Source organism: Hemiscyllium ocellatum, chromosome 12 (assembly GCF_020745735.1).
Source record: "Hemiscyllium ocellatum isolate sHemOce1 chromosome 12, sHemOce1.pat.X.cur, whole genome shotgun sequence".
In the NCBI taxonomy this organism is placed as follows: Eukaryota; Metazoa; Chordata; class Chondrichthyes; order Orectolobiformes; family Hemiscylliidae; genus Hemiscyllium; species Hemiscyllium ocellatum.
In genome coordinates, this window is record NC_083412.1 from 101,337,810 (window position 1) to 101,481,988 (window position 144,179).

At 49.2% G+C, this 144,179-nt stretch overlaps 1 protein-coding gene across 2 annotated transcripts; it reads right to left on the reverse strand.

The window, feature by feature from the left end:
• Positions 1–3,755: 3,755 nt before the first annotated feature.
• trappc10 (trafficking protein particle complex subunit 10) lies at positions 3,756–91,994 on the reverse strand. Of its 2 annotated transcripts, XM_060833874.1 has the most exons (23): positions 91,931–91,994; positions 63,202–63,283; positions 53,626–53,761; positions 50,320–50,516; positions 49,948–50,143; positions 49,031–49,142; positions 47,986–48,233; positions 46,323–46,469; positions 45,048–45,162; positions 42,253–42,329; positions 36,795–36,886; positions 35,765–35,905; positions 31,797–31,909; positions 31,114–31,628; positions 28,013–28,154; positions 25,103–25,261; positions 24,332–24,570; positions 23,616–23,716; positions 21,969–22,095; positions 13,101–13,268; positions 10,028–10,205; positions 8,048–8,242; positions 3,756–5,313 (listed from the first exon to the last, which is right to left on the reverse strand). In XM_060833874.1, exons 1-23 carry the CDS (start codon positions 91,953–91,955, stop codon positions 5,075–5,077), a joined length of 3,744 nt encoding a protein of 1,247 aa, XP_060689857.1. In that variant the 5' UTR covers positions 91,956–91,994; the 3' UTR covers positions 3,756–5,074. The 2 variants fall into 2 exon arrangements, with proteins under 2 accessions (XP_060689857.1, XP_060689858.1); XM_060833875.1 differs by lacking the exons at positions 63,202–63,283; positions 91,931–91,994 and adding an exon at positions 58,726–58,787.
• Between the last annotated feature and the right edge of the window lie 52,185 nt (positions 91,995–144,179).

The window sequence follows — 144,179 nt, forward strand, 5'->3', positions numbered from 1 at the left end:
ATGTTCTGTTCATTTCGGAGACATGGATAGAGCAGGGACAGGAATAGTTGTTGCAGGTTCCTGGGTTCAGACGTTTCAGTAAGAACAGAGAAGATGGTAAATGGTGGCGGGGTGGCATTGTTAATCAAGGCCAATATTATGGTAGCAGAAAGGATGTTTGATAAGGACATGTCTACTGAGGTAGTATGGGCGGAGGTTAGAAACAGGAAAGGAGAGGTCACCCTGTTGGGAGCTTTCAATAGGCCTCCAAATAGTTCCAGAGATGTAGAGGAAAGGATTGCAAAGATAATTCTGGAAAGGAGCGAGAGTAACAGGGTGATTGTTATGGGGTCTTTAACTTTCCAAATATTGACAGGAAATACTATAGTTCAAGTAGTTTAGATGGGTCAGTTTTTGTCCAATGTGTGCAGGATGGTTTCCTGAAACAGTATGTAGACAGGCCAATAAAGGGCGAGGCCACACTGGATTTGGTACTGGGTAATGGATCTGCCAGGTGTTAGATTTGGAGGTAGGTGAGTACTTTGGTGATAGTGATCACAATTCGGTTATGTTTATTTTAGTGATGGAAAGGGATAGGTACATACCGCAGGGCAAGAATTATTGCTAGGGGAAAAGGCAATTATGATGCGATTAGGCAAGATTTAGGATGCATAGAATAGGGAAGGAAACAGGATGGGTGAATTGAAATGTAGAGCTTATTCAAAGAACAGCTTCTGTGTGTTCTTGATAAGTATGTACCTGTCAGGCAGGGAGGAAGTGGTCAAGTGAGAGAGCTGTGGTTTACTAAAGAAGCTGAATCTCTTGATAAGAGGAAGAAGAAAGCTTATGTTAGGAAGAGACTTGAAGGCTCAGTTAGGGCACTTGAGAGTTACACGTTAGCCAGGAAAGACCGAAAGAGAGTATGAAGAAGTGCCAGCATAGGACATGAGACGTCATTGGCAGATAGGATCAAGGAAAACCCTAAAGCTTTCTGCAGGTATATCAGGAATTTTAAAAATGTCTTGAGAAAGATTAGAGCCAATCAAAGATAGTAGTGGGAAGTTGTGGGTGGAGTCAGAGGAGATAGGGAAAGTGCTTAATGAATATTTTTCATCAGTATTTACACTGGAAAAAGACAATGTTGCTGAGGAGAATATTGAGATACAAGCTACTAGATTAGATGGGATTGAGGTTCATAAGGAGCTGGTGTTATCTAATTTCACACTTTCTAGAATTGCTAAGTCCCCTGGGCCAGATGGGATTTATCCTAGGATTCTCTGGGAAACCTGGGAGGAGATTGCGGAGCCTTTGGCTTTGATCTTTATGTCATCGTCTACAGGAATAGTGCCAAATGACTGGAGGACAACAAATATTGTCCCCTTGTTTAAGAAAGGGAGTGGAGACAGCCCTGGAAATTATAGACCAGTGAGCCTTCAATTGTGGGTAAAGTTTTGGAAAAGATTATAAGAAATAGGATTTATAATCATCTGGAAAGGAATGTGTTGATTAGGGATAGTCAACATGGTTTTGTGAAGGGTAGGTTGTGCCTCACAAACCTTATTGAGTTCTTTGAGAAGGTGACCAAACAGGTGGATGAGGGTAAAACGGTTGATGTGGTGTATATAGATTTCAAAAGGTGTTTGATAAGGTTCCCCACGGTAGGCTACTGCAAAAAACATGGAGTTCTGAGAAGATTTGTAGCCCAGGTTGAGGTTCTGGATGTAAGTTTGATCGCTGACCTCGAAGGTTCATTTCCAGAAGTTTCGTCACCGTACCAGGTAACATCTTCAGTGGGCCTCAGGGCAAAGCGTAACTGATGATTCCTGCTTTCTATTTATATGTTTGGGTTGGTGATGTCAGTTCCTGTGGTGGTGGATGGGGTCTAACTCGATGTGTTTATTGATAGAGTTCCAGTTGGAATGCCATGCTTCTAGGAATTCTTGTGTGTGTCTCTGTTTGGCTTGTCCTAGGATGGATGTGTTGTCCAAGTCAAAGTGGTGTCCTTCCTCATCCATATGTGAGGATACTAGTGAGAGAAGGTCATGTTGTTTTGTGGCTAGTTGATGTTTTCTGCGTGTTTGTCCAATCTAGTGTTTGTTACAGATCTGACACGGTATTTTGTAAATGACATTAGTTTTGCTTGTTGTCTGTGTTGGGTCTTTCAAGTTCATTAGCTGCAGTTTTAGTGTGTTGGTGGGTTTGTGGGCTACCATGATGCCAAATGATCTGGGTAGTCTGGCAGTCATTTCAGAGATGTCTTTAATGTAGGGGGGAGTGGAGAGGGTTTCTGGACGTGTTTTGTCAGCTTGTTTGGGTTTGTTGCTGAGAAATTGGTGGGCTGTGTTTATTGGGTCTAAATTAGAGTGGTGCTGGAAAAGCACAGCAGGTCAGGCAGCATCCAAGGAACAGGAAAATCGACATTTCGGACAAAAACCTTTCATTACCACCCTGCCTGTGTTCATTGGGTACCCATTCTTTTTAAGCACCTGGTATAGGTGATTTTCCTCTGCTCTGTGTAGTTCCTCTGTGCTGCAGTGTGTGGTGGCTCATTGAAATAATGTTCTAATGCAGCTTCGTTTGTGGGTGTTGGGATGATTGCTTCTGTAGTTCAGTGTTTGGTCCGTATGTGTTGTTTTTCTGTAGACGCTGGTTTGAGGATCCCCATTGCCTGTTGGCTCTACTGTGACATCTCAGAATGGCAATTTGTTGTAGTTTTCCTCCTCTTCAGTGAATTTTATACCAGTAAGGGTATTATTGATGGTTTTGAAGGTTTCCTCTAATTTGTTTTGTTTAGTGATGACAAAGATGCCATCCATGTGGCAGACCCAAAGTTGGGGTGGGATGGTTGGCAGGGCTGTTTGTTCGAGTCTCTGCATTACTGCCTCTGCTAAGGACCCTGATATCGGAGATCCCTTGGGTGTTCCCTTGGTTTGTCTGTAGGTTTTGTTGCTGAAGGTGAAGTGGGTGGTGAGGATGACACCTTTGCATGATTGGTAGGGACACTGAGTTTCGGAGCCGTGAGGTCATCTTGCAGCCGTACAAAACTCTGAAATGTTATGTGCAGTTCTGGTTACTGCATTATAGGAAGGACGTAGAAGCTTTGGAAAGGGTTCAGAGGAGATTTACCAGGATGTTGCCTGGTATGGAGGGAAGGTCTTATGAGGAAAGGCTGAGGGAGTTGAGGCTGTTTTCGTTAGAGAGAAGTTTGACAGGTGACATATAAGATAATCTGAGGGTTAGATAGGGTGGACAGGGAGAGTCGTTTTCCTTGGATGGTGATGGCTAACATGAGGGGACATAGCTTTAAATTGAAGGGTGACAGATATAGGACAGATGTCAGAGGTAGGTTCTTTATTTGGAGCATGGATTGCACTGCCTGGAACAGTAGTAGACTCACCAACTTTTAGGGCATTTAAATTGTCATTGGATAGGCATATGGACGAGAGTGGAATAACTTAGGTTGTTGGATGGACTTCAGATTGGTTTCACAGGCTGGTGCAAGATCGAGGGTCGAAAGGCCTGTACTGCGCTGGAATGTTCGATGGTGTATGTGGAGAGGTGAAAGGTTTTTAGTTTAGAAAAGCATCATGGGTCAGCACAATCTTGGTGGGCCAAAGGGCCTGTTCTGGGGCTGTATTGTTCTTTGTTCACCCCCTTTGCCCCAAGAGTGCCACCATGAGGGAACAATTGGAAAAGGAGAAACCCTCACTTTCTCTCAAAGAGTCACCAAATAGACAGACACATAACAACACAATCAGTCACCGCAGGCAAACTGGTGAGGATGTTGATGTTTATATAATGTTCACAGTTCACATCCACATCTCCCCTGTCCTCAGCACAAGATAAAGCAAGGCTGAAAATATCAGGGATACCAAGCTGAGAGATTATAACTTTATTGGGTGTGAATGCTAAACCCCTGGGCGTTGATCAACCAACCTGACCAGCTACCCAGCTATTTACAAAGGTCCTCAGCTGCTGTCAAATTGCCTCAGACATCGAGCTGTCGGGGGGTGTCCAGGGGGGATGAGCTGTCGGGGGGTGTCCAGGGGGGACGAGCTGTCGGGGGGTGTCCAGGGGGGGGGATGAGCTGTCGGGGGGTATCCAGGGGGACGAGCTGTCGGGGGGTGTCCAGGGAACGAGCTGTCCGGGGGTATCCAGGGGGACGAGCTGTCGGGGGGTATCCAGGGGGACGAGCTGTCGGGGGGTATCCAGGGGGGACGAGCTGTCCGGGGGTATCCAGGGGGACGAGCTGTCGGGGGGTATCCAGGGGGACGAGCTGTCGGGGGGTATCCAGGGGGACGAGCTGTCGGGGGGTATCATCGAGACAGTCCAGTCTCTGCTCCATTTCAGCAGCCCCAGATCCCCATTGACAAGATCCACTCTGAAAGTTTATATTACTCTCTCTCTATACATATATATTTATATAATTAAACCTGGATGAAAAATTAAGGATTATGTAAATAAATAAAGAATTATTCAGTTAGACCACAGATTGAGCTTGAAATAATTTCAGTGAAAAGCCATCAGGAGGGTAAAGGAGGGGGAATGATCACACGGAGGTGTGGTCAGCTATCAGAGCAGTTCTGACAGATGCCAACTTCTTGCTCTCCTCACAGTCTGGCTGTGCCACTGCCCTAGTCTCACATACAGCCTCACTCACAGGAGGAATGGGAAACTCGGAGTTGGAATCTAATGGAGCTGGCACAGAGTTACTCCTGATCCTGGAACACCAGAATGGGAGGGGGCAGCTGGTGCCCAGGGACGGAGTAGGTTTCATGAGGCTGTCTGTGACTCACACAGACTGACTTTGATACCAAATCACATCATTTCTTCCTTAGTTAAAAGAAAGTCACTAATATTTCAGCAGAACTGAGACAAAGACAGAACATAATTACATCACTCCCCACAGAGCTGACTGTATAGAGACATTTACAGAGACAGACAGCTCCTGTCATGTGAGGTGAGGGCACTGTCTTGTCACACACTGCTCTCCTGTCATGGCACAGAGAACCCCAAAATTACATTGCACAGCATGATCACATGACAGAGCCCCATCACCTCACATGACAGAGTGCTGGGAAAACACAGAGGCCAGTCACGTGACATTAACCTCCAACATGTGGTCATCCTGGCTGGGGATGACGAGGATCTGCATGCTGGAGCTGGTGTTGAAGACCTGGCCACTGGAGAAGGGGAGCAGGCGAGGCATCGACACACTCCGGTGCTCATTGCTGCTGGATGAATGGCTGCTGCCCCGGCTCCTCGTACTACTGCTCTCCACCTGCTCATCCAGGGCTCGGTCCAGGGACAGGGTGTCGTTCTCCATCCAATTATCTGCAGGGGACAAAGACAACACATATAACAGGAACAGATCCAATACCCCAGAGTACCAAGACCCCAGACAGCACCTACACCACCAATACTGTACCCCAGTGTTATACAGGGACAGACCTGTCCCCACCAGTACTGTACCCCAGTGTTATACAGGGACAGACCTGTCCCCACCAGTACTGTACCCCAGCGTTATACAGAGACAGACCTGTCCCCACCAGTACTGTACCCCAGTGTTATACAGGGACAGACCTGTCCCCACCAGTACTGTACCCCAGTGTTATACAGGGACAGACCCGTCCCCACCAGTACTGTACCCCAGTGTTATACAGGGACAGACCCGTCCCCACCAGTACTGTACCCCAGCGTTATACAGAGACAGACCTGTCCCCACCAGTACTGTACCCCAGTGTTATACAGAGACAGACCTGTCCCCACCAGTACTGTACCCCAGCGTTACACAGTGACAGACCTGTCCCCACCAGTACTGTACCCTAGTGTTATACAGGGACAGACCTGTCCCCACCAGTACTGTACCCCAGTGTTATACAGAGACAGACCTGTCCCCACCAGTACTGTACCCCAGTGTTATACAGAGACAGACCTGTCCCCACCAGTACTGTACCCCAGCGTTACACAGTGACAGACCTGTCCCCACCAGTACTGTACCCTAGTGTTATACAGGGACAGACCTGTCCCCACCAGTACTGTACCCCAGTGTTATACAGAGACAGACCTGTCCCCACCAGTACTGTACCCCAGCGTTACACAGTGACAGACCTGTCCCCACCAGTACTGTACCCTAGTGTTATACAGAGACAGACCTGTCCCCACCAGTACTGTACCCCAGCGTTATACAGAGACAGACCTGTCCCCACCAGTACTGTACCCCAGCGTTATACAGAGACAGACCTGTCCCCACCAGTACTGTACCCCAGCGTTACACAGTGACAGACCTGTCCCCACCAGTACTGTACCCTAGTGTTATACAGGGACAGACCTGTCCCCACCAGTACTGTACCCCAGTGTTATACAGAGACAGACCTGTCTCCACCAGTACTGTACCCCAGCGTTATACAGAGACAGACCTGTCCCCACCAGTACTGTACCCCAGCGTTACACAGTGACAGACCTGTCCCCACCAGTACTGTACCCTAGTGTTACACAGTGACAGACCTGTCCCCACCAGTACTGTACCCCAGTGTAATACAGGGACAGATCTGTCCCCACCAGTATTGTACCCCAGTGTAATACAGGGACAGACCTGTCCCCACCAGTACTGTACCCCAGTGTTATACAGAGACAGACCTGTCCCCACCAGTATTGTACCCCAGTGTTATACAGGGACAGATCTGTCCCCACCAGTACTGTACCCAGTGTAATACAGGGACAGACCTGTCCCCACCAGTACTGTAAACGTTATACAAGTCATTGAGGTGAAACGTAAGTTCTGCTCCAATTTGTACAGATGTTGTCAGATGTGTGGAATACAGTTCCAGTCAGACAGCATAGAAAGAGGCCCTTCGCCCCACCTTGTCTATGCTCATCAACAAATATCAAGCTGCACTAATCCCATTTACCTACATTGAGTCCCTCACCTCCTTTGTTCTGGTATTTTAGCTGCTTGGCTCCATGCTACTGAATTGCCGTGAAGTACTTGCCTCCATCACCCTCTCCAGCAGCACCTACCATATTTCCACCACCCTTTGAGTGAAAAGGCTTTTCCTCTAACCCACTTACCTCTCACTTTTTAACTTATACCCTCTGGTCTTTGACATGTGTGCCAGGGGGAAAAGATTCTCACAATCTACCCTCTCTATGCATCTCCTTGTCTTGTATCCCTCAATCAGACCGTCACTCCCCCTCCCCTCCCCTCCCCTCCCCCTCAGTCTTCCTGTGCTCCAGGTAAAACAAACCCAACCTACAAAGTCTCTCCTTTAATGGAGACTTTCCATCCCAGACAACATCCTGATAAATCTCCTCTGCATATGTTCCAGTGCAATCACATCCTTCTGATAGTGCGGTGACCACAACTGCAGACATTATTCCATCTGTGGTCTAACAAATGTTTCATAACATTGTTACAACATCTGCCTGCTCCTATATTTGATGCTGAGTATCTTCTGTTTTTATTTCAACGTTGATAAATCTGATTCTGAATTGGCCTCCTGGTGAATATGAAAACCTCCACTGCCTTGGTTTATGTGGCGGTCACTCAGAGTTATCATGCCATTCTGTTCCTGTTCCCGAGATTCCACAGGGATTCAACATTCCACATGAGCTTCCTCATTTTCAGCCTCTTGCGATAATTCTGTGCTCCCTGCTTGCTTGTTCCAGCAGGCGGCCAACTTGATTGTGGGCTTGAAAATTCTCACCATTCTCAATGCCTAAATATCCTTACTCTTCCAGATCACCCCGCCTTCTCTCTGTGGAAACTATGATTATTACTTTTGGTCAAAGAGGCACCACATCACACTGAACAAATTCCAATCACAATCTGGTCAGCACACTGTCAGACCCAGGTCATAGACAGCCACATACACAAATCAGTACAACATCACTCCCTCACTCCCTGACCCCCCCAGCACCACCCACCTCCCCCAGCCCCCCTGCACACCCACCCCCACCACCTGAAACACTGCCTTCCACTCCTTGTACAGACACATTGGGAAAGAGCAGCTGCAGCCAGTCTCTCCTGGTCTCCAACATGAAAAACTCCATTGCCTTGCTCTCATACCTGTCTCCATTGGTCCAGCCTGGCCGGCCTGGAATGGGAGGTACTTGAAGAGTTTGATATCGGGATACGGGAGGAATCCAGCAAACAGAGGCATCACTTCCATGTGCACTTTGTGAGTGGCACGGGTTGCAACTGGCATGGAAATAACCCCGGAGCTCTTACCGCACACTGCCCAGTTACTGCTGTTATCAACAACTGAAAAGGAAAACACACATTTTAAATCTCAACTGAAGCTGAATAATCAACACCACAGCATTCGGCCACTGGGGGGGGTCACACTGGCAGCATTCGGCCACTGGGGGGGTCACACTGGCAGCATTCGGCCACTAGGGGGGATCACACTGGCAGCATTCGGCCACTAGGGGGGGATCACACTGGCAGCATTCGGCCACTAGAGGGGGTCACACTGGCAGCATTCAGCCACTGGGGGGGGTCACACTGGCAGCATTCGGCCACTGGGGGGGTCACACTGGCAGCATTCGGCCACTAGGGGGGATCACACTGGCAGCATTCGGCCACTAGGGGGGGATCACACTGGCAGCATTCGGCCACTAGAGGGGGTCACACTGGCAGCATTCAGCCACTGGGGGGGGGGTCACACTAGCAGCATTCGGCCACTGGGGGGATCACACTGGCAGCATTCGGCCACTGGGGGGGGGGTCACACTGGCAGCATTCGGCCACTGGGGGGGGTCACACTGGCAGCATTCGGCCACTGGGGGGGTCACACTGGCAGCATTCGGCCACTGGGGGGGGGTCCTACATCATTTCATAACAATCCTTCAGCTGTAGATTCCATGTAAAGCTCCCTCTACACTGTCCCCCATCAAACACTCCCAGGGACAGGGACAGCACGGGGTTAGATACAGAGTAAAGCTCCCTCTACACTGTCCCCAAACACTCCCAGGGACAGGGACAGCACAGCGTTAGATACAGAGTAAAGCTCCCTCTACATTGTCCCCCATCAAACACTCCCAGGACAGGGACTACATGGGGTTAGATACAGAGTAAAGCTCCCTCTACACTGTCCCCATCAAACACTCCCAGGACAGGGACAGCACGGGGTTAGATACAGTGTAAAGCTCCCTCTACACTGTCCCCCATCAAACACTCCCAGGGACAGGGACAGCACGGGGTTAGATACAGAGTAAAGCTCCCTCTACACTGTCCCCAAACACTCCCAGGGACAGGGACAGCACAGCGTTAGATACAGAGTAAAGCTCCCTCTACATTGTCCCCCATCAAACACTCCCAGGACAGGGACTACATGGGGTTAGATACAGAGTAAAGCTCCCTCTACACTGTCCCCATCAAACACTCCCAGGACAGGGACAGCACGGGGTTAGATACAGTGTAAAGCTCCCTCTACACTGTCCCCCATCAAACACTCCCAGGGACAGGGACAGCACAGAGTTAGATATAGAGTAAAGCTCCCTCTACACTGTCCCCCATCAAACACTCCCAGGACAGGGACTACATGGGGTTAGATACAGAGTAAAGCTCCCTCTACACTGTCCCCCATCAAACACTCTCAGGACAGGGACAGCACGGGGTTAGATACAGAGTAAAGCTCCCTCTACACTGTCCCCATCAAACACTCCCAGGACAGGAACAGCATGGGGTTAGATACAGAGTAAAGCTCCCTCTACACTGTCCCCCATCAAACACTCCCAGGACAGGGACAGCATGGGGTTAGATACAGAGTAAAGCTCCCTCTACACTGTCCCCCATCAAACACTCCAGGACAGGAACAGCACGGGGTTAGATACAGAGTAAAGCTCCCTCTACACTCCCTAGAGTCGAGACAGCCAATCAGCTCCTGTTGAATTTGCGAGGAGTGTAAAGTGCTGAGACACTCTCTGATCACACTGACACTAACTGCCAGACAGGTTATTTCATGTCAAATACTGAAGCTTCTAGGTTAAAGTAAGCTATAAATGAAAACGCGAGTCAACGGAAACATCCTGCGGAAACATCGTACCTTCGTACATCAGCTTGGTGGCACAATACCCATCACAGTCAACCAACGATTCATCTTTATCCATCTCTGTGAGGTCAGCCAGGCGCATAATTGACACTTCCAGATTACACAGGGTTCCTGTTTTACACATCTCAGCTCCCAGGGATGGGGAGATTTCAGCTTTCACATCATACAATGTCTAAGGAGAGTGAGAGAACACCGTTACAGCACAGTACAGGGTCAGGGAGAACACCGTTACAGCACAGTACAGGGTCAGGGAGAACACCGTTACAGCACAGTACAGGGTCAGGGGGGAACACCGTTACAGCACAGTACAGGGTCAGGGGGGGAACACTGTTACTGCACAGTACAGGGTCGGGGGGAACACTGTTACTGCACAGTACAGGGTCGGGGGGGAACACTGTTACAGCACAGTACAGGGTCGGGGGGGGGGAACACTGTTACAGCACAGTACAGGGTCGGGGGGGAACACTTACTGCACAGTACAGGGTCGGGGGGGAACACTGTTACAGCATAGTACAGGGACGGGGGGGAACACTGTTACAGCACAGTACAGGGTCAGGGGGGGAACACTGTTGCAGCACAGTACAGGGTCAGGGGGGGAACACTGTTGCAGCACAGTACAGGGTCAGGGGGGGAACACTGTTGCAGCACAGTACAGGGTCAGGGGGGGAACACCGTTACACCACAGTACAGGGTCAGGGGGGGAACACCGTTACAGCACAGTACAGGGTCAGGGGGGGAACACTGTTACAGCACAGTACAGGGTCGGGGGGGGGGGAAACACTGTTACAGCACAGTACAGGGTCGGGGGGGAACACTGTTACAGCACAGTACAGGGTCGGGGGGGAACACTTACTGCACAGTACAGGGTCAGGGGGGAACACTTACTGCACAGTACAGGGTCAGGGGGGGAACACTGTTACAGCACAGTACAGGGTCAGGGGGGGAACACTGTTACAGCACAGTACAGGGTCAGGGGGGGAACACTGTTACTGCACAGTACAGGGTCGGGGGGGAACACTGTTACTGCACAGTACAGGGTCGGGGGGGGAAAACACTGTTACTGCACAGTACAGGGTCAGGGGGGGAACACCGTTACAGCACAGTACAGGGTCAGGGGGGAACACTGTTACAGCACAGTACAGGGTCAGGGGGGGAACACTGTTACAGCACAGTACAGGGTCAGGGGGAGCACGGTTACTGCACAGTACAGGGTCAGGGGGAGCACGGTTACTGCACAGTACAGGGTCGGGGGGGAGCACTGTTACTGCACAGTACAGGGTCGGGGGGAACACTGTTACTGCACAGTACAGGGTCGGGGGGGGGGAACACTGTTACAGCACAGTACAGGGTCAGGGGGGAACACTGTTACAGCACAGTACAGGGTCAGGGGGGAACACTGTTACAGCACAGTACAGGGTCAGGGGGGAACACTGTTACAGCACAGTACAGGGTCAGGGGGGAACACTGTTACAGCACAGTACAGGGTCGGGGGGGAACACTGTTACAGCACAGTACAGGGTCAGGGGGGAACACTGTTACAGCACAGTACAGGGTCGGGGGGGAACACTGTTACAGCACAGTACAGGGTCGGGGGGAACACTGTTACAGCACAGTACAGGGTCGGGGGGGAACACTGTTACAGCACAGTACAGGGTCGGGGGGGGGAAACACTGTTACTGCACAGTACAGGGTCAGGGGGGGAACACCGTTACAGCACAGTACAGGGTCAGGGGGGAACACTGTTACAGCACAGTACAGGGTCAGGGGGGGAACACTGTTACAGCACAGTACAGGGTCAGAGGGAACACTGTTACAGCACAGTACAGGGTCAGGGGGAACACTGACTGCACAGTACAGGGTCAGGGGGAACACTGTTACTGCACAGTACAGGGTTGGGGGGGGGGGGAACACTGTTACTGCACAGTACAGGGTTGGGGGGGGGGGGGAACACTGTTACAGCACAGTACAGGGTCAGGGGGGGAACACTGTTACAGCACAGTACAGGGTCAGGGGGGAACACTGTTACAGCACAGTACAGGGTCGGGGGGGAACACTGTTACAGCACAGTACAGGGTCGGGGGGGAACACTGTTACAGCACAGTACAGGGTCGGGGGGGAACACTGTTACAGCACAGTACAGGGTCGGGGGGGGGAAACACTGTTACTGCACAGTACAGGGTCAGGGGGGGAACACCGTTACAGCACAGTACAGGGTCAGGGGGGAACACTGTTACAGCACAGTACAGGGTCAGGGGGGGAACACTGTTACAGCACAGTACAGGGTCAGAGGGAACACTGTTACAGCACAGTACAGGGTCAGGGGGAACACTGTTACTGCACAGTACAGGGTCAGGGGGAACACTGTTACTGCACAGTACAGGGTTGGGGGGGGGGGGAACACTGTTACAGCACAGTACAGGGTCAGAGGGAACACTGTTACTGCACAGTACAGGGTCGGGGGGGGGGGGAACACTGTTACAGCACAGTACAGGGTTGGGGGGGGGAACACTGTTACAGCACAGTACAGGGTCAGGGGGGGAACACTGTTACAGCACAGTACAGGGTCAGAGGGAACACTGTTACAGCACAGTACAGGGTCAGGGGGAACACTGTTACTGCACAGTACAGGGTCAGGGGGGAACACTGTTACAGCACAGTACAGGGTCAGGGGGGGAACACTGTTACAGCACAGTACAGGGTCAGGGGGGAACACTGTTACAGCACAGTACAGGGTCGGGGGGGAACACTGTTACAGCACAGTACAGGGTCAGGGGGGAACACTGTTACAGCACAGTACAGGGTCAGGGGGGAACACTGTTACAGGTTCAGGTGGGGCATGGTATAGGGTCATGGTGGGAGAGGAGTTTGTTTTGAACTCGTGTTCTCAGGGTATCAGCATGAGGATCCTGGCAGAAGTCAGTGACGTTACCATTACACCTCCGTCCCCCACAAATTGGATACAAAGATTTCCTTTTCTGCAAGGGAAACATTGGGAATAATCTCCAACTGTCTGAGCCTTTCATTTCACGTGGTCATCCTGGGTCTGTGAGTTGGTTCAAAGACTTACGCAGAAATTGTCCAGTTTGAGCTGGTAGGTGAATGGTTTGATCAAGCTCAATTCCTGGCCGGTTAGTGGTGTGAAGGCCACACTGAATTGGCAGTGAAGGTAGGCTCCTGGATCCTGGCTCCACTTTAACTCCCACACGAAGAACATGGCTTGCTTGCTGTAGATGTGCTGATATAATAAAACAGAGCAGACAGAGGTTGGTCAGATTTCTTCAGCCAGAGGGTAGGCAATCTGTGAAGCTCATTGTAGCAGGTGGCTATGGAAGCTCAGTCACTGAGTATATTTAAGACAGAGATGGATAGGTTCTTCATCAAGAGAGGCAGCAGGAGAATGGGGTTCTGAAACATATCAGTCACAAACCAATGGCAGAGCAGACTCAATGGGTCAAAGGGCTGAGGACTGCTCCAATATCTTCTACATCCAACAAGGAGACAAGGCCAACACTAACATGGAGTAGGCCATTCAGCCCCTTGAGACTGCTACTCCATTCAATGAGATCACAGCTTCCCCTTCCCACACTCTCTCCAATTCTCCTGATGTCATTCACCTCCAGAACCTGATTGATTTCTGTCTTGAACCTGCTCCGTGACTGGGATTCTCAAATCACAGAGGACACTAAAAGCTGAAAAATTCATTAGCCTCTTCCCCCTCCCCCCCCCTCCCCCCCACCCCCCACCTTGTGTTTATGATCCCAGCTGATGGTGATACTGGACAGGTCAGATCCCAGAGTGAATTGATGTTACAATGTGGTTACTATGGTGTTGAGTCACTGAACATAATCACAAGGCTACTAACATCCCTTTAATAAAAATAAAAATCAACATGTATTACAGGTGTAAGGGGGAAAACCCTTATAACCCTACCTGAAATGGTCGAACTATACATATCAGAAATGAGTTAATGAGAGCTTTTCATGAATTGCAATCCTGCTGTGCTGGAGAGGTTCAAACGATACCATTCAGAGTTCTCAACTCACAGGGTCACCCATGATGGTACGGTCAGAGGGGAAGAACCAGACAAAATATGATCCAACACAAGTCTTCAACAGCGATCCCGGCAGAAGATATTAGTGTGACATCAACAGCTGCAGCAGTGGATAAGATCCCCTGTCCTTGGAACAGGATCTAGCTTCTGTCAAGAATCGTATGTCAGCTGATGTGGCACAGCAACTCTATGTTAAAAGATGTTGTACACAACATGTCTACTTAGAGGGGTCCAGCCCCCACACAAACACAGCACAGGCCTGTAGTGATTGGAGAGGTGTGACAGGGACAGGATCAAGAGATCTCAAAGTCCCTACCTTCAGACCAACACATTGCTGGTGGAGTTTGACTCAGGACCCTGTTGGAACAGGAACAGAAGAGGATCTTGGCAGCTTCCTTCTTGACTGAGTATCCTTCTTCACGATTTACTCTGTTCACCCCACACGGGGTAGCGGTGAGAAAAGGTGCCCCAAATATAGTCAGTCAGGCTCATCACCAACCAAACTGGAGAACCACATCCATCTGCAGCCTGAAAACCAACGTTAACCTCGACCCCCTTGGACAATCACCATAACTATCGCCTGGAACAAAGAGCTCGCCTTGCTGCCAGTTACTCAGACACTGAAGTCAGTGCCCTGCAGGAGACTCGAGGAGCAGCTGATATCAGTGTCTGAGTTCCAGGTGGTGGTGGTCACACCTTCTCCAGGAGAGGGAAACCAAAGGACGAACCTCTGACCCAGGGAACTGGATTTGCCATCAAGAATGAGCTTGTCAACAGAATCTGAGACACTCCTGTAGTCAGCAACGATCACCTCGTGACTCTCCAGCTACTGTTCTGGACTAGGCCAGACCACTTCAGCAGGCAGCCCCAGACCGTAACTTTGCATTTTGTTTCGGGAAGTGTGCTGTGAAAGTAACCCAGAGTAAAACTGAATAATCAACCGAGCTAAAACAGAATACGTGTGTAATTTTGTGAATAAACTATGAAACACAAAGAACAGAATAAAGGACTGCTACAGAACTCAATCTATCCAAACTAGACTTAATTATGCTGTTGTGAATATACACAACAGTCCCAATAAGCAAACTCCCTTTAAAAACCAGTATCAATGGAACACAGGCTTACAGGTTGAAGTCAAACGGCAGAAAGAGAGAGAGTTTCCACACAGCTCCCTGTTGAACGTCCCAGTTCAAGACTGAACTAAACTGCTCAGCTCAGCTAGAGAGCTGACCACTCCCCTTTCTTGATACAGGTCACTTCTAAAACATGACCACTCCGGCCTGAAGTCTCATCTGTTTACACAGAAACAAAAGGCCTCTCAATGCCCTTTAATCTCTGTACCAAACCAGACTGATCAGAGCCTGGCCCGGTTTACTCCCCCTCTGAAAAAAAATCAAGTACAAAGTCTCCTCAAGCCAAGGAACAGTTTTTAGGGGAAAAAGAGGGACTAGTTTTGTGACACTACAAATGGTGAGGAACCAGCAGGCAATGGTGGAAAGTGGCCATGCTCCAACCCTTGATGGCATTGATGAGTTCAAAGAAGACTTTGCCTCCATCCTGGACACCCACATCTCTAAGCAAGATCTGGTCCTCCTTGGGCCCTTTCACACGAGGGTTGGAATGAAGGCTCAAATCTGGAAAAGGACCACAGGATCAAAAAGCATCAGGAATTGTAACTTCAGTGGGATTCGTGTGCTCACCAAATGTGCGGATCATCAACTAGTCATCACAGTTCCATCAAAATGGCAAGTTCATTTTTCTTGGATGCGTCCATGATTCAAAGCATTGGCACACGATCAACGACATCTTCAATCCCAAGACCTAAACGATGTCCTCATTACCAAAACAGAGCAGACGGCTGCTGGACATATCACCAGCTCATCCTCAATGTCCAGCAAATGCCACCAGAAACGGCTGCAGATGAAGAAACTGTTCAGAAAAAAGCTCAATGTTGACCAATTTCAAAAGCTGAGCAGACTAGTGACTGTCCAGCAATGTCTTCATCATAATCTTCGAAGAGTTCCTTTTAATGAAGTGGAGGAAACTGGAAAGAGCTGAAGACAGCAGGAAACACCAAGACTGGTTTGATGAGAATGATCACATCCTCCAAGACCCCATCGACAATAAGGGGAAAGCTCTCCCTGCTTGGCAAACAACATCACCAGCGAGGCACAGAGGAGAACTCATCAAACAGGAAAGGTGGAATTACAAAGACAAATTAGGGAAACCAAGAGCCATTGGTGGACTGAGAAAGCTAATGAACAACAACTCCCTGTCGGACAAATCCGACACCTGGGTTTCTTCAGTGCCATCAGAGCAACACACACACCCAACACCCTTGGCCTTTAACCAGTACAGAGTGAAGATGGAACCTTTTTGACAGACAGAGAAAACATCAGCCTCTGATGGGGAGAATGCTTCAAATAACTCAGAAAGCAGGATGCAGTCGTCAATGAAGACCTGTTTGAGGAAATGCCCCAGCTTCCTATCAGTGGCAATCCTGGACTCCCACTTAATGTGGCAGAAATTGAAGGGGCCATTCGACACATGAAAAATGGAAACGCAGCAGGAGTTGATAGGATTCCAGCAAAGATGCTCAAACTTGGCGGAACAGACCTTACCGTTATCTCCATCAACTTGTCCAGAAAACCTGGGACAAAGAAGAAATCCCTGCCATCACCACTGTCTTCAAGAAAAGAAACAAAGTGGACTGTGGGAACTATTGAGAAATCTCTCTACTCTCCACCACCGGGGTGATCATCACCCAAATCCTCACAAGGCACCGTCTCCCAGTCTCAGAGGAAATCCTTCCTGAAAGTCAGTATGACCTCCAACCGAATTATGGAATTATGGACATGATTTTCATTGCTCAGCAACTCTAAGAGAAATACCAGGAACAACACCAGTCAATCTATGTGGTCATTAACGACCTGACCAAGGCTTTTGACTCACTCACTCGGCAGTGCTATCAAAGGCCAGCTGTTGAGTGAAATTCAGCAACTTTCTCCACTTGCTCCACTCCAAGCTATCAGCAATGATCCTCACTGACCGTAATATGGCAGGATCCTTCAAGGTCAAGATGGGGTTGAGCAGGGATGGGTCAGTGCCCCGATCCTTTTCTCAATCTTCATCACCACCATTCTTCATCTTGTCAAGAACAAGATTCCAAGTGGTGTGGATATTGTCCACAGGATGGACAGTTAAACCCAAACAAGAACCAAACGCTGACCTCACTTGTGGAACATCAGTATGTGGTGACAATGTTATCTCTGCTCTCTCAGAAGGAAACCTTCAAACCTCACTGAATACCTTCACAGAAACATAGCAAAGAATTGGCCTCAGCCTCAACCTGGGGAGGACTCAAATCCTTTACCTGTCCCAGAGCATGTATCGTTTAATTCCCCCTTTAAGGTCAACGGTGACTTACCTGGGAAACTTCCTCTCAGCTGAGGCTGACATCAAGGTGGAGATTCAACATCACATCCAATGTGTGAGAGTTGCGTACAGATGCCTAAGGGTGAGAGGCTTTGACATCTGTGGCAGCCCCGTGCTGATACCGAGATCCAAGTGTATAAGAGAGTCATCCTTCCAACTCTTCGACATGGCTCGGAAACTTGGACTGTGAATAGACTCCACCTCAAGGTCCTGGAGAAGTCCCATCAATGTTGTTGATAGAGATCCTCTGCATCAGCTGGGAGGATAGCTGTACTAACGTCAGGGTCCTTGAAGCAGCTAACAGCACCAGCATCAAGTCTATGATCATCTGAAACTGGTGGTGGGCAAGTCATTGGAGGGAATCCTGAGGATTCCTTGGAAAGGCAAGGATTGATTAGGGATAGTAACATGGCTTTGTGCGTGGGAAATCATGTCTCACAAACTTGATGGAATTTTCTGAAGATGTAACAAAGAGGATTGATGCTGGCAGAGCGTTGGACATGATCTATATGGACTTCAGTAAGGTGTTTGACAAGGTTTGCCACTGGAGAGTGGTTAGCAAGGTTAGAGCTCATGGAATACAGGGAGGACTAGTCATGTGGATACAGAACTGGCTCAAAGGTAGAAGACAGAGGGTGGTGGTGGAGGGTTGTTTTTCACTCTGGAGGTCAGCGACCAATAGAGTGCCACAAGGATCAGTGCTGGGTCTACTATTGTTGGTCATTTATATAAATGATTTGGATACAAACACAGGAGGTATAGTTAGTAAGTTTGCAGATGACACCAAAATTGGAGGTGTAGTGGACAGTGAAGAAGGTTACCTCAGATTACAACAGGATCTTGACCAGATGGGCCAATGGGCTGAGGAGTGGCAGATGGAGTTTAATTCAGATAAATGTGAGGTGCTGCATTTTGGGAAAGCAAATCTCAGCAGGACTTATACACTTAATGGTAAGGTCCTGGGAAGTGTTGCTGAACCAAGAGACCTTGGAGTGCAGGTTCATAGCTCCTTGAGAGTGGAGTCGCAGGTAGATAGGACAGTGAAGAAGGTGTTTGGTATGCTTTCCTTTATTGGTCAGAGTACTGAGTGCAGGAGTTGGGAGGTCATGTTGCGGCTGTACAGGACATTGGTTAGGCCACTGTTGGAATATTGCGTGCATTTCTGGTCTCCTTCCTATCGGAAAGATGTTGTGAAGCTTGTAAGGGTTCAGAAAAGATTTACAAGGATGTTGCCAGGGTTGCAGGATCTGAGCTACAGGGAGAGGCTAAACAGGCTGGGGCTGTTTTCCCTGGAGAGTCGGAGGCTGAGGGGTAACCTTATAGAGGTTTACAAAATCATGAAGGGCATGGATAGGATAAATAGACGAGGTAGTTTCCTGGAGTGGGAGAGATCAGAACTACAGGGCATAGGTTTAGGGTGAGAGGGGAAAGATATAAAAGAGACCTAAGGGGAAACATTTTCACACAGAGGGTGGTACGAGTATGGAATGAGCTGCCAGAGGATGTGGTGGAGGCTGGTACAATTGCAACATTTAAAAGCATCCAAATCGGAAGGGTTTTGAGGGATACGGCAAATGGGACTAGATTAATTTAGGATATCTGGTCGGCATGGATGAGTTGGATGGAAAGGTCTGTTTCAGGGCTGTACATCTCAATGACCAACTCTGGCGGGCCAGCCTTGTGTGTAGACACCGGAGTTCCTACTGCCAAAACAAGCCACCTTGACCCAGCTCAGGGCAGGTACTTGGATAACAGGAGGACAGAGGAAGCATTGCAAAGTCTTCCTGAAGGCTCCCTGTAGAAATCTAATATGGATGTCAATGCATGGGAGACCCTTGCTCAGAAGAAACTGACTTGGAGGAAGCTCCTATCCAAAAGGACCTAATTCTCTGACAACACCCAGCAGCAAACGGAAATACAGAAAAGGATTCGGAGAAAGGAATGCCAGGAATTTCAAGGCTAAGGACCAACTCCACCTCCCGGAAACACCTGCCCAAGGTGTGGTTGGAGCATTGGGCCTATCAGCTACACAAGACCCACAGAGCCCAGGACCAGTGACACGGAATTTCCCCGATGGGTAATCAGGCTCATTAGTGAGTGATTGCCACCACTGATTTAATGATGAAATAAAGTAAAATTAAACAAAATAAAATGCTATAATGGTGAGAAAAGGTATACAAACAGATCAAGCCCAATAGGCCATAGTGTGGAACATTACCACAGTGCACAGATATCCCAGAGCAGGAAATGGAAGACTCAAAGGATGACCTTTCCCCTTTGACAAAGGAAAAGTTGCCTCTTGAATGTAACGCTCAGAGATTAGGTGCAATTGAGCACAGAGGACTCCCAAAAACAGCAGGGTCTCCACATAGCTTCAGGTCAGAACTCAAAACCCTGTCAGTACCAGTTAATAAACCTTTTACAGAGGACCAGGACGCTGACCAGGATCACAGTCAGGTCACATTTGTGAAGTTGGGGGTCAGATTTGTGAAGTTGGGGGTCAGATTTGTGAAGTCGGGGGTCAGATTTGCACCGTCTGATCAATCAAGACATTAGCTCTCAATAAACAGCATGTAATTAAAAAGTTAGGCACTTCAACTATAATGTGACACTGTTGGGAAAATATGTTAGTTATTTTTATCAGGAAGCATGGATTTAGCTTTGAATAAATTTATCTGCTGAACTGAACGAAGGTTATATTTCGTTTTGAGATTGCGCAGCCAGGTTTAAACATTTAGTTAGGAATTAAAACACTTGACTTACCAAACTTAATAATCCACTGAGAATGTGGCGTGTAACAGTAATTTGTAGATTAAAGTTCCAACTGTTTGTAACTCAGTGAGAGTTTTTGACCTGCTCCTCCCATACGCGAGTAAGCCACCTATAACGTGGACTTGGATTGCTGAAGTTGAATCTGATATTTAATACTGTCCACTTTGTTCAGGAGACCCTGAAACCATTGACTTCAGAACACCGATTCCTTCAACCCCTCTTCTACTGCATGTTGATACTGAAACTTTTTGTTTCTTTATTCATTCATGGGAAGAGGGCGTCGCTGGCTGGGTCAGCACCGACAGCCCATCCCTAATTGCCCAGAAGGTGGTTAAGAGTCAATCCCGTTGCTGTGGGTCTGGAGTTACGTGTAGGCCAGACCGGGTAAGGAAGGCAGTTTCCTTCCCTCAAGGACATTAAATGAACCAGATGGGTTTTCCCGACAATGGTTTCGTGGTCATTGTCAGATTCTTAATTCCAGATTTTTATTGAATTCAAATTCCACCACCTGCTGTAGCAGGATTCAGGCCCAGGTCCCCAGGACACGACCTGGATCTCTGGGTTAAAGGTCCAGTGATAACACCACACAGCCATCCCCACCCCTTCCCTGTACTCACATTAAACCATTCAGAACTTCTGCTCTCCTGCCCGGACTGTTCTGCAGACTGCACTGCTTTTCTCACTGGCTATTCCTCCCTGAATGACCGACATAGTCAGAGCTTCGGGATGGCTCTCGGTGCAGGTACAGTTTACAGCATTTAAAAGACATTTGGACAATTACGTGAATAGGAAAACTTTAGAGTTATGGGCCAAACGCAGTTAAATGGGACTAGTTTGGGAAAGGTGGTCAGCATGGATGAGTTGGACCGAAGGGTCTGTTTCTGTGTTGTATGAACCTATGACTCTAAGAAGTCCGGTACCTGTCTCCCCATGTCACAGGACACTTCGCTGCTGTGCAACCTAATTTCTCTCTCTCTTAGGCATTGTTTCTAAATCTTATTGTAAGTAAATTTCTGGACAACTGTGCACCATGCATACAACTTACAAATGGAATGAAACCTTCACACACAAACCTTAACACATACAAAGAGAAATGCAAACCAAACGTAAATCCACATCTGGTTCAGTTTACTACAGAACCCAAGCTTCCAAATTTATAACAATAACAATAAAACATCATGAGCCTTCATGAAAAGTGACTCAGTAACTGGGGACGCTGATTGAGGATGATCACTGGTTAGTGAATCAGTTACTAGGATGCAGGTTGAGATTACCACTGGCAGAATGAAGGTGAGAAATGATGATGTTTTTACACGATTATTGGAAGAGTAATTGATATATCTCACTTCATTTTAAGGACTATTGAATCAACAGTACAATGACTAGGAAGAATGTAGGGGAGGAATAAGACAATGGAATTGGAGGGCACAGGGATAGTAGATGAACGGCCTCGCCCAGTGTTGAAATGACAATCGCACTTCAGGCTGGGAGAAGGGGGCTCTGTTTGGGGTCAGTGGCCCAGCATCTGACCTCACTCCCAAGAGGACAGGACTTGACCGTCGGCAAATCAAACCCCCACAATTTCCAGCACCTTCTGTCCACGGGAACAGAGTGGGAAACCAGAGAGTTTCAGGCTCAGTTCGAGGTAACCCTTCTTCCAGACTGTAGGGGCCTTACCTGCTGTTTGAGAGAATTCAATGACACAAAGGTCAGATCGGAGTTCTTTGTGACTTCTTCCAACTGAGGGTCAAATAACTGGAACCCAATTTCAGACAAGTTGTGAACACACACTTGCAGATATTTCCTGCAGAACGAGAGAGAGAGAGAGATGCATTATGCAGAGGAGACCCACTGGAACAAATCAAAATACTCAGTATAGCCAGTAACACAAATTTGACCATACGAGTCTATGTTGTTCCATTATATAACATTATACAAGGACAAATATATTTCCTCATCTCTGTCTTAAATGAGCGACTCACATTCTGAGATTATGCCCTTTGAGCCTAGACTCTCCCACAAGGAGAAATAACCTTTCTACAGCATCTAGACAATAAGGTTCCCTCTTGTTCTTCTAAAGCTGAATGAGTACAGGCCCAACCACTCATCTCTCCTCAAAACAACCCCTCCCTGCTCAGGTTCAGCTGAGGGAACCTTCTATGGACTGCCTCGAATACCAGAATAGAGGAGCAGGAGCCTGCGAGAATACAGCAAGCCACACAGCATCAGGACTTGGAGAAGGGTTACACCCTAAAATGTCGACTCCTCTTCCTCCTGACGCTGCCTGCCTGGCTGGCTGTGTTCTCCCAGCCTCCTGCCTTTCCATCTTGGATTCCAGCATCTGCAGATTCTTTCTGCCCCTAATACGCCTCTCCCCCCAGGTCTAACTCCCCCTCTCCCCTCCGGCTCCGTCCCCACTCTCCCCCTCTCCCACCCCCCCCCCAGCTCCGTCCCCCACTCTCCCCCTCTTGCTCCCCCCCACCCCCCTGGCTCCGTCCCCACTCTTCCCCACCCCGGCCCCGGCCCCGGCCCCGTCCCCCCTCCCCCCCGGCTCCCCCTCCACTCTCCCCCCGTCCCCACTCTCCCCCTCTCCCCCACTCTCCCCCCGTCCCCACTCTCCCCCTCTCCCCCACTCTCCCCCCGTCCCCACTCTCCCCCCGTCCCCACTCTCCCCCTCTCGCTCTCCCCCCGTCCCCACTCTCCCCCTCTCGCTCTCCCCCCCGTCCCCACTCTCCCCCTCTCGCTCTCCCCCCGTCCCCACTCTCCCCCTCTCGCTCTCCCCCCCGTCCCCACTCTCCCCCTCTCCCCCACCCTGGCCCCGTCCCCCCTCTCCCCCTCTCCCCCACCCTGGCCCCGTCCCCCCTCCCCCCCGGCTCCCCCTCCACTCTCACCCCGTCCCCCCTCTCCCCCACCCCGGCCCCGTCCCCCCTCCCCCCCGGCTCCCCCTCCACTCTCCCCCCGTCCCCACTCTCCCCCTCTCGCTCTCCCCCCGTCCCCACTCTCCCCCTCTCCCCCACCCTGGCCCCGTCCCCCCTCTCCCCCTCTCCCCCACCCTGGCCCCGTCCCCCCTCCCCCCCGGCTCCCCCTCCACTCTCACCCCGTCCCCCCTCTCCCCCACCCCGGCCCCGTCCCCCCTCCCCCCCGGCTCCCCCTCCACTCTCCCCCCGTCCCCACTCTCCCCCTCTCGCTCTCCCCCCCGTCCCCACTCTCCCCCTCTCGCTCTCCCCCCGGCTCCAATTACAACTAATCCCCAGTTTCTCCTATCCCTCCCCCCATTCAGTCAACATTCCCAAAGACTGGAATGAGCATAAGGAAGGGCTTTACCTTCGGCCTGATGACAGAAGCAAGTGTTTAGCACTGAAGGGAATGTTGAAGGTCAAGGAGACCAGCGAAGAGTAAATGGACCACGGGCAGTCGATGGTGATCTGTATTACACAACCAGAGAGCTGTTATCAACATGACCACAACACAGGGACAGACCACCAGAGACAGCCCAGAACCCCCCCCAAACCCAACAGCCCATCCCCAACATACACAAATTGACAGACCCCACACCCAACATCATCCCAAATCTGAGCTGACATTTCCCTACCATCCCAAACCAAACTCAACAACCCCACCTAACCCACTACTAACATGTGAACGCTCCCTGAAATGATAGCCACACAGTCTGTAAGCCCCCCCACCCCATGAACCAACAGCCTGTTCCAGGTGGCAGAGGGAGAATGGGTAATTGAACATCAGGTTTGGAGCAGAGGGAGGAATGGTGGAATGTGGGGAGTGACAGGAGACGTCAGGCCTGAGCTTACAGGAGGGGTTTGGGAAACAGTACCAGAAGTGTTGAGACCCACTTCCCTTGCCAACCACCCCTTCCCTATCTCCCGCCCCAACAACTGCCCTCCCCCTCCCGGTTCCTCTGACAACATTCCATTTTCCACCCACCCTCCCCCCACACACACCCACACACACACACACAGACCCCCATAGAGTCCCCTCACCACCCCACCCAGCCCAGCTGTTGCCCTCTCCCTCTGATTGACCTTCTGCTCGATAGAGGTCATACACGGGCTCTCCAATTTAGTTTTGTCGAGTCCTCTGCGAGCTGCTTTTATCTCAGTGCTGGGTCTCTCCGAGTCGGGGGGTGTTGGCAGTGTGGATGGCAGGTGACAGATGACACGCAATTCAAACTCTATCTGATGGTAGGCAGCAGCCAGGGGCAGAGAGATACTGGTAATCTTTCCAGATGATTGGATGGATAACGGAGCCTCAGAGACTTTGTCTATTTAAAAAAGAAAGAACAGTTCCCTTAAACTCAAATTATAAAAACTATCATTTGAGCTGGGAGCTTGGAAAACCGCTCACCCCCCTGTCATTTAAATTGTTAATGCAGCAATCCTGTACTCCTAGGAAACAAACACAATGCTGTCAGGGACAGAATAAAGCTCACTCTACACTGTCGTCCATCTCACATACCCAGGACAGGGAAAGCATGGGGTTAGATATAGAGTAAAGCTCCCTCTACATTGTCCCCCATCAAACACTCCCAGGAAAGGTGAAAAGTCATGCTTCAGTACTGTCAGCTCTCATATTCTTCATGTGTTCTGTTCTTATTTAATATTATGTTTGCTCCTTTATGTTACTTTCATTTGTAACTACAACAGTACAATGGAACTCAGGGCCTGACTGGACCAGACCAGGCACAGAGGTTCGGTCTGTGAGACACTGCCTGAGTACAAGCTGCCAGACAATGTCCCACAGCTGCTCCCGTATACCCACCCAGTCTCCGGGGATCCGATCAGTGACTCACTCACCCCAACTGTTGGTCGAGACTGTGGCAGTGCTGCTGGCTGAGTGCAGGATTGGCAGTGTGTCAGTGATACTGAGCTGCAGTGCGTCTCCATTCTTTACAGAGTAATGGCCTGTCTGGATGGTGAACTTCACTTGTTGAGAAATACCTGCCAGGAGGTTGTCTGAATAAAAGGGAGACAGACAGTTATTACTCAGCACAGGCTATTCAACACGAGCCGACTGCAATAACTCCGCGGGAACAGTCACATCACCCTGGATTCAAACATAATTCACACATTCAACCGAGTCAGATGGTGGACAGTTCAAATCTCCTCAAGAGACAAAAGCACAAAAGTCTGGTTGATTGCACAGTGAAATACTGAGGGAGAGCCGCACCGTCAGAGGGTCAGCGCTGAGGGAGAGCCGCACCGTCAGAGGGTCAGCGCTGAGGGAGAGCCGCACCGTCAGAGGGTCAGCGCTGAGGGAGAGCCGCACCGTCAGAGGGTCAGCGCTGAGGGAGAGCCGCACCGTCAGAGGGTCAGCGCTGAGGGAGAGCCGCACCGTCAGAGGGTCAGCGCTGAGGGAGAGCCGCACCGTCAGAGGGTCAGCGCTGAGGGAGAGCCGCACCGTCAGAGGGTCAGCGCTGAGGGAGAGCCGCACCGTCAGAGGGTCAGCGCTGAGGGAGAGCCGCACCGTCAGAGGGTCAGCGCTGAGGGAGAGCCGCACCGTCAGAGGGTCAGCGCTGAGGGAGAGCCGCACCGTCAGAGGGTCAGCGCTGAGGGAGAGCCGCACCGTCAGAGGGTCAGCGCTGAGGGAGAGCCGCACCGTCAGAGGGTCAGCGCTGAGGGAGAGCCGCACCGTCAGAGGATCAGCGCTGAGGGAGAGCCGCACCGTCAGAGGATCAGTACTGAGGGAGAGCCGCACCGTCAGAGGATCGGTGCTGAGGGAGAGCCGCACTGTCAGAGGGTTGGTGCTGAGGGAGTGCAGCACTGTCAGGGGGTCAGTGCTGAGGGAGTGTCACACTGTCAGAGGGTCAGTATTGAGGGGATACCGCACTGCCAGAGGGTCAGTACTGAGAGAGTGTCGCACTGTCAGAGGGTCAGTACTGAGAGAGTGTCGCACTGTCAGAGGGTCAGCACTGAGGGAGTGCAACACTGTCAGAGGGTCGGTGCTGAGGGAGTGTCGCACTGTCAGAGGGTCAGTACTGAGGGAGTGCTGCACTGTCAGAGGGTCAGTACTGAGGGAGTGCTGCACTGTCAGAGGGTCAGTACTGAGAGAGTGCCGCACTGTCAGAGGGTCAGCACTGAGGGAGAGCCGCACTGTCAGAGGGTTGGTGCTGAGGGAGTGCAGCACTGTCAGGGGGTCAGTGCTGAGGGAGTGTCACACTGTCAGAGGGTCAGTATTGAGGGGATACCGCACTGCCAGAGGGTCAGTACTGAGAGAGTGTCGCACTGTCAGAGGGTCAGTACTGAGAGAGTGTCGCACTGTCAGAGGGTCAGCACTGAGGGAGTGCCACACTGTCAGAGGGTCGGTGCTGAGGGAGTGTTGCACTGTCAGAGGGTCAGTACTGAGGGAGTGCTGCACTGTCAGAGGGTCAGTACTGAGGGAGTGCTGCACTGTCAGAGGGTCAGTACTGAGAGAGTGCCGCACTGTCAGAGGGTCAGTACTGAGGGAGTGCCGCACTGTCAGAGGGTCAGCACTGAGGGAGTGCCACACTGTCAGAGGGTCGGTGCTGAGGGAGTGTCGCACTGTCAGAGGGTCAGTACTGAGAGAGTGCCGCACTGTCAGAGGGTCAGCACTGAGGGAGTGCCGCACTGTCAGAGGGTCAGTACTGAGGGAGTGCCGCACTGTCAGAGGGTCAGTACTGAGGGAGTGCCGCACTGCACCCACCTCTCTCAGGCGATTTATTTCAGTGCTGAAGAAGATGGAGCCTTCCCCTTGTTTGAGTCAATTGGCTCTACCCTCTGAGAACCCTCACCTCACAGTGACCCTCTCAGACACCCCTCACCTCACAGTGACCCTCTCAGACACCCCTCTCCTCACAGTGACCCTCTCAGACACCCCTCTCCTCACAGTGACCCTCTCAGACACCCCTCACCTCACAGTGACCCTCTCAGACACCCCTCTCCTCACCGCGACCCTCTTAGAAAACTGGGTGTATACTCCCTAGAGCTTTGAAAAGTGACAGATGATTTAATTGAAACCACTCACAGGACATGATAGGGTGGATGAATTCAGAACAGACCCTTCAGCCCACTAGGTCAGTGCTGACCATGATACCATTCTAAATTAATGTTCTCTGCTTGCCTATCTCTATTCCCTGCCCATACCTGTCAGAATTGTATATAATTCTAGATGGCCCTTCAGCCTCCAATTCTGTAGAAAAAGCAATCTCAGTTGTCTTATCTCTTCTTATAAATAACACCCTCCAAACCAGGCAACATCCCGGTATAACCTCCATTGCATCCTCTCCAAAGCCTCCACATGCTTCCTGTTGGGTGGTGACCAGAACGGTACACAGTACTCCACTGTGGCCTAACTAAAGGTGTATACAGCTGCAACAGGAATTGATGTGAATGTGCCCACATGATGTGGACAGACGGGATCCCCTGGCTGCAGTGTTTTAAACCTGGGGACAGAAATGGACTACCCTGACCCTGAAATAAAGACTGAAACAAGAAGGAATTTCTTCACTCAGGGGGTGGCCAATCTTTGGGTCCCTCTACCTCAGGAGAGCTGTGGAAGCTCAGTAAAGGAGCAGGTTTAAGACAGAGATCAACAGATTGTTGGAAAACAATGACACAAAGGGGTATGGATATCGTGAGGAAAAGTGGCAGAGATTGTGGCTGTGACCCAACTGAATATCAGAGCAGGTTGGACAGCCTCAATAATCTACTCATGTTCCACTTTCAATTAAATTCCAAAAGACTCACCGGTCAGTGGCTCTACTTTGAGCTGAGGTTCCTGAGAATATACTTCGTATTGAATGATAGGATAGATGTGAGGAAGACTGAACTGCACTACTCCCATGGAGGCAGAGAGCTGGCGCAGGGTGTAGATCCCAGCTTCCTTCGCCTACACAAAAAAATTACATGGAATGAGGCTCCAACAAAACACAGCAATGTACTCCCAACCAGGCACCAACCGCATGGCACTGCAACATGATCCTGCATACATCTGAAGGACCAAACACTCACTGGGGGACAGTCCCACACACACATTGACCCCTCACTGTGGGGACAGTCCCACACACACACTGACTCTCACTGTGGGGACAGTCCCACACACACACTGACCTTCACTGGGATACAGTCCCACACACACACTGACCCTCACTGGGGGGACAATGCCACACACACACTGACCCTCACTGGGGGGACAATGCCACACACACACTGACCCTCACTGTGGGGACAGTCCCACACACACACTGACCCTCACTGTGGGGACAGTCCCACACACACACTGACCCTCACTGGGATACAGTCCCACACACACACTGACCTTCACTGGGATACAGTCCCACACACACACTGACCCTCACTGGGGGGGACAATGCCACACACACACTGACCCTCACTGGGGGGACAGTCCCACACACACACTGACCCTCACTGGGGGGACAGTCCCACACACACACTGACCCTCACTGGGGGGGACAATGCCACACACACACTGACCCTCACTGGGGGGACAATGCCACACACACACTGACCCTCACTGTGGGGACAGTCCCACACACACACTGACCCTCACTGTGGGGACAGTCCCACACACACACTGACCCTCACTGGGATACAGTCCCACACACACACTGACCTTCACTGGGATACAGTCCCACACACACACTGACCCTCACTGGGGGGGACAATGCCGCACACACACTGACCCTCACTGGGGGGACAGTCCCACACACACACTGACCCTCACTGTGGGGACAGTCCCACACACACACTGACCCTCACTGGGATACAGTCCCACACACACACTGACCTTCACTGGGATACAGTCCCACACACACACTGACCCTCACTGGGGGGGACAATGCCGCACACACACTGACCCTCACTGGGGGGACAGTCCCACACACACACTGACCCTCACTGGGGGGACAGTCCCACACACACACTGACCCTCACTGGGGGGACAGTCCCACACACACACTGACCCTCACTGGGATACAGTCCCACACACACACTGACCCTCACTGGGGGGACAGTCCCACACACACACTGACCCTCACTGGGGGGACAGTGCCACACACACACTGACCCTCACTGGGGGGACAGTGCCACACACACACTGACCCTCACTGGGGGGACAGTGCCACACACACACTGACCCTCACTGGGGGGACAGTGCCACACACACACTGACCCTCACTGGGGGGACAGTGCCACACACACACTGACCCTCACTGGGGGGACAGTGCCACACACACACTGACCCTCACTGGGGGGACAGTGCCACACACACACTGACCCACACTGGGGGGACAGTGCCACACACACACTGACCCACACTGGGGGGACAGTGCCACACACACACTGACCCACACTGGGGGGACAGTGCCACACACACACTGACCTTCACTGTGGGGACAGTCCCACACACACACTGACCCTCACTGGGGGGACAGTGCCACACACACACTGACCCTCACTGGGGGGGACAGTGCCACACACACACTGACCCTCACTGGGGGGACAGTGCCACACACACACTGACCCTCACTGGGGGGACAGTGCCACACACACACTGACCCACACTGGGGGGACAGTGCCACACACACACTGACCCACACTGGGGGGACAGTGCCACACACACACTGACCTTCACTGTGGGGACAGTCCCACACACACACTGACCTTCACTGGGATACAGTCCCACACACACACTGACCTTCACTGGGATACAGTCCCACACACACACTGACCCTCACTGGGATACAGTCCCACACACACACTGACCCTCACTGGGGGGACAGTGCCACACACACACTGACCCCTCACTGGGGGGACAGTGCCACACACACACTGACCCCTCACTGGGGGGGGACAATGCCCCACACACACTGACCCCTCACTGGGGGGGGACAATGCCCCACACACACACTGACCCCTCACTGGGGGGGGACAATGCCACACACACACTGACCCCTCACTGGGGGGACAGTGCCACACACACACTGACCCCTCACTGGGGGGGGGGACAATGCCACACACACACTGACCCCTCACTGGGGGGACAGTGCCACACACACACTGACCCCTCACTGGGGGGGAACAATGCCACACACACACTGACCCCTCACTGGGGGGACAGTGCCACACACACACTGACCCCTCACTGGGGGGGGACAATGCCACACACACACTGACCCCTCACTGGGGGGGGGACAGTGCCACACACACACTGACCCCTCACTGGGGGGACAGTGCCACACACACACTGACCCCTCACTGGGGGGGGGACAGTGCCACACACACACTGACCCCTCACTGGGGGGACAGTGCCACACACACACTGACCCCTCACTGGGGGGACAATGCCACACACACACTGACCCCTCACTGGGGGGGGACAATGCCACACACACACTGACCCCTCACTGGGGGGACAGTCACGGACACACACACACACACACACACACCCTCACTGGTGGACAGTCCCACACACACACTGACCCTCACTGGGCAGTACAGGGTTCTTTGTGCTGATTGCTCTCATCACTTTCTCGGTGGTCGTGGCACTGTCACCCATAAAATGTCCCCTAACTAGTGAGTGATCTGCTGGTGACTGCTGATTGCTGACTGATCTCTGTGTCCCCTGTGATTGCTGCACCCCCTCTGCTACCTCTGGCTGTTGTTCTGATTTCAGGTGGACACCTGCCTTTCCCCCACTCAGGGGCTCTTTGTCTCTCTTTCTCCAGCTATCCCCTCCACAGCCAGCGGCCCCCAGCCCAGCTCCTCCCTAACTGGGTTATACAAAGACCAATACGGAATTGTTGCCAGCAGGGTGGAAAGGCACTGGCCTGAGTGCTGAAGTGGATGGTGTTGGCTCCTGGCTGCAGCAGGATATTGGGGGCGCGTAAGGAGTGTGCAGCATCGTCCAGAGGCAGTTCCGAGGGTCGCTCGAGGGAGCTGCTGCTCTCCTGCCTCCGCAGCAGTAGGTGCATGTTCTTGCAGATAATGCCGCTGGAGTTGAGTGAGCTGTCTGACAGGCTCCGGTCATAAAGCTCATACAGCTCCACGGAAGGCTGGTTGTTCCGGGGGAAGGCGTGGCCACTGGGCTCACTTGGGAACAGGAAGATCCCACTCATATTGCGATTGCGGCTCCCAAACTCGCTGCTTCTCTTGGATGGGTCTTTGCTCACAGTGAGGTGCAGGTGAATGGAGAGTTGATCTAGGTGCATGGGGAGAGGCATGAGGCTGTTGACAGTGAGCTCAATGTCCAGGTACCCTCCGACATGCACCACAGCACACGCTGGACTGAAGCATAACCTCTTCAGTTGGACAAAGCCATCCATGGGCAGCACCAACCAGTCACCTGAAAACAGAGAGCACAGCACGGCAGTTACAATGTACGATAACTCTCTCCCCCAACCCAAACACACCCCAGAGCTGCCCACCTAACCCAACCCCAGTGACTCCTCTCATCAAACAGGGAGGTGTGATTCCTCTCTGCGGTTGGACGGTAGATGTTTCCCGGCCTTACCTTGCCCATTAGCTGGCCGCTGAGCCAGATCCAGAATCTCCTGGCAGAAGTGGACACGCTCTGCGTCCATCAGATTCCCATCACTCGCCAACAGGCTGCTGGTCTGCAGGTAACTGTGAAACCGGATTAAGGGAGAGTCGCAGAACAAGACACGGGACAGAAAGTCCAAAATCCTGCAGCTCCCAGCCACTCTCTGAACTCCAACACGATCACACATTTCAACAGAACTCACATTACGACACCATTGAACAGTGAGTGAATTTTTTGCTAGAAGTACAGTCAATTTACAACATCAGCAGGTCATTACGCCCAGCTGGTGTATGTTTTACAGAAGCTTCCTTACTCCCATCCTGGTTCATCTTCCCCATGAGGTATAAGATGTAGGAGCAGATCTGTAGGCCATTCAGCCCACTGAGTCTGTTCTCCCATTCAGTGAGGTTTTGACTGATCTCCATTTTCCTGCCTTTTCTCTATTACCCAGATTCCCTTCCTGATTAAAAATCTGTCGATCTGAGTCTTGAATTAACATATCCAGCTAATTCTGCCCCAGACCCCAATGTTTCAGGCACAGGTCAAGCAGTAATAATGATCACACTGACACTGACAGGAGGGAGATCAGGAAGCTTTCTCCAGCCACTCTGCTCATGTGGACTCAGTCCCAGTAGCTCCACATCCCTGGTCTCCAAGTCAGCAATCTAATGCTCACCAACAAATACCAAACTACACTAATCCCACGGTAGTAGTTTGGTGCACTGACTTTTACACCGCTGAGGCCAAACGCCAGCTCGGGGACACCCCTTCCTACTGCCCCCTTGACCATGACCCCACATCCCACCACCAAACCATCATCTCCCAGACATCACCTCAGGGGATCTCCCATCCACCGCCTACCTCATAGTCCCACAACTCCGCACCACCTGTTTCTACCTCCTGCCCAAAATCCACAAACCTGAGACCCATTGTCTCAGCCTGCTCCTGCCCCACCGAACTCATCTCCTCATACCTCGACACGGTCCTGTCCCCCTTAGTCCAAGAACTCCCCACCTACGTTCGGGACACCACCCACGCCCTCCACCTCCTCCAGGATTTTCGCTCCCCCGGTCCCCAACGCCTTATCTTCACCATGGACATCCAGTCCCTGTACACCTCCATCCCCCATCACGAAGGACTCAAAGCCCTCCGCTTCTTCCTTTCCCGCCGCACCAACCAGTACCCTTCCACTGACACCCTCCTTCGACTGACTGAACTGGTCCTCACCCTGAACAACTTCTCTTTCCAATCCTCCCACTTCCTCCAAACCAAAGGAGTTGCCATGGGCACCCGCATGGGCCCCAGCTATGCCTGTCTCTTCATAGGATATGTGGAACAGTCCATCTTCCGCAGCTACACTGGCATCACCCCCCACCTTTTCCTCCGCTACATCGATGACTGTATCGGCACTGCCTCGTGTTCCACTTTACCAACACCTTCCACCCCGACCTCAAATTCACCTGGACTGTCTCAGACTCCTCCCTCCCCTTCCTAGACCTTTCCATTTCTATCTCGGGCGACCGAATCAACACGGACATCTACTATAAACCGACTGACTCCTACAGCTACCTAGACTACACCTCCTCCCACCCTGCCCCCTGTAAAAACGCCATCCCATATTCCCAATTCCTTCGTCTCCGCCGCATCTGCTCCCAGGAGAACCAGTTCCAACACCGTACAGCCCAGATGGCCTCCTTCTTCAAAGACCGCAGATTCCCCCCAGACGTGATCGACGATGCCCTCCACCGCATCTCCTCCACTTCCTGCTCCTCCACCCTTGAGCCCCGCCCCTCCAACCGCCACCAGGACAGAACCCCACTGGTTCTCACCTACCACCCCACCAACCTCCAGATACAGCGTATCATCCGCCGTCATTTCCGCCACCTCCAAACGGACCCCACCACCAGGGATATATTTCCCTCCCCTCCCCTATCAGTGTTCCGAAAAGACCACTCCCTCCGTGACTCCCTCGTCAGGTCCACACTCCCCACCAACCCAACCTCCACTCCCTGCACCTTCCCCTGCAACCGCAAGAAATGCAAAACTTGCGCCCACACCTCCCCCCTTACTTCCCTCCAAGGCCCCAAGGGATCCTTCCATATCCGCCACAAATTCACCTGCACCTCCACACACATCATCTATTGCATCCGCTGCACCCGATGTGGCCTCCTCTATATTGGGGAGACAGGCCGCTTACTTGCAGAACGCTTCAGGGAACACCTCTGGGACACCTGGACCAACCAACCCAACCACCCCGTGGCTCAACACTTCAACTCCCCCTCCCACTCCGCCAAGGACATGCAGGTCCTTGGACTCCTCCATCGCCAGAACATAACAACACGACGGTTGGAGGAAGAGCGCCTCATCTTCTGCCTGGGAACCCTCCAACCACAAGGGATGAACTCAGAGTTCTCCAGTTTCCTCATTTCCCCTCCCCCCACCTTGTCTCAGTCGAATCCCTCGAACTCAGCACCACCTTCCTAACCTGCAATCTTCTTCCTGACCTCTCTGGCCCCACCCCACTCCGGCCTATCGCCCTTACCTTGACTTCCTTCCACCTATCGCATCTCCATCGCCCCTCTCCCAAGTCCTTCCTCCCTACCTTTTATCTTAGCCAGCTGGACACACTTTCCTCATTCCTGATGAAGGGCTTATGCCCGAAACGTCAAATTTCCTGCTCCTTGGATGCTGCCTGACCTGCTGCGCTTTTCCAGCAACACACTTTCACATCAGAACTTATTCCAATCATTTCCCTACCGAAGTCACACTAAAGAAGAGTACAGCACAGGAATAAACGAATCCCTTCTGCCTGCCCTTGGTCCATCTCCCTCCATTCTGTGTTTATCTACAAGTCTCCGAAATGCCCATTACATATCAGCCTCCAACACCACCCAGCAGTGTGCTCCAGACTCCTCCCACTCCCCTTTTAAAAGACATGCCCCTCACATCTCCTTTGAACTTGCCCCCTCTCATTTAAATGCATGCCCCTAGTTTTAGACATTTCAACTCTGGAAGCAAGATTCTGCCCATCAACCCTATCTACACATCTCATATTTTTATAAACTTCTGTCAAGTCTCCCCTCAGCCTCCACTGCTCCAGAGAAAACAACCTGTGGTTTTCTAGCCTCTCCTTATCGCTCATACCCTCTAATCCAGGCAGCATCCTGGGAAACCTCTTCTGCACCCTCTCCAAAGCCTCCACATCCTCCCTGTAATATGGTGACCCCGAACTGAACTCAATACTCTACATGAGGCCCAAACAAAGTCTTATAAAACTGCAGCATGCCGTCCTGATTCTTGTACTCAAGTCCCTGACCAATAAAGGCAAGCATGTCATACCCCTTCTTTCCCACCCTATCTACTTGCGTGCCCACTTTCAGGGAGCTATGGACTTGAACCCCAAGATCCCTCTGTCCATCAATGCTGTTCAGGGTCCTGCCATTAACTGTATACTTTTCCCTAACATTTGATCTCCCAAAGTGTAGCACCTCACACTACCCGGGTTAAACTCCATCTGCCATTTCTCTGCCCATATCTGCAACTGATCCAGATCTTGCTGTATACTTTGACAACCTTCGACACTATCCACAACTCCACTGATGTTTCTACCATTTACAAACTTACTAACCCACCCATCCACATTTTCATCCAAGTTGTTCACATATATCACAAAATCCTGCTGAACATTAACTAATCTGGCACTTCACCTACGGCCACTGGAGTATTAAGTATCTTGGCCAGCACCCAGCGATCTCCTCCCTGCCACCCATAGCAGCCTCAGCGAGTTGGCAGATGATTTTAGTTGGGGTTTGGAGGAGGGGGGAGGGTAATTGAGACAGAGTGGATGAGCTGAGAGAGCTGGGTGTGGTTATGAGTTGATAGTGTGACCGTGTTTGTGAGCAATGTCCCTGACAGACAACGGAGTTCCAGAAGGATACTTTTGGGTCTGCTGAAGCTGTTTCTGACACTCAGCCAGTTGTTTCCTGGTATGGGCGGTTAGCAAGCTCCAGCCCTCAGTCTGGTACGTCTTCAGTGCCTCCTGGAGATACAGTGACGCTTTCTGAGGCTCCCCTTTATGCCTATAAACAGAGAAACAAAATGACCAAATTCTAGACCATTAAACCAAGAAGAAATTACTTTTATAGCAGAGCGGGATTTCAGAATTCTGGCTCATCCCCATTCCCCCAAGTCGTGTTAATCTCTTTCCACCCCAGAGCAGTTTACACCAGCTCAGAGAGCTTCTTGAAGATTGACTGGAGGACTGGCGTGGGGCAATCCCGGGTGAGTCAATGTGAATTCTGGGGGAAGTTTGGGGTAAACAGACAGAGTCTGTGTGATCATGGCTCTCAGATCTCACAGTCATCACCATCAGGGGATTGCAGGCAGCCCATGCAGGGTCATCACTCGTTGGAAGGCGGCAGAGGTAACAATTTTGAGTTCAGTGATGGCCTGAGTAAGAGTCAGTGGATCCAAAACATTAACAGATGCTGCCAGATCTGCTGCGCTGCTCCAGTAATTTCTGTTTTTGTTTCGATATTTAGCATCTGTAGTTCTTTGTTTTATTTTATAGGTTTAACTTTCCTACAGGGGCAAAAGTGAGTACTGCAGGTGCTGGAAATCAGAGTATAGATCAGTGTGGTGCTGGAAAAGCACAGCAGGTCAGGCAGCATCCGAGGAGCAGGAAAATTGACATTGCAGGCAGGAACCCTTCACCAGGAATGGAGAGTGGAGCTAGGAGTTGGGAGGGAAGGGGGTGGGGAGACACCGGAAGCTGGGGAGGGAGGGGTGAGGGGAAGCTCTATGGACATCTCTCCCTTTCCAACAGCCAGCTATTCATTCCCCCTTCGGCCTGAACCATTCCTGACACACCGAGACTGTCACTCTGCTCCATTCGGTCACAGAGACCACAGCAGGAAGCCCAGGCCAGCGCGCGTTGGGATAGCTCCTTCTAGAACATTCCATACGTACATGTAGAAATCCGCAAGATCCTTCCCTAGTAGCTGAGCCGAGCGGTTCTGTCCAATGGTTTTGTACATATCGAAGGCAGTGAGAGACAGCTCCTAGAGGCACCGAGAAGACAGACAGAGATTACTGAATAGACAAACACAACGGCCACGCAGCCTATCCCCATCTCCCCACACCCACCCATGCCCAGGATCACCCTGTACCCTCCACCCCCACACAAGTGATCACCCTGTGCCACTTACTCCCAGATCTTTCCTGTATCCATTCCCAAAGGTCCATACACCCAGCATCCCTTACCCTATCAACTCATCTCGAGTGGCGCTCACACTGACACTAACAGCCCCAACACCATTCAGAGCTGCCGAGAGATGATGATGATTAAACTGAAAGGACAGGAGGATGATTGGGAACACAGAGTTCAGCTCGTTCTGGGCACTGTGCTGCCTGTTAGCTGTCTGAGTATGATCTGCACGTGCCCATCCTGGAGAAGTGACCAAGCTGCCAGCCAAGTCAGACTGTGGCACCAAAACACACACTGATCAAGCTCAGCATTTCTGACATACTCTAATCCCTACCCCATTGGCTGCAGCTACACAGTCCAGTGACAGGCACCGAGACAGAGAGAGAGCGCAAGCGAGAGAGAGAGAGATGCACGCACGCGCACACACAAGCACAGAGAGGGACACACAAAGACACGCACAGAAACTTCACGGGGCCTGGAGTCAATGTGGAGGACTCACATGTAACTCCCTCCTCACTATATATCACTGTGTCACCATCTCTGCTCGAACAGGGATTGCCATCATGGAGTATGAGACAGTCTGTTGGAGATTATGTGGGGTGAAGACCATGCCTTTGTTTTCCCTCAGTTTTGATTGTGGATTGAAATGGGAAAAAGAATGTGGAAGAACCAAAGACTGGTCGGAGTGTCAGAGTCCCACAGCATGGAGACAGGCCCTTTGGCCCAAACTGGTCCGTGCTGACCAAAATGCCCATCCACACTAACCCCATTTCCCTGCACTTGGCCCATATCCTTCTAAACCTGCCCTATCCATGTATTTATTCAAATGCCTTTTAAATGTTGATAAAGTACCCGCATCAACCACTTCCACTGGCAGCTCATTCCATCTGCGTACCACCCTCTGTGTAAAAAGGTTGTCCCTCAGGTTCCCTTTTATTCATTCCCCTCAAACCTTAAACTGATGCAACTAGTCCTCGATCCCACCCTGGGGAAAAAGACTGAGTGCATTTATCCTATCCATGCCTCTCATGATCTTGAACACTTGTATAAAGTCCCCCCTCAGGTCTCCTACACTCTAAAGAAAAAAGTCCTGGCTTGTCTAATCTCTCCCTAAAACGTACACAGTTGAGTCCTGGCAACATCCTTGTAAATCTCTCCTGCACTCATTCCAGTTTAATAACATCCTTCCCATAGCAAGGTGACCAAACCTGAGTACAGTACTCCAAGTGCGGTCTCACCAACGTCCTGTATAACTGCAACATAACTTGCTAACTTCTATACTCAATGCCCTGACTGGCGAAGGCCAGTGTGCCAAAACCCTCCTTCACTGTCCGGTCTACCTGGGACTCCACTTTCAGAGAACTGTGCACCTAAACTCCAAGGTCCCTCTGTCCCACTACACCCCTTAAAGCCCTACCATTCACCATGAAACTCCTACCTTGATTTGACTTTTCAAAATGCAACACCTCACACTTATCTATATAAGACTCCATTTGCCATTTCTCAGCCCACTTCCCAAGCTGATCAAGGTCCTGCTGCAATTTCTGATAGCCTTCCTCACTGTCCATGATATCACATATTTTAGTGTCATCAGCAAACGTATTAATCATGCCTTGTCCATTCTCATCCAAATCATTGATATCGATAACAAACAGCAATGGGCCCAGCACCGACCCTTGAGGCACTCCACTAGTCACAGGCCTCCAGTCCAACAAGCATCCTTCCACTATTATCCTCTGCTTCCTACCATCAAGCCAACTGTGAATCCAATTTGCCAGGTCCCTCTTGATTCCATGTGATCTAACCTTCCAGAGCAGTCTACCATGTGGAACCTTATTAAAGGCATTACTGAAATCCATATAGACTCTGTCTACCGCCCTGCCCTCTTCAACCTTCCTGGTCACTTCATCAAGAACACTAGCAAATTTGTGAGGCATAATCTCCCAGACACAAAGCTATGCTGACTATTCCTAATCAAACCCTGTCTTTCCAAATGCATGTATATCTTATCCCACAGAATCTTCTCCAGTAACTTACCCACCTCAGATGTTAAGCTGACTGGGTTATAGTTCCCAGGCTTTTCTTTGCAGCCCTTCTTGAATAAGTGCACAATATTCACTACCCACCAATCTTCCAGGACTCACCCGTGGCTAATGATGATGAAAATCTATCAGCCAGGGCCCCTACAATTTCTTCTCTGGCCTCTTGCAGTGTTCTTGGATCTATCCAGTCAGGATCTGGAAATTTATCCACCTTCATACATTCTGCTGAAGGTCAAAGGAACGGACTTCCTTTAGGCCAAAGGTATCTTTATTTCACTGCAGTGAGAAGAGACAGCTCCGGACTTTGTAATGTTGCAGTGACTTCTCACCATCCCATTCACACATTCCCAAGCTGTTCCACTACCTCCTCTGCTGTGGAATGGACTATCCCCAAGATATCACCGCTAACTTCCCCAAGATCCCCAGTCTTCATGTCTTTCTCCATGGTAAACAGAAGAGAAACATTCTTTGAGAACCTCCACCATCCCGTGCAGTTCCACACATCCAGGACCAGTGGTGAAGGATTACTGCACTGTTTTTAGAAATAACAGATGTGACCTTCATTGTAAGTGTTTATACTGTGATATGTTCAAACAGCAGTGACAGCCTGGGCGCGGGGCTGTGTACAAACAAAGATTTGGCCAGCTACAACTTGCTGAATGGTTTGCAAATGAGTGAGCAATCGTTGATGACTGAAGCTTTCTATTGACCAACAACTACAAGAGTGGCTCAGTGGTGGTGGGTCAGCTTGGGAGTGTGTGAATGGGATGGTGAGAAGCCACTGCAACATTGCAAAGCCAGGGAGCTGTCTCTTCTCACTGCTGTGAAATAAAGATACCTTCAGCCTAAAGGGAGTCCGTTCCCTTATCCTTCAGCAGTTGCTGTATGTTGTGGTACTTCACCGATAAACCAGAGGCTTCCCAAGTGTGAACCAGCCACCCTGGTATCTTCTGCAACCGAGGTGGAAGTCCCAGAGAAGGGAGATCACAGAATAGCTACAGGGACTATCTCAGCAAACCCGAGGAATAGAGACCGTTGGGCTGCTTTCCCGGGCTCTCTTCACCCAGAACATCCAGGACTTTAATTCCCCTTTTTGTCCATCTGTGGGTGTGCTGTGGGAGTTTGTAAGTGGGAGAGAACTTTGTCAACATTTCAGATTAGTTTATCAGTAGTTTGAATCTATTTATAGTAATGAATTGTAATTCCTCTTATCTGCCTGTATATGGTCTGTACTTATTGTCAACAGGTGTCTGAAAGGCCAGTACATTCGGGAATCACACTTCCTTCTAAAACTCTTAACTTGCAGCAGGATTCTGGGAATAACGGGGAATAATTTCCATTGTGTTACTCCAGTGAGTGAACATTGACCCTGGAACATATGAAATCTTGTGTCTTCAGGTTAAACATGGACAAGGAAACCTCCTGCTGATTACCACGTACTGTCCTCCCTCAGCTGATGAATCAGTCCTCCTCCATGAGAACGCACTGAGGGTGGCAGGGACACAGAGTGCCCTCTGGGTGGGGGATTTCAATGCCCACCACCAAGAGTGGCTCAGCAGTAGCATTACTGATGGAGCTGGGCAGGTCCTAAAGGGCATCGCTGCTAGACCGGGTCTGCGGCAGGTGGTGAGGGAACCAACTAGAGGGAGAAACATCCCTGACCCCATCCTTACTAACCTGCCGGCTGCAGATGACAGTATCCACAGCAACAGAGCTGTACTCCAACACAATCTGTAACCACATGGCCTGGCATACGACTACCACCACCCCCCCCAGGAGCAGCACCAAGTATACCAAAATGGGAGGTGCCAATCTGGTGAAGTCACTAAACAATATCATGCACATGCCATAAGCAGCAAATGATAGACAGAGCTAAGAGACCCCACAACCAACGAATCAGATCCAGCCTGCAGTCCTGCCACATCCAGTCATGAATGGGAGTGGAGACTTAAACAGCTCACTGGGGGAGGAGGCTCCACATATATCCCCACCCTGAATGACAGAAGAGCCCAGCACATCAGTGTAAAAGGTAAGGCTGAAACTTTCTGCAAATGTGTTGCTGGTCAAAGCACAGCAGGTTAGGCAGCATCTCAGGAATAGAGAATTCGACGTTTCGAGCATAAGCCCTTCATCAGGAATAAGAGAGAGAGAGCCAAGCCGGCTGAGATAAAAGGTAGGGAGGAGGGACTAGGGGGAGGGGCGATGGAGGTGGGATAGGTGGAAGGAGGTCAAGGTGAGGGTGATAGGCCGGAGTGGGGTGGGGGCGGAGAGGTCAGGAAGAGGATTGCAGGCCAATCACCCCGTGGCTCAACACTTTAACTCCCCCTCCCACTCCACCGAGGACATGCAGGTCCTTGGACTCCTCCACCGGCAGAACACAACTACACGACGGCTGGAGGAGGAGCGCCTCATCTTCCGCCTGGGAACCCTCCAACCACAAGGTATGAATTCAGATTTCTCCAGCTTCCTCATTTCCCCTCCCCCCACCTTGTCTCAGTCGGTTCCCTCAACTCAGCACCGCCCTCCTAACCTGCAATCCTCTTCCTGACCTCTCCGCCCCCACCCCACTCCGGCCTATCACCCTCACCTTGACCTCCTTCCACCTATCCCACCTCCATCGCCCCTCCCCCTAGTCCCTCCTCCCTACCTTTTATCTCAGCCGGCTTGGCTCTCTCTCTCTTATTCCTGATGAAGGGCTTATGCTCGAAACGTCGAATTCTCTATTCCTGAGATGCTGCCTAACCTGCTGTGCTTTGACCAGCAACACATTTGCAGCTGTGATCTCCAGCATCTGCAGACCTCATTTTTTACTCTAAGGCTGAAACTTTCACAGCAATCTTCAGTCAGAAGTGCTGAGTGGGTATTCTGATGAGAGTAACTCACCTTCTGACTCTTGACAGCCTGTCCACCATCCACAAGGCACAAGTCAGGAGGGTGATGGAATACTCCCCACTTGCCTGGATGGGGCAGCTCCAATAACACTCAAGAAGCTTGACACCATCCAGGACAAAACAGCCCACTTGATTGGCACCACATCCACAAACATCCCATCCCTCCCCCAGCGACACTCATTGCCCAGTGTGCAGGGTGACAGACAAGGTACCCTCCCAACCAGCCCTACACCCACAGCCACACACACTCAAGCTCACCAGGGCCTACTGTGTAAGAGCATTCTCACCAAATAATGCTTTTCAAATGCCTCGACAGACGACAGTGCTTCATTCAGTGTCTTATATGGACTCTGTGGGCTGTTGACTGAAAGAGAGCACAGCAAGTGATATCAGTCTTTCGTTTATATTGAAGTAGTAAAGACAAGCTGCATTTAAATGTTTACAGATTTCTAAAATCGACATAATCATCCTGCGTGTCATCTGCCCCACAGAGTTTCCATTTGTCCCTTGCCATTGCACAGCCTCCCAGCACACGGAGGACAATGTGTGAACTCACTTTAATCTCAGCTGCCTCCCTCTCATCGAGATGCCTTGCAGCCACATTCCTGATATCTACGCTCTTCACATCTAGACTCTGCCTGGGAGAGAGAGAACACACTAAAAGCCCTGTATAATCCCACAACTTGGTGCATCCCCCAGCGAATGATCTTTTTATGATACACAGCTGGACATGGTAAATCCTTCCAGCATTTATCCCACTGTTATAAAATGGCTTCCAGCAGAGGCCACCTCATTGGTTGTCCCTCAGTTAGAGGATACATCTACGATGGGTCATGTTTCTCCCATGAGTCTTCATGTGGCTAATCAGGTTGATGTCAACAGGAGAATCTTTGGGCACATGGGGTGCCCAATGAGACACAGAGAGCAGGATTTGCTTCCTTGTCTTCCTGTCTCTGCCTCATCATTAAGGCTTTTAGACTCAAATTGTGATGCAGCTCAATGGGCAGGTTGTTGATGTTTTGAACAACGGGAAACAAACTCCTTTCTGTCATCAATTTCCAAGCTGCTGAACTTCAGGGATAGTCACAGATAATCATTGCACATTTTCTTTGTCTTCCCCGGACATTGGCTATGTAAGGATTGAGAAACCGAGACAGACAGTTTCAGACTGAGTACACAGTGTCAGCCCATCCAAGTTGATTTTGCAGGAGTTTTCCCTGATTGCTTGCGGAACTGGTTCAAACACACTAACGCTTGCTCAGTGATCTTCCCATTGAGTCTGGAAGATGCAAGAGAGACATTTCTCTAATTCTCTTGCGTGTCACAGACCAGCAGAACAGGCCCCACAATAGTGCAGACATCAGTGATGACCACAGCTCCGTGCACAAGGACTGGTGCTGACACTTGGAAATATTTGTTGCAAAAAAACTCACATCCGTAGCTTGTAAAAGAGAGACATATAAGATAATCAGAGGGTTAGATAGGGTGGACAGGGAGAGCTTTTTTCCAAGTATGGGGACAGCAAACACGAGGGGACAGAATTTTAAAGTGAGGGGAGATAGATATAAGACAGATGTCAGAGGGAGTTTCTTTACTCAGAGAGTAGTAAGGGTATGGAATGCTTTGCCTGCAACGGTAGTAGATTCGCTACTTTAAGTGCATTTAAGTCGTCATTGGACAGGCATATGGACGTACATGGAATAGTGTAGGTGGGATGGGCTTCAGATTAGTATGACAGGTCAGCGCAACATCGAGGGCCGAAGGGCCTGTACTGCGCTGTAATGTTCTATGTTCGAAGATTGAAGTTACTCAGCTGACCTGGAGTTGGATCTCCTTTCAGATAAATGCTTGCCAAGATCAGAGAAATATTCCAACATATTCCAGAGTTTCTCGGTCAACGACCAGGTCTGAATTGATGCAAGTTTTGTCTCAGTAACATTCAAGGAAAGGTCATGTGCCTTGTGGACAGAAATGTCGATATAGAGGGTGGATTATAAGCCCAGTGCAGAGTGGACACCAACACTGCAGTCACCCCCAAAGTGGGGATCAGGGGAGTCCATGATGATAATTCAGTTTTGACAAGAGGAGGATTGAATTACAGAGGTTTCCATAGTTCACACTGACACCAGAGGACTGTTGATCTAAAATAGAATGCATGTGAATTGTACAGTCTCTGGGTGTTCATGTCAAAGACTGTACAGCAGGAGGATAAGACTTGTCTGTAGGGTCTAAGGAAGTGTCATCGGACTTGAAATGTTAACTCTGCCTTCTCTCCACGAATGCTGCCAGACCTGCTGAGTTTTGTCAGTGATTTCTGTTTTTGTTTCAGATCTCCAGCACCCGCAGTTCATTGTTTTATCTTGTGTATATGTGCTGGGTGTTTGTTCAGGGGATAAGTCTAAAAGATGTGCTGAATTTTGATGCTGAGCCACTTACCCGTACGGCCGATACAATCATTGCAAAGGAGTGCTGCATTACCAAGTGTCCCCACAAGAGACCGCTGCAGCACACCGAGTACAGCCCAGCAACACCAGTCAAGGACAGCTGATATTAAAGAGTGAGTGATGTACACTAACAATCCCAGTGTGATAGCAAATCTTCAACTGGGTGAACAAGGAGCTGGAGTTGGTGTCTCAGCCCCTTGAGCCTACTCTGCGAGTGACTAAGCTAACTGCAACCTCAAATCTACATTCCCACCTAACCCTGATCACCTTTGAACACCCCTTGGATTAACAAAGGTCTATCTGCCTTGACGATACAATGGCCCTGCTGTCGATCATCCTCAGAGTAAAATAAACGTCCTTATTTCCATCTCATGAGAAATCCCTTATTTTGAAACAGTTATCCCAATCCCAGTCTTCCCCACAATTTGATACATCCCTTCAGCACCCGCAGATAAAGGGCTCTGTCTGCTCATTGGATCTCACAGCATTCATTCTCAGGTAGGATCGTCTCAGTCAGCCCCCACTCACATCAAAATTCATCACTTTGTTCAAACCCAATACCTACACAAGCAGTGAGAGGGAGAGAGTGGCCTATGCCACTAGGGCGAGACACAGAAACACTTCAGGGGACTATTTACCGGTTTCAGGATGCTCAGTTCCCAGTCCGGCCAACACATCCACCGTCCGGTTCAGCTCTTCGGAATTTGGTCCTCTCTTCGAGATCAGGCCACACAAGTAACCCAGAGACTGCAGCTGATGGATTACAGATTTTAGACCAGGTCAGTGCAATGTCACATACACACAGCATTGTCGAAGCACACGAGCCACCCGCCCTGTATTTCCAGATGGATTCCGAGAATGCTGCCCCAGTCCATGAGGGGGTAAATGCAGTACACCATGGGGCAATGGCAGATTGAGGAGACATCACTGGGCAGTGAGGGGGAAGCTGAGAGATGGTCACCCACCTGGAGACTACAGTCTTCTCACCACTTGGTTCACACAGACACCTATCGCTCTATCCTCACAGGGTCTAGGCTCACGTTAGGCAATGACCAACTCCCAGCATTCCCCTCCTAACCCTGAGCCATCACCCCACCCAGCTGCCTCCTCAGCAACATGTCCCATCGCCCCTAACCTGAGGGCAGTGGGTGGGGTGGGGTGGGCGAATGTTGCTCATGTTCCTGGATTTAGGCTGTGGGGGCTAGTCATTGGTAACAGCTAATCCCGGATTGTCCTTTCGAAGAGGGTGGCGAACTGCCTTCCTGAACTGTCCCACAGCTGGAAGGACACCCACTGGGTTTTAATGCTGATTTTTGATAAACAGCTCAGCCATTTCAGAGAGCAGTTCACCGTCAACCACATTGCTGTGGGTCTGGAGTTACCTGTAAATTGAACCAGACAAAGGCAAAAGGGTTAGCCAACCTTAATCCCATCTCAGGCTTCCTTCCCTAAAGGCCACGGGAGAACCAGAAGTTTGTTAATTTGTTCATGTTAATGGGACCAGTGTTTTATTGATTGAATCCGCCTTGTGGGATTCAATCCCAGGTCCTGGAGCATTAGTGAGAGCCTCTGGATTACAGGTCCAGTGACAGGACCACGATAGGACATCCTGACCAATGCTTCATAGAACATAGAAAAGTACAGCGCAGTACAGGCCCTTTGGCCCTCGATGTTGCGCCGATCCAAGCCCACCTAACCTACACTAACCCAATAACCTCCATGTGCCTATCCAATGCCCGTTTAAATGCCCATAAAGAGGGAGAGTCCACCACTGCTACTGGCAGGGCATTCCATGAACAATTCATAAACATTAAGAATTAATATTAGAAATAATTATTACTCCTAGTGTTGATTTAGATCATTTCAGCACATCATTACCACAGCGCGAATCAGCCACGGAGTCACTGAAGTACCTTTTCTGTAGCGTAACTCCAAAGCCCGACAGTGTGGCAGTAATTATTCTCCAGCTGGACCTGATCACAACAGCCTTCAATTCTCTGCAGGACCTCAAGGCAGCTCAAGAAGACCCAACAATCCAGGGCACCGCCTGGAACAGAGACCTGAACAGGGAACAGACAGGTCACAGCAGCAAGGAGGAGGCCACTCTGCCCATTGCAACTATGCTTAAAGATCAACAAGGTCATCTATATGTGGAAGTACAGGAGATGGGAGAGATACTAAAATATTGAAGACATGGAGGCTCAGGAACTTTGAGAAATAAATATTGATGTCTTGAAAACATTCCATATTACAGAAAAGGAGGTGCTGAAGGTCTTAAAAAACATAAAAGATAGATAAATCTTCAGGACCTGATCACATGTATTCCAGGATGTTGTAGAACTTTAGGGAGGAAATTGTGGGGCCCCTAGCAGGAATATTTTTGTCTTCTATAACCACGACTGAGGTGGAACAGGAAGGCTAATGCGGTGCCTTCAGTGAAGAAAGGCCAGAAAGGCAGCCCGAAGACGACAGACCAGTGAGTCTGACATTACTGATAAATCACTGGAGGAGATTCTGAGAGATGGGATGTACAGAGACAAGGACTGATTAGGGATAGTCAGCATGGCTGTGTGGGAGGGAACTCATCTCACAAACCTGATGGAGGTTTTTGAGGACATAACAAAAATATTGATACAGGGAGAGGGGTAGATGTTGTTTACCTGGACTTTATAAAGTCTTTGACAAGGTTCCGCATAGTAAACACTGTAAAGTTAGATCAGGAGAGACTCCGGGTGACCTTGCCAAATTGGCTTGAGGTTTGGAGACAGAGATTGGGTGGTGGAGGGTTATTTTTGGATTGTTTGTAATTTATATGTACGATTTGGATGAGAATTTAGGAGGCATGGTTAGTAAGTTTGCACATGATGTCAAAATTGGTGGTATCGTGGACAGTGAAGCAGGCAACCTTAGATTATAGAGATTAAATTCAATGTTTTCCCTCAGAGGGTCTTGAGCCTTTGGAACTCTCTCCCTGAAACCACAGGGAAGCAGACTGCTCGAATATTTTGAAGTTCCTTAATGATGAATTCTATCACTCTCCCTGTGACAGTAAGCTAAGGGGCCTATAAATTTGTTTCTTGTTTAGATTACTTACAGTGTGGAAACAGGCCCTTCAGCCCAACAAGTCCACACCGACCCGCAACCCACCCATACCCCTACACCCAATACTACGGACAATTTAGCATGGTCAATTCACCTGAATTGCACATCTTTAGACTGTGGGAGGAAACTGGAGCACCCGGAGGAAACCCACGCAGACACGGGGAGAATGTGCAAACTCCACACAGTCAGTCGCCTGAGGCGGGAATTGAACCCAGGTATCTGGCGCTGTGAGGCAGCAGTGCTAACCACTGAGCCACCGTGTCTCCCTCCATTTTGGATAAAGGACATACACTCACTACTTTCCAATCTAATGGAGTCTTCCCAAACTCTGACATCATTCCCCATCATCTGTTCCATTCAACTGCGTTATTGGAGAATGAGAAAATTCTGAGACCTCAACATCAACTTTATTTTCAACGATAGTCGAGTGAGGGATATGGGAAGACTAAGCGAAGATGCCAGTGTGGGCAGTACCTCAAGCAGCTTTAGCTCCTGGACACAGTTGTGAAGCAGCTCAAGGGCTCGCTGTGCTACCTCCCACGGTCTCTGCAGGAAGACGAGCAGAGTGCACTGCCTTGAGAACAGATAGCTGCGCAGATCCAGCAGGGTGGCTTTGTTCTTCTGGATCAGCTCCCTCTTCTCCATGTCGATCGGTTTGCGAAGCACCAACCCATTCCAGCTTCGAACTGGCTGGCAGAAAGAGGTCAGCCAATTGGCTCCATCTGAAATACACAGGAACAGAAGCAAACATCAGACAGGTCAGGATTAGGCAGGTTTATCCAGATAACCAGATGAAGATGTTGTGGTTCTGTTCGCTAAGCTGGGAGTTTTTGTTGCAAACGTTTCGTCCCCTGTCTAGGTGACATCCTCAGTGCTTGGGAGCCTCCTGTGAAGCGCTTCTGTGTTGTTTCCTCCGGCATTTATAGTGGTTTGTCTCTGCCGCTTCCAGTTGTCAGTTGCTGTCCGCTGCAGTGGCCGGTATATTGGGTCCAGGTCAATGTGTTTGTTGATAGAATCTGTGGATGAGTGCCAAGCCTCTAGGAATTCCCTGGCTGTTCTCTGTTTGGCTTGCCCTATAATAGTGGTGTTGTCCCAATCGAATTCATGTTGTTTGTCATCAGAGTGTGTGGCTACTAAGGATAGCTGGTCGTGTCGTTACGTGGCTAGTTGGTGTTCAGGGATGCGGGTTGTTAGCGGTCTCCCTGTTTGCCCTATGTGGTGTTTTGTGCAGTCCTTGCATAGGAAAGGGGACAAAACTTTGCAACAAAAACTCCCAGCTCGGCGAACAGAACCACAACAACGAGCACCCGAGCTACAAATCTTCTCCCAAACTTTGAACCAGATGAAGAACGAGACATGCAGATGTCATATTTCACTGCAACATGTGGTTTATCTGTTGCATTTCCTTCACCACTCAGGACTGAAGCTACTTTTGAGAACCTTTAGCTGTTGGTAGGAGCTGCATCAGTTGTGGACAGTTCAGGACAGTTTCTATGCTTAACTGGGGAAAGCCACTCACCTCCCGCACCATAGTTGACCACATACTGTGTGAAGAGTGCATCGAGTTCATCGTACTGCACCAGGGCATCTTCAAACTGTTGCAGCATCTCGAACACAAAGGCTAACTCCTCCTTCACAAGAATCAGAAACATTATCAATGAAGCTGAACACGCACACTATTGCCTGTCACCTTTGTACATGACACACAACAACTGCTCTGTACTGCTGGGGGGAGTCTATAGGGACTGTAACAGTGTGCTGCCTACAGAGTGAACATTTCTCACATCTCAGGGATGTGGGGAAAGGAGGAAAGAGAAAAAGAGAGGAAGAGACAGAGAGATGGGAGGGGAAAGAGACAGAAACACACAGAATCAGAGAGTCGCACCGTGCAGAAAAAGACCCTTCAGTCCAACTCATCTACATCAGACATCCCAATCTGATCTCGTCCCACCTGCCAGCACCCGGCCCATATCCCTCTAAGCCCTTTCTATTCATATACCCATCCAGATGCATTTTAAATCTTTTAAATGTACCAGCCTCTTTCACTTCCTCTGGCATCTCATTGCAGACACACACGACCCTCTGCGTGAGAAAGTTACCCCTTAGGTTCCTTTTAAATCTTTCCCCTCTCACCTGAAAGAGAGAGACAAGAAGGGAGGGGGCGAGGACCACAGAAAGAGGGACAGAGAATGTGCTTCTTCTGGTGAGAAAGCGAGAGATAAGCCTACAGTAGGTCACTGCTCACATTTCCTTTCATTAAACTTTGCTGGAAAAGGTGGGTACTCCAGGCCTCATGCAGGGCTCCATGACAGCTCCTGCTCCCAGTGAAACAGTGCGGCTGCTTCAGCCAAACACCAACAGGCTGACAGGCAACCTTTTCCTCTTTTGGCAACAGAGAGATGCCGAACGAACTGTCCGAGCCTCAGGCAGCCATACCTGAACCATGAAATATTCACAGAAACTCCAGCCAGCTTCAGTCCTCTTTTCTCTCATTGTCCTCATGTCATCCTCAAACTTGCCCAGGTTCTTGGTAAATGACATAAGCAGCAGAGTGCGGAGCTTCGTGAAGAACGCATTCCAGGATTCCTGAGTGCGGGAAGAATCCTTCAGGGGATCTGTCAGCACCACACATCTGTCACAGAAAATGACAAGTCAGAAAGAGAGACACAACTTGAGAGTAATGTCAGACAGACTCTCTGCTGACTGTAGACATGGACAGATTAGGAAGTTACAGGCGGAGGAATAATTTCCAATCAGGGCTGGGAGAGTGAGGTTGAAATGAGAGTGAGAAACGGTGGGTTCCACTACCTGTCACTTTGTTTGTTGCAGAAGTCATTTCTGATCTTGTCAACAATCGATGTCCTGGGGAGAATGTTGGTTTTATTCTTTTTTTTGGCATCACTCTCCACGACAACAATCAGCCAATCAGAGCTGCTGTAAGCTTTTAAAATGTTTTGCCATTTTGTGATCTCGTCCTTCGCTGTTGCTTTGTAAACCTCAGTGTCCTAGAACATTCAAATTGAAGAACAGGTTTCACATACCACACAGGGACAGGACTGCACCGCCCAGTCATTACCTCTGGGCATAGTCTCTCTCACAGCCAAGGGGTCTGTGCACAAGAGTCAACTTATTAGTTACCACCTCCTGTAACCTCATGGCCCATCATATCCCCCACTTAACCATTGTCATCAAGCCAGGGGCAAAGAGTGTGGTGCTGTATCTGACAAGCAGGAGAATTGACATTTTGAGCACAAGCTCTTCATCAGAAATATTCCTGCTGAAAAGCTTCTGCTCAAAACGTCGATTCTCCTGCTCCTGCGCCTTTTTCAGCACCACACTCTTCAACTCTGATCTCCAGCATCTGCAGTCCTCACTTTCCTCATCAAGCCAGGACATCAACCCTGGTTCAGCGGAGAATGCAGGAGGGTATGCCAGGAGCAGCACCAGGTATAGCTAAAAATGAGGTGTCAACCTGGTGAAGCTACCAAACAGGATGAGTTGTGTGCAGAGCATGGAGCCTACCTGAAAATTAGAATGAGGTCATACAGGAGTGAAGTGAGGAGCATCTCGATCATTCAATGTTTTTAAAATAGTATTAGACAGTCATTAGGGCTAAAGGGACCCGAGGAGGAAGAGCAGACAGGGGAGTGAAGTGGATGATCAGCCATGACAATGTTAAATGGTGGAGCAGGCTCAATCTGGCCTACTCCTGTTATTCTACTTCACTTGTTTTTTATATTTTATATGGTTCTAATAGCGTAAGGAGACGCGGTTAAACAAATCCACAATCAACAGATCAGATCGAAGCTCTGCAGTCCTGCCACATCTAGCTGTGACTGGTAGTGGACAATTAAACATCTCACTGGAGGCAGCGGCTCCACTAATACCCTGATCCTCAATGATGAAGAGCCCAACACATCAGGCAAAAGATGAGGCTGAAGCTTTCACAGGAAATCTTCAGCCAGACGTGCCGAGTGGATGATCCATCTCAGGCTTTTCCAGTTTTCAGATCCCAGTCTCCAGCCAATTCGATTCATGCCATGGGATATCAAGAAATGGTTGGAGACACTGGATTCTGCAAAGGCTATTGGCCCTGACAACATCCCAGCAATAGCACTGAAGACTTGTGCTCCAGAACTTGCTGCTACCTTATCCAAGCACTGCTAGTACAGTTACAACACGAGCATCTACCTGACAATGGGGTAAATTGTCCAGGTACGTCCTGTATATAAAAAGCAAGGTAAGTCCAATCCAGCTACAGTCGTCTATTCTCAATCATCAAGAAAGTGATGGAAGGTGTCATCAACAGGGCTATCAAGTAGCACCAGCTCAGTGACACTGACCCCCACACACCCACACACAATATAAACAGGTCACTATTCTATGAGTTTTGAGGAGATTTGTAGCTCAGGTTGAGGTTCCAGATGTAAATTTGCTCACTGAGCTGGAAGGTTTATTTGGTAACATCAGTGAGCTTCCAGTGAAGCACTGGTATTAGTAACCTACTTTCCATTTATGGGTTTAGGTTTCCTTGGGTTGGTGATTCAAATTGTGGTGATGTCATTTCCTGTGGTGACATCATTTCACGTTCTTTTTCTCAGAGAGTGGTAAAAGGGATCCAAGTCAATGTGTTTGTTGAGAGTGTTCCGGTTGGAATGCCATGCCTCTAGGAATTCTTGCTCGTGCTTTTGTTTCCCTTCTGTTCTTGGTCTCTATTCAGATCCATCAACATCAACCTGGCCATGGGAACACTGACTACACTATTAGAAGAACCAAACACTACTAACGTCATCAGCAAGGGCAACATCGTCAAGCTCATGGACCTATGCCTTACCATAGACTTCACCTTCAACAACAGAACCTACAGACAAACCAATGGCACCCCATGGGATCTCTGACATCAGGGCTCTTAGCAGAGGCAGTAATGCAGAGACTCGCACAAACAACTCGAGGTGAAAGGGAGGACTGCAGATGTTGGAGATCAGCGTCAAGGTTAAAGTGGTGCTAAAAACACAGCAGGCAGCATCCAAGGAGCAGGAAAATCGACGATTCAGGCAAAAGCCCTTCATCAGGAATGAACCGTCCAATCCAAACTTTGGGTCCACTATGTGGATGACACCTTTGTCATCACTGAACAAACTTCAAGGCCATCAATAATCCCCTTACTGGCATAAAAGAGGAGGAAAACAACAACAAACTGCCATTCCCATATGTCACAGTAGAGCCAACAGCCAATGGGGAACTTCAAACCAGTGTCTACAGGAAAACAACACAAACAGACCAAACATTGAACTACAGAAGCAATCATCCCTACACCCACAAACGAAGCTGCATTAGAACATTATTTCAACGAGCCACCACTCAGCCGCACAGAGGAACTACGCAGAGCAGAGGAAAATCACCTATACCATATATTCATAAGAACGGGTACCCAATGAACACAGTCCACCAATTTCTCAGCAACAAACCCAAACAAGCTGACAAAACACGTCCAGAAACCCGAGCCACTCTCCCCTACATCAAAGACATCTCTGAAATGACTGGCAGACTACTCAGACCCCTTGGCATCATGGTAGCCCACAAACCCACCAACACACTAAAACAGCAGCTAATGAACTTGAAAGACCCTACACAGACAACAAGCAAAACTAATGTCATTTACAAAATACCGTGTCAGGTCTGTAACAAACATTACATTGGACAAACAGGCAGAAAACTAGTCACCAGGATACATTAACATCAACTAGCCACATGACCCTCTCTCACTAGTATCCTCACATACGGATGAGGAAGGACAACACTTCGACTGGGACAACACATCCATCCTAGAACAAGTCAAACAGAGACACGCACGAGAATTCCTAGAAGCATGGCATTCCAACCGGAACTCTTATCAACAAACACATAGACTTGGATCCCATTTACCGACCTCTCAGAAAAAGAACAGGAATTGACATCACTAACCCAAGGAAACCTAAACACAAGTAGAAAGCAGGCCACTATCACCAGTCCTTCATCAGAGGCTCACTGATGTTACCTAGTATGGTGACGAAACATCTGAAAATGGATCTTCCAGCTCAGCGAGCAAACCGATATCCAGGTCACTATACTCACACAGCAGTCTGTCCAGAACAGGTGCAGGAAAGGAAAGGTTAAAAGGGCTCGGTTTCCCTCTTTAGGTATCAGCTCTTCTTTAAACTGAACAAAATTTGCTTCGAGATGGATCATCTTTGGTGGCCGCCCATAGGATCTGGAACAGAGGAGAGAAAATAAAATTAAATATTTTGCTGCCCTACTCTCTCTGACCAGCTGAGAGCTGACCCTCTCCCTCTCTGACCAACCAAAAGCTGCCTCAATCCCGCTCCTTCTCCATGACAGGTTCCATGAAGTGCACTGTGGGCTAACCATGTTAATCTCCTTTTCTTTCAGCTCAGTGATCCCAGTGTGGAACCTGTGCATGCTGCCTATGGATAAACACTGACTGCTCCCTCCATACCTCTGCCTCTACAACGTCCATTCACCTGGAATGAGACTCTTTCAGATGAATTTATTGAGTGATTATACTAACAGTACAGCCCTGGGAGAAATCTTGCTCAGGGCTGATGACACTTTCCTTTTCAGTACAACACTGATAGTGTGTCATCTTAATGGTACAACTCTGAGGGGAGTACAGGAGCAGACAGCATGTGCGTGAACATCTGAAGGTGGCCCGGCATGTTTTTTTAATTCACTTGTGGGACATGGGCATCACTGGCTGCACCAGCATTTCTTGCCTGTCCCTAGTTGCCCTTGAGAGGGTGGGGGTAAGCTGCTTTCTTGAACTGCTGCAGTCCTAGTGCTGTGGGTTGACCCACAATGCCATTAGGGAGGGAATGCCAGGACTCTGACCCAGCGACAGTGAAGGCGATATATTTCCAAGTCCGGATGGTGAGTGGCTTGGAGGGGAACTTGAGGTGGTGGTATTCCCATGTACCTGCTGCCCTTGACCTTCTAGATGGAAGTGGTGGGCTTGGAAGGTGCTGTCTGAGGATCCTTGGTGAATTTCTGCAGTGCACCTTGTGGGTGTTTGTGGACGTGGTGCCAATCCAGCAGGCTGCTTTGACCTGGATGGTGTTGAGCTTCTAGAGTGTTGTTGGGTCTGTACCCATCCAGGCAAGTGGGGAGTATTCCATCACATTCCTGTCTAGTGCCTTGTAGGTGGTGGACGGTCTCAGGGGAGTCAGGTGAATTATTCATTGCACTGTTCCTAGCTTCTGACCTGCTTGTAGCCACTATATTTTATATAATGAGTCCAGTTCAGTGTCTGGTCAATAGTAACCCCCAGCATGTTGATAGTGTGGGATTCAGTGATAGAATGTTGTTTACTATCAAGAGATAATGGTTAGATTGTCTCTTATTGGAGATGGTCATTGCGTGTATCTGTATGGCGTGAACGTTATATGCCATTTGTCAGCCTAAGCCTGGATTTTATCCAGATCTTGTTGCATTTGCACGTGGCCTGCTTCAGTATCTGAGCAGTTGCGAGTGTCGCTGAACATTGCACAAACAGCAGCAAACATCCCCACTTCGAACTTTATCACAGAGGGAAGGTCATTGATGAAGCAGTCGAAGGTGGTTGGGCCTAGGACACTCTCCTGAGGAACTCCTGCAGAGATATCCTGGAGCTGAGATGACTGACCTCCAACAACCATGACCATCTTCCTGTGTGCCACATACAACTCCAACCACCCTCCAAGAACAAAAGGCACTGATAGAAAGTGATGTGTTAAAAAAGGAAGGGTGATGCAAAACAAAACCTTTTCTCTCAGCTAACTGTCCGGATATGGGGCACACTGCTGCCTGAAAAGGTGGTGGAGGCATGTTCAACTGAAGCATCCAAGCGGGACATTGCATGGCTATTGGAAAGGACTGGTTTTCAGTGCAGGGAGAAAAGCAGGAGATTGGCACTTGGTAATGATGCTGATTTGAAACACAGATGCAGGCACGATGGGCTGAGTGGCCTCTTTCTGTGCTGCTGTGATTCTGTAAACCTATCAGCCTTCCACTCGTGAACACCAAAAGCCCACTGTTCCTCAGAGTTTTTGCAGTTGTTCTCTGTAAGAAATACTCTGCATTTTATTCCTGCTGCCACACTGACCAACCTTACATCTGCTGGCATTACACTTCATCTGCTGGATTTCTCCCGACTCAGGCTGTTGGTTGCTAGCCAGCCAACCTCGGGCGATATCGCCAACACCAGGAGCCCCTGCTTTGGGGTGGTACCTTGGCAAGTGTTTTCTGGAAACCCAAATACAGTATGTCTTCATTCCCTTGATCCAAAGATCACATTGCTCCTTCAAACATATCCCAATACACAAAGGAACCTCGATTATCCAAACGACAGAGGTGGGGAGTATTTTATTTGGTTAATTGAACGTTCGGATAATTGAATGTCAGATAACACAGTTTAACCAAGCATCAGGACCTTGTCATCTTGTCCAGATAATCTGAAATTTAGATAATCAAATACCGCATAATCGAGGTTCCTCGGTATTGGCTAAATATGATTTACTTTGCATAAATACATGCTACTCATCCAATTATCTTGCATTTTTATTACATGGCCAGTCATAACCTCCTTAATATTCAGTTCTATCACCTTCCCCATGACAGATGTCACAATAACGAGCCTATAGTTGTCTACTTTGTTCCTCCCTCCCTTGAATAAAGTAGTGATATTTCTAAATATATTTCTACAATTATATTTTGACTTTCCAGTCTATGGAAATGTTCCAGAATCTCGCTAAGTTGGGAAAATTAATGCCTATCCCTCAACTAACAATCACTTTTAAGAAACAAGGTGAAAGTCCCCCAGACCTCAGAGTCCGGTCAGCCCACAACTCCATTAGCACAGAGACTGTAATGTCACCTCCTCATGTTGGCCATAGCCCGCTTTGCTGGATATGCCAGGACCTGCAGAGATTCGATCTGAATTGTTGCCTGAGATCGCTTAGCTCTTGTTATCACTTGCTGCTTTCACCTTTTGGCATGCAAGTACCCTCTTTGGTGGCTTCACCAGGTTGACACCTCATCTTCTGGTAAGTCTGCTGCTGCTGGCATGCCCTCCCTGCCCTTTTCATTGAACCAGGATTGGTCCCCTGGTTTGATGGTAATAGTAGTATGGTGGCTAAAAGTTGAAATAACTAAGAAGGTTTGCAGGATCCTTGGGTTTAGAAATAGAGGCATTAGGGTATTAAAGCAAGGAAGTGATGCTACACCTCCACAAGTCACTGGTCAGACCACATTCAGAGTATTGTAGGGCACTTTCTCAGCACCTTATATAAAGATGGATGTTAAAGCCCCGGAGAGAGAATGCAAAGGAGATTTACTTGAATTATTCCAGAAATGAGACATTTTAGATACAAGGAAAGTGTCGAGAAATTGAGCATATTTGAAAGTGAAGTTAGAGGGTGACAGAAATATGGTTGGAGAATGGGACTAAATGGGTAGCCCTTTCAGGACCGGTGGGTCAAATGGCCTCCTCTGAACTGGACAATTCTATGATTCTATATTACCGAACTGCCCGACCCTCAGTTACTAAGATTTCTAGTCTTCCTCCCACAACTTCTAACTCTACTCCCCAAGATCCCTCCCCCGAGTTCTCCACTTGGTTATCCTGCCTGAATTTCCCCTTCCGTATCTCTCAATGACCTACATTCATGGCCATCCTTTCACCATCACATGCTGACTTACTCACCCCATGTATCATTCACTGATAAAGGCCCACACCAATCCTACATTTATCAAACTGCATTCTCCCAGCCTGACTTCCTACTGTACCAGCCTTGCAAAAACAATGCCCCGAGTTCAGTCTGCACATTCGAAATTCCAATTATTAAGTTTTTGTTCCCTCCCAAGTTGCCGCAGCATTTCTTGAGTTACTGATTTGCTCAACCTTCTCCTCACCATCACTGATAATCTGAATCTCACTAAAACAGCTAGCTCAGTCTGTGTGCCTGTCTCTGTCTCTCTCCATCTGCCTGTGTGATATTATTGACTACAGAACTGTTCATGGATTGACGAATCAAAGATAAATTGTCAGACATGAAAAGAAGCAGCATTAACTCTGTCCGGAATAAACGACTAAAGGACAAAGACAAGCTTATACAGGAATTGGAAGCAATTAGCCAATGTCTTGGGAAGGGGGCAGTGGAGATCACAGACAAAGTTGCTTTGACACTGTCCTGATAAACTGGGTGCTTTATGGCCACAAGGACAACTGATTGGTCTGCAGAAGATCTGAAGGAGTTAACCACAGGAAAAGCTGCATCTTCAAACAGACAGACAGTCAAGGCCAAATGGGACAAGGTACAAAGAAGCTGCTTCTGATAAGAATAGACAGGCAGCATCAGGAAGTGGAGAAGTTGGCATTTCAGGTATAACTCTTCTTCAGCACAGCTTCTGATAAGAAGGCAAGCTGCAGACTTGCAGTAATTTGGATTAAAAGACTTTTTAAAAAAAATCATCAATAATAATCTCAAACACCTCAGGAGAACTTTGATGAAGACCACTGTACAAGGATCAAACCCTGGACACTTCCAGAGACAGAGACTTTTGGGTGAAATCTTGGCCAGACTACATCACTGATCAGGTAAGAGCAAGTTGGGTTGTGTGGTTTAAACTTGCTTACTTGAGGGCTCCGATGTTAGTTGCTATGCAATAAAGTTTAATTCTTTGTTTCAGTACTTGATTGTTTGTGAGGTTTTTTAAGTTTCCGAATTAAAGGTAAAATTACACACAACACCGAACCTTCTCTCTCGGTCTCTCTCTCTCTGTCTGTCTGTCTCTGTGAAGGAACGGAGATATATTTCCCAAGTCAGGATAGCAGGTGGCTTGGTAGGGAACTTGCAGGTGGTGATGTTCCTGTGTCTCTGCTGCCCTTGTCTTTCTATAAGGAATGAAGTATAGATTTCCTGACGAAGGAACCTTTATAAATTCCTGCAGTTCATCTTGCAGATAGTAGGCTATTACTGAGCATCAATGGGAGAGGGACCAGATTTTATGGATGCAGTGTCAATCAAATAGACCCCTTTGTCCTGGACAGTGTCAAACTTCTTGAATATTGCTAGGGCTGCTCCCACCTAGACAAGTGGGGAGTAGTCTATCACACTGCTGACTTGTGCCTTATAGATGGTGGACAGGCTCTGGGGGAGTCAGGGGAGGGGAGTTACTCACCACAATATTCATAGCCCCTTGAGCTACTCTTATAGCCAATGTATTAATATGGCCAGTTCAATTCAGTTTCTGGTCAATAGTAATATCCAGGGTGTTGATCATGGGGGCTTCAGTGGTGGGAATATCATTAAATGTCAAGGTGCGATGGTTAGATTCTTTCTTGCTGGAAATAGAAACATGGAAATTAGGTACAGGAGGCGGCCATTCAGCCCTTCGGGTCTGCTGTACCATTCAACATGGTCATGGCTGATCATCCAACTCCGGACCCTGTTCCTGCTTCCTCTCCATATCCTGAATAATTATATCTAATCCCTTTTTGAAAACATTATGTATTTTACCCTCAACCGCTTTCTGAGCCATGTAATTTTACAGGTTTGTTTCCCTGCATTTAGTCTGTCTAGGCCAGTTAGAACTTTAAGAGTTTTCTTTGAGATCCTCCTTCATTCTTCAAAACTCCAGTGAATACAATCCTGACCGAGTCAGCTCTCCTCAGATATCAGTCCTGCCATCCCAGGTTTCAGTCTGGTAAAACTTCACTGCACTCCCACCACAGCTACAACGTACTTCCTCAGATAAGGACAACAAATCGACACACAATACTCCAGGTGTGGTCTCATCAAAGCCCTGGATAATTACAGCAAAACAAACCACCCTTGTTGTTGTACTTGAATCCTCATGCTATGAAGGCCAACAGACCATTTATCTACTTCACTATCTGCTGACCCTGCATGCTGACTTTCAGTGAATGGTGTACAAAAATATTCATATGTCTTGTCACCTCCTTTCCCAATCCCTCGCCATTCAGATTATAACCCGTTAGTATCATTAGTCCCAAAGTGGATAACCTCAGATTGTCATCTGCCATGCATTGCCCCACTCCGTCAGCCTGTCCAAATCACAGTGAAGCACCTCTGCATCATCCTCACAGCTCACCCTCCCACCCAGCTTTGTGTCATCTGCAAACATTAAGATGTTTAAATTTAGTTTAATCTAAATAGAGATATACCATATCAGCTCCAGTCCTACGTACATTAATTTTATATGCTAAAGAAGAATTGTCTGGTATTTGTGTGGCATGGACGTTACTTGTCACTTCACAGCCCATGCCTAGGCATTGTCACTATCCAAATGCAGCAAGACCAGACAGTGTCAGTATCTCAGGTGTCACAAAATGGTGCTGAACATTACATAATGATCAGTGAACATGGACCCTTCTGACCTTACGATGGAGGAAAGGTCATTGATAAGGCAGCTGGAGGAGGTTGTGCCTACCCGGACGACCTCCTGCAGCTGAGATGACTGACCTTGACCAACCAAGACCATCTTCCTCTGTGTCAGATAGGACTCCAACTGTTCCCTGGTAAGGCCCTCATCTCCACGCTGCTATGTCCAAGAGATGCAGCCTTGATAGTATGTCAAGATAACTGGACCGGCTATTCATGAGTAGATCTAGCTGAGCCAATAAACGTCTAACTCTTCCACCTATTCTTACCCGATCATCCACGGACATGAAGCTAACCCTGGCTTCTTTTCTCAAATACTAAGCGAACTAACAGTCTTGTTTGCCCAGGCCACACCCCCTCCAACAGCAAATGTGAGGAGCACATGGAGGAACTTTAAGATCAAGCTGTTACTGTTTCCCTCCCTTTCTTTAGTACAATGAGCTAAATCTTCACACATTACTCCCCCAAGCCTTATCCAATCCTCACCTCCTTCTACAGTTCCTCTCCAATCTGGGCATCAAGGGTCATGGCGAAAAGGGAGGAAAGTGGAGTTGAGGATCATCAGATCAGCCACTACCTAATTGAATTGGATGGACCGATTGACCTAATTCTCCTACATTTTATGAACTTACAGTTTCAGACATATAATCTGGAAGGCCTTCATCAACTATTATTTTTTTCTTAAACCTATTTGCAGGATCTGGGCAGCACTGGCAATCTCAGTGCTCACTGCTTACCTCTCCAGTGGTTCTGCTAAGGTGGTGATACATAAAGGCAGTTAAGAGCTGGTCATGATCCTGTGGGACTAGAGTTACATGTAGCCTGAGTTGAGTAAGGAGAACTAGTGGGCTTCCTTCCCTAAGCTGAATTACATCAACAAGAACCCACTGTCCCTGGACTGTCAGTCCCAGGGTTTCAGTTAGTACCATAACAATGAAATGGACAAAGCCTGGGTGACAGTAGAGACTGCCTTAACTGCAAACAGTCAGCACTCAGGCAGTGAGTATATACTACCCTGAAGTGTAAAGAAAATCACCAGAGGTTGGTCTCCCCGGGGCAATGGTCCTATACGTGCGGACTGGACATAAGTGGATCCACGTCGAAAGTAGAAACAAAAAAAAACACCAGATATTCTAAATGGATCAAACCAAAAGACCAACACCTTCAGGTCAGGTGGCCTTTCACCAGAATACCAATTTAACCTAAAACGTTAATTCTGTTTCTGTGTACAGACTCTTCCTGACCTGTTGAGTATTTCCAATATTTTCTGTTATTACAGATTTCCAGCATTCACAGCATTTTCATTGAGGATCTTATGCTGGCTGTGCCAATTTGGGGCACTTTCCTCAAGGCAAGGCAATAACTTGGGAAAGGGATAGAGTCTCCCAATATATTGGGTCAGAGACTGAAGCGGGACAGAGGAAGGAACTAATCTTGCAGGAATAGAGTTTTCTGCCAGGATTCCTCTCTCAGACTTGGAGAAAGAAAAAGGCAATGTCACCCACATGCCAGGGACATAGAACATAGAACAATACAGCACAGAACAGGCCCTTCGGCCCATGATATTGTGCCAGACATTTGTCCTAGCTTAAGCACCCATCCATGTACCTATCCAATTGCCGCTTAAAGGTCACCAATGATTCTGACTCTGCCACTCCCACAGGCAGCGCATTCCATGCCCCCACCACTCTCTGGGTAAAGAACCTACCCCTGACATCCCCCCTATACCTTCCACCCTTCACCTGAAATTAATGTCCCCTTGTAACACTCTGTTGTCCCCGGGGAAACAGTTTCTGACTGTCTACTCTATCTATTCCTCTGATCATCTTATAAACCTCTCTCAAATCACCCCTCATCCTTCACCGTTCCAATGAGAAAAGGGCTAGCACTCTCAACCTATCCTCGTACGACCTATTCTCCATTCCAGGCAACATCCTGGTAAATCTCCTCTGCACCTTCTCCAAAGCTTCCACATCTTTCCTAAAGTGAGGTGACCAGAACTGCACACAGTACTCCAAATGTGGCCTTACCAAGGTCCTGCACAGCTGCAACACCACCTCACGACTCTCAAATTCAATCCCTCTGCTAATGAACGCTAATACACCATAGGCCTTCTTACAAGCTCTATCCACCTGAGTGGCAACTTTCAAAGATCTATGAACATAGACCCCAAGACCCCTCTGCTCCTCCACCTGACTAAGAACCCTACCGTTAACCTTGTATTCCACATTCTTATTTGTCCTTCCAAAATAGACAACCTCACACTTGACAGGGTTGAACTCCATCTGCCACTCCTCAGCCCAGCTCTGCATCATATCTAAGTCCCTTTGCAGCTGACAACAGCCCTCCTCACTATCCACAACTCCACCAATCTTCGTATCATCTGCAAATTTACTGACCCACCCTTCAACTCCCTCTTCCAAGTCATTAATAAAAGTTACAAACAGCAGAGGACCCAGAACTGATCCCTGCGGAACTCCACTTGTAACTGGGCTCCAGGCTGAATATTTACCAACTACCACCGCTCTCTGACTTCGACCAGTTAGCCAGTTCTCTATCCAACAATTTCCCACTACCCCATGCCTCCTGACTTTCCGCATAAGCCTACCATGGGGAACCTTATCAAATGCCTTACTAAAATCCATGTACACTACATCCACTGCTCTACCCTCATCCACATGCTTGGTCACCTCCTCAAAGAATTCAATAAGACTTGTAAGGCAAGGCCTACCCCTCACAAATCCGTGCTGGCTGTCACTAATCAAGCAGTGTATTTTCAGATACTCATAAATCCTATCCCTCAGTACCCTTTCCATTACTTTGCCTACCACAGAAGTAAGACTAACTGGCCTGTAATTCCCGGGGTTATCCCTATTCCCTTTTTTGAACAGGGACATAACATTCGCCACTCTCCAGTCCCCTGGTACCACCCCCATTGACAGTGAAGACGAAAAGATCATTGCCAACGGTACTGCAATTTCCTCTCTTGCTTCCTACATAATCCTAGGATATATCCCGTCAGGCCCGGGGGACTTGTCTATCCTCAAGTTGTTCAAAATGCCCAACACATCTTCCTTCCTAACAAGTATCTCTTCTAGCTTACCAGTCCGTTTCATACTCTCATGTAAGGGACAGTCTCAGAATTGTGTAAAATGCAAATACCTTGATGTTCTGGGAATGAGTCTGTGACCTACAGCCTGCTGACAGCTAATGAAATAGGTAAATGGAGGATAAACTACTCCAGATACAATACCTTCTCCATTCCATTGGCTCTCGTGGAAGTTGCTGCATGAGTATCGAGTAAACAGAGGAAAAGAGGGCCTGGTCACCTGCACCTAAACACAGGAGAGAGAAAACAATACGGACTTAAATCACAATTTCCATAGTCAGACACAATCCCTGTGAACCATCAACTGCTTAGCAAAGCCTATTCCCTCTCAACCCAGTGAAACAGTCAGCTCTCCCCCATATCACACAGACCACATTACAATAAACATCTGATAGGATACAGTGGACAGCATGGTGGCCGAGTGGTTAGCCCTGCTGCCTCACAGCACCAGAACCTGGGCTAGATTTCAGCCTCGGATAACTATCTGTGCGGAGTTTGCACATTCTCCCTGTGTCTGCGTGGGTTTTCTCCTGGTATTGTGGTTTCCTCCCAAAGTCCAAGGATATCCAGGTTAGGTAGGCTGGACATGCTAAATTGCACACACAGTGTCCAGGAATGTGCAGGCTTGGTGGATTAGCCAAGGGAAATAAGCATTACGGTGATAGGTGATGCTCTTCAGAGGGTTGGTGCAGACTCGATGGGCTGAATGGCCTCTGTGTGTATGTAGTGAGTCTATGATTCTATGACATCACCAGTTGTAATTGAAGTCCATCTGCCATTGACATATTCAAACAGAGCAGAACGCAATAACTGTCTTTACCCTGGCATTTCAAAAAAGGTGCTGCAAATATTTACAACTAGGGGGCACACTGTGGGCCGAATGGCCCATTCCTGTGCTGTACCGTTCTATGTATTCAGGTATCTGTTATTCTGTATATAAACCACCTGAACCTCGAATAGATTCCAGTCTGTAATTCACTCCCAGGTATCCGCTGTTCTATAAATAAACTACCCCGCATCAGTTGATTTGATTCCAATCTGGAGGTGATTCCTTGGTGTCAGTACCAAGGTTTTACACTGTGAATTCTAAATAACAGAGGGCACACGTGTCAATGTTAAAACCAACAGAGATGGCTTTTGAACAAAGTCATGAACCAGATGCTTTCTGTCTTCACAAATTTCTGTAGAGGTTATCAAGACCAAGGTTAATGTTTGTGGAATTCGAGGGAATGTTGTCTGAGAGAGATCAGAAGTCTCTGCTCTGGTTACAGCTGAGATGAATGATGACAGAATCATGCCACTAGGCTGGGGACGTGCGAGTACGCTGCATGTACAGAGCAGGTAGAGAGACAACCTGATGCTAATCTGTGACTTTGAACTCAATGTTTTAGTGGCAATGACTGTGGCTGAACCTGAATGGCTAAATTCCAACAAGAACATTCAGGAGAGATGACACCAGTTTAAGAATGATACAGCATTGTAGGACTTGAGAGGGAAGGGAGTGTTGAGATGGAGGATGTACAGATAATATTGTAAACGCTAGGTTTGCTGAGGGCAGCAAGGATAGCAATTTCAAAAGAGGCAGGAGTCAAAGAGAGGGAAGTATTTCTCATGATTACCAAATTTAAAGTAAGCTATGGACAGTGAAACAACATAGAAACTAGGGAGTAGGAGGAGGATCTTCGGTCCTTTAAACTGTTCAATATGATGATGGGCAGGCGATGGCCTAGTGATAGTATAAGAAATAGGAGTGGAAGTAAGGTCATTCGGCCCATCGAGTCCACTCCACCATTCAATCATGGCTGGTGGGCATTTTAACATCACTTACCCACACTCTCCCTGTATTATCACTGGATTGTTAATCCAGAGACCCAGGTGGGTGGTGGAATTCGAATTCAATAAAAATCAAGAGTCCAGTGGTGACCATGAATCCATTGCTGATTGTAAGGCAAAACCCACCTGGGTCACTATTGTCCTTTAGGGAAGGAAACTGCCATCCTTACCTGGTCTGGTGTAAATGTGACTCCAGATCCACGGCAATGTGGTTGACTCTTAAGTACCCTCTGGGCAATTAGGGATGGGCAATAAATGCTGCCGAACCAGTGACACCCTCATCCCATGAATGAGTTCAAAAAGACTGATCCTTTATCTCATTATCATACTCCTGCTTTCACCCATCATGTCTTGATGCCTTTGAAATCTAACAATTATCTTTCTCTTTCTTGAGTATACTCAGACAATGGCTTGTCCTCTCCAGCCTTCTGTGGTAGAGAATTTCACAGGTTCATTACCCTGTGAGTGAAAAAATGTTTCCTCATCTCAGCACGAAATGGTCTACCCCACCTCCTGTTTTGCAGGAAGGGAGAATCTGGAGGAATTCAAGTCAGCAGAGGAAGAGGCAAAAGCTTAACATTGTGAATAAAACTGACATTGGTGCTCACATTCCACCCTGCCAACCTTCGCATAAATCAAATCATCCGCCGACATTTCTGTCACCTCCAAAAAGACCCCACCACTTGGGATATATTTCCCTCCCCACCCCTTTCCGCCTTCCGCAAAGACCGTCCCCTCCGTGACTACCTGGTCAGGCCTGTGCCCCCCTACAGCCCACCCTGCCATCCTGGCACCTTCCCCTGCCACCGCAGGAATTGCAAAACCTGTGCCCACACCTCCTCCCTCACCTCCATCCAAGGTCCCAAAGGAGCCTTCCACATCCATCAAAGTTTTACCTGCACAACCACCAATATCACTTAATGTATCTGTTACTCCCGATGCGGTCTCCTCTACATTGGGGAGACTGGGCGCCTCCTAGCAGAACATTTTAGGGAACATCTCCGAGACACCCGCACCAATCAACCACACCGCCCCGTGGCCCAACAGTTCAACTCCCCCTCCCACTCTGCTGAGGACATGGAGGTCCTGGGCCTCCTTCACCGCTGCTCCCTCACCACCAGACGCCTGGAGGAAGAACGCCTCATCTTCCACCTCGGAACACTTCAACCCCAGGGCATCAATTTGGACTTCAACAGTTTCCTCATTTCCCCGTCCCACACCTCACCCTAGTTCCAAACTTCCAGCTCAGCACTGTCCCCATGACTTGTCCTACCTGCCTATCTTCCTTTTCACCTATCCACTCCACCCTCCTCTCTGACCTATCACCTTCATCCCACCCCCATTCACCCACAGCACTCTTTACTACCTTCCCCCACCCTCCTCCCTGACCTATCACCTCCATCCCCACCCCCATTCATCTATTGCACTCGATGCTACTTTCTCCCCATCCCAACCCTCCTCTCATTTATCTCTCCACCCTTCAGGCTCTCTGCCTCTATTACTGATGAAAGGCTTTTGCCTGAAACGTTGATTTTCCTGCTCCTCGGATGCTGCCTGACTTGCTGTGCTTTTCCAGCACCACTCTAATCCAGAATCTGGTTTCCAGCATCTGCACTCATTGTTTTTACCTAAAACTGACATCAGTACAACCACAGGAAGGTGAAACAAAATTCAGAAGAAAGGTCAGTGGGCTGGAAACACTGGCTCTGCCTACCCTCCACAGATGGTGCCAGGTCTGCGTGGGATTTCCAGCACTTGCTTCTTGATGACAACAGAAACCTGAGAAAACAGGAGATACAAGGGGGGAATGAACGTGTATGATGCCCGGTAGGAGAGTGCAGTGGCTGGGATGAGCTACTCGAGCTGTGAATTTGCACGTGCAGTGTGTGTGTGTGTGTGTGTGTGTTTCTCTCTGCTACACTCCAGATCCTGAGCTATTCTCCCCAGCCCTCCCCTCCCCTCAGGGTAAGAATAGACAGTGACAGGTAACTGACCTGTCAGAGGCTGGGCAACTGAGAGCTGGTGGAAAATCAATCGAGCAATGGAGATGATGAAAGGATGGAAGTGTGGAGATGATAGACTGACAAGATCAGCTCAAGGGGCTGAATTGCCAAGCCCAGGGAGTGACATCACAAATCAGGCAGAATGTGGAGCTGTTGCTAAGAGCAACACCTGTCCAGCTGAAATGGTGCCAGTTCAATGCGGGAGGACAACAGCAGCAAAGGGGCATTATTTCAGCTTCACTGAGGTAGGCCCGAGCAGAACTAAAAAGCACATCTGTAAGTATCATTTCAGAAAGGAGATACTGATATCTAATCATACAACTTTGCTCTTTCACATGGCACAGGAAAATAGTACAAAAACACACATGGGCCACAATAGCAAGATAGAGGGCAGAGGGAAAGAGGTAGAATACTGTACCCCAGTGTTATATACAGGGACAGACCTGTCCCCACCAGTACTGTACCCCAGTGTTATATACAGGGACAGACCTGTCCCCACCAGTACTGTCCCCAGTGTTATACAGGGACAGATCTGCCTCCACAAGTACTGTACCCCAGTGGAATACAGGAACAGATCTGTCCCCACAAGTACTATACCCCAGAGTAAAACAGGGATAGATCTGTCCCCATCAGTACTGTACCCCAGTGTTACACAGTGACAGACCTGTCCCCATCAGTACTGTACCCCAGTGTTATACAGGGACAGACCTGTCCACACCAGTACAGTACCCCGGTGTTATACAGGGACAGATTTGTCCACACCACTACTATCCCCCACTGTCCCCATCTATATGTTACCCCCGTGTTATACAGGGACAGACCTGTCCCCACCAGTACTGTACCCCAATGTTATACAGGGATGGACCTGCCCCCACCAGTACTGTACCCCAGTGTTATTCACTGACAGACCTGTACCCACTAGTACTGTACCACAGTGCTATACAGCGACAGACCTGTCCCCAGCAGTCCTGCACCTCAGTATAATACAGGGACAGACCTGTCCCGACCAGTACTGTACCCCAGTATAATACAGCGACAGACCTGTCCCCACAGGTACTGTACCTCAGTGTTATACACTGACAGACTTGTCCACACCGATACTGTAAGCCAGTGTTATACAGGGACAGACCTGTCCCCACCAGTATTATACAGGGACAGACCTGTACCCACCAATACTGTACGCCAGTGTTATATAGGGATAGACCTGTCCCCACCAGTACTGCACACCACTGTTATACAGTTACAGACCTGTCCCCACCAGTACTGCACCCCTGTCTAATACAGGGACAGACCTGTCCCCACCAGTACTGTACCCCTATGTTATAGTGACAGACACGCCCCCACAAGTACTGTACCCCAGTGTTATACAGTGACAGAGCTGACCCCACCAGTACTGCACCCCACTGTAATACAGGGACAGACCTGTCCCCACCAGTTCTGTCCCCAGTGCTATACAGGTGGACAGTTCTGTCCCTACCAGTACTGCACCCCAGTGTAATACAGGGACAGATCTGTCCCCACCAGAACTGAACCCCACGGCTACACAGTGGCAGACCTGTCCCCATCAGTACTGTACCCCAGTGTTATACAGGGACAGACCTGTCCCCACCAGTACTGTACCCCAATATTAGAGAAAAAAGTGAGGTCAGCAGATGCTGGAGATCAGAGCTGAAAATGTGTTGCTGGTTAAAGCACAGCAGGTTAGGCAGCATCCAGGGAACAGGAAATTCGATGTTTCGGGCCAGAGCCCTTCATCAGGTTTCAGGCTCTGGCCCGAAATGTTGAATTTCCTGTTCCTTGGATGCTGCCTAACCTGCTGTGCTTTAACCAGCAACACATTCTCAGCTCTGTACCCCAATATTATACAGGGTCAGACCTGTCCCCACCAGTCCTGTACCCCAGTGTTATACAGTGATAGACACGCCCCCACAAGTACTGTACCCCAGCATTATACTGTGACAGACCGGTCCCCACCAGTACTGTACCCCCGTGTTATACAGGGATAGATCTGTCCCCACCAGTCCTGCACCGCAGCGTTATACAGGGACAGACCTGCCCGCACCTGTACTGTACCCCAGTGTTTTATACAGACAGACCTGTCCCCACCAGTACTGTACCCCAGCGCAATACAGGGACAGTACTGTACCCCAGCGCAATACAGGGACAGATCTGTCCCCACCAGTCCTGCACCTCAGTATTATACAGTGACAGAAACGGCCCCACAAGTACTGTACCCCAGTGGAATACAGGAACAGATCTGTCCCCACAAGTACTGTACCCCAGAATAAAACAGGTATAGATCTGTCCCCACCAGTACTATACACCAGTGTTATACAGGGACAGACCTGTCCACACCAGTACAGTACCCCGGTGTTATACAGGGACAGACCTGTCCACACCAGTACAGTACCCCAGTGTTATACAGGGATGGAACTACCCCCACCAGTACTGTACCCCAGTGTTATACACTGACAGACCTGTCCCCACCAGTACTGTACCCCAGTGTTAGGGACAGACTAGCCTCCACAAATACAGTACCCCAGTGTTATACAGTGACAGACCAGTCCCCCCAGTACTGTACCCCAGTGTTATACAGTGACAGACCTGTCCCCCCAGTACTGTACCCCAGTGTTATACAGTGACAGACCCGTCCCCACCAGTAATATACCCCAGTGTTATACAGGGACAGACCTGTCCCCACCAATACTGTACCCCAGTGTTATACAGTGACAGACGTGTCCCCACCACGACTGTACCCCAGTGTTATACAGTGACAGATCTGTCCCAACCAGTACTGTACCCCAGTGTTATACAGGGACACACCTGTACCCGGCCGTACTATATCCCAGTGTTATACAGGGACAGACCTGTCCCCACCAGTACTGTATCCCAGTGTTATACGCTGACAGACCTATCCCCACCAGTACTGTACCCCAGTATTATACATAGACAGGCCTGTCCTGACCAGTACTGTACCCCTCTGTTATAGTGACAGACACGCCCCCACAAGTACTGTACCCCAGTGTTATACAGAGACAGATCTGTCCCCACCAGTACTGTACCCCAGTGTTATACAGAGACAGATCTGTCCCCACCAGTACTGTACCCCAGTGTTATACAGGGACAGACCTGTCCCCACCAGTACTGCACCCCAGTGTTATACAGAGACAGACCTGTCCCCACCAGTACGGTACCCCAGTATAATACAGCGACAGACCTGTCCCCACCAGTACTGTACCCCAGTGTTATACAGGGACAGACCTGTCCCCACCAGTACTGCACCCCAGTGTTATACAGAGACAGACCTGTCCCCACCAGTACGGTACCCCAGTATAATACAGCGACAGACCTGTCCCCACAGGTACTGTACCTCAGTGTTATACACTGACAGACTTGTACCCACCAGTACTGTACCCCAGTGTTATACAGGGACAGACCTGTCCCCACCAGTACTGTACCCCAGTGTTATACAGGGACAGACCTGTCCCCATCAGTACTGTACCCCAGTGTTATACAGGGACAGACCTGTCCCCATCAGTACTGTACCCCAGTGTTATACAGGGACAGACCTGTCCCCATCAGTACTGTACCCCAGTGTTATACAGGGACAGATTTGTCCACACCACTACTATGCCCCACTGTCCCCATCTATATTATACCCCCGTGTTATACAGAGACAGACCTGTCCCCACCAGTACTGTACCCCAGTGTTACACAGGGACAGACCTGTCCCCACCAGTACTGTACCCCAGTGTTATAGTGGCAGACACGCCCCCACAAGTACTGCACCCCAGTGTTATACAGTGACAGACCTGTCCCCACCAGTAGTGTACCCCAGTGTTTTACAGGGACACCCCTGTACCCGGCTATACTATACCCCAGTGTTATACACTGACAGACCTAACCCCACCAGTCCTGTACCCCAGTGTTATACAGGGACAGACCAGTCCCCACCAGTCCTGCACCCCTGTCTAATACAGGGACAGACCTGTCCCCACCAGTACTGTACCCCAGTGTTATAGTGACAGACACGCCCCCACAAGTACTGTACCCCAGTGTTATACAGTGACAGAGCTGACCCCACCAGTACTGCACCCCACTGTAATACAGGGACAGACCTGTCCCCACCAGTTCTGTCCCCAGTGCTATACAGGTGGACAGTTCTGTCCCTACCAGTACTGCACCCCAGTGTAATACAGGGACAGATCTGTCCCCACCAGAACTGAACCCCACTGCTACACAGTGGCAGACCTGTCCCCACCAGTACTGTACCCCAATGTTATACAGGGACAGACCTGTCCCCACCAGTACTGTACCCCAATGTTATACAGTGATAGACCTGTACCCACCAGTACTGTACCCCAATATTAGAGAAAAAAGTGAGGTCAGCAAATGCTGGAGACCAGAGCTGAAAATGTGTTGCTGGTTAAAGCACAGCAGGTTAGGCAGCATCCAAGGAACAGGAAATTCAACATTTCGGGCCAGAGCCCTTCATCAGGTTTCAGGCTCTGGCCCGAAATGTTGAATTTCCTGTTCCTTGGATGCTGCCTAACCTGCTGTGCTTTAACCAGCACCACATTCTCAGCTCTGTACCCCAATATTATACAGGGACAGACCTGTCCCCACCAGTCCTGTACCCCAGTGTTATACAGTGATAGACACGCCCCCACAAGTACTGTACCCCAGCATTATACTGTGACAGACCGGTCCCCACCAGTACTGTACCCCCGTGTTATACAGGGATAGATCTGTCCCCACCAGTCCTGCACCGCAGCGTTATACAGGGACAGACCTGCCCGCACCTATACTGTACCCCAGTGTTTTATACAGACAGACCTGTCCCCACTAGTACTGTACCTCAGTGTTTTACAGGGACAGACCTGTCCCCACCAGTACTGTAACCCAGCGCAATACAGGGACAGATCTGTCCCCACCAGTCCTGCACCTCAGTATTATACAGTGACAGAAACGGCCCCACAAGTACTGTACCCCAGTGGAATACAGGAACAGATCTGTCCCCACAAGTACTATACCCCAGAGTAAAACAGGTATAGATCTGTCCCCACCAGTACTGTACCCCAGTGTTATACAGGGACAGACCTGTCCCCTCCAGTACAGTACCCCGGTGTTATACAGGGACAGACCTGTCCACACCAGTACAGTACCCCGGTGTTATACAGGGATGGACCTGCCCCCACCAGTACTGTACCCCAGTGTTATACACTGACAGACCTGTCCCCACCAGTACTGTACCCCCGTGTTAGGGACAGACTAGCCTCCACAAATACAGTACCCCAGTGTTATACAGTGACAGACCAGTCCCCCCCAGTACTGTACCCCAGTGTTATACAGTGACAGACCTGTCCCCCCAGTACTGTACCCCAGTGTTATACAGTGACAGACCTGTCCCCACCAGTACTATACCCCAGTGTTATACAGGGACAGACCTGTCCCCACCACGACTGTACCCCAGTGTTATACAGTGACAGATCTGTCCCAACCAGTACTGTACCCCAGTGTTATACAGGGACACACCTGTACCCGGCCGTACTATATCCCAGTGTTATACAGGGACAGACCTGTCCCCACCAGTACTGTATCCCAGTGTTATACACTGACAGACCTATCCCCACCAGTACTGTACCCCAGTGTTATACATACAGGCCTGTCCTGACCAGTACTGTACCCCTCTGTTATAGTGACAGACACGCCCCCACAAGTACTGTACCCCAGTGTTATACAGTGATAGACCTGTACCCACCAGTACTGTACCTCAATATTAGAGAAAAAAGTGAGGTCAGCAAATGCTGGAGACCAGAGCTGAAAATGTGTTGCTGGTTAAAGCACAGCAGGTTAGGCAGCATCCAAGGAACAGGAAATTCAACGTTTCGGGCCAGAGCCTGAAACCTGATGAAGGGCTCTGGCCCGAAACGTCGAATTTCCTGTTCCTTGGATGCTGCCTAACCTGTTGTGCTTTAACCAGCAACACATTCTCAGCTCTGTACCCCAATATTATACAGGGACAGACCTGTCCCCTCCAGTGCCGTACCCCAGTGTTATACAGTGATAGTCACGCCCCCACAAGTACTGTACCCCAGCATTATACTGTGACAGACCGGTCCCCACCAGTACTGTACCCCAGTGTTATACAGAGACAGACCTGTCCCCACCAGTACTGTACCCCAGTGTTACACAGGGACAGACCTGTCCCCACCAGTACTGTACCCCAGTGTTATACATAGACAGACCTGTCCTGACCAGTACTGTACCCCTGTGTTATAGTGACAGACACGCCCCCACAAGTACTGCACCCCAGTGTTATACAGTGACAGACCTGTCCCCACCAGTACTGTACCCCAGTGATATACAAGGACAGACCTGTCCCCACCAGTAGTGTACCCCAGTGTTTTACAGGGACACCCCTGTACCCGGCCATACTATACCCCAGTGTTATACACTGACAGACCTAACCCCACCAGTACTGCACCCCAGTGTTATACAGGGACAGACCTGTTCCGACCAGTACTGTACCCCAGTGTTATACAGGGACAGACCTGTCCCCACCAGTACTGTACCCCAGTGTTACACAGCGACAGACCTGTCCCCACAGGTACTGTACCTCAGTGTTATACACTGACAGGCTTGTCCACACCGATACTGTATGCCAGTGTTATACAGAGACAGACCTGTCCCCACCAGTCCGGCACCCCAATCTAATACAGGGACAGACCTGTACCCACCAGTACTATACCCCAGTGTTATACACTGACAGACTTGTACCCACCAGTACTATACCCCAGTGTTATACAGGGACAGACCTGTCCCCATCAGTACTATACCCCAGTGTTATACAGGGACAGACCTGTCCCCATCAGTACTATACCCCAGTGTTATACAGGGACAGACCTGTCCCCATCAGTACTATACCCCAGTGTTATACAGGGACAGACCTGTCCCCACCAGTACTGTACCCCAGTGTTATACAGGGATAGACCTGTCCCCACCAGTACTGTACCCCAGTGTTACACAGGGACAGACCTGTCCCCACCAGTCCTGTACCCCAGTGTTATACAGGGACAGACCTGTCCCCACCAGTCCTGTACCCCAGTGTTATACAGTTACAGACCAGTCCCCACCAGTCCTGCACCCCTGTCTAATACAGGGACAGACCTGTCCCCACCAGTACTGTACCCCAGTGTTATACATACAGACCTGTCCTGACCAGTACTGTACCCCTATGTTATAGTGACAGACACGCCCCCACAAGTACTGTACCCCAGTGTTATACAGTGACAGAGCTGACCCCACCAGTACTGCACCCCACTGTAATACAGGGACAGACCTGTCCCCACCAGTTCTGTCCCCAGTGCTATACAGGGACAGTTCTGTCCCTACCAGTACTGCACCCCAGTGTAATACAGGGACAGATCTGTCCCCACCAGAACTGAACCCCACTGCTACACAGTGGCAGACCTGTCCCCACCAGTACTGTACCCCAATGTTGTACAGGGACAGACCTGTCCCCACCAGTACTGTACCCCAATATTAGAGAAAAAAGTGAGGTCAGCAGATGCTGGAGATCAGAGCTGAAAATGTGTTGCTGGTTAAAGCACAGCAGGTTAGGCAGCATCCAGGGAACAGGAAATTCGACGTTTCGGGCCAGAGCCCTTCATCAGGTTTCAGGCTCTGGCCCGAAATGTTGAATTTCCTGTTCCTTGGATGCTGCCTAACCTGCTGTGCTTTAACCAGCAACACATTCTCAGCTCTGTACCCCAATATTATACAGGGACAGACCTGTCCCCACCAGTACTGTACCCCAGTGTTATACAGTGATAGACACGCCCCCACAAGTACTGTACCCCAGCATTATACTGTGACAGACCGGTCCCCACCAGTACTGTACCCCCGTGTTATACAGGGATAGATCTGTCCCCACCAGTCCTGCACCGCAGCGTTATACAGGGACAGACCTGCCCGCACCTGTACTGTACCCCAGTGTTTTACAGGGACAGACCTGTCCCCACTAGTACTGTACCCCAGCGCAATACAGGGACAGTACTGTACCCCAGCGCAATACAGGGACAGATCTGTCCCCACCAGTCCTGTACCCCAGTGTTATACAGGGACAGACCTCTCCCCACCAGTACTGTACCCCAGTGTTATACATAGACAGACCTGTCCCCTCCAGTATGGTACCCCAGTGTTATACAGTGACAGATCTGTCCCAACCAGTACTGTACCCCAGTGTTATTCAGTGATAGACCTGTACCCACCAGTACTGTACCCCAATATTAGAGAAAAAAGTGAGGTCAGCAGATGCTGGAGATCAGAGCTGAAAATGTGTTGCTGGTTAAAGCACAGCAGGTTAGGCAGCATCCAAGGAATAGGAAATTTGACGTTTCGGGCCAGAGCCCTTCATCAGGAATGAGGAGAGGGTGCCAGGCAGGCTAAGATAAAAGGTAGGGAGGAGGGACTTGGGGGAGGGGCGATGGAGATGTAATAGGTGGAAGGAGGTCAAGGTGAGGGCGGAGAGGTTAGGAAGAAGATTGCAGGTTAGGAGGGCGGTGCTGAGTTCAGGGAACCGACTGAGACAAGGTGGGGGGAGGGGAAATGAGGAAACTGGAGAAATCTGAGTTCATAGTACTGTACTGTACCCCACTGTTATACAGTGACAGACCTGTCCCCACCAGTACTGTACCCCAGTGTTATACAGGGACAGACCTGTCCCCACCAGTCCTGCACCCCAGAGTAAAACAGGGACAGATCTGTCCCCACCAGAACTGTATTCTGGATTAGTGGTGCTGGAAGAGCACAGCAGTTCAGGCAGCAACCAAGGAGCAGCGAAATTGACGTTTCGGGCAAAAGCCCTTCATCAGGAATAATAATTATTCCAGATGAAGGGCTTTTGCTCAAAACGTCGATTTCACTGCTCGTTGGATGCTGCCTGAACTGCTGTGCTCTTCCAGCACCACTAATCCAGAATCTGGTTTCCAGCATCCGCAATCATTGTTTTTACCCCACCAGAACTGCACCCCAGTGTTACATAGTGACAGACCTGTCCCCATCAGTACTGTACCCCAGTGTTATACAGGGACAGACCTGCCCCCACCAATACTGTACCCCAGTGTTATACAGGGACAGACCTGTCCCCACCAGTACTGTACCCCAGTGTTATACAGGGACAGACCTGTCCCCACCGGTACTGTACCCCAGTGTAATACAGGGACAGACCTGTCCCCACGAGTCCTGTACCCCAGTGTTATACAGGGACAGACCTGTCCCCACCAGTACTGCACACCACTGTTATACAGTTACAGACCAGTCCTGCACCCCTGTCTAATACAGGGACAGACCTGTCCTGACCAGTACTGTTCCCCTATGTTATAGTGACAGACACGCCCCCACAAGTACTGTACCCCAGTGTTATACAGTGACAAAGCTGACCCCACCAGTACTGCACCCCACTGTAATACAGGGACAGACCTGTCCCCACAAGTACTGTACCCCAGTGTTATAGTGACAGACCTGTCCCCACCAGTACTGCACCCCAGCGTTATACAGTGACAGACCTATCCCCACCAGTACTGTACCCCAGTGTTATACAGGGACAGACCTGTCTCCACCAGTACTGTACCCCAGTGTTATACAGTGACAGACCTGTCCCCACCAGTACTGTACCCCAGTGTTATACAGGGACAGACCCGTTCACACAAGTACTGTACCCCAGTGTTATAGTGACAGACATGACCGCACCAGTCCTGCACGCCAGTGTTATACATGAACAGACATGCCCCCACTAGTATTGTACCCCAGCGTTATACAGTGACAGACCTATCCCCACCAGTACTGTACAGGGACAGAGGTGTTCTCACCAGTACTGTACCCCAGTGTTATACAGGGACAGATCTGTCCCCACCAGTCCTGCACCTCAGTATTATACAGTGACAGAAACGGCCCCACAAGTACTGTACCCCAGTGGAATACAGGAACAGATCTGTCCCCACAAGTACTATACCCCAGAGTAAAACAGGGATAGATCTGTCCCCACCAGTACTGTACCCCAGTGTTATACAGGGACAGATCTGTCCCCACCAGTCCTGCACCTCAGTATTATACAGTGACAGAAACGGCCCCACAAGTACTGTACCCCAGTGGAATACAGGAACAGATCTGTCCCCACAAGTACTATACCCCAGAGTAAAACAGGGATAGATCGGTCCCCATCAGTACTGTACCCCAGTGTTACACAGTGACAGACCCGTCCCCATCAGTACTGTACCTCAGTGTTATACAGGGACAGACCTGTCCACACCAGTACAGTACCCCGGTGTTATACAGGGACAGATTTGTCCACACCACTACTATCCCCCACTGTCCCCACCTATATTATACCCCCGTGTTATACAGGGACAGACCTGTCCCCACCAGTACTGTACCCCAGTGTTATACAAGGGATGGACCTGCCCCCACCAGTACTGTACCCCAGTGTTAGACAGGGACAGACTAGCCTCCACAAATACAGTACCCCAGTGTTATACAGTGACAGACCAGTCCCCGCAGTACTGTACCCCAGTGTTATACAGGTGACAGACCTGCACCCACCAGTACTGCACCCCAGTGTTATACAGAGACAGACCTGTCCCCACAAGTACAGTAACCCAGTGTTATACAGTGACAGACCTGTACCCACTAGTACTGTACCCCAGTGTGAGACAGCGACAGACCTGTCCCGACCAGTACTGTACCCCAGTATAATACAGGGACAGACCTGTCCCCACAGGTACTGTACCTCAGTGTTATACACTGACAGACTTGTACCCACCAGTACTATACCCCAGTGTTATACAGGGACAGACTGGTCCCCACCAGTCCGGCACCCTAGTCTAATACAGGGACAGACCTGTACCCACCAGTACTATACCCCAGTGTTATACAGGGAGAGACCTGTCCCCACCAGTACTGTACCCCAGTGTTATACACTGACAAACTTGTACCCACCAGTACTATTCCCCAGTGTTATAAAGGGACAGACCTGTACCCACCAACACTGTACCCCAGTGTTATACAGGGATAGACCTGTCCCCACCAGTACTGTACCCCAGTGTTACACAGGGACAGACCAGTACCCACCAGTCCTGTACCCCTGTCTAATACAGGGACAGACCTGCCCCCACCAGTACTGTACCCCAGTGTTATACATAGACAGACCTGTCCTGACCAGTACTGTACCCCTATGTTATAGTGACAGACACGCCCCCACAAGTACTGTACCCCACTGTTATACAGTGACAGACCTGTCCCCACCAGTCCTGTACCCCAGTGTTATACAGTGACAGACCTGTCCCCACCAGTACAGTACCCCAATATTATACAATGACAGGCCTGTCCCCATCAGTATTATACCCCAGTGTTATATAGGGACACACCTGTCCCCATCAGTACCGTACCTGAAGTTTATACAGAGACAGACCTGTCCGCACCAGTTCTGTCCCCAGTGCTATACCGGAACAGTTCTATCCCCACCAGTACTGTACCCCAGTGTTATACACTGACAGACCTGTCCCCACCAGTATTCTACCCCTGTGTTATAGTGACAGACATGCCCCCACAAGTACTATATCCCAGTGTTATACAGGGACAGACCAGTCCCCACCAGTCCTGCACCCCTGTCTAATACAGGGACAGACCTGTCCCCACCAGTGCTGTACCCCAGTGTTATACATAGACAGACCTGTCCTGACCAGTACTGTTCCCCTATGTTATAGTGACAGACACGGCCTCACAAGTACTGTACCCCAGTGTTATACAGTGACAGAGCTGATCCCACCAGTACTGCACCCCACTGTAATACAGAGACAGACCTGTCCCCACCAGTTCTGTCCCCAGTGCTATACAGGGACAGTTCTGTCCCTACCAGTACTGCACCCCAGTGTAATACAGTGACAGACCTGTCCACACAAGTACTGTACCCCAGTGTTATAGTGACAGACCTGTCCCCACCAGTACTGCACCCCAGCGTTATACAGTGACAGACCTGTCCCCACCAGTACTGTACCCCAGTGTTATACAGGGACAGACCTGTCTCCACCAGTACTGTACCCCAGTGTTATACAGGGACAGACCCGTTCACACAAGTACTGTACCCCAGTGTTATAGTGACAGACATGACCCCACCAGTCCTGCACGCCAGTGTTATACATGAACAGACATGCCCCCACCAGTATTGTACCCCAGCGTTATACAGTGACAGACCTATCCCCACCAGTACTGCACAGGGACAGAGGTGTTCTCACCAGTACTGTACCCCAGTGTTACACAGTGACAGACCTGTCCCCATCAGTACTGTACCTCAGTGTTATACAGGGACAGACCTGTCCACACCAGTACAGTACCCCGGTGTGAAACAGGGACAGATTTGTCCACACCACTACTATCCCCCACTGTCCCCATCTATATTAGACCCCCGTGTTATACAGGGACAGACCTGTCCCCACCAGTACTGTACCCCAGTGTTATACAAGGGATGGACCTGCCCCCACCAGTACTGTACCCCAGTGTTAGACAGGGACAGACTAGCCTCCACAAATACAGTACCCCAGTGTTATACAGTGACAGACCAGTCCCCGCAGTACTGTACCCCAGTGTTATACAGGTGACAGACCTGCACCCACCAGTACTGCACCCCAGTGTTATACAGAGACAGACCTGTCCCCACAAGTACAGTAACCCAGTGTTATACAGTGACAGACCTGTACCCACTAGTACTGTACCCCAGTGTGAGACAGCGACAGACCTGTCCCGACCAGTACTGTACCCCAGTATAATACAGGGACAGACCTGTCCCCACAGGTACTGTACCTCAGTGTTATACACTGACAGACTTGTACCCACCAGTACTATACCCCAGTGTTATACAGGGACAGACTGGTCCCCACCAGTCCGGCACCCTAGTCTAATACAGGGACAGACCTGTACCCACCAGTACTATACCCCAGTGTTATACAGGGAGAGACCTGTCCCCACCAGTACTGTACCCCAGTGTTATACACTGACAAACTTGTACCCACCAGTACTATTCCCCAGTGTTATAAAGGGACAGACCTGTACCCACCAACACTGTACCCCAGTGTTATACAGGGATAGACCTGTCCCCACCAGTACTGTACCCCAGTGTTACACAGGGACAGACCAGTACCCACCAGTCCTGTACCCCTGTCTAATACAGGGACAGACCTGCCCCCACCAGTACTGTACCCCAGTGTTATACATAGACAGACCTGTCCTGACCAGTACTGTACCCCTATGTTATAGTGACAGACACGCCCCCACAAGTACTGTACCCCACTGTTATACAGTGACAGACCTGTCCCCACCAGTCCTGTACCCCAGTGTTATACAGTGACAGACCTGTCCCCACCAGTACAGTACCCCAATATTATACAATGACAGGCCTGTCCCCATCAGTATTATACCCCAGTGTTATATAGGGACACACCTGTCCCCATCAGTACCGTACCTGAAGTTTATACAGAGACAGACCTGTCCGCACCAGTTCTGTCCCCAGTGCTATACCGGAACAGTTCTATCCCCACCAGTACTGTACCCCAGTGTTATACACTGACAGACCTGTCCCCACCAGTATTCTACCCCTGTGTTATAGTGACAGACATGCCCCCACAAGTACTATATCCCAGTGTTATACAGGGACAGACCAGTCCCCACCAGTCCTGCACCCCTGTCTAATACAGGGACAGACCTGTCCCCACCAGTGCTGTACCCCAGTGTTATACATAGACAGACCTGTCCTGACCAGTACTGTTCCCCTATGTTATAGTGACAGACACGGCCTCACAAGTACTGTACCCCAGTGTTATACAGTGACAGAGCTGATCCCACCAGTACTGCACCCCACTGTAATACAGAGACAGACCTGTCCCCACCAGTTCTGTCCCCAGTGCTATACAGGGACAGTTCTGTCCCTACCAGTACTGCACCCCAGTGTAATACAGTGACAGACCTGTCCACACAAGTACTGTACCCCAGTGTTATAGTGACAGACCTGTCCCCACCAGTACTGCACCCCAGCGTTATACAGTGACAGACCTGTCCCCACCAGTACTGTACCCCAGTGTTATACAGGGACAGACCTGTCTCCACCAGTACTGTACCCCAGTGTTATACAGGGACAGACCCGTTCACACAAGTACTGTACCCCAGTGTTATAGTGACAGACATGACCCCACCAGTCCTGCACGCCAGTGTTATACATGAACAGACATGCCCCCACCAGTATTGTACCCCAGCGTTATACAGTGACAGACCTATCCCCACCAGTACTGCACAGGGACAGAGGTGTTCTCACCAGTACTGTACCCCAGTGTTACACAGTGACAGACCTGTCCCCATCAGTACTGTACCTCAGTGTTATACAGGGACAGACCTGTCCACACCAGTACAGTACCCCGGTGTGAAACAGGGACAGATTTGTCCACACCACTACTATCCCCCACTGTCCCCATCTATATTAGACCCCCGTGTTATACAGGGACAGACCTGTCCCCACCAGTACTGTACCCCAGTGTTATACAAGGGATGGACCTGCCCCCACCAGTACTGTACCCCAGTGTTAGACAGGGACAGACTAGCCTCCACAAATACAGTACCCCAGTGTTATACAGTGACAGACCAGTCCTCCCAGTACTGTACCCCAGTGTTATACAGTGACAGACCTGCACCCACCAGTACTGCACCCCAGTGTTATACAGAGACAGACCTGTCCCCACCAGTACGGTACCCCAGTATAATACAGCGACAGACCTGTCCCCACAGGTACTATACCCCAGTGTTATACAGGGACAGACCTGTCCCCACCAGTACTGTACCTCAGTGTTATACAGGGACAGACCTGTCCCCATCAGTACTGTACCTCAGTGTTATACAGGGACAGTCCTGTCCCCACCAGTACTGTACCCCAGTGTTAGGCAGGGACAGACCTGTCCCCACCAGTACTGTATCCCAGTGTTATACACTGACAGACCTGTCCCCACCAGTACTGTACCCCAGTGTTATACAGGGACAGACCTGTCCGACCAGTACTGTACCCCAGTGTTATACAGTGACAGACCAGCCCCCACCAGTACTGCACCCCAGTGTTATACAGTGACAGACCTTTCCCCACCAGTACTGTACCCACCAGTACGGTACCCCAGTGTTATACAGGGACAGACCCGTCGCCACCAGTACTGTACCCCAGTGTTATACAGGGACAGACCCGTACCCACCAGTACTGTACCCCAGTGTTATACAGTGACAGACCTTTCCCCACCAGTACTGTACCCCAGTGTTATACAGTGACAGACCTTTCCCCACCAGTACTGCACCCCAGTGTGAAACAGTGACAGACCTGTCCCCACAAGTACTGTACCCCAGTGTTATACAGTGACAGACCCGTCCCCACCAGTACTGTACCCCAGTGTTATACAGTGACAGACCTGTCCCCACCAGTACTATACCCCAGTGTTATACAGTGACAGACCTGTCCCACCAGTACTGTACCCCAGTGTTATACAGGGACAGACCCGTCCCCACCAGTACTGTACCCCAGTGTTATACAGGGACAGACCCGTCCCCACCAGTACTGTACCCCAGTGTTATACAGGGACAGACCTGTGCCCACCAGTACTGTACCCCAATGTTATACAGGGACAGACCGGTCCCCACCAGTACTGCACCCCAGTGTTATACAGTGACAGACCCGTCCCCACCAGTACTGTACCCCAGTGTTATACAGTGACAGACCTGTCCCCACCAGTACTGTACCCCAGTGTTATACAGTGACAGACCTGTCCCCACCAGTACTGTCCCCCAGCGTTATACAGAGACAGACGTGTCCCCACCACGACTGTACCCCAGTGTTATACAGTGACAGACCTGTGCCCACCAGTACTGTACCCCAATGTTATACAGGGACAGACCGGTCCCCACCAGTACTGCACCCCAGTGTTATACAGTGACAGACCCGTCCCCACCAGTACTGTACCCCAGTGTTATACAGTGACAGACCTGTCCCCACCAGTACTGTACCCCAGTGTTATACAGAGACAGACCTGTCCCCACCAGTACTGTCCCCCAGCGTTATACAGAGACAGACCTGTCCCCACCACGACTGTACCCCAGTGTTATACAGGGACAGACCGGTCCCCACCAGTACTGTACCCCAGTGTTATACAGGGACAGCCCTGTCCCCACCAGTACTGAACCCCAGTGTTATACAGGGACAGACCCGTCCCCACCAGTACTGTACCCCAGTGTTATACAGGGACAGACCCGTCCCCACCAGTACTGTACCCCAGTGTTATACAGGGACAGACCCATCCCCACCAGTACTGTCCCCCAGTGTTATACAGGGACAGACCCATCCCCACCAGTACTGTCCCCCAGTGTTATACAGGGACAGACCCGTCCCCACCAGTACTGTACCCCAGTGTTATACAGTGACAGACCTGTGCCCACCAGTACTGTACCCCAATGTTATACAGGGACAGACCGGTCCCCACCAGTACTGCACCCCAGTGTTATACAGTGACAGACCCGTCCCCACCAGTACTGTACCCCAGTGTTATACAGTGACAGACCTGTCCCCACCAGTACTGTACCCCAGCGTTATACAGAGACAGACCTGTCCCCACCAGTACTGTCCCCCAGCGTTATACAGAGACAGACCTGTCCCCACCACGACTGTACCCCAGTGTTATACAGGGACAGACCTGTCCCCACCAGTACTGAACCCCAGTGTTATACAGGGACAGACCCGTCCCCACCAGTACTGTACCCCAGTGTTATACAGGGACAGACCCATCCCCACCAGTACTGTCCCCCAGTGTTATACAGTGACAGACCCGTCCCCACCAGTACTGTCCCCCAGCGTTATACAGAGACAGACCTGTCCCCACCACGACTGTACCCCAGTGTTATACAGGGACAGACCGGTCCCCACCAGTACTGTACCCCAGTGTTATACAGGGACAGACCCGTCCCCACCAGTACTGTACCCCAGTGTTATACAGGGACAGACCCGTCCCCACCAGTACTGTACCCCAGCGTTATACAGGGACAGACCCGTCCCCACCAGTACTGTCCCCCAGCGTTATACAGTGACAGACCCGTCCCCACCAGTACTGTCCCCCAGCGTTATACAGAGACAGACCTGTCCCCACCACGACTGTACCCCAGTGTTATTCAGGGACAGACCCGTCCCCACCAGTACTGTACCCCAGTGTTATACAGGGACAGACCTGTCCCCACCAGTACTGTACCCCAGTGTTATACAGAGACAGACCCGTCCCCACCAGTACTGTCCCCCAGCGTTATACAGAGACAGACCTGTCCCCACCACGACTGTACCCCAGTGTTATACAGGGACAGACCTGTCCCCACCAGTACTGAACCCCAGTGTTATACAGGGACAGACCCGTCCCCACCAGTACTGAACCCCAGTGTTATACAGGGACAGACCCGTCCCCACCAGTACTGTACCCCAGTGTTATACAGGGACAGACCCGTCCCCACCAGTACTGTCCCCCAGTGTTATACAGTGACAGACCCGTCCCCACCAGTACTGTCCCCCAGCGTTATACAGTGACAGACCCGTCCCCACCAGTACTGTCCCCCAGCGTTATACAGAGACAGACCTGTCCCCACCACGACTGTACCCCAGTGTTATACAGAGACAGACCTGTCCCACCAGTACTGTACCCCAGTGTTATACAGGGACAGACCCGTCCCCACCAGTACTGTACCCCAGTGTTATACAGGGACAGACCCGTCCCCACCAGTACTGTAGCCCAGTGTTATACAGTGACAGACCCGTGCCCACCAGTACTGTACCCCAATGTTATACAGGGACAGACCGGTCCCCACCAGTACTGCACCCCAGTGTTATACAGTGACAGACCCGTCCCCACCATAGAACATAGAAGGATACAGCGCAGTACAGGCCCTTCGGCCCTCGATGTTGCGCCGACCGAGTCCTACCTAACCTATACTAGCCCAATAACTTCCAAATGCCTATCCAATGCCCGCTTAAATGAACATAAAGGAGAGTTCACCACTGATACGGGCAGGGCATTCCATGAACTCACAACCCGCTGTGTGAAGAATCTCCCCCTAACATCTGTCCTATACCTACCACCCCTTAATTTAAAGCTATGTCCCCTAGTAACACCTGACTCCATTAGCGGTAAAAGGTTCTTAGTATCTACCCTATCTAAACCCCTAATCATCTTATACACTTCTATCAGATCTCCCCTAAACCTTCTCTTCTCCAATGAGAACAGCCCCAAGTGCCTCAGCCTTTCCTCATAAGATTTTCCTACCATTCCAGGCAACATCCTGGTAAACCTCCTCTGCACTCGTTCTAAAGCTTCCACATCCTTCCTATAGTATGGCGACCAAAACTGCACACAATACTCCAGATGAGGCCTCACCAGAGTCTTATACAACTGCAACATGACCTCAGGACTCCGGAACTCAATTCCTCTGCCAATAAAGCCCAGTACACCATATGCCTTCCTCACAGCACTATTTACCTGGGTGGCAACTTTCAGAGATCTGTGTACATGGACACCAAGATCCCTCTGCTCATCCACACTACCAAGTAGCCTACCATTAGCCCAGTAATCCAACATCTTGTTATTCCTACCAAAGTGAACGACTTCGCACTTAGCTACATTGAATTCCATTTGCCACATTTCCGCCCAGCTCTGCAACTTATCTATATCCCGCTGTAACCTACCACTTCCTTCCTCACTATCCACAACTCCACCGACTTTCGTGTCATCCGCAAACTTGCTTACCCAGCTTTCAAGTCCTTCCTCTAGATCATTTATAAAGATAACAAAAAGCAATGGTCCCAAAACAGATCCTTGTGGTACACCGCTAGTAACTTCGCTCCAAGATGAACATAATCCATCAACTACTACCCTCTGTCTCCTTCCAGCCAGCCAATTCCTAATCCAAACCTCTAATGTATCCTCAATGCCATACCTCCGAAGTTTTAGCATTAGCCTACCATGGGGAACCTTATCGAACGCCTTACTAAAATCCATATACACAACATCTACTGCTTTACCCTCATCCACTTCCATAGTCACCTTCTCAAAGAACTCAATAAGGTTTGTGAGGCACGACCTGCCCTTCACAAAACCATGCTGGCTATCCCTGATCACGTTATTCCTACCCAGATGTTCATAAATCTTATCCCTTACCATTCTCTCTAAGACTTTGCCCACCACTGAAGTCAGACTCACTGGCCTATAGTTACTAGGGCTATCCCTACTCCCTTTCTTGAACAATGGGACCACATTCGCTATCCTCCAGTCCTCTGGTACTATTCCCGTTGACAATGACGACATAAAAATCCAGGCCAATGGCTCTGCTATCTCCTCCCTAGCTTCCCATAGGATCCTGGGGTAAATGCCATCAGGCCCAGGAGACTTATCTATATTCATCCTTTCCAATATTCCCAAAACCTCTTCCCTGCATATTTCCAGGGCATCCATTCTAATTATTTGTGATTCCATATTCACATCAGCAACAGTGTTCTGTTCCTGAGTGAATACTGATGAAAAGTACTGATTTAATGTCTCTCCAATCTCCTCCGCCTCCACACACAACTTCCCACTACTATCCTTGACTGGACCGATACCTACCCTAGTCATCCTTTTATTCTTGACATACCTATAGAAAGCCTTTGGGTTTTCCCTAATCCTACCAGCTAAAGACTTTTCATGTCCCCTTCTCGCTTTTCTTAGCTCCCTCTTTAGCTCCTTCCTGGCTACCTTATAACTCTCAATCGCCCCTACTGAACCTTCACGCCTCATCTTTACATATGCCGCCTTCTTCCCTTTCACAAGGGACTCCAATTCCTTACTAAACCACGGCTGCCTCACAAGGCCCTTTACACCATGCCTGACTGGTACATACCTATCGAGGACACGCAGTAGCTGCTCCTTGAACAATCTCCACATCTCATTAGTGTTCTTCTCCTGAAGCCTGTTTTTCCAATCCACACAACCTAAGTCATGCCTCACTGCATCATAATTTCCCTGCCCCCAGCTATAGCTCTTGCCCTGCTGCGCACGATTATCCCTCTCCATCACTAAAGTAAAAGTCACCGAGTTGTGGTCACTGTCCCCGAAGTGCTCACCTACCTCCAAGTCTAACACCTGGCCTGGTTCATTACCTAGAACCAAATCCAATATAGCCTCCCCTCTTGTTGGCCTGTCGACATATTGTGTCACTGTATAACACTGTACCCCAGTGTTATACAGTGACAGACCCGTCCCCACCAGTACTGTACCCCAGTGTTATACAGAGACAGACCCGTCCCCACCAGTACTGTACCCCAGTGTTATACAGGGACAGACCCGTCCCCACCAGTACTGTACCCCAGTGTTATACAGAGACAGACCCGTGCCCACTAGTACTGTACCCCAGTGTTATACAGTGACAGACCCGTGCCCACCAGTACTGTACCCCAGTGTTATACAGGGACAGACCCGTGCCCACCAGTACTGTACCCCAGTGTTATACAGGGACAGACCCGTCCCCACCAGTACTGTACCCCAGTGTTATACAGTGACAGACCCGTCCCCACCAGTACTGTACCCCAGTGTTATACAGGGACAGACCCGTCCCCACCAGTACTGTACCCCAGTGTTATACAGTGACAGACCCGTGCCCACCAGTACTGTACCCCAGTGTTATACAGGGACAGACCCGGGCCCACCAGTACTGTACCCCAGTGTTATACAGGGACAGACCCGTCCCCACCAGTACTGTACCCCAGTGTTATACAGTGACAGACCCGTCCCCACCAGTACTGTACCCCAGTGTGATACAGTGACAGACCCGTCCCCACCAGTACTGTACCCCAGTGTTATACAGGGACAGACCCGTCCCCACCAGTACTGTACCCCAGTGTTATACAGAGACAGACCCGTGCCCACCAGTACTGTACCCCAGTGTTATACAGGGACAGACCCGGGCCCACCAGTACTGTACCCCAGTGTTATACAGGGACAGACCCGTCCCCACCAGTACTGTACCCCAGTGTTATACAGTGACAGACCCGTGCCCACCAGTACTGTACCCCAGTGTTATACAGTGACAGACCCGTGCCCACCAGTACTGTACCCCAGTGTTATACAGTGACAGACCCGTGCCCACCAGTACTGTACCCCAGTGTTATACAGGGACAGACCCGTGCCCACCAGTACTGTACCCCAGTGTTATACAGGGACAGACCCGTCCCCACCAGTACTGTACCCCAGTGTTATACAGTGACAGACCCGTCCCCACCAGTACTGTACCCCAGTGTGATACAGTGACAGACCCGTCCCCACCAGTACTGTACCCCAGTGTTATACAGGGACAGACCCGTCCCCACCAGTACTGTACCCCAGTGTTATACAGAGACAGACCCGTGCCCACCAGTACTGTACCCCAGTGTTATACAGTGACAGACCCGTGCCCACCAGTACTGTACCCCAGTGTTATACAGGGACAGACCCGTGCCCACCAGTACTGTACCCCAGTGTTATACAGGGACAGACCCGTCCCCACCAGTACTGTACCCCAGTGTTATACAGTGACAGACCCGTCCCCACCAGTACTGTACCCCAGTGTTATACAGTGACAGACCCGTCCCCACCAGTACTGTACCCCAGTGTTATACAGGGACAGACCCGTCCCCACCAGTACTGTACCCCAGTGTTATACAGTGACAGACCCGTGCCCACCAGTACTGTACCCCAGTGTTATACAGGGACAGACCCGTGCCCACCAGTACTGTACCCCAGTGTTATACAGGGACAGACCCGTGCCCACCAGTACTGTACCCCAGTGTTATACAGGGACAGACCCGTCCCCACCAGTACTGTACCCCAGTGTTATACAGTGACAGACCCGTCCCCACCAGTACTGTACCCCAGTGTTATACAGGGACAGACCCGTCCCCACCAGTACTGTACCCCAGTGTTATACAGGGACAGATCCGTCCCCACCAGTACTGTACCCCAGTGTTATACAGAGACAGACCCGTCCCCACCAGTACTGTACCCCAGTGTTATACAGAGACAGACCCGTCCCCACCAGTACTGTACCCCAGTGTTATACAGAGACAGACCCGTCCCCACCAGTACTGTACCCCAGTGTTATACAGGGACAGACCCGTGCCCACCAGTACTGTACCCCAGTGTTATACAGGGACAGACCCGTCCCCACCAGTACTGTACCCCAGTGTTATACAGTGACAGACCCGTCCCCACCAGTACTGTACCCCAGTGTGATACAGTGACAGACCCGTGCCCACCAGTACTGTACCCCAGTGTTATACAGGGACAGACCCGTGCCCACCAGTACTGTACCCCAGTGTTATACAGGGACAGACCCGTCCCCACCAGTACTGTACCCCAGTGTGATACAGTGACAGACCCGTCCCCACCAGTACTGTACCCCAGTGTTATACAGTGACAGACCTGTCCCCACCAGTACTGTACCCCAGTGTTATACAGGGACAGACCCGTCCCCACCAGTACTGTACCCCAGTGTTATACAGGGACAGACCCGTCCCCACCAGTACTGTACCCCAGTGTTATACAGAGACAGACCTGTCCCCACCAGTACTGTACCCCAGTGTAATACAGGGACAGACCTGTCCCAACCAGTACTGTACCCCAGTGTTATACAGGGACAGACCTGTCCCCACCAGTACTGTACCCCAGTGTTATACAGGGACAGACCTGTCCCAACCAGTACTGTACCCCAGTGTTATACAGGGACAGATCCGTCCCCACCAGTACTGTACCCCAGTGTTATACAGAGACAGACCTGTCCCCACCAGTACTGTACCCCAGTGTAATACAGGGACAGACCTGTCCCAACCAGTACTGTACCCCAGTGTTATACAGGGACAGACCTGTCCCCGCCAGTACTGTACCCCAGTGTTATACAGGGACAGACCTGTCCCAACCAGTACTGTACCCCAGTGTTATACAGGGACAGACCTGTCCCCACCAGTACTGTACCCCAGTGTTATACAGTGACAGACCCGTCCCCGTCAGTACTGTACCCCAGTGTTATACAGTGACAGACCTGTCCCCACCAGTACTGTACACCAGTGTAATACAGGGACAGACCTGTCCCAACCAGTACTGTACCCCAGTGTTATACAGGGACAGACCTGTCCCCGCCAGTACTGTACCCCAGTGTTATACAGGGACAGACCTGTCCCCACCAGTACTGTACCCCAGTGTTATACAGGGACAGACCCGTCCCCACCAGTACTGTACCCCAGTGTTATACAGAGACAGACCCGTCCCCACCAGTACTGTACCCCAGTGTTATACAGAGACAGACCTGTCCCCACCAGTACTGTACCCCAGTGTAATACAGGGACAGACCTGTCCCAACCAGTACTGTACCCCAGTGTTATACAGGGACAGACCTGTCCCCACCAGTACTGTACCCCAGTGTTATACAGGGACAGACCTGTCCCAACCAGTACTGTACCCCAGTGTTATACAGGGACAGATCCGTCCCCACCAGTACTGTACCCCAGTGTTATACAGAGACAGACCTGTCCCCACCAGTACTGTACCCCAGTGTAATACAGGGACAGACCTGTCCCAACCAGTACTGTACCCCAGTGTTATACAGGGACAGACCTGTCCCCGCCAGTACTGTACCCCAGTGTTATACAGGGACAGACCTGTCCCAACCAGTACTGTACCCCAGTGTTATACAGGGACAGACCTGTCCCCACCAGTACTGTACCCCAGTGTTATACAGTGACAGACCCGTCCCCGTCAGTACTGTACCCCAGTGTTATACAGTGACAGACCTGTCCCCACCAGTACTGTACACCAGTGTAATACAGGGACAGACCTGTCCCAACCAGTACTGTACCCCAGTGTTATACAGGGACAGACCTGTCCCCGCCAGTACTGTACCCCAGTGTTATACAGGGACAGACCTGTCCCCACCAGTACTGTACCCCAGTGTTATACAGGGACAGACCTGTCCCCACCAGTACTGTACCCCAGTGTTATACAGAGACAGACCTGTCCCCACCAGTACTGTACCCCAGTGTTATACAGCGACAGACCCGTCCCCACCAGTACTGTACCCCAGTGTTATACAGGGACAGACCTGTCCCCACCAGTACTGTACCCCAGTGTTATACAGAGACAGACCTGTCCCCACCAGTACTGTACCCCAGTGTTATACAGCGACAGACCCGTCCCCACCAGTACTGTACCCCAGTGTTATACAGGGACAGACCTGTCCTGACCAGTACTGTACCCCAGTGTTATACAGGGACAGACCCGTCCCCACCAGTACTGTACCCCAGTGTTATACAGGGACAGACCTGTCCTGACCAGTACTGTACCCCAGTGTAATACAGGGACAGACCTGTCCCCACCAGTACTGTACCCCAGTGTGATACAGTGACAGACCCGTCCCCACCAGTACTGTACCCCAGTGTTATACAGGGACAGACCTGTCCCCACCAGTACTGTACCCCAGTGTTATACAGGGACAGACCTGTCCCCACCAGTACTGTACCCCAGTGTTATACAGTGACAGACCTGTCCCCACCAGTCCTGTACCCCAGTGTTATACAGTGACAGACCCGTCCCCACCAGTACTGTACCCCAGTGTTATACAGAGACAGACCTGTCCCCACCAGTACTGTACCCCAGTGTTATGCAGGGACAGACCTGTCCCCACCAGTACTGTACCCCAGTGTTATACAGGGACAGACCTGTCCCCACCAGTACTGTACCCCAGTGTTATACAGAGACAGACCTGTCCCCACCAGTACTGTACCCCAGTGTTATACAGGGACAGACCTATCCCCACCAGTACTGTACCCCAGTGTTATACAGGGACAGACCTATCCCCACCAGTACTGTACCCCAGTGTTATACAGTGACAGACCCGGTGATTATTATGGTCTAGCCGCTCTCACTTACACGTTGCTAGGGGACGGTTCTCCATCCTCCCGGCCACAGTCTCTCCGCCATCCGCCAGCAGCACACTTCCGCTTCCGGTTCACCCGACGTCAGCGTGACCTCCCGTTTCAATCTCTTAAAGGCGCTTATGTCCCAACAGCATCTCCTCAGTAACCCCTTAGTTTCCTCTCAGTATCCCCTCAGTATACCCTCAGTTTCCTCTTAGTAGCCCCTCAGTAACACCTCAGTGTCCCCTCAGTAACCCCTCAGTTTCCTCTTAGTAGCCCCTCAGTAACACCTCAGTGTCCCCTCAGTAACCCCTCAGTTTCCTCTTAGTAGCCCCTCAGAAACCCCTCAATATCCCCTCAGTGTCCTCCCAGTATACCCTCAGTGATCCTTAGTATCTTCTCAGTAACCCCTCAGTATCCCCTCAGTGTCCCCTCAGTATCCCCTCTGTCCTCTCAGTAACCCCTCAGTGGCCCCTCAGTGTCCTCTCAGTATCCTCTCAGTGTCCCCTGAGTATCCCCTGAATATCCCCTCAGTTACCTCTCAGTAACCCCTCAGTGTCCCCTCAGTAACCCCTCAGTGTCCCCTAAGTGTCCTCTCAGTAACCCCTCAGTATTCGTTCAGTAACCCTTCCATATCCCTTCAGTAATTCCTCAGTATCCCCTCAGTGTCCTCTCAGTAATCCTTCAGTAGCCCCTCAGTGTCCTCTCAGTAACCCCTCAGTGTCCTCTCAGTATCCCCTCAGTGTCCCCTCAGTAATCCTTCAGTAACCCCTCAGTGGCCTGTCAGTAACCCCTCAGTGTCCTCTCAGTATCCCCCCAGGATCCCCTCAGTGGCCCCTCAGTAACCACTCAGTGTCCCCTCAGTATCCCCTCGGTATCCATTCAGTAACCCCTCAGTATCTCTTCATTCTTAATGACGGGCTTATGCCCGAAACGTCGAATTTCCTGTTCCTTAGATGCTGCCTGACCTGCTGCGCTTTTCCAGCAACACATTTTCAGCACTGATCTCCCGCATCTGCAGACCTCACTTTCTCCTCAAAGATTTTAACCTACTGCAAATCCTCTTGGAAGGATGCCTTCCTTGAAGAAGCTCTCTTCCTCCCTCTACAAGGATTTCAGTGAGTCCCTCTCTCACTGCAACCCCCAGGTCATCTCCTCTGCACAGAAGCTCTTCAGCCACGTTCAACACTTTAACTCCCCCTCCCACTCCACCAAGGACATGCATGTCCTTGGACTCCTCCATCGCCAGAACATAACAACACGACGGTTGGAGGAAGAGCGCCTCATCTTCCACCTGGGAACCCTCCAACCACAAGGGATAAACTCAGATTTCTCCAGTTTCCTCATTTCCCCTCCCCCCACCTTGTCTCAGTCGATTCCCTCGAACTCAACACCGCCCTCCTAACCTGCAATCTTCTTCCTTACCTCTCTGCCCCCACCCCACTCTGGCCTATCACCCACACCTTGACCTCCTTCCACCTATCACATCTCCATCGCCCCTCCCCTAAGTCCCTCCTCCCAACCTTTTATCTTAGCCTGCTGAACACACTTTCCCCCTTTCTGATGAAGGGTTTATGCCCGAAATGTCGAATTTCCTGTTCCTTGGATGCTGCCTGACCTGCTGCGCTTTTCCAGCAACACATTTTCAGCTCTGACCTCACTTTCTCCATCCCTTCAATAACCCCTCAGTGTCCACTCAGTAACCCCTCAGTGTCCTCTCAATAACCTCTCAGTATCCCCTTAGAAACCTTTCAGTAACTCCTCAGTGGCCCCCTCAGTATCCCCTCAGTGTCCTTTCAGTAACCTCTCAGTGACCCCTCAGTAACCTCTCAGTATCCCCTCAATGTCCCTTTCGTAACCCTTCAGTAACCCTTCAGTGTCCTCTCAATAACCCCTCAGTGGCCCCTAAGTATCCCCTCAGTAGCCTCTCAATAACCCCTCAGTGTCCTCTCAGTGTACCCTCAGTGTTCCCTCAATGTCACTTCAGTGTCCCTTCACTGTCCCCTCAGTATCCCTTCAGTGTTCCCTCTGTATCCCCTCAGTGGCCTCTCTGTATACACTCAGTTTCCTCTCAGTAATCCCTCAGTGTCTTCTCAGTATCCCCTCAGTGTCCTCTCAGTAACCCCTCAGTGTCCTCTCAGTAACCCCTCAGTATCCCCTTAGTAACCTTTTAGTAACTCCTCAGTGGCCCCTCAGTGTCCCCTCAGTAACCTCTCAGTATCCCCTCAATGTCCCCTTCGTAACCCTTCAGTAACCCCTCAGTGTCCTCTCAGTATCCCCTTAGTGTCCTCTCAGTAACCCCTCAATGGCCCCTCAGTAACCCCTCAGTGGCCCCTCAGTAACCCCTCAGTATCCTCTCAGTATCCCCTCAGTAATCCCTCAATGTCCTCTCAGTAACCCCTCAGTATCCCCTTAGTAACCTTTCAGTAACTCCTCAGTGGCCCCTCAGTATCCCCTCAGTGTCCTCTCAGTATCCCCTGTGTCCTCTCAGTAACCTCTCAGTATCCCCTCAGTGTCCCTTTCGTAACCCTTCAGTAACCCCTCAGTATCCTCTCAGTATCCCTTCAGTAACCCCTCAGTATCCCCTCAGTATCCCCTCAATGTCCTCTCAGTAACCCCTCAGTATCCCCTTAGTAACCTTTCAGTAACTCCTCAGTGGCCCCTCAGTATCCCCTCAGTGTCCTCTCAGTATCCCCTGTGTCCTCTCAGTAACCTCTCAGTATCCCCTCAGTGTCCCTTTCGTAACCCTTCAGTAACCCCTCAGTATCCTCTCAGTATCCCTTCAGTAACCCCTCAGTATCCCCTCAGTATCCCCTCAGTATCCTCTCAGTATCCCCTCAGTGGCCCCTCAGTATACCCTCAATGGCCTCTCAATAACCCCTCAGTGTCCTCTCAGTGTACCCTCAGTGTCCCCTCAGTGTCACTTAAGTATCCCCTCTGTGTTCCCTCTGTATCCCTTCAGTGTTCCCTCTGTATCCCCTCAGTGGCCTCTCTGTATACACTCAGTTTCCTCTCAGTAATCCCTCAGTGTCTTCTCAGTATCCCCTCAGTGTCCTCTCAGTAACCCCTCAGTGTCCTCTCAGTAACCCCTCAGTATCCCCTTAGTAACCTTTTAGTAACTCCTCAGTGGCCCCTCAGTAACCTCTCAGTATCCCCTCAATGTCCCCTTCGTAACCCTTCAGTAACCCCTCAGTGTCCTCTCAGTATCCCCTTAGTGTCCTCTCAGTAACCCCTCAATGGCCCCTCAGTGGCCCCTCAGTAACCCCTCAGTATCCTCTCAGTATCCCCTCAGTAATCCCTCAATGTCCTCTCAGTAACCCCTCAGTATCCCCTTAGTAACCTTTCAGTAACTCCTCAGTGGCCCCTCAGTATCCCCTCAGTGTCCTCTCAGTATCCCCTGTGTCCTCTCAGTAACCTCTCAGTATCCCCTCAGTGTCCCTTCCGTAACCCTTCAGTAACCCCTCAGTATCCTCTCAGTATCCCTTCAGTAACCCCTCAGTATCCCCTCAGTGTCCCCTCAGTATTCCCTCAGTATCCTCTCAGTATCCCCTCAGTGGCCCCTCAGTATACCCTCAATGGCCTCTCAATAACCCCTCAGTGTCCTCTCAGTGTACCCTCAGTGTCACTTAAGTATCCCCTCAGTGTTCCCTCTGTATCCCCTCAGTGTCCTCTCAGTAACCCCTCAGTGTCTTCTCAGTAACCCCTCAGTGTCCTCTCAGTATTAACTCAGTACCCTCTCAGTGTCCTCTCAGTAACCCCTCAATGTCCCGTCAGTATCCCCTCAGTGTCCTTTCAGTAACTCCTCAGGAACCCCTCAGTTACTCCTCAGGAATACCTCAGTAACTCCTCAGGAACCCCTCAGTAACCCTTCACTGTCCCCTTAGTAACCCCTCACTGTCCCCTCAGTATCCTCTCAGTGTCCCCTCAGTGACCTCTCAGTAACCCCTCAGTGTCCTCTCAATAACTCCTCAGTGTCCTCTCAGTAACTACTCAGGAACCTCTCAGTGACCCCTCAGGAACCCCTAGATTACCCCTCAGTGGCCCCCCAGTAACTCCTCAGTGGCCCCTCAGGAACACCTCAGTAAACCCTTAGTAGCCCCTCAGTAACTCTTCAATAGCCCCTCCGAAGGCTCCCCGTAACCCCTCAGTAACCCCTCAGTAATTCCTCAGTAACCCCTCAGTAACCCCTCAGTAACCCCTCAGTAATTCCTCAGTAACTCCTCAGGAATACTTCAGTAACCTCTCAGGAACCCATCAGTAACTCCGCAGGGTCCCCTCAGTAACCCGTCAGTGGCCCCACAGTAACCCCTCAGGTACACCTCAGTAACTACTCAGGAACCTCTCAGTGACCCCTCAGGAACCCCTAGGTAACCCCTCAGTGGCCCCTCAGTAACCCCTCAGTTACCCCACAGTAACCCCTCAGTAACTCCTCAGGAACGCCTCATGAACCACTCAGTAACCCCACAGTAACTCCTCAATAGCTCCTCAAATACCCCTCAGTAACCCCTCAGTAACTCCTCAGATACCCCTCAGTAACCGCTCAGTAACTTCTCAGTAACACCTCAGTAACTCCTTAGGAACCCCTCAGTGACCCCTCAGTAACCTCTCAGTGACCCCTCAGTAACCGCTCAGGAACTCCTCAGTAACCTCACAGTAACCCCTCAGTAACTCCACAGGAACCACTCAGTATCTCCTCAGGAACAGCTCAGGAACCCCACAGTAACTACTCAGGAAACCCTCAGTAACCCCTCAGTATCCCCTCAGTGTCCTCTCAGTGGCCCCACAGTATCCCCTCAGTGTCCTCGCAGTATCCTCTCAGTGTCCTCTCAGTATCCCCTCAGTGTCCTCTCAGTATCCCCTCAGTATCCCCACAGTAACCCCGCAGTAACCTCTCAGTGTTCCCTCAGTATCCCCCCAGTGGCCCCTCAGTGTCCTCTTAGTGTCCCCTCAGTGACCTCTCAGTATCTCCTCAGTGGCCCCTCAGTATCCCCTCAGTGGCCCCTCAGTGGCCCCTCAGTGTCCTCTCAGTGTCCTCTAAGAAACTACTCAGTGTCCTCTCAGTATCCCCTCAGCGGCCCGTCAGAGCCCTCTCGCTATTCCCTCAGTGGCCCCTCAGTATCCCCTCAGTGTCCCCTCTGTGCCTTCTCAGTATCCCCTCAGTATCCCCTCAGTAACCCTTCAGTAACCCCTCAATGTCCCCTCAGTTTCCCCTCAGTAACTCCTCAGCATCCTCTCAGTATCCCCTCAGTGTCCTCTCAGTATCCCCTCAGTTTCCTTTCAGTAACCCCTCAGTATCCCCTCAGTGTCCCCTCAGTATACTTTCAGTATCCCCTTAGTAACCCTTCAGTAACCCCTCAGTGTCCTCTCAGTATCCCCTCAGTGTCCTCTCAGTAACCGCTCAGTGTCCTCTCAGTGTCTCCTCAGTGTCCCCTCAGTGGCCCCTCAGTGTCCTCTCAGTGTCCCCTCAGTAACCACTCAGTGTCCTCTCAGTATCCCCTCAGCGGCCCCTCAGTGTCCCCTCAGTGCCTTCTCAGTATCCCCTCAGTGTCCTCTCAGTATCCCCTCAGTAACCCTTCAGTAACCCCGCAATGTCCCCTCAGTTTCCCCTCAGTAACTCCTCAGTGTCCTCTCAGTAACCCCTCAGTCTCCTCTCAGTAATCCCTGAGGAACACCTCAGTAACTACTCAGGATTCCATCAGTAACTACTCCGGAACCTCTCAATAACTCCTCAGGAACCGCTCAGTAACTCCTCAGGAATACCTAAGTAACTCCTCAGTAACTCCTCAGTAACCCCTCAGGAACCCTACAGTAACCTCTCAGTAACCTCTCAGGAACTCCTCAGTAACCTCACAGTAACCCCTCAGTAACTCCTCAGGAACTCTTCAGTATCTCCTCAAGAACAGCTCAGGAACTACTCAGGAAACCCTCAGTAACCCCTCAATAATCCCTCAGTATCCCCTCAGTGTCCTCTCAGTGGCCCTGCAGTATCCCCTCAGTGTCCTCTCAGTAACCCCTCAGTCTCCTCTCAGTGATCCCTGAGGAACACCTCAGTAACTACTCAGGATTCCATCAGTAACTACTCCGGAACCTCTCAATAACTCCTCAGGAACCGCTCAGTAACTCCTCAGGAATACCTCAGTAACTCCTCAGTAACCCCTCAGGAACCCTTCAGTGACCTCTCAGTAACCTCTCAGGAACTCCTCAGTAACCTCACAGTAACCCCTCAGTAACTCCTCAGTAACCCCTCAGTATCTCCTCAAGAACAGCTCAGGAACTACTCAGGAAACCCTCAGTAACCCCTCAATAATCCCTCAGTAACCCCTCAGTGTCCTCTCAGTATCCTCTCAGTATCCACTAAGTAACCACGCAGTAACTGCTCAGTGTCCTCTCAGTGTTCCCTCAGTATCCCCTCAGTGTCCATTCAGTATCCCCTCAGTGTCCTCTCAGTGTCCTCTCAGTATCCCCTCAGTAACCACTCAGTGTCTCCTCAGTGTCCTCTCAGTGTCTCCTCAGTGGCCCCTCAGTGTCCTCTCAGTATCCCCTCCGTGTCCTCTCAGTATCCCCTCCGTGTCCTCTCGGTGTCCCCTCAGCGGCCCTTCAGTGTCCCTCAGTGTCCTCTCAGTATCCCCTCAGTAACTTCTCAGTATCCCCTCAGTAACCCCTCAGTGGCCCCTCAGTGTCCCCTCAGTGTATCCTCAGTGTCCCCTCAGTATCCCCTCAGTGGCCCTTCAGTGGTCCCTCAGTGTCCTCTCAGTGTCCTCTCAGTATCCCCTCAGTAACCACTCAGTGTCCTCTCAGTATCCCCTCAGCGGCCCCTCAGAGCCCTCTCGGTATCCCCTCAGTGGCCTCTCAGTATCCCCTCAGCGGCCCCTCAGAGCCCTCTCGGTATCCCCTCAGTTTCCCCTCAGCGTCCTCTCAGTATCCTCTCAGTGTCCTCTCAGTAACCACTCAGTATCCCCTCAGTGTCGCCTAAGTATCCTCTCAGTATCCCCTTAGTAACCCCTCAGTGTCCTCTCAGTATCCCCTCAGTGTCCTCTCAGTAACCGCTCAGTGTCTCCTCAGTGTCCTCTCAGTGTCTCCTCAGTGTCCCCTCAGTGTCCCCTCAGTGTCCCCTCAGTAACCACTCAGTGTCCTCTCAGTGGCCCCTTAGTGTCCCCTCAGTGTCCTCTCAGTGTCCTCTCAGTATCTCCTCAGAAACTACTCGGTGTCCTCTCAGTATCCCCTCAGCGGCCGTCAGAGCCCTCTCGGTATACCCTCAGTGGCCCTTCAGTGTCCTCTCAGTGCCTTCTCAGTATCCCCTCAGTAACCCTTCAGTAACCCCTCAATGTCCCCTCAGTTTCCCCTCAATAACTCCTCAGCGTCCTCTCAGTATCCCCTCAGTTTCCCTTCAATAACCCCTCAGTTTCCTCTCAGTGTCTCCTCAGTGGCCCCTCAGTGGCTCCTCAGTATCCTCTCAGTGTCTTTTCAGTGTCCCCTCAGTAACTCTTCAGTAACCCCTCAATGTCCCCTCAGTTTCCCCTCAGTAACTCCTCAGCATCCTCTCAGTAACCCCTCAGTCTCCTCTCAGTAATCCCTGAGGAACACCTTAGTAATTACTCAGGATTCCATCAGTAACTACTCCGGAACCTCTCAATAACTCCTCAGTAACTCCTCAGGAACCGCTCAGTAACTCCTCAGGAATACCTCAGTAACTCTTCAGTAACCCCCTCCGTAACCGCTCAGGAACCCTTCAGTAACCTCTCAGGAACTCCTCAGTAACCTCACAGTAACCCATTAGTAACTCCTCAGGAACCCCTCAGTATCTCCTCAAGAACAGCTCAGGAACCCCTCAGTAACTACTCAGGAAACCCTCAGTAACCCCTCAGTAATCCCTCAGTATCCCCTCAGTGTCCTCTCAGTCGCCCCGCAGTATCCCCTCAGTGTCCTCTCAGTAACCTCGCAGTATCCTCTCAGTATCCACTTAGTAACCCTTCAGTAACCCCTCAGTGTCCTCTCAGTATCCCCTCAGTAACCCTTCAGTAACCCCTCAATGTCCCCTCAGTTTCCCCCCAGTAACTCCTCAGCGTCCTCTCAGTATCCCCTCAGTGGCCCCTCAGTGTCCTCTCAGTAACCACTCAGTATCCCCTCAGTGTCGCCTAAGTATCCTCTCAGTATCCCCTTAGTAACCCCTCAGTGTCCTCTCAGTAACCGCTCAGTGTCCTCTCAGTGTCTCCTCAGTGTCCTCTCAGTGTCTCCTCAGTAGCCCCTCAGTATCCCCTCAGTGGCCTCTCAGTGTCCTCTCAGTGTCCCCTCAGTAACCACTCAGTATCCTCTCAGTATCCCCTCAGCAGGCCCTCAGTGGCCCCTTAGTGTCCCCTCAGTGTCCCCTCAGTGTCCTCTCAGTATCCCCTCAGCGGCCGTCAGAGCCCTCTCGGTATCCCCTCAGTGGCCCCTCAGTGTCCTCTCAGTATCCCCACAGCGTCCTCTCAGTGCCTTCTCAGTATCCCCTCAGTAACCCTTCAGTAACCCCTCAATGTCCCCTCAGTTTCCCCTCAATAACTCCTCAGCGTCCTCTCAGTATCCCCTCAGTGTCCCTTCAGTAACCCCTCAGTTTCCTCTCAGTGGCCCCTCAGTATCCCTCAGCGGCCCCTCAGCGGCCCCTCAGTGGCCCCTCAGTGTCCTCTCAGTGTCCCCTCAGTAACCCTTCAGTAACCCCTCAATGTCCCCTCAGTTTCCCCTCAGTAACTCCTCAGCGTCCTCTCAGTAACCCCTCAGTCTCCTCTCAGTAATCCCTGAGGAACACCTCAGTAACTACTCAGGATTCCATCAGTAACTACTCCGGAACCTCTCAATAACTCCTCAGTAACTCCTCAGGAACCGCTCAGTAACTCCTCAGGAATACCTCAGTAACTCCTCCGTAACCGCTCAGGAACCCTTCAGTAACCTCTCAGGAACTCCTCAGTAACCTCACAGTAACCCATCAGTAACTCCTCAGGAACCCCTCAGTATCTCCTCAAGAACAGCTCAGGAACCCCTCAGTAACTACTCAGGAAACCCTCAGTAATCCCTTAGTATCCCCTCAGTGTCCTCTCAGTGGCCCTGCAGTATCCCCTCAGTGTCCTCTCAGTAACCTCACAGTAAATGGGTGCTCCGGTTTCCTCCCACAGTCCAAAGATGTGCGGGTCAGGTGAATTGGCCATGCTAAATTGCCCGTAGTGGGTAAATGTAGGGGTATGGGTAGGTTGCGCATCGGCGGGTCGGTGTGGACTTGTTGGGCCGAAGGGCCTGTTTCCACACTGTAAGTAATCTAAAAAAAAATCTAATCTAATCCTCTCAGTATCCACTTAGTAACCCTTCAGTAACCCCTCAGTGTCCTCTCAGTATCCCCTCAGTAACCCCTCAATGTCCCGTCAGTTTCCCCTCAGTAACTCCTCAGCGTCCTCTCAGTATCCCCTCAGTGACCCCTCAGTGTCCTCTCAGTGTCCTCTCAGTAACCACTCAGTATCCCCTCAGTGTCGCCTAAGTATCCTCTCAGTATCCCCTTAGGAACCCCTCAGTGGCCCCTCAGTATCCCCTCAGTGGCCTCTCAGTGTCCCCTCAGTAACCACTCAGTGTCCTCTCAGTATCCCCTCAGCGGCCCCTTAGTGTCCCCTCAGTGTCCTCTCAGTGTCCTCTCAGTATCCCCTCAGAAACTACTCAGTGTCCTCTCAGTATCCCATCAGCGGCCGTCAGAGCCCTCTCGGTATCCTCTCAGTGTCCTCTCAGTATCCCCTCAGTGTCCTCTCAGTGCCTTCTCAGTATCTCCTCAGTAACCCTTCAGTAACCCCTCAATGTCCCCTCAGTTTCCCCTCAGTAACTCCTCAGCGTCCTCTCAGTAACCCCTCAGTCTCCTCTCAGTAATCCCTGAGGAACACCTCAGTAACTACTCAGGATTCCATCAGTAACTACTCCGGAACCTCTCAATAACTCCTCAGTAACTCCTCAGGAACCGCTCAGTAACTCCTCAGGAATACCTCAGTAACTCCTCAGTAACTCCTCAGTAACCCCTCAGTAACCGCTCAGGAACCCTTCAGTAACCTCTCAGTAACCTCTCAGGAACTCCTCAGTAACCTCACAGTAACCCATCAGTAACTCCTCAGGAACCCCTCAGTATCTCCTCAAAAACAGCTCAGGAACCCCTCAGTAACTACTCAGGAAACCCTCAGTAACCACTCAGTAATCCCTCAGTATCCCCTTAGTGTCCTCTCAGTGGCCCCGCAGTATCCCCTCAGTGTCCTCTCAGTAACCTCGCAGTATCCTCTCAGTATCCACTTAGTAACCCTTCAGTAACCCCTCAGTGTCCTCTCAGTATCCCCTTAGTAACCCTTCAGTAACCCCTCAGTGTCCTCTCAGTATCCCCTCAGTATCCTCTCAGTATCCCCTCAGTATCCACTAAGTAACCCTGCAGTAACTGCTCAGTGTCCTCTCAGTGTTCCCTCAGTATCCTCTCAGTGTCCTTTCAGTATCCCCTCAGTGTCCTCTCAGTATCCCCTCAGTAACCACTCAGTGTCCTCTCAGTATCCCCTCAGTGACCTCTCAGTATCCCCTCAGTGGCCCTTCAATATCCCCTCAGTGTCCTCTCAGTGCCTTCTCAGTGTCTCCTCAGTGTCCTCTCAGTGTCTCCTCAGTGGCCCCTCAGTAACCCCTCAGTGTCCTCTCAGTAACCGCTCAGTGTCTCCTCAGTGTCCTCTCAGTGTCTCCTCAGTGGCCCCTCAGTATCCTCTCAGTATCCCCTCAGTGTCCTCTCAGTGTCCCGTCAGTGGCCCCTCAGTGTCTCCTCAGTGTCCCCTCAGTGTCTCCTCAGTGTCTCCTCAGTGGTCCCTCAGTGTCCTCTCAGTGTACTCTCAGTGTCCTCTCAGTATCCCCTCAGTAACCACTCAGTGTCCTCTCAGTATCCCCTCAGCGGCCCCTCAGAGCCCTCTCGGTATCCCCTCAGTGGCCCCTCAGTGTCCCCTCAGTGCCTTCTCAGTATCCCCTCAGTAACCCCTCAGTAACCCTTCAGTAACCCCTCAATGTCCCCTCAGTTTCCCCTCAGTAACTCCTCAGCGTCCTCTCAGTATCCCCTCAGTGTCCTCTCAGTATCCCCTGTGTCCTCTCAGTAACCCCTCAGTATCCCTTCAGTGTCCCCTCAGTATCCTCTCAGTATCCCCTTAGTAACCCTTCAGTAACCCCTCAGTGTCCTCTCAGTAACCACTCAGTGTCCTCTCAGTATCCCCTCAGCGGCCCCTCAGAGCCCTCTCGGTATCCCCTCAGTGGCCCCTCAGTGTCCTCTCAGTATCCCCTCAGTGTCCTCTCAGTGCCTTCTCAGTATCCCCTCGGTGTCCTTTCAGTATCCCCTCAGTAACCCTTCAGTAACCCCTCAATGTCCCCTCAGTTTCCCCTCAGTAACTCCTCAGCGTCCTCTTAGTTACCCCTCAGTCTCCTCCCAGTAATCCCTGAGGAACACCTCAGTAACTACTCAGGATTCCCTCAGTAACTACTCCGGAACCTCTCAATAACTCCTCAGGAACCCCTCAGGACTACCTCAGTAACTCCTCAGGAACCCCTGAGTGGCCCCTCAGTAACTCTGCAGGAACCCCACATTAACTCCTCAGGAATACCTCAGTAACTTCTCAGTAAACCTTCAGTGACCCTTCATTAACCTCTCAGTAACATCTCAGTATCTCCTCAGGAACCCCTCAGTAACTCCACAGTAACCTCTCAGTAGCCCCTCAGTGACCCCTCAGTAACCTCTCAGTGACCCTTCAGTAACCTCTCAGGAACCTGTCAGGAACTCCCCAGTAACCTCACAGGAACCCCTCAGTAACTACTCAGGAACCTCTCAGTAACCCCTCAGTAACCCCTCAGTGTCCTCTCAGTATATCCTCAGTGTCCTCTCAGTGTCCCCTCAGTGTCCCCTCAGTATCCCCTTAGTAACCCTTCAGTAACTCCTCAGTGGCCCCACAGTAACCCCTCAGGGTCCTCTCAGTATCCCCTCAGTAACCCCTCAGTGTCCCCCCAATGTCCTCTCAGTATCCCCGCAGTAACCGCTCAGTATCCCCTCAGTGTCCTCTCAGTATCCCCTCAGCGGCCCTTCAGTGTCCCTCAGTGTCCTCTCAGTAACCGCTCAGTGTCCTCTCAGTAACCCCTCAGTAACATCACAGTATCCCCTCAGTGTCCCCTCAGTATCCTCTCAGTATCCCCTTAGTAACCCTTCAGTAACTCCTCAGTGGCCCCTCAGTATCCCCTCAGTGTCCTCTCAGTATCCCCTCAGTAACCCCTCAGTGTCCCCTCAGTATCCCCCAATGTCCTCTCAGTATCCCCTCAGTATCCCCTCAGCGGCCCTTCAGTGTTCCCTCAGTGTCCTCTCAGTATCCCCTCAGTAACCTCTCAGTGTCCCCTCAGTACCCTCTCAGTGTCTTCTCAGTATCCCCTCAGTAACCCTTCAGTAACCCCTCAATGTCCCCTCAGTTTACTCTCAGTAACTCCTCAGTGTCCTCTCAGAAATCCCTCAGGAACACCTCAGTAACTACTCAGGAATCCCTCAGTAACTACTCCGGAACCTCTCAATCACTCCTTAGTAACTCCTCAGGAACCCCTCAGTAACTCCTCAGGAATGCCTCAGTAACCCCTCAGGAGCACCTCAGTATCTCCTCAGGAACCTCTCAGTAACTACTCAGGAACCCCTCAATAACTACTCAGGAACCCCTCAGTAACCCCTTAATAGCCTCTCAGTAACCTCTCTGCAACCCCTCAGTGATCTCTCAGGAACTCTACAGTGACCCAAAGTAACTCCTCAGTTAACCTCACAGTGACCTCTCTGTAACTTCTCAGTACCCTCTCAGGAACTCCTCAGTAACCCCTCAGTAATCTCACAGTAACCCCTCAATAGCCGCTCAGGAACCCCTCAGTATCTCCTCTGGAACCCCTCAGTAACTCCTCAAGAACCCCCCAGTAACTCCTCAGTAACCCCTCAGAAACCCCTCAGTAGCCCCTCAGTAACTCCACAGTAACCTCTCAGTAGCCTCACAGTAACCCCTCAGTAACTCCTCAAGAACCATTCAGTATCTGCTCAGGAACTCCTCAGGAACCCCTCCGTAACCCCTCAGGGACCCCTTAGGAACCCCTTAGGAACACCTCAATAACCCCTCAGGAACGCCTCAGTAACCCCTCCGTGACCCCTCAGTAACCTCTCCGCACCCCTCAGGAACTCCTCAGGATCTCCTCAGTAACCCCTCCGTAACCCCCTCACTAAATCCTCAGTAACCCCTCAATAACTACTCAGGAACCTCTCAGTAATCCGTCATGAGCTCGTCAGTAACCCCCTAGTAACTCCTCAGGAACCCCTCAGTAACCCCTCAGTACCCCCTCAGTAACCCATCAGTAACTCCTCAGAAACCCCTCAGGAACCTCTCAGTAACCCCTCAGGAGCACCTCAGTAACTACTCAGGAACCTCTCATTAACCTCTCAGTTACCCCTCAGGAACTTGTCAGAAACCCCTCAGTAACCCCTCAGTAACTCCCCGTAACTCCTCAGGAACCCCTCTGTAACTCCTCAGTAATCCCTCTGTAACTCCTCAGGAACCCCTCAGTATCTCCTCAGGAACTACTCAGGAACCCCTCAGTATCCCCTCAGTGTCCTCTCAGTAACCGTTCAATATCCCCTCAGTGTCCTCTCAGTATCCCCTCAGTAACCCCTCAGTGTCCCCTCAGTGTCCTCTCAGTATCCCCTCAGTAACCCTTCAGTAACCCCTCAATGTCCCCTCAGTTTCCCCTCAGTAACTCCTCAGTGTCCCCTCAGTATCCCCTCAGTTTACTCTCAGTAACTCCTCAGTGTCCTCTCAGTAACCCTTTCAGTCTCCTCTCAGTAATCCCTGAGGAACACCTCAGTAACTACTCCGGAACCTCTCAATAACTCCTCAGTAACTCCTCAGGAACCCCTCAGTAATCTCACAGTAACCCCTCATTAACCCCTCAGGAACCCCTCAATAGCCCCTCAGGAACCCCTCAGTATCTCCTCCGGAACCCCTCAGTAACTCCTCAGGAACCCCCCAGTAACTCCTCAGGAACCCCTCAGGAACCCCTCACTAACCCCTCAGAAACCCCTCAGTAACTCCACAGTAACCTCTCAGTAGCCCCTCAGTAACTCCACTGTTTCCCCTCAGTATCCCCTCAGTGTCCTCTCAGTATCGCCTCAGTGTCCTGTCAGTAACCCCTCAATAACTCCTCAGGAACCCCTCAGTAACTCCTCAGGAACCCCTCTGTAACCCCTCAGGAACTCATCAGTAACTCCTCAGAAACCCCTCAGTAACACCTCAATAACCCCTCAGACACCCCTCAGTAACTACTTAGGAACCTCTCATTAATCTCTCAGTTACCCCACAGGAACTTGTCAGTAACCCCTCAGTAACTCCTCAGTAACCCCTCAGTAACTCCTCAGTAACCCCTCTGTAACTCCTCAGAAATCCCTCAGTAACACCTCAATAACTCCTCAGGAACTTCTCAGTAACCCCTCAGTTACCCCTCAGGAACTCCTCAGTAACTCCTCAGTAACCCCTCTGTAGCTCATCAGTAACTCCTAAGTAATTCCTCAGGAACCCCTCTGAAACTCCTCATTAACCCCTCAGTTACTCCTCAGTAACCCCTCAGTAACACCTCAGGACCCCTCAGTAACTCCTCAGTACCCCCTCAGTAACCCTCAGTAACCCCTCAGTTCCCCCTCAGTAACCCCTCAGTAATCCCTCAGTTCCCCCTCAGTAACCCCTCAGTAACTTCTTAGTTAACCCCTCAGTAACCCCTCAGTTACCTCTCAGTAACTCCTCGTAACCGTTCAATAACTCCTCAGGAATCTCTCAGTAACTCCTCAGTAACCGCTCAGTAATTCCTCAGGAACTCCTCAGTAACTTCACAGTTAACCCTTCTGTTTACTCCTCAGTAACCCCTCAATAACCCCTCAGTAACCCCTCAGTAATTCCTCAAGTAACTCCTCAGTGACCCCTCAGTATACCCTCAGTAACTCCTCAGGAATCTCTCAGGAACTCAGTATGGGCCGAACGGTGGCTCAGTGGTTAGCACTGCTGCCTCACAGTGCCAGGGACCTGTGTTCGATTCCTGCCTCAGGCAACTGTCTGTGTGGAGTTTGCACATTCTCCCAGTGTCTGCGTGGGTTTCCTCCAGGTGAATTGGCCGTGCTAAATTGCCCATAGTGTTAAGGTGGATTAGTCAGGGGTAAATGTAAGGGATTGGGTCTGCGTGGGTTGCTTTTCTGGAGGGTCGGTGTGGACCTGTTTCCACACTGAAGGTAATCTAATCTAAAAAAAAACCCTCAGGAACCTCTCAGTAATCTCACAGCAACCAGTAACCCCTCAAAGTCCTGTCAGTAACCCCTCTGGAGCCTGTCTGTAACCTCTCTGTAGCCTCTCAGGAACCTTTCACTAACCTCTCAGTGACCCCCTCAATAACCTGTAGTGATGCTGAGGCAGAGTGAAGCCAAGGGTCATCAAGGCTGGATCATTCCATCTGGTCAATACTGAGACTGGGACATTTTTTATCCGGAATGTACTAAAGGGTTACAGGGAAGAGGCCGGAATGTTCTCATTGAATGGTAAAGCAGATTCGATGGGCTGAATGCCCTGTTTTTGCTCCTTGCTCTTGTGAATCACTTCAGTGTAAGTTCACATGACAGCTTTTGAATCATTTCTCATTCAGAACTGTTCAGCTCCTCCCAGCAACAGTCCCTTTTTTTTTCTGATGGCCAAAGTTAACTACTGCTATTCATTACACTTTCGGGGGCTAACCTCTCGTATTCAGAACACCCTCTGTCATGGATCCTACTGAGCGTAGCTGCTAGACTGGGTCTGCTGCAGGGGGTGAGGGAGCCAACTAGAGAGAAAAGAATACTTCACCTCATCCTTACCAATGTGCCGGCTGGAGAGGTATCTGTCCATGACAATATCGGTAAGAGCGACCACCACATGATCCTTCTGGAGAGAAAGTCACGTCTTCACATTGAGAACACCCTCCATTATGTTGTGTGGCACTACCACCGTGCTGAATAGGACAGACTTTGAATAGATGTAGCAACTCAAAATTGAGCATCATGAGGCACCGTAGGCCATCGGCAGCAGCAGAATTCTACTCCAGCACAATCTGTAAGCTCATGGCCCGGCATATCCCCCATTCAAGCATTACCATCAAGCGAGGGGATCAACCCTGGTTCAACAGAGACTGTAGAACATAGATCATACAAGACATTACAGAACAGGCCCTTCGTCCCTCAATTTTGCGTCGACCTGTGAAACCAATCTGAAGCCCATCTAATCTACACTGTTCCATTTTCATCCATATGTTCATCCAATGCCCATTTAAATGCCCTTACAGTTGGCGAGTCTACAGACAATGCATTCCACGCCCCTAGTACTCTCTGAGTAAAGAAACTACCTCTGACATCTGTCCTATATTTATCACCCCTCAATTTAAAGCTTCATGCTCGCCATCACCATCCAAGGGAAACAGGATCTCACTGTCCACCCTATCTAACCGTCTGATTATCTTATATGTCTCAATTATGTCACCTCTCATCCTTCTTATTTCTAACAAAAATAGCCTCAAGTCCTGAAGTCTTTCCTCATAAAACCTTCCCTCTGTACCAGGCAACATTCTAGTAAGTCTCCTCTTCATCCTTTCAAAAGCTTCCACATCCTTCCTATAATGCGGTGGCCAGAACTGTACAGCTGCAGCACGACCTCGTGGCTCTGTAACTCAATACCTCTACCAATAAAAGATAACACACCTTATGCCTTCTTAATAACCCTATCAACCTAGGTGTCAACTTTCAGGGATCTATGTACATGGGACACTGAGATCTCTCTGCTCATCTACACTACCAAGAATCTTATCATTAGCCCAGTACTCTATTCCTTTTGCTCATTCCAAAGTGAATCGCCTCACATTTTTCCACATTAAGCTCCATTTGCCACCTCTCAGCCCAGCTCTGCAGCTTATCTATGTCCCTCTGTAACCTGCAAAATCCTTTGGCACTATCAACAACTCCACTGACCTTAGTGTCATGTGCAAATTTACTAACCCATCCTTCTACACCATCCAGGTCATTTAAAAAATGACAAACAGCAGTGGCCCCAAACCAGATCCTTGCGGTACACCACTGGTAACTGTACTCCAGGATGAATATTTCCCATCAACCACCACCCTCTGTCTTCTTTCAGCTAGCCAATTTCTGATCCAAAGTGCCAAATTACCCTCAATCCTATGCCTCCATATTTTGCACAATAGCCTACAGTGGGGAACGTTATCAAACGCCTTACTGAAATCCATATTCACCACATCAACGGCTTTATCCTTGTCCCCCTGTTTTGTCACCTTCTCAATTAACTCAAGAAAGTTTGTGAGGCATGACCTTCCCTTCACAAAACCATGTTGATTATCCCTAGATGATTATAAATCCTATCTCTTATAATGCTTTCCAACACTTTACACACAACCAAATTAAGGCTCACTGGTCTAGAATTACCTCTACTCCCCTTCTTGAACAAGGGAAAACAAATTCACCTGCACCTCCACACACATCATTTACTGCATCCGCTGCACCTCCCCCTCCCACTCCATCAAGGACATGCAGGTCCTTGGACTCCTCCATCGCCAGACCATAGCAACACGATGGCTGGAGGAAGAGCGCCTCATCTTCCGCCTAGGAACCCTCCAACCACTTGGGATGAACTCGGACTTCTCCAGTTTCCTCATTTCCCCTCCCCCCACCTTGTCTCAGTCCCAACCCTCGAACTCAGCACCACCTTCCTAACCTGCAATCTTCTTCCTGACCTCTCCGCCCCCACCCCCACTCCGGCCTATCACCCTCACCTATCACCCTCATCTTGACCTCCTTCCACCTATCGCATTTCCAATGCCCCTCCCCCAAGTTCCTCCTCCCTACCTTTTATCTTAGCCTGCTTGGCACACTTTCCGCATTGCTGAAGAAGGGCTCATGCCCGAAACGTCGATTCTCCTGCTCCTTGGATGCTGCCTGACCTGCTGCACTTTTCCAGCAACACATTTTCAGCTTTTTGAACAAGGGTGCAACATTTGCTATTTTCCAGTCTTCTGGCACTATTCCTGTACACAATGACAACATAAAGACCAAAGCTAAAGGCTCTGCAATCTCCTCCCTGGCTCCCTTGACTGTCCTTGATTTGCCCTCATCTTACTATAGTCATTCTTTTATTCCTGACATACCTTTAGAAAGCTTTAGGATGTTCCTTGATCCTACCTGCCAACAACTTCTCATGTCCTCTCCTGGCTCTTTGCTCTCTCTCTTTAGGTCTTTCCTGGCTAACTTGTAACTCTGAAGCACTGTAACTGAACCTTCACGTCTCATCCTTACATAAGCCTCCTTCTTCCTCTTGTCAAGTGATTCAACTGTATGCAATACTCCAATCGCTGCTGCACCGGAGTTTTGTACAGCTGCAGCATGACCTTGTGTCTCTGAAACTCAATCCCTCTACTAATAAAAGCTAATGCACCCTATGCCTTCTTAACAACCCTTTCAACCTGGGTGGCAACTTTCAGGGATCTATGTATGTGGGACCATGTAAATATAGTAAACCATAGCTCCCTCTTTCAACCACTTCCTCCCTGCCTGACAGGTACATACTTATCAAGGTTCCGCAGTAGTTGTTCCTTGAATAAGCTCCACATTTCAATTGTGCCCATCCCCTGGAGTTTCCTTCCCCAACCTATGCATCCTAAATATTGCCTAATCATGTCAAAATTGCCTTTCCCCCAGCAATAACTCTTGCCCTGCAGTATATACCCATCCCTTTCCATCACTGAAGTAAACATATCGGAATTGTGGTCACTGTCACCAAAGTGCTCACCTACCTCCAAACCTAATACCTGGCCTAGTCGATTACCCAGTACCAAATCCAATGTGGCCTTGCCTCTTGTTGGCCTGTCTATGGGAAAGTGTGTCAGGAAAGTGTACAAAGGCATGCCAGGAGCAGTGCCTGAAGATGAGGTGTCAACCCGGTGAAGTTACCAAACAGGACTACTTGCATACCAAATAGCTTAAGCCGCAACTGATAGACAGAGCTAAGCAATCCCATAACCAACATATCAGATTTAAGCTCTGCAGTCCTGCCGCATCCTGGTGTGAATGGGGTTAGACACTTAAACAGCTCACTGGAGGAGGAGGCTCCACAAATATTCTCATCCTCAATGACAGAAGAGCCCAGCATTTCAGCGCAAAAGATAAAGCTGAAGCTTTCACAGCAATCCTCAGCCAGAATTGCCGAATGGATGATCCATCTCGGCCTCCTCCAGTGGTCCCCAGCATCACAGATACTAGTTTCAGTCAATTCGATGCACACCCCATGTGATATCAAGAAATGATTGGAAGTACTGGATACTGCAAAGACTGTGGGTCCTGACAACATTCGACAATTGTACTGAAGACGTGCTCCAGAACTTGTCATTCCCCTAGCCAAGCTGTTCCAGTACAGTTACAATACTGACATCTACCCGACAATGTGGACAATGTACACAATGTACACAAAAAGCAGGACAAATCCAACCCAGCCAATTACTGCTCCATCAGTCTACACTTGACCATCAGTAAGATGATGGAAAGTGTCATCAACAGGGCTATCAAGCAGCACCTGCTCAGCAATAACCTGCTCAGTGACGCCCAGTTTGGGTTCACCCAGGGTCACTCAGCTCCTGACCTCATTACAGTCTTGGACATGGACAAAACAGCTGAATTCCACAGGTGAGGGGAGAGTGACAGCTCTAGACATCAAGTCCACATCTGACTGAGTGTGGCATCAAGGAGCCCGGGCAAAACTGGCATCAACAGGTATCAGGAGTAAATCTCTCTGCTGGCTGGAGTCATACCTGGCACACAGGAAGATGGTCCTGATTGTTGGAGGTCGTTAATCTCAGCTGCAGGACATCTCTGCAGGAGTTCCTCATGGTAGTGACCTAGGCCCAACCATCTTCTGCTTCATCAATGACCTTCCCTCCCTCATAAAGTCAGAAATAGATGTTCAACTGATGATTGCACAATGATCAACACCAGGGACATGAGGCTGTTTTTGTTAGAGAGAAGAAGGTTGAGAAGTGAGTTAATTGAGACACATAAGATAATCAGAGGGCTAGATAAGTAAGACAGTGAGAGCCTTTTTCCTCAGATGGTGATGGTTAGCACAAGGGGGCATAACTTTAAATTGAGGGCTGATAGATATAGGACAGATGTCAGAGGTAGTTTCTTTACTCAGAGAGTAGTAGGGGCATGGAATGCACTGCCTGCAACAGGAATAGACTCACCAACTTTACAGGCATTTAAATGGCCATTGGATAGGCATATGGATAAGAATGGAATAGTGTAGGTTAGATGGGCTTCAGATTGGTTTCACTGGGCGGCACAACATCGAAGGCCGAACGGCCTGTACTGCGCTGTAGTGTTCTATGTTCTACCAGTCACAACTCCCCCGATACTGAAGCAGTCTATGTTCAGATGCAGCAAAGCCTGGTCAAAATTGGATTGAATTGAATTGAATTTATTGTCATGTGTACCGAGGCACAGTGAAAAGTTTTGTCTTGTGAGCAATGCAGGCAGATCACAGAGTTAAATAGCACGGATAAGTAAACAATAGGTAAACAGTGGCAAAAACAAAAACACAGGTACAGGGGAATGTTATGAGTTTGAGAGTCCATTCAGTATTCTAACAACAGACGGGTAGAAACGGTTGTGAAACCGGCTGGTGTGTGTGTTCAGGCTTCTGTACCTTCTCCCCGATGGGAGAGGTTGTAGAAAAACATTGCCAGGGTGGGATGGATCTTTGAGAATGCTGGCGGCCTTTCCTTGACAGCGGGCCTGGGAGATGGATTCTATAGATGGGAGGTTAGCCTTTGTGATTGTCTGGGCTGAGTTCACCACTCTCTGTAACCATCTCCGATCTTGAATGGTACAGTAGCCATCCCAGGTAGTGATACATCCAGACAGAATGCTCTCGATATAAAAGTTGGCAAGGGTATTCACCGTCATGGCAAATTTCCTCAGCTGCCTGAGGAAGAAGAGATGTTGTTGGGCCTTTGTAACCAGTGTATCCACATGAAGAGTCCAAGACAGCTTGTTGTGGATGACCACTCCCAAGAGCTTGACACTCTCCACCTATTCCCCCTCTGTGCTGTTAATATGCAGGGGGCATGAGTAACATCCCACTGAAAGTCAACAATGAGTTCCTTGGTTTTGCCGGCATTGAGAGCTCGGTTGTTCTCAGTGCACCATTTTTCCAGGTCTTCCACCTCCCGTCTGTAGTCTGTTTCGTCGCCATCTGAGATTCGACCAACTATGGTGATGTCATCAGTGAATTTGTAAATGGCATCAGTCTGGTATTTGGCGACGCGGTCATGGGTATACAGTGAGTACAGTAGGGGGCTGAGTACGCACCCCTGGGGGGCTCCAGTGTTGAGTGTTAGTGAGGATGAAATATTGTCCCCAATCTTCACTGATTGCGGCCTGTGGGTCAGGAAACTGAGGATCCAGTTGCAGAGAGTGGGGCTTAGTCCGAGATCACTAAGTTTAGTAATCAGTCTTGAGGGAATAATAGTGTTGAAGGCTGAATTGTAGTCAATCAGTAGGATTCTTATGTAGCTGTTCTTGGTGTCCAGATGTTCGAGGGAGGAGTGAAGGGCAAGTGGTATGGCATCTGACGTGGATCTGTTGGTCCGATAGGCAAATTGGAGTGTGTCAAGAGTTTATTAATACCATGACCAGCCTTTCAAAGTACTTCATGACCACCGAAGTTAGGGCCACTGGGCGGGAGTCATTGAGACATGCTACATGAGCTTTCTTAGGCACAGGGATGATGTTGGCTGTCTTGAAACAGGCAGGGACAGTGGCCTGCTGCAGGGAGAGGTTGAAAATGTCTGTGAAGACCTCTGCCAGTTGATCCGTGCGTGCTCTGAGTGCACGGCCTAGTACTCTGTCTGGTCCCATTGCTTTCCTAGGATTCACATGAAGGAAAACAGATCTGACCTCTGATGCAGTGACTGTTGGGATAGGTTCGTCAGGACATGTCGGAATAGGTGTTACCTGTCTGTCGAAATTCCGCTCAAAGTGAGGTGTTGAGATTACCTGGGAGGGCTGTGTCATCATCTGCTATCTTGCACTGTCTCTTTTTAGAACCTGTGATGTCATTCAGTCACCAGCAAGTTCCTCTCCAAGCCACTCACTATCGTGACTTGAATATATATGATCGTTCCTTCATTGTCACTGGATCAAAATCCTGGAAGTACCTCCGTAAGGTCATGGTGGATCACCCTGCAGCATATGGACTACAGTGGTTCAAGAAGGCAGCTCACTCCCACGTTCTCAAGAGAGTAAATAAGGACAGACAATAAATGCTGACCCATGATTCTGTCCTTCCTCCTGCTCTGCATTGATAACTTACCCAATAATTAGCCCCCCTTGCAATCTTATCCAATTTGATTACCTGCAGTGGACAGGGATTGAGTGAGGCTGTCACTGTTGGTAGTAATTTGCATGTAGAGACAGGAAATGAACAGGACGTTATAGACTCTGTCTCTGAGTGACTGACTCACAAGACAATTGATGGAGATGGTTCAGTTTGTCAGAGTGGTTGTCATTTAGAGCTGAGGCAATGTGGAACCTTAACTTAATTCTTTCTGTTCACAGCTTCCAGAGGCATCGTCAGGAGAGAGTAGAGACTGGGTTCATCCTGACACAGCATGAGCCAGGTGAGTGTCTGCTGTGCACAAACCTATTCCAAATAAGGCCAGCACAGAGAGGGACAGGGACTGGAAATGAGCAAGACCATCCCCCTCCCCAAACTCACACACACACTGTACCCCATCTCCCTCCCCAAACTCACACACACACTGTACCCCATCTCCCTCCCCACCCTCACACACACTGTACCCCATCCCCCTACTAACCCTCACACACACACTGTACCCCATCTCCCTCCCCACCCTCACACACTGTACCCCATCCCCCCCCACCCTCACACACACTGTACCCCAACCCTTCCCCACCCTCACACACTGTACTCCATCCCACTCCCCACCCTCACGCACACACTGTACCCCATCCCCCTCCCCACCCTCATGCACACACTGTACCCCATCCCCCACCCCACCCTCACACACACTGTACCCCATGCCCTCCTCACCCTCACACACACATTGTACCCCATCCCCCTCCTCACCCTCACACACACTGTACCCCATCCCACTCCCCATCCTCACGCACACACTGTACCCCATCCCCCTCCCCACCCTCACACACACTGTACCCCATCCCCCTCCCCACCCTCACACACACTGTACCCCATCCCTCTCCCCACCCTCACAAATTGTTTTCCATTCCCCTCCCCACCCTCATGCACTCTGTACCCCTTCCCACCCTCACACACACTGTACCCCATCCCCCTCCCCACCCTCACACACACTGTTCTCCACCCAACACCCCCACCCTCACACCAGTCTCAATAATATGAAACACTGTGTATCTGAGTAGCAAAATGAGAATGTTTTTAGAAATGATATGGAAGGGCATGATAGTACCAATTCAGAAAGATTTTGTGATTTTGGTAAGAGACAAATATTTGTGGGGACCATGGTTGAACGTGTTTGTTTGTCTTGAGAAGTGAAATAGGGAATTACGTAGAATGACAGTGAAAAGAGCAACTCATCGGGAATTCATGGCGAGATGTGGCAGAAACTTTGAGAGATGACGCTTGCCACTTTATCCCATTTGATGTTTGGGTCAAGTTAAAGAATTTGAAAAGGTTTCTGAATTACTGCATTTTTGGCCTCTTTAAACATAAGGACTGATCACAGCGGATTCTCCAGATGAGAATCAAGTGAAAAACAAGAAAGTGAGTGGGAGGTGCAAAAGGAAATAAGTTTGGAGAGGAGAGAGTAGGAGAACATACTGACAGTCAAAGGACACTGAGAAACAGTTTCCCAGCAGGTCAATGGTGAAGAAGCTGGAAGCGGTGGGGATGGGCAGGTTACTTGGGACCGAGAGGATAGTCTATATAGAGGGGGAGGGCTAGGGTGGAATATTTAGCAAGTCTGTACTTTCCTTGTTTACTAAAGAATAGAAACCTGGTTAAAAAAAACTGGTGGGAGGAGAGAGGTAGTGGAAGAAATGGTGGGGTGAAAGTTGAAAAGGAACAGACACCGCATCCCTGAATAAATAGGTCACTCAGTCCAGCTATGTTTAATGGTGCAGAGAGTGGAAGGGTTCACCTGAATCTTTTAATCACCTCGTGATACACCTCAGGATCAGAATGTGGCAAAAGCAATACCCTCATTTCAGAACAAGTGTCAGGCCAGTCCCTGCAGTGACTAACCGATTAGTTTAACATCAGCGTCGGATAATACTTTGAAATCCAGAATCAGGGATGAAAGGAGCAGGAACTTGGAGAAACGTAAGTGAATTAAAGACAGTTAAAAATCACCTAATACCAGGTTATTGTCCAACAGGTCGAGTTGGCAACCACCTGGTGAAGGAACAGCACTTCCAAAACTAGTGCCTCCCACTATAAACCTGTCGGACTATAACCTGGTGTTGTGTGATTTTTAACTTTGTCCACCCCAGTCCACCTCCGGCTCCTCCAAATCATAAAGACAGCCAGAATTTTCTAAAAGACAGATTGTGCTTGGCCAATCAGGTTGAACGTTTGGGAGAGGCAGCAGATGAGGTTAATGAAGCGAATGTGGTAGATGTTGACTTTAATGAGGCATTTGACAAAGTGCCACATCAAAGCCTGGTCCTGATGAAGGGCTCTGGCCTGAAACGTCGAATTTCCTATTCCTTGGATGCTGCCTAACCTGCTGTGCTTTAACCAGCAACACATTTTCAGCACTGATCTCCAGCATCAGCAGACCTCACTTTTTACACTAACAAAATTGAGGCTCAAGGAGTGGGGGAGGGGGAGGGGGGTGGTGAATGTCCAGCTGAGCTGGGAGGCTGGTAAACAGTGCTGTTCCCCCAAGGGGGAATACTGCACTCACTCCAGATAGACAGCTCCTATAGGAGAAACCTTGGCTTTCTCATGTCCACCACAGGATAAGGCAGACAAAGCATTTGCTGCTGTCTCTGGCTAGAATGTCTAGAAATGTCTCAGAATTGGTCCAATGGGACAGGCTTCACCTGAATCATGTTGGGACCACAGGCCTGACAAATTACATAGCGAGACCCGTGGATAGGGCTTTAAACTACATGGGCGAGGAGGTGGGGGTGGTGGCTGTCAGGTTAAGTTGCTTGGAAAATTACAAAATGACAGCTGAGGGACAAGTGAGATTCTTGGTTGATGCTGGGCTTTATTGTGACCAAAAAAGAAAAGGACATTGAAATAATTCCACCGAGTCCAGTATCCTGTCACCAAGTCACCAATTGTTTACACAGGAACAGCCCTTGATCTTCATGCTGTCTTGTACAGAGTCAAACCCCAGAGTAAACAGTATCTCTGACACTCCCCTGTCAGCCAGGGCTCCTTGAATGGTCAGATTCACAGCCCCAATCAGGAAACCCATATTCTATGAGGTCCACCTGGCCAACCGCGTTACAATCAGTATATCCCTCCCTCTCTGAGTCTGCAGCCATTGGTCAATCCTTTTTCTCGGAGAGCTGCCCAGGGTGTTTTAGCAGTGGGCCAGGAACCTCTGACTCAATGTTCGATATGGGCGATGTATAACCCACGGGAGCTCACCTCTTGCTCTGGGAGCACCTCGGGTCGATTTTCATTTTCTCCTCCTAGCAGCAAATGCATCGAGGCAATGACCCCCGTCATGTCCTTATCTGCTTCAGAGCGACTCTTCAAGGAGAGTGTGAACCCACAAGCATTGTCAGACTTTCTGTGTGTTCTGAGGGGCAGGGTCCCCCGTGTGAAGTCACAGCTTTCACTTGGTCCATGTGCTTGGTCAGGATCATTCGTACCGACCCCAACTTTATACGTCACTGGTCCTGACCTCGAATGACCACACATTCCCATGGTTCCTACACCAAACTTCATCCCCTGAAGTAAGCATCTCTTTGTTTAGCAGAGTCTTGTGTCCAGCATTGTCATTCCTGATGCCATTTCACCTTCACTTCCCTCATCCCCAGGTCAAGAAGATCAGATTTAACCTGGTGTGGAGTCTTCTCCCCATTTTCCACTCTGCTGGAGTTACCCCTGCCTGAGAGGTGGTGCAAAATCATATCGGACCCAGGACAGTGTGTATCCTGTCAGGCAGTTTCTTCAATCCAGCCTTCAAAGTTCAGCCTGCTCCTTCTGCCAGACCATTGGATGGTGGATGGTATGGAGCTGTCCTTACATTTAAAAATCACAATCCACTTTAAGAAATACCATCATAGTAAATGATGGCCCATTATCTGTGAGCAACACTTCTGGGATTCTGTATATTGTAAAAGATATGGGCAACTTTTCTATCGTCACCTTGTGTTTGATGAATGAACTCTCTGCACATCCAGCCAGTTTGAGTGGGCATCTACATTGAATCTACACGAAAGAAGCTGCATAGTCAACATGTAATCGAGTCCAGGATTTACCCAGCCATTCCCACAAAAGTCAGTGGGGGGTGTTACTTTTTTCCCTTATTGGCATTCTGGGCACTGCCACACCAACGCAGTATGTCTGCATCCAATCCTGGCCATAATGTCGACAACAGCTTTATTTTGGGAACCCCTGGATGGTCCTGGTGGGGTTCAGCCAGTATTTGATGGTGACCTTTATTCAGGACAATCACTCTCACTCCCCACAACAATATGATGACCTTTACCGTGAGCTGGTCTCTCTGGTTCAAAAAAGGTTTTAATTCTAGCTGCGATGGCTCTTTTCCCCCCATTAATAATGTTTGATTCAGTTTGGAAAGGACTGGGTCTTTGTGCGTCCAAATTCTGATATTTTTAGCTGTGACTGGTAGCATGTTCAGAAAATTCATTATCATGATCAACTCTTTCATTGGGGGTACCACTGGTGGTATATCTGCTCATGGGAAGGGGCTCAATGCATTCACATTCACTACTCAGTCTCCTGGATGGTGTTCTAATTTGTGATTATAAGTATTTAGTATTAGAGCCATTACTGAGGAAATATTGGTGACACTGCCTTATCCTCTTTAAGCAGACAAAGTAGGGGTTTGTGGTCCGTGATTATCATGAATTTTCGTCCATAGAGTTATTGGTGGAACTTTCTGACTCCAAAAATGACCACCAATCCTTCTTTTTCTACATGTGCATATTTATGCTCTGCATTAGCCAGTGTCCCGGATGCACAAACTGTTGAGCATTCCTCTCCTTTGCGCCACCTCTGAACATAGCACATAGAACATTCCAGCGAAGTACAGGCCCTTCGGCCTCGATTTTGCACCACCCTATGAAACCAATCTGAAGCCCATCTAATCTACACTATTCCATTTTCATCCATATGTTTATCCAATGACCATTTAAATGCCCTTAAAGTTGACGAGTCTACTAATGTTGCAGGCAGGGTGTTCCAAGCCCCTACTACTCCCTGATAAAGAGACTACCTCTGATATCTGTCCTATATCTATCAACCCTCAATTTAAAGCTATGCCCCCTCATGCTAGCCATCTCCATCCAAGGAAAAAGTTTCTTACTGTCCACCCTATCTAACCCTCTGATTATCTTCTATGTCTTCATTAAGTCGCCCCTCAACCTTCTTACTAATGAAAATAGCCTCAAGTCCCTCAGCATTTCCTCAGAAGAACTTCCCACCATTCCAGGCAACATCCTAGTAAATTTCCTCTGCACCCTTTCCAAAGTTTCCACGTCCTACCGATAATGCAGTGACCAGACTGTACACAATACTCCAAGTGTGGCTGCATCAGAGCTTTGTACAGCTGCAACGTGACCTCATGGCTCCAATACTCAATCCCTCTACAAATCAATGTGGGTGGTAACTTTCAGAGATCTATGTACATAGATCAACACCAAAATCTCTCTGTTGATCTACACTACCAAGAATCTTACCATTAGCCCAGTACTCTTTACCCCTGTTGCTCATTCCAAAGTGAATCACCTCACACTTGTCCACATTGTATGTTAGGGATCAGATCTTTGTTGGGATCATAGTATGCCAACGTTAGAAAATGATAGCTGTTCCTTGACTTCATTGAAAGCTGGGCCTTTCTATGAGACCGTTTCTAAGGCTGCCCCTTCTTTAGGAGTTGATGCAGTGACACCGGGATGAATGCCAAGTTGTGTATGAACTTTCCGTAATAATTTACTAGACCCAGAAATGACGTAAGCTCCAGGACAGACATGGGGTCATGGCAATTTTGGTCACCACCACTTTATCTTCCAATGGGTGTCACCTGGTCTTGGTGACATGTTAGGTCACTTGGCAGGACTGGAACACACAGTTTTCCCTCCTTAGGCATATGTTGCCTCAGAAAAACACCTTGGGCCATATCCAAGTTCTGTAAGGGCACCTTATTGGTTTTCCACAATATTAGCAAATCATCGAGACAAATGGCAACCTGGGCTAGGCCCTTGTAAAGTGTTCTCCACTGTCTGCTGAAACATTGCACAGGCTAATGATACATTGGCACTAACCCATATGGGTATTAATTGTAGCAAATTTCTGGGAATCCTTATCTAATCGAAGTTGGAGGTACACATGGCTCATGAACAGTTTAATAAAGGACAGCTCCCCTCCCCGACCACCACACCAGCTTTGTGTATAAATCCACTGTGAGGGATTGAATATTATTCCAGCTGCAAAAAGCAGTTTATCATTTGTTTTAAATCTCCACAAAGACAAACCAACCCATCAGGCTTCAAATCACTATGACTCTATGACCAGTGCAGCCCATTCCCCAAACTGGATTGGTTTGATGATTCCTTCGCTTTCCAGTTTTCTGATTTCTGTCTCGACTTTTGCCTGTAACGGCATTAGGCAGGCCTCGCAGAATCATGGGGTTGCTTCCGGGTCAACATACAAGGTGTCCTTGACCCCTTTGATAGTCTCTAGACCTTCCTGAAAAATGTCCCGGTATTGGTTAGGACTTCACTCAGGCAGCCATTTTCTGTCAAAAAATATTGAACCAATCTTGGTGAATCTTTCTCAACCAACTTCACCCCATCAAGCTTGGGCCCGAGTCTTTTACTCCAGTCAGTGGGAACCCAAGTTGTCCCCTTAATCTGTAAAGGTTCCCCCGTATAGGTTCTCAGTCTCGCTGAGGACTTGTGCAAAGTTAAGGGCTGGAGTCCAGAGCGAACTTTATTAAAACTGGTTCAACAATCACTGAAACAGTACCTACAGCCATTAAACCTGATAACCAGGACATGACTGACAGCTCCTGACTCATCCTCTGGTGTTGTCACCCGAGCTGGAGATCCATTAGGCCCCAGCCTCCAGCAGGGAGACAGCAGGAGGACACTCCAGGGTAACCAAAACCACAAACATGTTACTGAGCTGGAAAGACAACCATGAAGCAGTGTGGATGCGGCCAAATCCAGCATGTGAGCCATGAGTAGCCATGCTCGGTGCTCAGGAGCCATCTTGGAAGAGAGGTTTAAGTTAATTATCTGTCGCTGAACATCGAAGAACTGTATGAAAGGAATTTGCAGTCCAGAGAAAACTGAGCAAATATGAGCCCCAATAGTGTGCATGCTAGGCTGGTGAAACCTGTTTGGGGAAGGGGGAAGTGGCAACGGCTTAAGTGAAAATATTTCACACCTTTGTAATCATGCAAAATGTGCCCTGGGACTGAAATTAGTTGATGTAGACTAGAATCCACAAATCAAGATAATGTTATTTGGAATTGAAAGATGAATGAATGAATCAAGGACAACTAACATAGCAAATAGTTTAACACAAATAGTGTTTGACAAACTTTGGTTAGCTCATTTAACTGTACAGCTGGTTTGTAATGTAGAGTGATGCCAACAGTTTGGGTTCAATTCCTGCACTCCTTGTCAACCTTTCCCCTCACCTGAAGCGTAGTAACTGTCAGGGTAAACCACCACCAGCTCTCTCTCTCTCTCATTAGAGAGTTGCCTATTGTCTGACAAGACTACGGTGACTTTATAGTCGAGAGTGTGGTGCTGGAAAAGCATAGCAGGTCAGGCAGTATCTGAGGAGCAGGAAAATCAATGTTTTGGGCAAAAGCCCTACATCGGGATTGAGGCTGGGAGCTCAGGGGTGGAGAGATAAATGGGAGTGAATGGGTCTGGGGAGAAGGTAACTGATAGTGCAATAGGTGGATGGAGGAAGGGGGTAAAGGTGATAGGTTGGAGAGGAGGGTGGAGCAGATAGGTGGGAAGGAAGTTCATGAGGGCGGTGCTGAGCTGCAAGTTTGGATCTGGACTAAGGTGGGGGTAGGGGAAATGAGGAAACTGGTGAAATCCACATTGATGCCGTGGGGTTGGAGGGTCCCAAGATGGAAGATGAGGCATTCTTCCTCCAGGCATTGAGTAGTAAGGGAGTAGCAATGGAGGAGGCCCAGGACTTGCATGTCCTCGCCAGAGTGGGAGGGGGAGTTGAAGTCTTCACTAAACCTCAGAAAAGATCTAAGAACTTTGCCAAAGGTACAGCAGATTTACTAACTGATGCCTCAGCTTAGGGGATAAGATTTGCAAACATTCACTGAAGTTTTGCAAGTTGTGGAATGATTAGACATAATGATAACTGTTGTTGTGGTTCTGTTCGCCGAGCTGGGAATTTGTGTTGCATACGTTTCGTCCCCTGTCTAGGTGACATCCTCAGTGCTTGGGAGCCTCTAGTGAAGCGCTTCTGTGATGTATCCTCCAGCATTTGTAGTGGTTTGTCTCTGCCGCTTCCGGTTGTCAGTTCCAGCAGTCCGCTGTGGTGGCCGGTATATTGGGTCCAGGTCGATGTGTTTGTTGATATAATCTGTGGATGAGTGCCATGCCTCTAGGAATGTTCAGAGAACAGCCAGGGAATTCCTAGAGGCATGGCACTACAGAAATGAACTACAGAGCACATTAGAATAGTACATTTAGAGGTGAAAAGGGGAAACATTTTCCATGCGTACAGTACTGGAAATCTGGTACTTAATCCCATAGAAAAGTTGTGGATTTTGGATCAGTTGAGACTGAGATTGGTAATTCATATGTTGAAAGTGAGGACTGCAGATGCTGGAGACCAGAGTCAAGATGAGAGTGGTGCTGAAAGAACACAGCAGCTCAGGCAGCAGTATGGCCCAATGTTAAATGGATTTGGAGGTGCAGAAAGGCAGGGGGATCTGAATGATCCATTCCAAAGTCAATGTTTATAAAATCTCGGATCTTGTATGCTTTTTCTAAAAGAGAAGGTTCATCATTGTGTCCTTCTTTTAATATCTGAAGCAGCCAAGTGCCTAAATTTTTATTCTCTCTTTAAATTTATCTCTTCGTATTTGTTACTTCTCCTTCCTCATGAGACAGAGTGCCCCACACTTACACTCATTCAAACAGACAGGGCACTGCTATTTCACAAGCCACGAACAGGATAAATATATTTAGTACAGTTAGTTAAAATGATAAAACAAAAAATTGTGTATGAACAAATAAGTATTTAATCTGGTTAAATTTTTTGAGTAACTGTCATGGCCGAAAGCTGACTTCTCAAGAAACTACCGTCTAGTAATGAACTGGGGATTTCTTAACTGTCAGAAATGCAACTGCATGAATGCTTTGTTTGCTTAAATTAATTAAAACTAAGAGAATTAGAAACCCTAATTATTATTCTGCGAGACAGTTCAAAACTGTATAAGTTGGAAATGAAGGCAAGTGAATTTTAAAGCCTGTGGATTATCCATTAACTAATAATTCCAGCTTTCTATATTTGCCTTAGATAATGCAGTGCCTTATCTGTCATATTGTACTAAAAGAATCCTATTGGGATCATTCCCCCAACCCCCACCTTTCTTCCATCCTTATAAATGGAAAATGTGTTCTTAGAGATTAATCTAGAAAAGCAAAAAAAGCTTTTTTTATTAGTTCTGTGTAGGTTGCAAGGTGCACAAGAGCCATTAATGACTTTACCGAACAAACAGCACTAAAATAGCAAAACCGCAGCCCACCTCTTTTATGGTTCTATTATTTTGCCACCAGACAAATTTAAGAAGTCAGCTTTATAGTTCTTATCCTCTCATTATCCAAAGTATAGAGGTATTACATGTGTTTAATCTAAGGTGTTGGTCTGAGGTAGTTGTAACTTGAAAATAATTATTTGTTTCCCTTTGGCGTACAATCACTTACGGACAGGAATCAATAGCGTGTGCTATGTATGAGGGCCAAGAATAGAGTTGATTGCTCAGTTCAGCATTTTTTTGATGGAATAAAGAAATGGGATTGTTTGATTTGTTAATGGATGAGTCATGCATAAAAGCAAGGACAATTTGCTAAATCCCTTTAGAACATAGCTTATTATGTTCAATTCTGCGTCCCACACTTTGGGAATGATGTAATGTATTTGGAAAGGAAGAAATGTACTAAAATGATCCTGGAGATAAGGAACCTCAGATATGATGGGAGACCAGAAAGGTTGTCATTGTTCTCCTTCGAACTGGGATAGAATTAATGGCTCTCGTTCACCTTGCATCTGTCTTAAATCTATCACCCCTCAATCTGTAGTTATGCCTCCTCATACAAGCTGACGTCATCATCCTAGGAAAAAGACTCCCACTGTCTACCCTATCTAATCCTCTGATCATCTTGTATGTCTCTGTCAAATCCCCCCTTAGCCTTCTTCTTTCCAATGAGAACAGACCCAAGTTTCTCAGCCTTTCCTCATAAGACCTTCCCTCCAGACCAGGCAACATTTTGGTGAATCTCCTTTGCGCCTTTTTCCAATGCTTCCATATCCTTCCCGAAATATGGGGACCAGAACTATGCACAACATTCCAAGCGTGGCCGCATCAGCGTTTTGTATAGCTGCAGCATGATATTGCGATGTTTAAGAGGGTTTAACAGAGGCTTTCAAAATCATAAAGTGGCTTTTTTAACCTAAGTAACGTAATCCTACTGACATAATATGGTAACCAGAAGACTCAGAGTTAGGCAACTGAGCATTTTCTCAGGGCATTCAAAAGTGTTGCGCCATGAATTGAAACACTTTTGGGAGTGTAGTCACCATTATTAAGTAGGAAATACAACATCCAATTTGTGCACAGCAAGGTCCCACAAGCTGCAACAAGTTTGTGTCTAAATTGTCTGTTTTAATGATAAGTTGTCAGATAAATATTGGCCAGGGCAGTGAAGAAAGTTTGAACTCTCATACCCATCGTCAACTCCTATACCAGAGTCCTAGGAGTCTGCCACTAACAAGTTGAAAGGAAAACAGAAAGTAGTAGAGAAAATCAGCAGGTCTGGCAGTATCTGTGGAGACAGAAACAGAGTCAACATAGAGTCCAACATGACTCTTTTTTTGGAACACTAACACTTACCATCTGAAAACAGTTTTGGATACTACACTGATGTGAAGCAAGACAAGGCAAGGACATAGTTTGTGATAATTTCCATTAATGTTATTCAGATATTGATGCCATTTCGCCATCATACACAGAGTCATAGAGATGTACAGCACGGAAACAGACCCTTCGGTCCAACCCATCCATGCTGACCAGATATCCCAATCCAATCTAGTCCCACCTGCCAGAACCTGGCCCATATCCCTCCGAACCCTTCTTATTCATATACCCATCCAAATGCCTCTTAAATGTTGCAATTGTACCAGTCTCCACCACTTCCTCTAGGTAGAAACAATGACTGCAGATGCTGGAAACCAGATTCTGGATCAGTGGTGCTGGAAGAGCACAGCAGTTCAGGCAGCATCCAACGAGCAGCGAAATTGATGTTTCGGGCAAAAGCCCTTCGTCAGGAATAAAGGCAGAGAGCCTGAAGTGTGGAGAGATAAGCTAGAGGAGGGTGGGGGTGGGGAGAGAGTAGCATAGAGTACAATAGGTGAGTGGGGGAGGGGATGAAGGTGATAGGTCAGGGAGGAGAGGGTGGAGTGGATAGGTGGAAAAGGAGATAGGCAGGTAGGACAGGTCATGGGGACAGTGCTGAGCTGGAAGTTTGGAACTAGGGTGAGGTGGGGGGAAAGGGAAATGAGGAAACTGTTGAAGTCCACATTGATGCCCTGGGGTTGAAGTGTTCTGAGGCGGAAGATGAAGCGTTCTTCCTCCAGGCGTCTGGTGGTGAGGGAGCGGCAGTGAAGGAGGCCCAGGACCTCCATGTTATCGGCAGAGTGGGAGGGGGAGTTGAAATGTTGGGCCACAGGGCGGTGTGGTTGATTGGTGCGGGTGTCCCGGAGATGTTCCCTAAAGCGTTCTGCTAGGAGACATCCAGTCTCCCCAATGTAGAGGAGACCACATCGGGAACAACGGATACAATAAATGATATTAGTGAATGTGCAGGTAAAACTTTGATGGATGTGGAAGGCTCCTTTAGGGCCTTGGATGGAGGTGAGGGAGGAGGTGTGGGCGCAGGTTTTGCAATTCCTGCGGTGGCAGGGGAAGGTACCAGGATGGGAGGGTGGGTTGTAGGGGGGCGTGGACCTGACCAGGTAGTCATGGAGGGAACGGTCTTTGCGGAAGGTGGAAAGGGGTGGGGAGGGAAATATATCCCTGGGGGTGGGGTCTTTTTGGAGTTGGCAGAAATGTCGACAGATGATTTGGTTTATGAGAAGGTTTGTAGGGTGGAAAGTGAGCACCAGGGGCGTTATGTCCTTGTTACGGTTGGAGGGGTGTGGTCTGAGGGCGGAGGTGCGGGATGTGGACGAGATGCGTTGGAGGGCATCTTTAACCATGTGGGAAGGGAAATTGCAGTTTCTAAAGAAGGAGGCCATCTGGTGTGTTCTACGGTGGAACTGGTCCTCCTGGGAGCAGATACGGCGGAGGTGGAGGAATTGGGAATATGAACCCACCGACTCCCACAGCTCCCTGGATTACACCTCTTCCCACTCTACCTCTTGCAAAAATGCCATCCCGTATTTACCCTATCCATGCCCCTCATAATTTTGTAAACCTCTATAAGGTTACCCCTCAGCCTCCGAAGTTACAGGGAAAACAGGCCCAGCCTGTTCAGCCTCTCCCTGTAGCTCAAATCCTGCAACCCTGGCAACATCCTTGTAAAGCCTTTCTGAACCCTTTCTCAAGTTTTACAACATCTTTCCGATAGGAAGGAGACCAGAATTGCACACAATATTCCAACAGTGCCCTAACCAATGTCCTATACAGCCACAACCTGACCTCCCAACTCCTGTACTCAATACTCTGACCAACCAACAGTGTAATTGGAGAACGAAAAGTGGACCAGCAATATATAATATCAGATTGAGCACATTAACACAGTGTATATTCCTGCACTAATTAAAGAATACACTGTTCTTTCAACTGTCACAGTGAGAATTACCTGCTGCTTTAAACAAATGTAATCTTCATTTCAGATAACCAATTTGTTTCTTGGACAATGTTTTGGGGATTAACATGAAACGAAGTCTCCTGTCAGCACCTAATTGATATCTGCCGTATCCTCTTCAATTTTAATACACTTTGTTCTGTTCATAAAACAAAACCCAATAACCATTTAACTAGACATTTATACAGTCATATAACATATAGACAGACACTTCAGTCTAACCAGTCCACACAGAGTCATAGAGATGTACAGCACGGAAACAGACCCTTCGGTCCAACCCACCCATGCTGACCAGATATCCCAATCCAATCTAGTCCCACCTGCCAGCACCCAGCCCATATCCCTCCAAACCCTTCCTATTCATATACCCATCCAAATGCCTCCTAAATGTTGCAATTGTACCAGCCTCCACCACTTCGTCTGGCAGCTCATTCCATACACGTACCACCCTCTGTGTGAAAAAGTTGCCATAATCCCAAACTAAGATCGTCCCACCTGCCTGTTCCTATCCCATTCCTTCCAAACCTGTCCCATTCATGAACTTATCCAAATATCCAAATACACCGTGGGCGGCACGGTGGCACAGTGGTTAGCACTGCTGCCTCACAGCGCCAGGGACCTGGGTTCAATTCCCGCCTCAGGCGACTGACTGTGTGGAGTTTGCACGTTCTCCCCGTGTCTGCGTGGGTTTCCTCCGGGTGCTCCGGTTTCCTCCCACAGTCCAAAGATGTGCGGGTCAGGTGAATTGGCCATGCTAAATTGCCCGTAGTGTTAGGTAAGCGGTTTATCTAGGGGTATGGGTGGGATGCGCGTCGGTGTGGACTTGTTGGGCCGAAGGGCCTGTTTCCACACTGTACGTAATCTAATCTATCTTTTAAATGTTGTAACTGTACCTATGTCCACCACTTCTGGGTGTGGCAGTTCTTTCCACACAGAAACCACTCTGTGTGTAAAACATGTTGTCCCTGTGTCCTTTTAAAATCTCTCCTCTCAGCTTAAAATATTCCTCCTAGTTTTGAACTCCTCCTTCCTAGGGAAAAAGGCCCATGCTATTCACCTTTTCTATGCCCTTCCTAATTTTATAACCATCTACAAGGTCACCCCTCAATCTCCGACATTCCAGTGAAAAACGTCCCAGCCTAACTTTATAACTCAAACCTTCCATTCCCGGAAACATCCGAGGAAATCTTTTCTGAACACTCTCCAGTTTCTTCCAACAATGAGGTGACCAGAACTACACAGAGCACTCCTGAAGAGGCTTCACCAATATCTTGTATAACCTCAACATAATGCCGCAAATCCTGTACACAAAGGTCTGAGCAATGAAGGCAAGCACGCTAAATGCCTTCTTAACCACCCTGTCTATGTGTGACACAAATTTCAAAGAATAATATGCCTGCATTCCTTGGTCACCACAGGACCCTACCATTAATTGTATAAATCATGGAGTCATAGATGTGTACAGCACGGAAACAGATCATTCGGTCCAACTCATCCACGCTGACCAGATATCCCTATATTATCTCGTCCCACCTGCCTCTCCTATCAGTCTGGTTTGGCAGAGGTGAAAAGGTTTTTGAGAGGCCTTTTGTTTCTATGTAAACAGATGAGAGTTCAGGCCGAAGTGGTCATGTTTTAGAAGTGACCTGTATAATGGAAGGGGAGTGGTCAGCTCTCTAGCTGAGCAACTCTGTCCAGAACTAGTTAGGAGTTCAGCAGTGAGTTGTGTGAAAACAGGCTCTCTCTCTCTCTTTCTTTCTCTCTCTCTCTCTCTCTCTTTCTCTCTCTCTCTCTCTCTCTCTCTCCTTGTGCTCTTCTAATTTTAACCTGTAAGCAATTGTTCCATTTATACTGGTTTTAAGGAAGTTTGCTAATTGGGACTGTTGTGTATGTTTGGAACAGCATAATTAAGTCTAGTTTGGATAGACTGGGTTCTGTAGGGGTTCTTTAGTCTGTTCTTTGTGTTTCATTGTGGAATTTTGTGAATAAATTTTTATCTATTTTAAAACCTAGCTGGCTTACTCCACGTAATTTTCACTGTATACTTACCAAAATAAATTCTTAAAGGGCTTGACAGGGAAAATGCTACAAGGGTATGTTTCCCCTCGTGGGAGAGTCTAGGGCCAGAGGGCACAGCCTCAGAATAAAGGGGCACCAATTTCAGACTGAGATGAGGAGGAATTTCTTTTCTCAGAGGTTGTGAGTCTTTGGAAATCCTTACCACAGAGAGCTGTGGGGGCTGAGTCCTTGTTCATATTTAAGGCAGAGATCAATTGATTCTAAATCAGGAGGGGAATCAAAGATTACAGGGAAAATGAAGGAAATTGTATGTGAGGAGTGTTGGAGTAGCCATGATCCTATTGATGGCAAAGCAGGCTCGAAGGGCTGAATGGCCTACTCCTGTCCCAATTTATCATGGCCTTTTGGTCTAATGTCCTGAGACACATCTCTAGCTCCTCATCAGACATTGGATCTTGATCGAGTCCAGTCGCATCAAGAATGGCTGACCCTGGGATGCTCCTACTCTCACCACCTGCCATTGGTGTGTGTCAGAGGAAGTTATAATCAACCCGTTGTCACCAAATATTCCAGACCAAAAAGTCCTGGAGTGGTACACAAACGTCAGACGTTAGAATGTGGAGTAAAGCTTCAAAATCTCCTGATGACCAAAGGTGCAAAGTGTAACAAGTATTGAGTATGGTGCTTGTTGAATGTAGCAGGATGTATCCAAGCTAGCAGACTGGGCAATGAGTGGCTGATGGAGTTTAACACAGGGAGGTGGGAGTTGATGCATTATTGTTGAAGGGATAGGGAGAGGCAATCAGGTCCAGGACATCTCTGCAGGAGTTCCTCAAGATAGTGTCCTTGGCCCAACCATCTTCAGCTACTTCATCAATGACCATCCCTCCATCATAAGGTCAGAAGTGGGGAGGTTCGCGAATGATTACACAATGTTCAGCACCATTCATGACTCCTCAGATACTGAAGCAGTCTGTGCTCAATTGCAACAAGGTCTGGACAATATCCAGGCTTGGGCTGATAAGTGGCAAGTAACATTTGTGCCACACAAATGCCAGACAAAGGTCATTTGTTATGGACTAGGCCAGACCACTTGAAACATTCTTGAGCAGGCAGACCCAGACCATAACTTTGTAATTTGTTTCAGTAAGTGTACAGTGAGAATTACCTGGAGTAAGCTAGCGAGGTTGACGACTAGATTTTAAAACAGACAGAAATGTATTCACAAAATTACACAATGAAACACAAGAACAGAGTAAAGAACTCCGACAGAACTCAGTCTATCCAAACTAGACTTAATTATGCTGTTCTGAATATACACAACAGTCCCATGAAGCAAACCACCTTAAAAACAGTTTTAAAAAGGAACAGATGCTTACAGGTTGAGGTTAGAAGGGCAGAAGGAGGGAGAGCCTGTTTCCACGCAGCTGAATTCCTAACTTGTTCTGGACTGAACTAGAGGGCTGACCACTCCCCTTTCATTATTTCCCAGGGCAGAAATGACTAACACGAGGGGTCATAGTTTTAAGCCGGTTGGAGGAAAGTATAGAGGGGATGTCAGAGGCGGGTTATTTACACAGAGAGTTGTGAGAGCATGGAATGCGTTGCCAGCAGCAGTTGTGGAAGCAAGGTCATTGGGGACATTTAAGAGACTCCTGGACATGCATATGTTCACAGAGATTTGAGGGTGCGTACATGAGGATCAGTGGTCAGCACAACATCGTGGGCTGAAGGGCCTGTTCTGTGCTGTATTGTTCTATGTTCTATGTTCTATTATACAGGTCACGTCTAAAACATGACCACTTTGGCCTGAAGTCTCATCTGTTTACATAAAAAAGGCCTCTTAATACCCTTTAATCTCAATACCAAACCAGTCTAATCAGAACTGGGAGCTGTTTACTGCCACTCTGAAAAAATCCAAGGATACAGAATCCTTGAGAAAAGGAACAGCTTTTGGAAAAAAGGGAGCAGTTTTATGACAACTCTCCCCTTAAAAAAATCAACCATCAATATCAAAAGATATGGCTTTATTTTTAAAACCCTTCAAAAGCAAATGGGTTAGTATTCTAAAACACACACACACATACACACAATACCAACTATACGCATGCAAACGTGCTCAACTACATGTGAATTCAGGCCATGGCACACCTGCCACTGAATGCTCCCGTATCTCATTCGAGTCTCGATAACACATCGGCAATCACATTTTGCAACCTGCTACATGTACAATTGTCAAACTGAATGGTTGAAACAACAAGTTCCATTTAAACTGTCTGGCATTTTTGTCTTTAAAGTTTTTCACAAATGTCAATGGGTTATGATCAGTGCATACGATTGCCTCAGATGCATTGCGGGTAATATAAATACTGAAATGTTGTAATGCCAACACCAAGTTTAAAGTTTCTTTCCCCACCGTTAAATATTTCTGTTGATGAATGCCCACCTTCCTGGAAAAATACCCGATGGATCTTTGTATTCCCTCATCATCTTCCTGCAGGACCACCGCACTGACACTCACATCACTGGCATCGATAGCCATCTTGAAAGGCTGCGTGAAATCCAGGGTGGCTAATGCTGGGGCAGTGGTGAACAGGTTTTTTTAGGCTGTCAAATGCCTTTTGACAGTCCGCTGAAACTTCTTGCCCTTTTTTAACAATTTAGTGAGCGGAGCAGCCACACTGCTAAAGTTCGGCACAAACTTTCAGTAACATCCACTAACCCCAGGAACAGTAATACTGCTTTTCTCGTTGATGGTGTACGATATTCTCCAATTACTTTCGTTTTCATATCCCAGTGGGGCCATTTGTCCGTGTCCAATAACTTGGCCCAGGAAGGTGAGCTGGACTTTAGCAAATTCACTTTTAGCTAGGTTTACCATCAAGGCTGCCTTCCGAAGCCGATCGAACAAGTCCGATAAGTACTGTAAATGTTCCTTCCATGAGGGACTAAAATACACCAGGTTATCTATGTAAACAACACAACTGGGTAACACAGCAATGACCTTATTAGTCAGTCTCTGAAATGTTACTGGAGCGTTTTTCATACCAAAAAGCATGACTTTGAGCTGATATAGTCCATTTGGCGTTACGAAAGCCGAAATTGCCTCTCTCTGACAAAGGTACTTGCCAGTAGCCTCTGAGCAAGTCCAACCTAGAAATGTAAGTTGCTTCTCCCACTTTGTTGACACAGTCATCCAACCATGGAATTGGATATGCATCAGTCTTTGTAATGATGTCGACTTTGCAATAGTCCACACATAACCGTTGGGTACCATCTTTGGCAATATGACTATGGGTGAGCTCCAGTCACTGTAACTCAGTTTGATTATGCCATCTTGGAGCATGCACCTCGATCTCCTTCTGAACCTGTGCCAACTTTAGAGGGTTATGCCTATAAGGATTTTGCTTAATCAGAACAACATTTCCTATATCTACATAATGTACAATTAGGTTCGTACTTCCCAGTTTATTTCTGCATATCTCCCCATGTGATTGTAATAACTCTTTCAGGTCATTTCAATTTTCTTGTGCAAGGTAACTCAATAGTTTATCTCAATTTTTGATGATTTCCTCATTGTCCAATTTGATGTGAGGAATGTCCAGTTCAGAACCCTCTGAACTTGGTTCTCCCTTCTGTGCTGTAATCATTAACACCTTCTCCTCTTGCTTTCCTTCCCGAAAAAAATACCTTTTGAGCATATTCACATGACACATTCTGAGAATCCTTATCAAGTAGTTCACCACACTCAATTTCTTCTCATGTGATAAGGTTCACTAAACCTTGCTTTTAAAGGCTCACCTGTTACTGGAATTAACACCAAGTGCAAAATTGCAAATTTGTGATTTCTTATCCGCTTCCTGTTTCATTGTATGCTGTGATACTTTTAAATGCTGTCTAGCCAACTCTCCAGCTCTATTTAATCGTTCTCTAAAATTTGACACATAGTCCAATGGGGGGGTCTCTGAATTCTGAATATTAATTTCTCCTTAATTTTAATGGCCCTCTTACTTCATGCCCAAAAGTTAATTCAAATGGACTGAATTTAGTCGATTCATTTGGTACATCTCTGATCGCAAAATAGCATAAACAGAATTCCCTTATCCCAATCATCTGAATTATCCTGACCATAAGCCCTTAACAATGTCTTTGGTGTTTGATGCCATATCTCCAGCGCTCCCTGCAATTCAGGATGGCACACAGTTGATTTGAATTGCTTTATTCCCAAGTTATCTGTAACCTCCTTGAATAAATTGGATTTGAAGTTTGATCCCTAATCGGACTGGATCTCTATTGGTAGTCCGTATCTCATAAAGACATTAACTTTTAGCTGTGATATTGCATAAAGGAATTGCTTCTGGAAATCTAGTCGACACATCCATTATTGTTAATAAATATTTATTAACTTTTTGTTTGAGGTAGGGGACCTACGCAATCAATAAAGACTCTTGTGAAAGGTTCCTCAAATGCTGGAATAGGTATTAAAGGTGCAGATTTTATTACTGCCTGTGGTTTTCAGATTAGCTGACATGTATGACATGTCTGGCAAAATTCAATAACATCCTTGTGTAGCCCAGGCCAGTAAAAATGTCTTTGTATTTTAGCCTGTGGTTTCCTCATCCCTAAATGACCCCCAAGTGGCAGCTCATGGGCAACTCGCAGCAGCTCCTTTCTATACCCTACTTGCAAAACAATTTGATGAATCTCTGCCCATTTCTCATCTGTTTGTTTTTTTCTCTTCTCAGAGTGAACAGAACCTCTGACACTCCTGTTTATTTTAGTTTTTGTTTAGAAACCCTGACATGCCTGTTTATTTAATTATTTTGCTTTTTTTTTCTTTTTTTTGCTAAATTACCCCCACACTAGTGCTTATTTTTTCCCCAGCACCCATGTTGTGTGTGCGCAGGTGTGAGACACGGTGAGAGACACAAGGAGCATGAATCTTTATTCAGTTTTCACCACCAGGAAGAAAAGAAAGCACCCAAGTGGCCAGTGACAAACAGTGCCCTTCACATCAAAGGGCAATGCTGTGTGATCAAACAGTGAAGGGGAGACAGGGATTAGATCAAAATAGCGTTGGAGGGGGAGATAATGCACTCCACTCGCTGCGGCGCCCACCTCTCCCTGAACAACTCCAGGGTTTTGGTGGACACCGCATGCTCCATCTCCAGAGACACCCAGGCTCTAACGTAACCGCAGAAAGGCAGGTTTCACCAGGCCCAGGAGCAGACCCACGAGGAGGTCTTCAGACCTGCCCTCCCTCCTCCGCACCGGGTGCCCGAAGATCAGGAGCGTGGGACTGAAGTGCAACCAAAAACAGAGAAGGAGGTTTTTCAGAAAATCAAAAATGGAGTGCAAACGCCCACACCCAATACACACATGGTCCACAGACTCCACAGCGCCACAGAACAAGCAGTTGGGCTGGGAGTCCGTGAACCACCGCAATCTGCGGTTGCAGGGGACTGCTGCGTGCAGCACCCTCTACCCCAGATCCTCGAGAGAAAGGGGGAGGACTTCAGCATAGAGGGCCCTCCACTGGGGATCCCCACCGCCCGGTGGCAAATGGGCACGCCAGGGCGTGTCCGGGCGGTGGATGAGGGAGAAGAGGTGGACGGTGTGCAGCAGCAGTCTATACAGGGCCCGCCTTTTTACATCCTTAAAAGGGACAAGACTAAAATTTCGGAGGCGGCTCAGGTTGTGGGGCACAGGCTCCCGCGGGAAGTACGGGACCTTGGGGCCGATGTGAAGTTCCGTCCGGGCAGGGGTGAGCGCGGACGGGATCCACCCGCACACCTGAACATCCTCCAACTGGTGCACTACGTCGGGTCCGAGCACCGCCGTTTTAAGGCGTCGGATGGCGGTGGCCACGTACCGGATGTCTACCGCTGCCCTGCTCGCTATGTCCTGCGGCAGCGTCCAGCCCAGGCCCCCGGCACCCAGCACATCCCCGACCCTGGTCACCCTCGCCGCCACGGCCCTCTCCTCCGACAGCCACTCGAACCTGCGAGCACGGAGGTGCGGATTCCTGAGCAACGGCTCCCTGACGACAGCCGCTACTCCTGCCGGAGGGTAGGCGCAACGCGATTCGACCATGTTCCAGACAGTGATCAGGTCCTGGTAAAAGACAGGCAGCACCTTGAGGGCGACCTCCAAACCGTCACGGTCGACGAACAGGAGCTACGTGTCGTAGTTGAGGTTACACACCTGGCGGAAAAAATACGTCGCCAGGGCGCACCACCTAGGAGGAGGCTCGACGTAAAGGTATCGCTGCAAGGTCTGAAGGCGGAAGGTCGCGACCTGGGTGCGGACGCACACCAGCGACTGACCATCCTCCTCAATGGGGAGACTCAGAACCTGCGCAGTGACCCAGTGCATCTTTTTGTCCCAGAAGAAGTCGACCAACGTTCTCTGGATGTCAGCGACAAAGCCAGGAGGAGGGACCAAAGTGACCAGCCGGTACCACAGCATGGCGGCCACCAGCTGGTTTATGACCAGCACTCGGCTCCTGTAAGATAGCACTCGGAGCAGTCCTGTCCAGCGGCCTAGGCGAGCCGAGACTTTGGCCTCCAGCTCCTGCCAGTTGGCCGGCCAGGATTCCTCGGTCGGGCTGAGGTAGACCCCCAGGTAGAGGAGATGGGTGGTACTCCAGCTGAACCCCCGAAACTCCTCCGGCAGGGAGTCCACCCGCCACGGACCCACCAGTAGCCCGGAACATTTGGCCCAGTTGATCCTGGCGGAAGACGCTGCCGAGTGCACGGCTCCTCATCTGTTTGAGTGTGTGATGGTCTCCATTTCCTCATTAAGACATCATTTGTTAAGTAATAAACACACAGGGATGCATTCACTCTCCTCCTCTGTATATGCCTTTTGATATAACTGTTCTAAATTCACATCTTTCTGCTGTAATTCAATCTGCTTAGCACAGCTAAAGATACTTGCATGTTTACCTAGTTGCTCCTTCTCTGTCCCACTTACCTGATCAAACAAGTCTTGGATAAGGCTAAAAATCACACAACACCAGGTTATAGTCCAACAGGTTTAATTGGAAGAACTAGCTTTCTGAACGCTGCCCCTTCATCAGGTGGTTGGCTCCTTATCTGTGCCTCTTGATCTCTCCTGCTTCAGTGTGTGTCTCTGTGATCTTGTGACCACTCAATCAGGGAACATTCCTGGATAAGCATCCTTCATCTCTTCAGTTGCCTGCGTCTCCACTGGCCTTTCAACTAGAGTAGGCAGCACGCCTAGTGGTGAATTAGCTATACCATTTGCAAGGACAAATCGTATTTCTGGAGCTGAGAGTTTGTCCAGTATTCCTACGAGTAAAAAATGAGGTCTGCAGATGCTGGAGATCACAGCTGCAAATGTGTTGCTGGTCAAAGCACAGCAGGTTAGGCAGCATCTCAGGAATAGAGAATTCGACGTTTCGAGCATAAGCCCTTCATCAGGAATGACCAGTATTCCTACCACAAATTCTCCACTGTTCTCTGGACTCTCTAGCCTCACTTTTCATAACTGAGCACTTTTTGTCTCACCGTGAATTCGTGTGACCAGTACCTTTTCTGGCAATAGTCCCTCAGGAGTACATCTCTCCTCATCCTTCAGCATTACAGACTGAGAGGATCCTGTGTCTCTTAATATTGTAACCTCATAGCCTGCTACCTCTAGCCTATATGAATAAACTTTATCCTTACAGGTATATTTTTTAAGCAGATCTGGGCAGTTCCTCCTTAATCAACCTCTGATTATCTTGTACACTCTGAGGCAGTTGTTTAACTTCCCTTGTGCTTTTTGTTACTAGTCCAACAAAACTCCCAGGCTTGTCTGGTTTTCCTACACCTGGCTTTCTCCTAGCGCACCAACACAGTGATTTCACGTGGCCCATTTTATTACAATGAAAACATTGGTGCCTTTTGTCTTCTTTGATCCCCTCAAGAGTTTCATTTTTAGCCTATGTTAAGTTATCCTTATGATCTTTACTGAGATCTACCTTTCCCTTTCCATGTGAGGATTTGTCTTTGCCCCAGTTTCCCTCCCTCATGGACTGAAATTGATTCTTGAAGCCAAATCGTGTTTTATGGACCAGCTCATAATCATCAGCCACTTCAGCTGTTAACCTTGCCATTTTAATTCTCTGCTCCTTCACGTGAGTTTGCACTACTTCAGGCAGTGAAGTTTTTGAATTCCTCCAAAATAATTACCTTTCTCAGGGCATTACAGGTTTACTTGATTTTTAAAACTCATATCCATCTATCGAAATTACTCTGTTTGATCTTTTCAAACTCAATATAGGTTTAACCAGGGTCCCTCCTTAGATTCCTGAAACATTGTCTCTACGCTTCTGGTACAAGCTCATATGCACTTAAAATGGCTTTTTTCACCTCCTCATACTCCCCAGATATCTCCTCTGATAAGAATGCGAATACCTCATTAGCCCTACCTGCAAGTTTTGTTTGGATCAACAAAACCCACATTGCCACTGGCGACTATATTTGTTTCGCCACCTTTTCAAATGAGATGAAAAAGACTGCCACATCCTACTCATCAAATTTAGGCAATGTTTGAACATACTTAATCAGTTTCTCACTCGGCTTCTGACTACCAGGGGCTTGCTCTTCCTCACTGAGCCTACCCTCAGTCTTTATCTCCAGCTGACTTTCCTCTTTCAGTGTAAGTTTTTGAAGTTCAAAAGCTCTCTTTTTTCTTTCTGTTCTGCTTCTAATCATAACTCAAACTGTTCCATTTCTGCTGCCCTTTCCTTATCTCTCGCCTCTAACTCAAGATGCTTCATTTACAATTAAATTCTTGTCATTTCTGTAGATTCTGATGGTTTCTCCAGCAAGTGTAAATGCTGAGCTACTGTTGTAATTATCTCTCCTTTCCTCACAGGAGCAGGCATTTCCAATTCCAGCTCCTCTGCTCATTCTTGCAACTTGGTCTTATTCACTTTTTGCAAAACTTCCAAAGTCACTGGATCCACATCCAGAAAACTCTTGGTGACTGAAAGAGCCCATTCCTATCCCAAGCTCTGTCTCCCCAACCAAACCAACACCCGAAATAAAGACACGAGCACCTACCACTCACTGTTTAAAATCCCGCAAAGAGCCCCCAGTCTGTTATGGACTAGGCCAGACCATTCAAAACATTCTTAAGCAGACAGCTTAGACCCTGCAAGTTCCCCTCCAACCTCTCACCATTCTGACTTGGAAATATATCGCTGTTCCTTCACTGTCCCTGGGTCAAAATCTTGGAGTTCACTCCCTAAGGGTATTGTGGGTCAGCCCCCAGCACGTTGACTGCAGCGCAGCTCCCCCACCTTCTCAAGGGGCAATTAGGATGGACAATAAATGCTGGGCCCAGCCAGCGATGCCCACATCTCCAGGATCAAAATCAACTCTCCATGTTAGTGCTGCATTGTTTCTGTTGGCTTCCTACAGGGGGAAGCCTGACTCTGGTGAATGGGTAGGTGATGCCCCCTTGTGGCTATCATTGTCTGGCATCTACTTGCTGCTGCTCCTGGTACCAGTTGGGATATTGTGGAATTCCCAGTGGGAATGTTTTTTGTCACAAGAGACAGCAACACATCTACAGTTAGCAGTGGATGAACAGTGCCCAGTAGTCAGCCTGGCTTACACTGAGGAACAGGGTAAAAAGTGAGGTCTGCAGATGCTGGAGATCACAGTTGAAAATGTGTTGCTGGTTAAAGCACAGCAGGTCAGGCAGCATCCAAGGAACAGGAAATTCGACGTTTCGGGCATAAGCCCTTCATCAGGGCCTGATGAAGGGCTTATGCCCGAAACGTCGAATTTCCTATTCTTTGGATGCTGCCTGACCTGCTGTGCTTTAACCAGCAACACACTTTCAACTTACACTGAGGAACAGCCTAGTCACTAGGAAATCCAGGTTTGGGAGAATAAGATGATTAAACGTCAAACTGTATTAAATTGATATAGTTTGCATTTCAAACATTATCCTCTGCTCCCTCAGGCAAATAGAGTGTGTGTACTGACAAAACTGGACCCTCGACGAGGGACTATCGAAGGGGAAGAGAGTCCACATGCTTTTGGTGGTTTGCAGAGGGGCTTCCTAAACAGAAGCTCAGAGCAGAAACTGCAGCCACAGATCACACGCCGAAACATCGGGGGCCTGAGGAAGGGATTCCTTCTGGAGAGAAAGGCAAGTCTGTCTACAGGTACACGTGAGGCCTACCCTGAGCTGAGAAACAAGGCACCGGCAAGGAGGCAATACAGCCAGTCCCTGCAAAGCCCTCCTCGTGGGGCAGGGGTACAACTGAGAGAGAAGCAGCAGCTAAAGATGATGGCAGCTGAGGGTGGAATTCCAAATCAGGACAAAGAGGAAAACAGGAACAGAGTCAAACAGAAATGCAAGAATCTGTTCAAAGGGAAGCACAACCTGAGGGAGAATCTGCAACAGATGATGGCACTGGGTATGTCACAGTATTTTCAACCCCATACTCCTCTGTTATGTTTTAATCTTAAATTATTTATGGAGTCCAATACTTTGTCACTCTAGTTCTGGACTCACCGATCCCAGGGAAAAGACTTTGCCTATTTATCCTATCCATGCCCCTCAATTTTGTAAACCTCCAAGGTCACCCCTCAGCCTCCGACACTTCAGGGGAAACAGCCCCAGCCTGTTCAGCCTCTCCCTGTAGCTCAAATCCTCCAACCCTGGCAACATCCTTGTAAATCTTTTCTGAACCCTATCAAGTTTCACAACATCCTTCCGATAGGAAGGAGACCAGAATTGCACGCAATATTCCAACAGTGGCCTAACCAATGTCCTGTACAGCCGCAACATGACCTCCCAACTCCTGTACTCAATACTCTGATCAATAAAGGAAAGCATACCAAATGCCGCCTTCACTATCCTATCTACCTGTGACTCCATTTTCAAGGAGCTGTGAACCTGCACTCCAAGGTCTCTTTCTTCAGCAACGCTCCCTAGGACCTTACCATTAAGCGTATAAGTCCTGCTAAAATTTGCTTTCTCAAAATGCAGCACCTCGCATTTATCTGAATTAAACTCCATCTGCCAGTTCTCAGCCCATTGGCCCATCTGGTCCAGATCCTGTTGTAATCAGAGGTAACCCTCTTCCCTGTCCATTACACCTCCAATTTTGGTGTCATCTGCAAACTTACTCACTGTACCTCTTATGCTCACATCTAAATAATTGATATAAATGTCGAACTAGTGGACCCAGCACCGATCCTTGTAATACTCCACTGGTCACAGGCCTCCAGTCTGAAAAACAACCCTCCACCACCACCCTCTGTCTTCTATCTTTGAGCCAGTTCTGTATCCAAATGACTAGCTCTCCCTGTATTCCATGAGATCTCACCTTACTAATCAGTCTCCCGTGGGGAACCTTATTGAAGTCCATGTAGATTGCATCTACCATTCTGCCCTCATCAATGCTCTTTGTTACTTCTTCAACATACTCAATCAGTTTGTGAGACATGATTTCCCACGCACAAAGCCATGTTGACTATCCCTAAATAGTCCTGGCCTTTCCAAATACATGTACATCCTGTCCCTCAGGATTCCCTCCAACAACTTGCCCACCACCAACATCAGGCTCACTGGTCTATAGTTCCCTGGCTTGTCCTTACCACCCTTCTTAAACAGTGGCACCATGTTTGCCAACCTCCAGTCTTCTGGCACCTCACCTGTGACATCGATGATACAAATATCTCAGCAAGAGGCCCAGCAATCACTTCTCTAGCTTCCCACAGAATTCTCGGGTACACCTGATCAGATCCTGGGGATTTATCCACTTTTATGCATTCCAAGACATCCAGCACTTCCTCCTCTGTAATATGGACATTTTGCAAATTGTCACCATCTATTTCCCTACGGTCTATATCTTCCATGTCCTTCTCCACAGTAAACACTGATGCAATATACCTGTTTAGTATCTCCCCATCACCTGTGGCTCCACACAAAGGCTGCCATGCTGATCTTTGAGGGGCCCTATTCTCTCCCTAGTTACCCTTTTGTCCTTAATGTATTTGTAAAAACCCTTTGGATTCTCCTTAATTCTATTTGCCAAAGCTATCTCATGTCCCCTTTTTGCCCTCCTGATTTCCCTCTTAAGTATACTCCTACTGCCTTTATACTCTTCTAAGGATTCACTCGGTCTATCCTGTCTATACCTGACATATGCTTCCTTCTTTTTCTTAACCAAACCCTCAATTTCTTTAGTCATCCAGCATTCCTTATAACTACCAGCCTTCCCTTTCACCCTGACAGGAATATACTTTCTCTGGACTCTCGTTATCTCATTTCTGAAGGCTTCCCATTTTCCAGCCATCCCTGTGAACATCTGCTCCAATCAGCTTTAAGTTCTTGCCTAATGCCATCAAAAGTGGCCTTTCTCCAATTTAGAACTTCAACTTTTAGATCTGGTCTATCCTTTTCCATCACTATTTTAAATCTAATAGAATTATGGTTGCTGGCCCCAAAGTGCTCCCCCACTGACACCTCAGTCACCTGCCCTGCCTTATTTCCCAAGAGTAGGTCAAGGTTTGCACCTTCTCTAGTAGGTACATCCACACCCTGAATCAGAAAATTGTCTTGTACACACTTAACAATTTCCTTTCCATCAAAACCCTTAACACTATGGCAGTCCCAGTCTATGTTTGGAAAGTTAAAATCCCCTACCATAACCACCCTATTATTCTTAAAGATAACTGAGATCTCCTTACATATTTGTTTTTCAATTTCCCTCTGACTATTAGGGAGGTCTATAATAAAATCCCAATAAGGTGATCATCCCTTTCTTATTTCTCAGTTCTGCCCAGTGTCAACGAGTGTTTAATCTCTTCTCCATCACTTCCAAATGTCCACTTATTGACCCATGTACCAGTTCTAACTCCTGGCAAATCTCTTTGAATGCTTTTCTGTCCAGTCTTCTCCCTCATTCCCTCCTCTTTAAAATCCATTCCCTGTTTCAAAATGAGGTGATAGGTTCTGAAATTTACTTTATTTACCCCATTTTAATCCCCAAGTAACATCAAATTTGATTGCCATCTGCAAGGCACACATCAGGAGGGTGATGGAGTACTCCCCGCTTACCTGGATGGGGGCAGCTCCAACAACATTCAAGAAGCTTGACACCATCCAGGATAAAACAGCCCACTTGATTGGCACCACATCCACAAAGATCCCTTCCCTACACCACCAATGCTCAGTAGCAGCAGTGTGTACTATCTACAAGATGCCCTGCAGAAACTCACCAAAGGTCCTCATGCTACAAACCATGATCACTTCCATCTAGAAAGACCAGATCTGCAGGTACATGGGAACACCACCCCTTAAAAGCCACTCACCAGCCTGACTTGGAAATATATCACTGGTCCTTTACTGTCACTGGGTCAAAATCCCAGAATTCCCTCCCTAAGGGCATTGTGGGTCTCCCTACAGCACATGGACTGCAGCAGTTCAAGAACGCAGCTCACCCCCACCTTCTCAAGGGGCTATAAATGTTGGACCCAGCCACATCCTGTGAATGAATAGAAGTAAAAAATAAAATAACAGAGGAAGGACCCTGAGACGGAGGAACACTCCTTGGGGCCGTTGGGTAACCCAGCAACCCAATGAGGGCAGATCCTTGGTTATATAGGCTGGGGGTGTCGAGGGGGCTAGGAGGCCAGGGGGCCAGGGCAGGAGGGAAAGCAGCTGCTTTATCGTTGTCTCAGTGAAAGCACTAACCCCGGTGCCCGATAAGTTTCTTGCTCTTGGGAGAGGACAGCTAAAAAATACAGATGCAAGGTTAGCATTATTCAAGCACCACTCTAATCTAAACATTCTCAGTGTCAGGCCTTGTCATCTATCACTCTGTTCATTGGCTGAGGACATCTTCTTGTTAATGAGTTCAGGAAATCCGCATCTCATTCATTCCTCATTCAGGAATGTTTGGGGAATCGTTGATGTTACCGGCATGTGATCTTTCCTTTAGATTGGAAACATCCAGATGTGGAGGCTGCCATCAACAGACACCCTCGCCTCCATCGGCAGCTAAGGGACCCCCACCTGATTCACATCATGAAATGGTTTCATGATGACCCAGAGGGGTTTATGCAGCACTTTGAAGAAAGTGATGAGGAGCTGATCTTCGTCAAAGATCTGCTGGATATCATGGGTGAGTATTGATGGTGCTCTCTCTCTCTCTCTCTCTCTCTCTCTGTGCAGATGTGTCAGTCCTTCTCCTTCAGTCTGCAGAGAAAGTCAGGAATAAATGGGATCATTTCCCTAATGGCAGGTAGTAACTAGTGGAGATGTCCACGGAAATCAGTGCTGGGATCCCAGCTATTCACAATACATGTTCATGATTTAGATTCGATTCCCTACAGTGTGGAAACAGGCCCTTTGGCCCAACAAGTTCACACCGACCCTCCGAAGGGTAACCCACCCAGATCCATCTGACTAATGCATCTAAACACTATCGGCAATTTAGCACGGCCAATCCACCCTAACCTGCACATCTTTAGATTGTGGGAGGAAACTGGAGCACCTGGAGGAAACCCTCGCAGACACGGGGAGAATGTGCAAACTCCACAGTCACCTGAGGCTGGAATCAAACCCAGGTCCCTGGTGCTGTGAGGCAGTAGTGCTAACCACTGAGCTACCGTGCCGTACATTCGATGTGACATTGCCATGTTTGTTGATAACACAAAGCTGGGTGGGAGGGTGAGCTGTGAGGAGGGTGCAGTGTGGTTCGGACAGGCTGAGGGAGAGGGTGATTTCACTGGCAGATACAGTATATTGCAGATTAATGTGAGGTTATCCA

Coding starts and splice junctions, on each gene's coding strand:
- trappc10 (XM_060833874.1), bottom strand. CDS start 91,955: ATGGAGAACCGTCCCCTAGCAACGT. Junction 63,284..91,930: donor GAACCGTCCCCTAGCAACGT/GTAAGTGAGAGC, acceptor TCCTGTGTTTAG/GTGCAGGTGACCAGGCCCTC. Junction 46,470..47,985: donor AGGAGCTAAAGCTGCTTGAG/GTACTGCCCACA, acceptor TTCCCTGTTCAG/GTCTCTGTTCCAGGCGGTGC.